General features: G+C 39.1%; 2 protein-coding genes across 3 annotated transcripts; one reads left to right on the top strand and one right to left on the bottom strand.

Annotated features, from left to right (window-relative positions):
* Positions 1-13,665: 13,665 nt before the first annotated feature.
* On the bottom strand, positions 13,666-76,242 carry CTPS2 (CTP synthase 2). 2 transcript variants are annotated; one of them, XM_033052025.2, is made up of 20 exons: positions 76,011-76,241; positions 74,409-74,614; positions 72,058-72,228; positions 71,671-71,771; positions 69,812-69,928; positions 69,024-69,107; positions 66,401-66,481; positions 64,857-65,008; positions 64,478-64,610; positions 61,332-61,420; positions 60,467-60,561; positions 59,585-59,647; positions 58,918-58,961; positions 29,218-29,314; positions 27,398-27,453; positions 26,564-26,660; positions 25,094-25,238; positions 18,690-18,695; positions 16,868-16,978; positions 13,666-15,221 (listed from the first exon to the last, which is right to left on the bottom strand). In XM_033052025.2, exons 2-19 carry the CDS (start codon positions 74,572-74,574, stop codon positions 16,909-16,911), a joined length of 1,767 nt encoding a protein of 588 aa, XP_032907916.1. In that variant the 5' UTR covers positions 74,575-74,614; positions 76,011-76,241; the 3' UTR covers positions 13,666-15,221; positions 16,868-16,908. The 2 variants fall into 2 exon arrangements, with proteins under 2 accessions (XP_032907916.1, XP_032907917.1); XM_033052026.2 differs by lacking the exon at positions 18,690-18,695 and having other exon boundaries at positions 76,011-76,242.
* A 154-nt stretch (positions 76,243-76,396) lies between these two features.
* SYAP1 (synapse associated protein 1) lies at positions 76,397-92,529 on the top strand. Its single transcript, XM_033052449.2, has 9 exons — positions 76,397-76,641; positions 78,545-78,663; positions 80,913-80,979; positions 82,348-82,421; positions 82,662-82,801; positions 83,963-84,108; positions 88,842-88,900; positions 89,880-90,027; positions 91,517-92,529. Exons 1-9 carry the CDS (start codon positions 76,446-76,448, stop codon positions 91,642-91,644), a joined length of 1,077 nt encoding a protein of 358 aa, XP_032908340.1. The 5' UTR covers positions 76,397-76,445; the 3' UTR covers positions 91,645-92,529.
* The last annotated feature ends 12,065 nt before the right edge of the window (positions 92,530-104,594 follow it).

Below are 104,594 nucleotides of genomic sequence, written 5' to 3' on the forward strand. Positions count from 1 at the left end.
TCCCCTGAACAGCTGCTGGGAGTCACTGGGGACCCACATGGGATAAACAAAGAATTTGTGCTTAATTGTACCTTAGGTAGCACTCAAGCAACCCGAGGGAGGGATCAGCTCTTTATGAATAAGGGATGCAAATCAAAATAACAAGAAAGGAAAAGACTGGCCAGGTACAGCAGATTCAGACCTAGACCTGGGAGAGGAAGAAGAGGAGGCTGGGACAGAGGAGCCAAAAGACAAAAACTCAAGAACTTGGCCCATGGGAACCTCATGAGGTTAAACAGGGCCAAGTGCAAGGTGCTGCACCTGGGTCAAGGCAATCACCAGTATCCAAGGAAAAGATGGACATGAGTTGGCAAAGTGCACTTGCAGCCCAGAAAGCCACCTGTAGCCTGGACTGCATCAAAAACAGGGCAAGGGAGGGGCTCCTGGCCCTCTGCTCTGCACTCATGAGACCCTGCATGCAAAACTGCATCCAGCTCTGGGGTCCCTGACATAGGAAGGACATCAGCCTGCCAGAGTGAGTCCAGAGGAGCCTGTGGGAATGATCAGAGGACAGCAGCACCTCTCCCATGGAGACAAGTTGAGAAAGTTGGAGCCGTTCAGCCTGGAGAGAAGGCTCTGGGGTGACATTATAGCATCTTCCTAAAGGGGAGGGTACCTGAAGGGGGATACAAGAGAGCTGGGGAGGAACTTTTTACAAGGATGTGTAGTTCTTGCTCACAGGACAAGGAGTAATGGCTTTGAACTGAATGATGGTAGGTTTTGATTAGATAGAGAAGATTAGATTAGGAAGAAATTCTTGACTGTGAAGGTGGTGAGGCATTGGAAGAGGTTGGCCAGAGAGATGGTGGATGCCCCATCCCTGGAAACATTCGAGGCCAGGGTGAACAGGGTCTGAGCAGCCAGGTTTAGTTGAGGATGTCCTTGCTCACTGCAGAGGGGTTTGGTCTAGAAGACCTTTAAAGGTCCCTCTTAACTCAAACCATTTTATGATTTTATCTTCAGACAGGCACCCAGGTGGTAGCTGCAGTCCATGTTCTGTGGAGGCTCTCACACATACCAGTGTCCTCTCCAAGGTGGTTTCCATGTGGACAAAATTGCCTCAGTGAAAGCCAGACAGAAACTTCAATGCAGTCCAAGAGGCTCCTCAGTGCAATGAGGAACTCCAGGACAAGGGGAAGAACGGGGACTGGAAGGAAGCAGAGGCTATGGCACATCACCAGGCAGGAGAAAATACAGCTGTGAGTGACAGAAAAAAGATTAATATTTTTTATAAAAGCAGAATTCTAATCAATACATATTAAAATGTCAGTAAGGCAAAATAAACACATTAATTTTATTAATCCTCTTCTCTTCTAGCTTGTGTGCTGACTATTCCTGGCCCACAACAGAAGAAACAACCAAGCTTTATCCAACCAGGCAACGAAGCCATCAATAACCCTGTCACCACTATGCCTAAGGGAATTCTCTCCTAATCCATTTAAGTCCCACTGAGCTTAGGAGTAGCTGTCAGAGCAGACCTTGATGATCTTTCTAATAATCTTTTCAGGCCGTTGGGGAAGAAAAAAATTGAACATTTTATTATCTGACTTGCTGTGGGCATGAGCTCGTGGTTTTTTCGTTTTTTATTTGAGAAATACAGCCTTTCAAGCACAATCTTCAAAATCTTTCTGCTCATTTCCTTGGGTGGAGGCTTCAGAGGGAAACATAGCCATGATCATACATGTGTACAGAAATGACTGTGAACCATTTTTATCACTTTTCTTCTGGAGAGGAACATTTCTCCATCCCAATGAGGAGAACAAATTGGAGCTCTTAATCAGTCGTGTACCAGCTGTTTTGTTGATTTAATATTCACTAGAAGACAATTTAACCTGCTCTAGCCTACTTTACCCTGAGGTGGACAAAAAAACCTCATATTTGCTCCACCTGGGAGAGCAATCACCTCTGAAATCCTCACAGGTATTCCAGCAGGAGTGATCTGTCTTCAACCTCAACTTACGTTGTGCGAATTCTTAGCAAAAGTTTGTGTCCCAGAGCATCTGTTTGCTGCCAAAATTAAAAATAAAAATAAAAAAAAAATAACAGAGGAGAGAAAAAAAATTGAGAAAAACACAACAGGTGCTGCTGTCTTTCAGTAGTTGTCAAAAATGCTGGGTGGCATACAAACACTGAGAGATCAACGAAGTAATCTCCAGTCTTTATTCATCCTAGGGGTCCCTGTAATATCTGTTTGTTATGGGAGAATGCCAGCTTATTTTCTGTGTCTCCTCTCCTGTGAATCTGAATTCTGAAAATGCATGAAAAAAGCCCAGCAAAAGCAATTCAAACATGGATTGTCATGCTTTGTAAAAAAAAAGTGACAAAAATTTGTATGGACAAAAAGGCCAGACACAGGGAAAGCATTAGAATGCAGCACACAGACAGGCAACTCTCTCTTAGTTTCATCTCAATTTGGTTTTAGTGTTCTTGAAAAGCAGGTGTCACTGTACAATGCTGAACCAGACGTGCAGAGCTGTGGCTGTTGAGAAGCCCAGCCAGCAGTCCAGCCTGGCACTCCTGCTCTTTTGCTTCATCAGACAGAGCTCCTGGTGTGTCTGCTCCTTGTCTACAGCAGCCATGAGGACGGGCATTGTCAGCACCACATCACCTGCCTTCAGCTGCCCTATCTGCACTGGGGGGAAAGGAGCCATGAAACAACTGGAGACACACTTAATTCTCAGAATCTCAATTAATTCTTCACAAAACAGGTTGAAAACCTGAAATCTTGTTTCAATCTATGCTAGCTGTCAGATAACCTGATTTTTTCAGGGCAGGATTTTTAGCTGACTCATATCTTGGGGTAAAGCCATGGTGCAAGGACTGTTCCACAGCCACCTTTAGAAAACTGCTGCTGTGGTTTCAGATACAGCAAAGGACTAATCCCATTCTGGACAAGTATAAGGAGAGAGAGGGGAGAACAGAAATTTTCCTCTCTTCATCTCAAATTGCAGCATTTAATGGTGTCAGTAGTGCAATGGTCAAGTCTGGCTGAGACCCCCTCACCTAAGTTGTTCCATGGCAAAGAAGGAAAGTCAGGAGATAAAGCCCAGGCAGGCACCACCCCTGTGATTCTCTTCCCTTGGCAGGCACATCTGGCTTTAGGGAGTGTAAGGGGTCACCTTAAGGAAACAACAACAAGCACTGTGAATAACTTTTTCCCTATGCTATTTAATTTTAGATTAGTGGCCAATTTTTTTATTTGCAGCATTGTTATAACACTTTGATACAAGAAAATAATCACTGATGGGAGCTAGTAATTATCTGTTGCAGAGATCACAGGAAGAAAAGAAAGAAATGATAAAACATCGGCTGCAGCGTAGCCCATTAACTTGATGCCTTCAAATTCTCCTCAGCTTTCATCTCTTTTTATGTTACTTACTGCTACTCATTTCTGTGTGACCTCCTGCAGCTCCTGATCCCTTCCATCCAAAAGGCATGTATTAAACCTTAGAACAGTGTCAGGCTTTTCCCAATGAGTAATTGTCAAAAAAAAAATATTCAAAATTTTTAGAAGGGGAAGAATACGAAAAATTGACAACTCTTTAAAGTCACTGCATAACCTTACCCTCTGGCTTATCTTCTTTTCAGCTCCAAACATCTCCTATTCATGTAAGAACTTAATAGGGAATATTTTTGTTTTCATACAATGTATCTTCCTGGTCTTATTCCAACACTTATTTGTCATCATCCTTGTAGAAATAAAAAATGCAGCTGTTCATTATATGAACGTGAAGCTTCAGCAGAAAAAAACCTCATGGGGCTCATAGGTCTCTGTTCCCTCTAGTCCTAGTCTGTTCCTTTCATCCTTGGGATGAGAATACAGACAATATGGGTGTTTGAAGGACACTGGAACCTTATCTTTTCCAGCCCCAGGTGGTCAACATGCTCCCTGATTAATGCCATAGGGAGTCCTTCCTTGCAGCTTGACTCTCTCCATAGGACTGGTTTGCTGGTGACAGGACAGACCTGTGAGCTCTGTGCCCCACTCCTGAAAGCCACCAAATGAAACCAGAGCCAGGATTTGGATATTTAAGCAGCACATGCTCTCTAAACCTGAGCCCTGTGAATAATGATGAAGTTTAAATGCCAAAGCTCTTATAGCCTCATACCTTTGTCATCATGAGGGATTTCACTTGGATAAATTGCATGAGTGCTTCTGTGTCTCTCGTGGCCAAAGCCAGCCTTGATCTAATGACCCACCAGTTTTGGTTACACTCATGCCCAGATTTTTATAGCATGATAAAATCTTTGTAATATCTGGATCTGTTTATATCGAAGAGGAGATCTGGCCCCCTAATGGATGTATCATAGTGAGACTAGAGAAAGTCTAATGAAATCCATGCTGGGATATTTCATTATCTTGCAGGCAATAAAGCCATCAAAACAAAGCCATTCATTATCTTTCCTATTAGGGAAGAAAACAAGTGATCTATATCATTTAGATTATCTCATTGTCCTCCCTGTTCAAAAATGATAGCAGCATAATGAACATTAAAAAAGGCAATGTATATTATTCACTTGTTTTTTCCACAGTAAGAAAGCAATGCCTTAGACGGAAGAAGAAGCTTGAGGGCTCAGCTGCATAAAAATTGCCTATTTTACAGCTCATTGCATTGTTAAGTAACATTACAGTGTAATTTGGCCTTTGGGATATAGTTTTACATAGGGTAGATTAGCACTTGCAATTTTTTTAAAATATTCTTTTCCCCCAAATATGTTTCACATAACCAAATTCAATATTTGGATTTTCAAATCTGCACTAAGTAGATATGACTCTGAGCATACATGACAGTAGGCTGCTTCTGGTCTCCAATTCAAAACCATAATTGTTTCTAAAGTGATATATTAAACACTTCAGAATTGCTCATCTCTACTGTCTATCTTTTAAAAACAGATTATAGGGTCTTTATGATAAGACCTCTGTCACATTGACATGCCATAAGGCTGTGATTGTAGTAAGAGATTTGGGACATTAAAAAATACAATTATTATAATAATTTTTGTCCTGTTTTCAGAAGAAAAATGATTTCTGTGACTACAGCATTTTCCCCTATCCCTTCCTCAGTCTGTCAGTTCTCACAACTTTCAGGAAATTTTCAAACAACTCCAACAAAGAAACATGGGTGTCAGAAATGTTGAATTCTTCCAAACTTTGTGGAAATAGGCTAGAAATACCATGGTAAAAGGCAGTTATTACTGCCAAAAGACACCAGAGAGTTGGGCAAATGCAGTGGCTACACTGCTACCAAAGCAAGCCTTGGTAGGAGCACTTCAGGCCTGAAGCCACAGGCAACTGCTCTGGGGCTCAGCCCTCAGCTCTGATGGCAATGAGAATGCTTACAAAGGGCATTTGATGTGCTCCAAAGCACACATATCCCACAGCTGCCTAAACACTGGGGACAAACAAAAATAACGCCTCAGCTGCAGAATCACCATGCTGGCATGGGAAAGACACTCAGTAGAGACACAAAGTTTAATGAAGATTACGCTAGAAGCAGACCAAGGCAACTGTGTTTGAATTCAACAAGGCTAGGATTTTACATCTAGGGAATGCCTTTTCACAGTTTCCATGGCATCTTTATTTCGATTAAGCCAAAATGAGATTCTAGTCACCTTGGCTGTGGGAAATAAACTGAAGCCAAAATATGTTGCTTAGAGGCAGAGACTGAAATCAAATGGAAATTCAGAAGAATGAGTCATTATATTGCCCATTTCAAGATGACTAAAGAAAGCAGCATATAAAAGAGCAGGATCATATATTTTGCTTTCAGACTGGATTCCCCTATGAATAAACAGCAAAATTTGGTCATAAGGACAACCAGACTGTGTGAAAGCAAAAATGTTCCAGGTTCCCCCTAATAAGAAATTGCCCTACAAAGAGTATGACTAGCACATATCAATTTTTTAAAAGCTCACTTGCAATAAGATTTTTTATTTAGTAGAAGAAATTAAAACTAGGAAGTAAATAGGGATATTTCTTCTCAGAAGGAAAAGGGAAAATCTGGATTATGTTCTAGAATTCAATTCTTAATAAATGAATGCATTATTAAATAATTATTAATTCAGGCAATGAAAATGGTTATCCTGTGGTAGCACCTGTGTCATAGATTCTCCATAATATACAAATCTTTAATTGTAAGTTGTCAGCAGATCATTTGTGGTAATTTAGCTTTAAAGCAATAAAGGTCTTAATGCCACTGAAGCGTAAATTTTTCCTACCATTTTCAGCTTAGCTGAAAGGAGAAGGCCAAATGTTGCCTTTGGGCACCTGAAGCTGTTGGTAAGGAATGGGGAACAAAACCTCTGCCTTGGATTTCCAGAGGGTGGATTTTGGCCTGTTCAGGACACTGGTTCAGAGTGTTCCTTGGGAAATAGCCCCTAGGGGTCCATGGAGGCTGGACATACCTTAAATAAGGAAATCTTGATGGAACAGGAGAAGCTCATCCCTATGTGCTGAAAAATAAGCCAGTGGGGAAAACCAGTCTCAGGGGAACACAGGGGAAAAAAGAGAGTTTATGGTATTTGGAAGAAAGAGCAGGCAATTCAGGAAGAGTACAGGGATGTCATTAGGTCATGTAGAGAGAGAATTAGAAAGGCAAAAGCTCAGCTAGAACTCAATCTGGCCACTGGTGTGAAAGATAATAAAAAGGTGGTTTTATAAATACAGTAACAACAAAAAGAGGGCTAAAGAAAATCTGCATATTTTATTAGTTGTGGAATTGAATATTGCAACCAAGAGTGAGAAAAAGGATGAGATGGAAAGGCTGGAAAATGCCTTCTTTGCCTAAGTCTTCAACAGAAAGACAGGTTATCCTCTGGGCAACTGGCCCTGTGAGCTGGTAGACAAGGTTGGGGAGCAGAATGGACACCCTGCAATCCAGAGGAAATAGTTGGTGACCTGCTGTGCCACTTAGATGCTCACAGGTCCATGGGGACAGATGGATCCAGAGAACTACAGTCCTGTCAGCCTGTCCTTGGGGCTAGGAAAGGTCATGGAGCTGCTCATCTGGAGTGCCATCATGTGGCACATACAGCTCAACCAGGGGATCAGGTCCAGCCAGCACAGCCAGCACTCAGCAAAGGCAAGTCCTGCCTGACCAACCTGACCCCCTCTTGTGACAAGGTGACCTGCCTGCTGGCTGAGGGAAAGGCTGTGGTTGTGTCTGCCTGGACCTCAGCAAACCCTCTGATACATCTCTCACTGCCTTTTCCTGGAGAAGCTGCCAGTCCATGGCTGGGATGGGGGGACTCCTGGCTGGGCTAAGAGCTGGCTGATGGCTGGGCTCAGGAAATGTTGGTGAATGGAGAAGAATCCAGCTGGTGGCTGGGCACCAGTGGGGTGCCTCAAGGCTCATTATTGAATACCCTTATCAATGATCTAGAAGGGGAAATCAAGTGCACCCTCAGTCACTTTGTAGATGACACCGAGTTGTGAAGGAGGGAGTGTTGATCTGCTGGAGTACAGGAAGGCTCTGCAGAGGGATATGGATTTTTGGGGTGAAATAGTGTTTTTATTAGATCAAGATATATTGCTGGGAAAAACAAACTAAATTTCAAGCTCTCCTTCAAATGACTCAAAAGCTTGTCAAAACACTTCTTACTAAATATTTCCATTTCATTAAGACAGTTATATCAGCCATCAAGTTTGCTTCTTCTCTAACTTCACAGTCAAACTTTTAACCTATGTGCAAGAAGTCAGCAAAGCAGAGGGTATGAGTTCAGACAGCAGCAGACACTCATTCTTTTATCAAGTTTGTGTTCCTGAACACTACAGCAAATATTACCAGAATTTTTTAAGCCTGTACAGTAGAAACAAAAATGACATAAATTAGCAGCCTTGTAAATTAAGGCTCATTACTGTTCAAGAACAAAACAAACAGACTGGGTAATGGTCTTTTATCTTTTTCACACTCACATATTCTTCTCACACAATGAGACAACCAACAGATGTTGAACAAATCATCTTGGAAAAAGCAGTTTCAGAGGACTGCCACTGGCATGTTTTAATTTGTACCTATATATTTACTTTATGCAGTCATATTTTAAGCTATGATCTTGGTTGAGCTTTTACATTTGCAGCAATGCAACAATACAAAAAGCACACAAGCATGACCTTTGTGAGATTCCTCTGACCCACCCTAGCAAGCTTTCTGTCTCAAATAAAACAATCCCAGGAGCTCTTCTACACACTTCTCAAATTAACAAGCAATCATGTCTTTGTTCCCCAGTGAAGTCAGAGCTGCATTACCCTGAATAAAGATCAGATCATTACATGTGTAGTCTCATCCCTAATTCACTTAGTTATGTGAGTAGCAAATCTCCTAGTTCAAGCCCCTCGGGAGGTCTGATTCTCTCCTGCTCACAATGTTACGCTGCAATCTAACTTTGTGTAGCCAGGAGAGCTCTGGGTCTTCAGTGAGTTGGAAAGAAATCTTTGTTGGTCAAAACCTTTCTTTCTTAAAGCTCATGTAAAACTGAAAGGAGAGACTCTTAAGAGTGATATCCCTGTAAGTCAGTTTAAAAAAGTCAGGCAGTAACATACACAGAAAAATCTTTAAACTGTTAACCTGCTTCAAACTCCACTGTGCACTAGCACTGTCCAAACTTTGTAAAAGATGGCACATTATGTGCCCAAGACTAAATACAGGGGAAGTACATTAGTCAGCCACAAGCCTTAGAAGTCAATGTTGTTCAAAATTTTGGATGCCTGTTCAATTTCTCAAACCTAAAGACTCAACCAAGGGATATTATTAGGCAGGTATGTTGAGAAGAGTTCAAGCTCTTCCAGGCATTGGAGCTATGCTGAGAACAGTTTTCTTTTATGTGTACAGGCTTCCTTCTATCCCTTTTTGGGATAAACTAAATTAAAATCCTGGTTGGGACAGGTGATGAATAGCAGCATATGCAGCAGAGGAGAAGATAATAAGCCAGTGCCTGAAGAGCACAAACCAGCTCAGGCACAACAGCAGAAGCACAGACTGGCACAGGCTCTTACAAGCCAGCAGGGACAATAACTGGATGGACAAGGAATGATGCAGCAACCTCCATCCATAGGACAGAAAAAAGAAGGGAGATGCTGTCATTTCTTTCTGTTCAGTCTGTGCCACTCCTCAGAAAAGGGCTCAAGACTTACTTGCCCAAAACCAGAAAGCCTCTTTTTTATGGTACTGGTTTAACAAATGGGAGTCCTGTGCTTTGGCTCCTTTTCCAATGACAGTTTCAGTCTTTTGTTCAGTATCTATTTAAAATTCATACAGTCTATAAAGACATGGGCTCAGGGGCTCTCCCTCCCTCCCAAGGACCCTCTTGTCTCACCTGCAGAATCACATCCTTGCTGATTTTCCAACACAGGACCAGTGGGGATTTAGGCAGATGGCCCTGACATTATGAGAGCCATGAACACTGAGAACTGGCTGTAACCTTGAGGGGTGGGCAGCCCCAGGGGACAGGGGGCCTGGCTGCTTCTGAAACTCAGGAGGAAATTGGTCATGTCTCCTGCATCCTGGGGGAGTGCTCTGGGAAACAGATTGTTATTTCTGTAGGGAGAGGGGCACTACCTGATACCTCATGATGACAGATTCTGCTGCTGCTGTGTCTTGTGTGGAGCTGGTCCTAGCAAGGGATGTTTACCCAAGCACTCACACTGGGGACACACAGGGACAGGCCTTTGGCTGGGCTTCAGCAACAAAGGGTTGCTAAATTGAAGGCTTTGGCTAACACAAAAATGGGTTTGAGGCCCAAGAGAAGAATGAATTTTGTATTCTGGGGAAGTTCAGGTTGTTGGGGTGTGAGACTGCTCAACTGACCCCCCACAACCAAGGGAGCCAGATGCATCTGGATGATTAGTAGCAATGAACAGATGCTAGTGACTGGTTCCTAGTTCAGCACCTACACCTACCAGGACCTATCAGGAATAGAATCACCTGACCAAACAAATGTATCTCAGCCATTTGGGCCAGGCTTTTTTTAAGGTTCATGCCAGGAAAGAAACAATTACCCACAGGTAATTCATCTGATCTGCTAAGGCTGACTGAAAAGCTCCTGGTTTGTCTGAGTACAAAAGGAGCCTGTGGTGAGTAGCTCACATGTAAGCATCAATATTTAGCCATGCAGGTGCTTATATAAGCATGGCCCACAAGGACTGTCTGTGATGCTGCATTTTGCAGTGTCCCATCACTCAAGTAGGACACTTACCAAGCTCAAAGAGGACCCAGGCCAGGTGACTCCAGGATTGTGCTGCTGGTTTGTGTTCTTACTTGAGAACACATCCCCAGCAACTCAGAGCATGGTGCCTGTGTGGAACCTTGAGAAAGTTTTCAACAATTAAAAACAAACAAACAAACAAACAAACAAACAATTAAACAAAACCAAGCAAAACCAAAGCAAAACAAACAAACAAAAACTAAAAAAAAAAAAAAAAAAAGGCTGATGGGAAGGTGAACGCAACACCCATACAGGATAATGAACATTTTTGGGTATCACAGGGTTTCTCCATGGTTTGAAAGAATTCTATTGGCACACACTCAGTGGATGCACATCAGAGGCATTCTGTGAAAGTGTTCTTCCCCAGATGGGTTCAGAACTCAATTACACCAGGTTTTGGAATGAATCTTTTTATTTCCTCAAAAGATCAGAGGTCTGGTACACAACAGCTGTTGTGGGAAAGTACATGTAGTAAGGTTTGCTCCAAAACTGCATTATTTCTCCAAATTGCAAATCTGTACTTAGGCAATGAGGACCATGTTACAAAGGTAGCAAAAGAGATATTCAAACAAAAAGACACCTGAGGTCATATTTTTATTGCTCAGATTGACTCTGTGAAATCAGGGTTTATTGAACCTATGATGACATGTTATGCAGAATCACAGAGCAGACTGTCCTAACTATTCCTTTAAATATATGGAATCTTGGATTATGCTTTATTCCAAGATTTGGGTCAGTCTTTAGATTATCCAAATGATGCTACTGTGAACTTCTCTGCCATCTTCCAACGTTTAAGTTTCTTAAATTATTAACTGAAGGTCCATAGAATACAAAAGATAGCCTTACCTTTCCAGGAGCACTCCTGAAACACAGAATGTTGTCCACACTTCAGGAAAAGCTGGTTTTCTAGGCTCTGATCCAAATTTGTGAGAACATGTTACCAGGAGTCAAATAAGGCAACCAATTTCTTCAAATGAATTGTTACAAGCAGGGAAAATATTCCATATACAAACAAATCATCAAAGTCTAAAGATTAAAGTACACAATTTTTACAAGATGAAAGACATTTTAATAGACTTTATTCCAGCAGTAGGTCAGCTAGGTCACAGCAGGATGTTAAATCCTGCAATCCATGAGGCATTTTAAGGAGCAAGAAACCAGACAGTACCAGTCAAGATGACTTACTTTTATATGAATAAAGAACAGTAGAACTGGTCCACTTCTGTGTTCCATGAAAAGTTAATTCACATTAAAAAAAAAAAGTTAAAAATGTTTACAGAAAAATCAAGACAATCAACCAGAGACTTGAAAATCAGCATTTCCGGAATTGCTATTCAGAAGGAATTTCCAACTGAGGCAACACAGACATTTTCTTTGGACATGTAATAGATGTTGATGTAAATATTCTGAGCCATTTTAGGGGAGTTATACATATGCCTGCTGCATAGTAGAACATATGCAAACTCTTTTCATGTAATTATTTTAGATGAGCTCTCAATTAATTTCACCCTGTTAGCATATGGTGGTTACCAATTCAGACACAAGTGAATACCTGAAAAATCTAGAAAGCACCCAATAAAGGGAGAAATATCTGAGACACTAAGTTCATTGTCACCAAAAATACAAAGTCTGCTAGCTGAGAAAATATAAGAAAACCTTGAACAAATTACCAACCACTTCAACAGTGGAGACAGGGTGAAGTGATAAGAGGAAGAATTTGTCTGGAAGTTATCACAGAGCTAACAACTACCAATTCACTTTGCTAGCAGGGAAAAGCTAAGCACTGAATGGGTTAAAATGTTGAGGCACAGAAATACACCACAACTCCCAAGCAGATGTCCCAGGGAAGAAGCCTCCTTTTACTTGTGTGCAAGGTCCTATGTACAGAACAACTATCATTTGTTTACTTCCCTGTCATGCTGAGTGAGTTTCTGCAGAGTGCTGGAAGAGGCCACATGTTCTCCCAAGGGCAATATTATTCTGATTGCCACTTCTCCACCTCACTCCCCTTCTCAGCAGATTTTGGTCACCTCACATAGGCAAACAGCAAAGTTGTGGGAAATGAGCTTCAGCCAGTCCCACATAGGTTTCCACAGCCCCTGTTCACTTGTGCTGATCTGGCTTTGCTGCCAGCTCAGAAGTCCTCTGGGCTGTAATCACACTCTCACACTCCCACTGATCACACAGAGTTTGGGGAGAAACTTTCATCTGCATTGCCATGGCAGCTGTAACACAGCTCTCATGAGGAGGTCAGCTCAGGTTGGTAAGCCTGGATGCTTTTACACTTGACTCTGCCTTATCTCCTCCACATCATTTTGGGCAGCAAGCCCCTACCCTTGTGATTGTTGACAATCTGCCTTTTCTTTCCTGAAAACTTCCTTTAGCTTTGAGCTGCAATTCCTGCTTACACAGGTTCTTGCAGAAAACTCAACCTCTACTTTTAAGGCATTGCTCAAAACTTCCAGTGTCTTCCTGGCAAGCCAGGGCTTAGATGCTTCTAGAGAATTTCAGAAGTGTGCCAGAGTCCCATGAATCTCAGGTCACAGTAAGCCTTTTTTGGTACTACTCTGAATCAACAGTCACACTGTCAGATTTTAATATGGCTTCAGAAAAACAGCAATCTAATGTAGCATTTGGCCCACCCTCCCACAAGAACTCCCTGATGAGGAAGTCTGGTCTCCTAATTAGATCCAACCTCTGCAGGCATTACACACTAGCACATGGTGATGTCTCCAAGCAGTTAAATAAGGGGAAGCAGCCTCACCTTCAGGAGTACACATTAAGTATGTTAGGCAGGACCTCACCTGTAAAGCTGACAGTGAAACAAACCCATGCTGCCAAGATGCACTACTTGACTGGACACACTCAGTAAGATACAGCTCTGTCCAGAGAACCACTTAAGTGCAATACCTACCCTGCAGTCCCATCCAAATTTGGATGCTGCTCCCCTTCTTTACAAACAAGGGCAGCATCTGCTCCAACTCAACCACGCCACCAAACTTCTGTGCACTCCCTCCAGCTGGACCATGTCTCTTGTACTGGGTAGCCCAGAACTGGACACAGCACTCTGTGTATGACCTCACCATAGCTACACAGTGGGGAAGGATTGCCTTCCTCGGCCTGCTGGCAACACTCACAAGGTAGCCCAGGATCTGGTTGGAAAAGGCTTGTTAGCCTTCTTCCATTTCAGCATGCTGCTGCTTCTGTCAGCTCAAGTATGAGATGGATCCCTTGTGGCAGAACACTGCTCTTACATGGCAAGGGTGCACTTCCAGCTACACTCCAGGTTGGATGTCTTTTTGACTCCTCTTTTTGTTTTTTTCTCACAAACAATACAACTGGGACATGATTAAATGATGAATTATTTCCTTAACAACACAGTTCACAATTGGCGCTGTGATTTTTTAGTAGAAACCCAAACACTTCCAAATAACACAATTTATTGAAAATGCTTTGCAAATACATTTGCACATTACAGACAATCTTAGGAAATTCTTCAGTTTTCACAAAGCAGTAGCCAGTGTCTCTCATTGGGGAAGACATACAGTGACACCAATTCTGCTGTCAGTATTTCTAAGGCACATAGTCACACACTACTTTAGGAAAGTGAGGCCATAAAAATGCATTTCATGTTTCATCACCATTAAAGCTTCTTTTAGTGAAGAGACAAATTTGCTGTGCAACCTGAGATTTTCTAGAGCAACACATAGCTCTCAAACTTGCTGTTTTACAAAGCTGTAATAAGGAACATGGTGCTTCTTATTTTTGTGCAGATATTGACTTTTGATGAATTAAAGAAGATAATTTACCCAAAACCAAAATTAAACACAATGGTCAAAATTCAGAATTTTTCTTTATAGTTGTGTTCCAAACATCTAGAGCCCATCAGTTACATAGCTCAGGTTCAGCTTCTGTGACAGGTTTGATGATACTCCTCTGCTAATGGGATCCTTACACCCTAATGCTGCTTACACCCAGAACAGCACCTCTCACTTTCCTCTTCTGTCCCAGTGGTTCAGGCTCCAGCCCTGGCTTAGCAGGGCTGCCTGCAGCTGTGGAATAACTTGTGATTTCTAAATCAAAACACATCATTCCATTCTATTTAGGAGTAAGTGCCACACTGATGGAATGGTCCCAGGGAGAACCTTACTTAATTTGCTTCATACTTATTTACTGCAATTAACTGAGTGTGGCACAGCTGGAGCCCAGATAACATCCCAGGTTTATGACTGGTTTTTCTACAACTTTCACACAAGTGTTAAAACTGGAGTTTAACATATGAACATATTTACTTTCTCTCTTACAAAATACAAATATGAAGCCACCTTCTAATATCACTTCTGTAATTTTGTAGGTCAGAATTATGTTATGTATTATCAGACTTCCAGGAGAAATAGAGCAAATGAATTTATGTGAAATCAAATAGCTTATAAAAGCAAAGTGAAAAAAACTTATATCCAACATTAATTACTATAATCACACAGACCTGAGATACAGCAACCATTTTTTCATTTGTACATATTGAGCAGCAAAAAAGTAAAAAAAATATATACAAACTTAATAAGGAAAAAAACCTGAAATGGTTTACTACTGCTCAAGGGTAAGACAACTTTCCCTTAAATATTTTAGTGCATTCCCAAAAACTAATGTGTCTTTTCTTCCTGTTCCAAGGCAAACTGAAACCAGTCAAATCTTCCTTCAGATCAAGAAAGCTGTGAACTAGTGAATTGATACATATTCACCTGAAATCACTCTGATATATAGGACAAAATAATAATGATTAACAGCTAAGGTGCACAACCATTTGGTAACTTTTGAAGAGAAACAGCATTTACACAGAATAGTTTTTGCTACAGAATAGTAAAACTGTCATCTGTAACGAGAATTACTGAGCATAGTAGAGGAAGAAACAGTATGAGAACTGCAAGCAGTTTACTCTTCTACTTTCTTCTATTCAATATCGTCCTGTTCCCAAGTTTCTATAACATAAAAAGAGGGAGAGGAAGGAAGAATAAATGTTAAAAATCAATTATTAAAAATATTTCATTTGTAACTCAGTTTATTTCATGCTTATGTAATTTTCACTCAAATTTGTTGACTCAAAGTAATCCTATGTAAATTCTACAAGTAGATGCATTTTATCTACACCAATCAGCCCAAAGTGAAACCACAAAGATATATATATATAGTATACATGTGTATCCAGTTCTGATTAATTGGTAGAATTAACAAATTCTTTTATATCTGGATTTAGTTATTTAATCTTTTCTAGAGTAATTATGTTGAACAACAATTGGTATCCACTAGTGATATGTTCAAACAAAATCAGCTTGGGTACTGATAACCACTTTAAAGCATCACAAAAGTACATTCAGCCAAGCACTGAACAAGTCACACTGCAACAGTAAACAGAGAACTACCATTCATCAATTCCATTGAGGAAAGCAAAGACTTTTCCAGTGGGATTGCCTGTACCTTGTGTGGGTCTCCAGAAACAGAACCATTGTGATGTTTGGAGGGGGGAAGGATCCAGGCAAGAGTGACAAGGAACATTTTGTCTACTTATTTTTTGGCTATTTTAGGACAGGCATCAGTACTGAATGTACACATATCAAGTCATTAAATCACTTAACATTCTGTTCTTTGTTCTCATGATTTGGGGATGGATCATTACCTTCAACATGTGGTACAGAAGAGCAAAAAAGAATTCAATTGAAAATCTCAGAAGAAATCCATGCATCTAAGGACTGAACTCCAATTTCTAGTATCTCATGCCACTACTTTGTCAGGAGACCATCAGGCAGAAATGCATACTTCATATGTGGCCTTAATTGCCTGCTTGGCACAGCTGCTTAGTGTCAACATCATGTGAGACATAATCAGAGGGGAATGATGTGCCCTCCTTACAAAAGTGCTCAGAAATACTGAGAAGCTGAATGAGAGTGTCACACCAGCCCTAGCTCTGATGAATCTGAATATGAAAAATAAAGTAAGACCAAGTTTCAAGCCCAGATCCTGCAGAGATCAGGTGTCTCACAGGAAATTCAACCTCCAAACTAAAAGGAAATATGTGACTATCTTGTTTACAGGTGAATAAAAAAAACAATTGAACATCACTCTGGCAAAGCCTATGCCAAACAAAGCTACAATTTTATAAAACCTGTTTGCATCTTTATCACTCTGCAGATTAAATACAAGTATTTATGTTGGGATGTCTTTGTCCTATCAATGCATCAGATGCAGTTACAGGCAAATACTAAGGCAAAATAGAAAGTAATGTCTACATGGTGTAGTTGAAGTGATTCCAGATTGTAAACTGAAGACACAAAAAAAAATGTAATTTTAAAATGTATTTTTAATATGCCACCAAACACTGGCACAACTTGTTTTTGTACGGCATCATGTACAGAAAAGATGTACCAAAAAAAAATTAGCAAATTTTAACATCTCAATTTCAGAGTTAAGCAGCAGAAGAAGAAAACAATTAAATGCTACAGACAAGAAAGAAGACATAAGCTCTCAGATGGGACTTGAAACAAATGAGAGAATTAAGTTAACTTTATGTGCTGTTTTAAGTCTAGAATAAATCAGTGTCATAAAGTAGTATCAAAACATTTCACTTTACCTCAATAACATCATCCATTTCTGTGCTCTCATATAATCATTTCAGCTTGTGTCAGAATAAGGAAACTCTTTTTCTGGAGAGCTGTCATCGCTTAGGTCACTGTAGCTGTCACTGTTGGAACCAATAAAAATTCATAAAGATCTAAACCAAATATTTTATCTCAAGCCCTCCAACCCATGATGCATATGATCAACACTTTCCTCAAATGCAACCCATTTCCAGAAAACTTCTTGAGGCTCACACTAAGAACATGCTATTTTAGAACAACTCCCTCTAAAGAAATGGGCTGTTAAGACCTGATGTGAAATAATGTTCTAGCTGATCAATAGTATGTTCTATTTCCTTTTGCTTGACTCCTGTACATTCATTCTGCATTTTGCTGGTGCTGCATGTCTATGATAATGGTTAACAAGATAGATAATAACAGGTCTTCAGAGCTAAAATAAAAGGAATTTCTTCCTTATGGTAAAGAAAATCACTGTTTTAACAAAAAAAAAATTAACACAACTGTATTAGCTCACAATTCTTCAATTTACACTTAGATCACAATTCTTGCTCTTCTTCTTCACAATGTTAGAACACAAATAATTTTGATTGCACCAAGCAATATCCTGAAAGTTTTTCTAGAGGTTTTATCCCTTTTCACTGTGTCCTGAGAGAAACAGACTGCTTTTCAGAGACCAAACTGCCATGCAAGTGATTGTTTTATGAGTGGCAAGAACAAGAAAGCAGTGAAAAACAGGAATCACCACAGTGACTGAGAGAAAGAAGTGCCCACAAACCACATTTTCAGTCAGTGTGATGTCTACTAGGTCTCCAAGTTTATCTTAAATGTAAGTGCACTTCAGAAGTGCCTCCAGCCTCAACCCCTCCCTACTGTACATCACTTCTAATCTGTTTTCTAGACATTTTAATCTCCCCAGACGAGAAGCCAGCAAAGGGAGCCCTGGAACTGCTAAGTACATTTGAGCAGCAGTAATTCTGGTCAGTCCTGTGACTCTTCAGGGCATAGGCCATGGTTAGCACAGTGGGGAATCTCAGACCCCATTTGTGTGGGAACATCATGACAGCCTTGGGGACCAACTCTACGCCAGCCACTGACTGCACAGCTGTCTTGGCACATCTACCTTTATCACACACCCCTTCATCCTCCAGACAACAGCACCCCACTCATGGTGTTCCCCATCTCCTGCTGAGACATCAAGCACATGAGCCAGACAGACAGAGCCTTATCAGTGGATGCCAGTGCCTGCCTGCTGGGTAATGCTTCAAGGGAGCCAAGCAGCCCCACAGCTGGAGATCTTTGATGAGACTGCACTGTGGAGCAGTGAACAAACTGCACTCAGCTACTCTGGTGCTTGTTACTAAGCACTGCTTTGTAGCCTGAATTTCACCCTCTCTTCTTTGAGAGAAAAGGAAAGCCAAAGAAAGAATAGGTAAAAAACCAGATACTTAAACAGAGTGGGACAGGAATAATGGCACCAAGAGTCACCTCGTTTAAATTCTACCTCTGTTAGGAAAGTCTCCCACAGTTACAGCAAGTCACTGTACCAAATTTGTGTAAAACAGCATAGATATTCTGGCTATCCTAACGTTTAGACTTTGTCTACAGCATTCTGCCCTTTCTTTGTGTGATACACACACTGCTGATGTGGTTCTTATAAAGGATGTGTCATATCAGGCTAGTGTGAAATGCTCAATTTGATAATTTAATCAACTGGTGATCAATTACACAGTTCAAGTGAGGAAAGTGTTGTTAACAGTACGATCAAGCATGCCAGATGCACACAGACGAACACAACATCACCAACATAGTACTTACTTTTTTCTGAAAGTACCCATGGAAACATGGAACAAAAATTCAGTATTATTAAAACAGTTTTGCATTTTCACATCACAGCAAAATAGTAAATACTGTGCACAGAACAGAGAATAAAACTGATTGTAAAGAACTGCATAATCCTGTAACAACCCTGATTTAAGTCCAAAGTCTTCAAAGAACTTCTTTTTATTTTAAAAAGCGGCAATCACAGCCCAAAACCATGCCAGAGCTCTGTAAACAACACAGTATGGGAAGCAGGTGCTTAAGTAAAGGCGCTCACCAACCAATGAGGTGAATGGAGAACTGCCCAGCTTCATCTCTTGGATGCACTCAGGTGCTGATCCTCACCCAGCACTCTCATCACAGGTCCTCCCCCACTCAATGACAGCTCTTAAGTGATTTGCCCACAGGAGCAGTCACACAGCCTGGATGTTTCTGTGATCTCACTGACTTACCACCCAAACTTCTTAAGCCCATTTTCAGTTTGCCAAAGCTGAGGCTCACTTGGCCACTAGCACAGAGGCTAAACCACTTACTCAGCTGATGACAATTTTGTTCCTGTTCCAACACTGCCCAATTTCAGCACAACGTTTGACACCACATCCCAGAGAGGGGCTGTCATCATCACATTCTTGACTTCTGCAGCAGCACCTCACAGTCTCCCCTACTGTAGGGCTTCTCTATAGGGTGTAAGTCAGTTTTATGTCTCACAAGCAGGCTATAGGGCAAGAAAGGTAGGGGAAACAGCCAGGCAAGGATCAGCCCTTGAGCTTCAGACTCAGGTAGCTGTCAGCCTCTCTGTTTCACCTGCTCAAATGATATGTCTAAGCACATCCAGAACCTGTGGCATCATCTTAAACATAACAACTTGGGCCCCAAGGAAACCTGAACTTCAAGAGTTAGCCTGCCAGTGGACTTGAGAGCAAACAAGGACTTGGCATATGTACACCTGTGTTACAGCTTCAAACCAGCCCTGGTGTCAGGTTTCTAAGATCTACTCTGATGTCAAACACATTAGTATTATCGTGTGTAATCTGAAGGAAAACTATAGGTGGCATTAACCATAAGTAAGCCATCTTTTCTCTTTGGAATAAATGTGTAATTTGTGCCAAATTACAAGGAGTTGTGCACAAATATTAAACACAAAACCCAAATGGATGCTTTGTGCAATTGGCGATATTAAGTAACCTTATTTAAATCTGCTGGCTGTGAAAGTGGTGGTGATGAGAGATCAAGTAAGCCCAGCTTTCCTTAATGAAATTCTTTTTCACACTGAGCCAACCATTGAAAAAATATGCTTATATTTGCTTCAGTAAGTTTTCTCTCAGTTTGTGTTCAAATTAATTAGTAATTATCTTAGGCAGGAGCCGGATACTCACTTCATCTTATTTGTAACAATTCTTACAACAGTGGACTCCAACAAAAAGGAGCTACTGAGCAGATCTGAGGCCATCAGTTCTAAAACCTAACCCCAACAGTTTTATTCTTCCTTTTTTTTTTTTTTTTTTTTTTTTTTTTGCCTGGTGGGATCTCAAGTACAAAGTGGAGACAAAGAAAAAAAAAATGTAACAAAACTCTATGCAGTGTCACTGTGTCCAGTCAGCCACTTCAGTCATTGCAATGAAGAATTCTGGTCACTTCACTCCTGTAAAATGGGTACTCTGTGAACATTCTGGTTTTCACTTGGAAAATCAGATCAATATTCTTTAGAAACAAAGTCTTTAGCAGTTTCAGGGGAGCTCTTCTTTCATTCATTTTTAATGTGCAATTGACAAAAAACTCCTCTTCCAGAAATGTAAGGAATTAAAACAGTTACTACAGTAATGCTATGCCCCGCAAGAAGCCAAGCTAAGTGCAATTCTTCCTCAGTGCAAATTAAAGATACATGAAGTACAGATAAATTTAGTACAGGCTGCAGTTGTTTAAGTTGCTTAGCTTTTAAGGACTCAGCAAAAGGAAATCTGCAAATTATTATAATGTATTTTTCCTCCAAAAAGCTGAATTATTAAAATGATTTTGTCACTACAACATTCTTTTGAATAAATGCATATTTGATTCTGCAATGGTTATAATTGCAGTCACCCGTATTCTTGGTACATATTTTTATGATCATTTATGGTCATAAAAAATTTATCTATAATTTAAAATTATGGTCATCGTGATACAACCTTATGCTTCCATACAACAATTTCATTTGGGAATCCCTCAGCACAAACCCAGAACTCCCCAGTTCTGACCTGCCAGCCACCTGCACTCACAACACTGGATCTAGGATAATGTCTTCATCTGGGATGAAGCAGCTCCCTACAATCACTGGAGAGAGACTCTGGTAGCGTGTAATGTACTGACCCACAGAACAGTTATACTGAGCTATTTGGTTCCTTAACGTGCATTTTCACTTAAAAACTACAGAAAAAGACTTGAGGTGACTAGCTCAGAAGGGTTTTCACTGTAAACATCTAACATTTAAATGACAAAGTTAACTGACATAAGTAGCCATTACTAAGTACCAGTATGGTTAAGAAAGGATTTCCTTTAAAACTTTTCTGTAGTTTTCTCTAAGAGCTCTGAGGGTAACAGGGTCTTTGCTGCCCCAACCATCCCCACCTGGGACCTGCACCACTGGAAGGTCACTGGAGCCAGAGCACTTGCTTTCTGTGGTGGCTGTGGTACTGGTGAGGACACCATCCCAACCAGGACAGCTCCCACCCCTGGCTCCTGGAGTGACATCTTTCGTGGAGCAGGCTCTCTCTTGCTGCTCTCTTGACAATCTTCAAGACACATTTCCTTCAAATCCCATCTCTGGAGTCAGCAGAAACATGATTCTGTGCCCAACGTGTTCTCAACTGGGGGTACATACAGGGGACATCAGGCACCAGAATGTGTCACACAGGTTGTTTTCTGTTCTGTTCACAGGTGATGTCCTCTACAGCTGATCTGAGAGAGAGCTGGACCATGCTAGTGCAGTAAGCACCACATGGGCAAATTTCTGAGTTTTTTGGTGTTTTATTTAATGCACCACTCCTTCTGTTCTCTGGCCACTTTTGTTCCCTGTCTCTGAACACAGCTCATATGTCATCTTTCATTAATAATTTGCCCAGAACTCAAAAGAGCACTCTATGACTAGATGGCATTGGATTGGTGCCTCACATTAGCATATTCACTAATGCTTTGCAAAAGCTTTTTTTTTTTCAGCAGTCATAGGCCTACACTTACCCAGGAACACCTCTCCTTTGCTACATTTCCTCCCTTGTACTGGATATTTGTGTTTAAATTATTTATCTTTAGCTTCTTATCCTCTTCCTCCAAAGATGTCATTATATTCAGCAGAGATTACTAAATTCCCTACATATTTTTTGTTACTTCTTTGTTCTGAATAGCACTTTCAGCTCTTATTCAAATGACATTATTTGCAAATATAATTAATGCACTCAGGCTTACTCTTGCAGGCCATTAATAAAGGTGCTGGTTGTAGACAAAGAAGAAATAAAGCCTGCTGATGCTAAATTGGATAAGGGGAAAAAAACAAACCAAAACAAAACAAGCAACATGGCTTCACCAGTGGTTTTGCAACTCCTATTATACCGTTCCCAAAGTCAGTTTTTATTAATTTTTTCCAAATAAAACTACATAAATCTCAGCAAAAGCCAACAACTTTACATGTGAAGTTCCCCTCTTCATCTACTTTGTTCTCTCTTTTAAAGCAGCATAGTTGTGGATACTGTACACTTTTGAGTCTTATGCAGTTTTGGTTTTCTCTGTCCTTGAAAACGAAAATGTAAACTAGCAGCCTCCCTCCACATTCCTCACTTCTGTGTGAAATGGTGACTTCAGTATTTCCATGGAAAGGTTTGGAAAAGGTCACAACCTAAAACCATTCACAAGGAAATGATGTGCAGGGCTTTGATGGTTGGGCACTCGTGCCATAAAGCATAAAAGGCTGAAACCACAAAGACAACTTGGGTGCCCAACTAGTACTTCAGGTAAATAAGTAACAATTAATCACTGAGTTACTCTGATCCTTTGGTCAGTTCTTGACTGTCTCTTGGTGTATGCACCCAAGTTTCTAAGAACTAAATTTCCCCCAGAGGATGCATTCCAGTCTCAAACTTGGTATGCCTATGCCTATGTGGGCCTATGTCTATACCAGACTAGATCTCACAAAAATTTAAGAGATGCTTTATTCACTTTCATTTATTTAGGGCACTCTCCCAGAAGTGGTAATGCAGCCTTTAAGTTATTATTAGCTTTGCTTACAAGCTAGGGCTTCTGTCCAGATGTCAAATATTCTAAAATTGGACCCTAATTATGGGGCCATTAAATGTTTTGGAGCAATAGTTTCCTGTTAAGACTCTCATGCTGAAATACATATTTCCTTTTGTCTCAGGACTTCATCATTCACTCTCTTTTTAAGTGTTTATGGTAGCCTTGCATAGATGAATCTGCTCAGCTTGCTGGTCTCCACGAATTCTCTCGCAGTTTACTTTGCTCTAGTCAACAGCATGACTACAACACATGTGGGTGGTGCTGGATGAGCTGTGCAGAAAATCCTCTCCTCATATTTCTTTCCTCCTTGCTAGGACATGCCTTAGCTTTACAACTCAATGAAATCACCAGCATTCTGGGGTTTAAAGGTTTACTTTGGAAATCTTTCCCACTCAGCAGGTGAGTATGTTAATATGAGTGTGTGCTGTAATTAACACTGCAATTCCCTCCTGAACACTCTTCTGTACAAAATCTTCCTTTTTTAGCCTCAAAATGCCTTCCTACTCCAGTGCTCTTTCTCAAGACACAGAAGTATTGCTTGATTGCTGTGTAACTAGGTAAATAGCAAAATTTTATATATTAAGTTATGGGGTGTGGACTTTTGTCTTTGCTAAATGTTTAAGATTTGGTAGGAGTTTATTCTATGAACATGAAGAAAAAAAGTTGTTATACATTTTGAATGATCAATTCAAGTAAGTCTAAGTGGGGCAAATTCTGTAATGGATAAAACTTTAGGTCAAGGTTAGATAGTATAGTTGTTCCAATGCTAAGAGATGTAAATTAGCAGGACACATGCAGATCACTCATTTTTAAAAAGTAATTTTTCTTTATCTCAGAGAAATAAATAGGGTTACTTCTGGGATAAAGTGTGTAAGAAAGGATATTGGGGCCTGTGAAATGAGATGAATTGTGAGTCAGAGTGCCCACCAAGAGGGGAAGACTAAAGATCACTGTGATGGAAGACTCTGCCTTGCCAAGCACCACAAAAATTTGATCTGTGTACTGCACCAGCACACCTTTTAAAAGGTAGCTAACATTATGGCCACTTCTAACAAAAACAGGCTAAGGTAATAGGAGTGTTTCAATCAAGGTGCAGTTTGCAGATCAGAAATTCATTCTCTTTGTATGTACCTCATTGCACAACTGGGCAGAGTGAATAAAATCTGATACCCATAAAGGAGTAGGGAACCAAAACAGATTGGTCTGGTCTGGCTGTTTTCCCCTTACTACTCAAACTTGAATAAAATTTCTATTTCTCTCTTAACAAACAGACTTAATTTTAAAAGAACACAAGACTCATGAAAAAAAACAAAAACAAGCCCAACCCACAGAATTAATAAGTTTGGTGTCTTGTTTAGAGAAAAAGCCAACATACCAGAGTTGGATCTGTTCAATGCTATTATTCAGTCATTTCTTGGTTTTTTTTTAATTTTTTGTTATTATGCCCAAGGCTTCCCTCTGACTTCTTTACTACTGCTATTATAATGAAATTTTAACTGCTATTAATATCATTGAAATAAACAAGAATTAGTTAACTCTGGCTAAAATAACATTGGTATATTCAATAAACCAAAGCCTCTGTGTCCAAGACCAAGGACTGAATTTTGGCTAAACCATCCAGTTCTGACCTAGATCCAAAACCTTCTGTAAGTCTAAAGGTATTCCAACTGTTTTATTTCAGACCAGTCTCTGAAAGATAGTATATATTATTTAGCTACGGCAAAATAAAATCAGTGTTTTCTTTGTATTACCATCATTCAAGTACAACTAGGTACAAATTTCACTTCATTGCTTGATCCTCTACCAAATCTCTTTCCCTATGAAGCTACTGTCAATGGAAGTGAACACAGGAGGCTGCTATCTTAATTTGAATTTATTAACTATTTTTTACTTTTTTTCTGATTGTAATGTGGGGTTCTGGCTTTAGCCCTAATAGCCTCTGAAAAGGAAGAAGTGAGGAACTGTGCTTCCTGCTTACAGGTTATTTTACACCCAGGTACATGACAGGCACACAGAGCCACAAGTAAATCAATACATGAATAACTCCTTTTCTTCTTCTGGGCTTCCGAATTGAAGGGGGGATAGTCCCTCCAAAAATGTGACTGTCAAACTGCAGGCAAGCAACAAAGAAAGATTACCTTGGAGACAATTTACATCCACGCTGCAGGTATGCATTCAGTGTCCCAGTTGCTGCTAGCAACAGTCCAAGGTATGGAGGTGAAGGTTTCATAGGTCTTGAGGAAAATTCTGGGTGGAACTGCACTCCCACAAAATATGGGTGATCTACAAGATAGACACCAAAGAAAATTACACAGTGTAGGAAGAAGAGAGAACAACTTTTAGGAAAAAACCTTATTGAAGATTTCAGACTAGTGTCCAGAAGCCGAAGCAGCATAGGGTGAGGCAGCAGAAAACTTCTTTCCACAAAAAACAACTGACAACAGAGGCAGAAGGTTAGTAGGGTAAACTAAGGAAAAATCATCCTGTGGTTCATAAAAACTGAATAATAAACCTGTACCAAATGTATGGGTGGGGGGAGAGGGGCACAACTGGAAAAGTCCCAAAGTTTACATTTATCATGTTATTGTCACAGTATTTTAGTTTTCAGTATCTATTTATGCATGTCTATTCGGAACAGTATGCTTAAACCAGGAATAAACTCAAAGTTAAATCAGGCTGCTGATAGCTTTGTCCAGCCAAGTTTTGAAGGTCTCTGTCTCTAGGTAATATACTCCAGTAATGTCATATTTAATGACATATTTATGTCATATCACACTTTGGCTATACTGGATGTATACACATTTCATATACTCAAGCAAAAGGAACACATATTGAGACCTGACCAAGAATATCGGAGGGTGCTTAGGGAGGAGGGCAATGTCACTGTGAAACTGGCATATAGATAAAAATCTATAAAAGGTCCTGATGGCTAGAAAAAGGCAGTCACCATGCCCTTCTTCAAGACAAAAAGAAGGAACCACAGAACATTCCTGACTTTCAGAACAAGCCTGAGAAAAATCTGTCTTAGGATGCAGGCAGAGCACTGGTTTCCCTAAATTTTGACTTCAGCAAAGTTTTTCATACATCTTCCTACCCTTTAAGCTGGAAGCTGTGGACTATGAGTAGACCACAAAGTGTGTTTAAAAAATGACCAGACTTCTGGGTTCAAAGAACAGTGGTGAGTGGTTTGAAATCCAAGCAAAGCATACTTGGCGATACTCAAAACTTGGCTGATAGAAATGTGGAGAACCTGACCTATATTTGAAGGCAGCCCTGTGCTGAAGGAGAAGATTAGACTATATGACCTTCCAAATCACTCAATGATTCTACATAGCCAAATCCCTCTGAGCTAGATTTAGGACCTTTTGGAAAAGGAGCACATTTGTCCCACATAATCAAATACATGCACAGTCTTTGCAAAGCAAGACTTTTCTTAACCTACTCTGAATTTTCACCCATTGTAATACACAGATGGAGTTAACAGCATCCTCCAAAATGATCTTGACTGTTATGACAGCTAAATATTGTGCCTACATGTCGTTCAACAACCTACAGTTTATACAGTTTTAATAGATGGAATAAGTATTACAAACAAGTAAGACACTCACTCTCCAGTTCAATAATTTCCATTCTGTTCCCTTCTGTATCATGGCCAACAAATTTCAAGCCCTTCTCTTCAAAGCAGTGAGTCAATTCTGGGTTCACCTGAAACATTGAAAGCAATAATAATCATAGTTCTGTTTTCTTTTTGGATTTAACAAACAGTAGCAGTTAATTGTAATGGTTTTTACATGCATACAAGAATGAAGAGAATTGGCTAAGGGTCAGGAACGTTTGCTTTCTTATTTTAACAACTCTGGCATAAATTTGCAAAAGTGGACATGTTTATTTAATAAAGAGATGAATCAGTAATTTTAAAAGTTACTAGGCAACATTCAAAAATTAAAGACAGGGTCCCTTCTGCTTGGTGCCTTCCTGAATCCAAGTAGCCTGCATTCCCCCTTTTTAAAATGGCCCACTTGATGTAGACTGACCTCCTCTTTGAACACTGCATTTCAGTGATTATTACAAAAGCTGTAATGCAGCTCTTCCTTCAAACCAAGGAGCTCTGCAGTGAGCTGCCTCATTTCCTTCTTGATGATGTTTTAACCACTCAGTTAATGATCAAACTTTGAGCAGGTTTACCACCATCATATTCTCTTCCCTTTTAAGGAAGGTTAATATTGTCTGAATCAGTTACAGCATGTACATACATAGTTGATTGTTCAGGCTCCTTTAGAGACATTGATGGAGCCAGATCCCTTTTAAACTAACTCAGAGATAACTCCAGGAGTCTACCTGATGTGTGTCTCCTTGAATTACAGTATTTTGAAAGTATTCAGGCATCTTATCTCAGATGTTTGCGCACAGAGGAATGGGCCCATACAAAGGACAGTGCTTACCTCATATCGATGCCTGTGCCGCTCCTCTACAAACATTTCATCACCATAAAGCTTCCCTGAATATACAACATAAGAGAAATTTAAGCCTAAGTGCAGCTTAAATAGTTGCTACAATTATTCCTTATAATTTAAACCTCAAAGTCACATTTAACACCTTAAATATGACAAGGCATTATTCATCTCACTGTGTTTTTCTGCTCTTCCTGAGTGACGACTAGTTTCTTTTAATTTACTGTTACTTGAGTTTATTCAGGATTCACAGTCAACATTCCTTGACTAGAAATAGCACAGACAGACTAGAATCTAAACACACTTTAACTAATTTAAATTATAAAGCTCAAAAAGAAGTCTGAGTGAACTAGCAATGTAAAATCCCTTCAGGGTTTTACAACAGTTGCACACAAAAGATGCAGGGAAGGAAGCCTTTTAGTAGCATCTGTTCCGTTTTAATAGATTATGCATGGCACCTGGCATAGCACCTCCAAAGAATAGGGAATTTTGCTTTTCTGTTTTCCTGATCTCATTACCCAAATGACTCTTGCAGTCTTCTGTGCGTCATCTTGAACACTCCACATTTCACAGCAACAAAGGGCAAGTTAGAGGTATGCAGTAAACCAGAATTTAATCATATCTCTTAATCATGGCTCAAACTTTGCTCTCAATTTACACTAAGGTCATGACAATTACTGTGGTGCTAGGGCACTGGTACATGAACTAAACTGTCAAGAACATCTTCCAAAATTGCAGCATAATAATAGTGCCATTTTACAAAAAATGGTGTACGTCTTAAAATTAAGAGATCACCTTTTCAAAACTATTATTTCTATTCAAGTTGTAAAGCATAAGAAAAAGAAATCAGATTTCCTGATTAAACTACCATAGCTTTTTATGATTCTTTCTTAAGATCTAAACAACTCTTAATATTGGTCAAGGGTTACAACACACATTAATTTTTATTAACTTTTCCAAGAGGTGTTCAGATCACACAACTTCTACATTATGATATGCATATCTATATCACACATAGGCAAAGTATCACCCAGGCTAGTTAGATCAGTAGTATGGGCATCTCTAGAATTGCAGATCTTTAATTAAATGTGCATATGTTATTATGCTTTGGTTTCCTTCTGAAGTAGATGTCATGTTTAAATGCTCAGAAGGATACATTTCTCAAGTTTAACATAGCTAAAGAGGTAATACCTCAGAGCAATATCAGGGGTAGGGCAATATAAGAAATACATATTTAGTCAATGGACAAGAAACTACTTTTTGCACCTTTGCAGCATCATCTATATTACCACTGTATAATGAGCTGATTAATAGGAGACAACTATTACTTCAATTTTAAAATACACATAGGGCAAATTAAATAATTTTTTTCTATATTCTGGTTGCTTTTATTTTGTTATCTGAAGCAATCTGTTACAGCAAATAATTTTCCTTTCCAGCAACAGATACTTTGCTTTCCCAAAATGAGACTGCTCTCAGGGCAGGCTAGAAAATAGGAAGAAAGCACTCTGACCTTCCCAAGAACATAATGAATTAAACTGCCACAAAATGAATTTCAGTTTTCTCAACATTTTACTCTTTGCTTTTAAAAAAGCATTGGACCCCCAGTGACAGTTTCACTGGGAGTTACAGATGTGTCTCATTTCTTTTTTACACTCCAATTCTCAGTAAATGTAAATAGTAGCATCAGAGTGAATGAGCTCAGGGAAGCTGCCACCTAACTCTTTGCTTAAGATTACGGGATTTTGATTTTCCATGTTACAAAGCTCCTATCCAAAAGGCAAATTCATAAGAGCAGAAAAATAACTTACTTAAAACAGAATTTTCAGTTTTAAAAACGGTCCTCCTCTTCCCCAGTCTCATTGTTCCTCCCATATCTCCAGGATTGTGTTCTGGCATGTCAATAACCTGTAGAGAAAAGTTGTTCAGACACTGTTTCATTCAACAAATAAAAAAATCCTGAAACAAACAACTGCCTAGAAAGTCGCATAGATTTATAAATGGCAACTTTACATATTTTACCTCCAACCATTCCCAATCATTATTTCTCTTTTGTTTTTCTGTTTTGTCCTTCAATACTGCATCATAATAGACTGACAATGTTAATTAGTTCAAGACAAATGTTTTCATTTAATGTTAAGATTAACAAAAGTGACTTACTGATTATTTGTTTTCATTTTTTGGGGTGGGAAAAACCACCTTTCTTTTAAAAATTAAATCAACATGTTACCACTAGGATAACTCTGCCCAAGACTATTCTTCGTGCTAAGACAGTACATAGATTTTTAAAAATCAAAATTCATAAATCAAAAAAGTCCACCAAGTGATAAAGACACCATCTCTGGAAAAAGTCCCTGAACCTCAGAGAGGCTGAAAATTATCCTGGGTAAATGTTAGTGTACACTAGGCCATTTCTTACATTGCTCTTTCTTTTGCTGAGAGGCAGAAATAGCGGTGTTATCCAGTGAGAAAACAAACTCCTGGGAAGCAGGAAGAGGGGAAGGGCAGCAGCAGAGAAGAAAGAGGACACTTGTAGTGAGATGGTAATGTTGGAAAAGCAGAGTATGAGAAGAGGTGACTCCACTATGTGTGTGCTAGTTCAGATCATAGATGTAACTACTTTATCACAGGAAATGGAAAATCATTCCTTCCCCTTCACCTCTACTAAAGGGTTTTCAGATTGCTGAAGAGTTCACAAAATAGTGGATTGCCTTGTATGAAGAATATGCTATTTAACATAAAATTTAAAGACAAGGATATACAAATACAGAGATTGAGGGTTAAAGCAGACGGATCAAATGGCTTCTACATGGGACAAGTGAAACCCAGGATGGTGGCATTCAGGGCATGTGAGAAACCACAGGTTAGTGAAGGAGTGCACTTAGTGTTTTGCTCAGTATGAAAAATCCTGCAGGCTCTCACAATCCAGTATAGAGGAAATATGTCTGAGAGGTAAAACAGTTTGAAATTGTAGAAACATGAGGTGAAGCTTTGACCTACGTACTTGTATTCACATAAACACAGCCAGTGAGGAATGTAATTGACAAAGAAAAGTTCTAAAAACACAAATATTCACATACATGGGTAATCTCAAATGGATTTTTATTAACCTTAATTTGCCCTCTGGGAGTAATGAAAACAATATCTGATGATACACTTCATAAAGTGAAGTTATTCAATTTAGGAGGGGTGGTGGAAAGTGCTTAACCTTTGGCCTTGTGCCAATGCATTTCAGCTGTGTAATTATCTCTGTACAACCTTATACCTTCAAAATGTTATTTATAAGCTATATATTCATTATAAAATGTCATGAGCAGGAGTTGTGATCAAACCAATGAGATATTACAGATCCTTCAATTACCTCTCATATCACAAACGTGAGGACTGTGCAAGACATTGAGCTAAGCCTCCCTCCACCAATACAAAAAAAAATTAAGAAAACCCATTAATTGAATCCTTACTACTTTAAAAGAATGAAATTTACTACATTAATTTCATTTTATTCTATTTAATTTCACTTTTTTCCTGAAGTAGTGGCCAGAAAAAAGGAAAAAAAAAAAAAAAAAAAAAAAAAAAAGAGGGTATCAGAAGTAGAGAAGTAGAACATCTGCTCTGCTGAAGGCTTCTGTCATCCTCTGGGTCAGACCCCCATGTCACACTGCTAGCCCTACAAAAATTTGGCTGGAGAAATGGTCTCATAGGGGAGGTTCAGGTGACTTTCAAAACCATGTGTGTGTCTCTGTGTGTATGTGTGTGTTTTCAGCTCTCCATCTTTCCCAATACTGTTAGATTTACAGTGAGAAATGGACAAGGTTTGATACATTAACTTTTGTCATCAGGTGAAAAAAGGAGCTACTTATGAATGAATTAATAACTTGGAACTGCTTTAGCTCTGTGGCCCTACAGCCCAAATAAAGTAATGAGAATCAGAAAAGTAACTCATATTAATGAAATATTTTGCTATATTATACAGAACTTATTTGATCAGAAAAACATGAGTTTTCACGACATTTTGAACAACTGTGCAACTGAATAGATTCTTCAAAGAGCTTAAGATTCCGGGCACAGAATAAATTGGCTCATCCTATGCATTAATTCATTGAAGGGCAGAAAACAGCACAGAACAGGCAGGCACCACAAACTACAAAAAGTACCAGTAGGGAAGATGCAAGAATAGATAGGCATCAATTAGGTCTTTCTTACCCAAATCTCTGAAAACTGCCAACACTACAGAGATTTTATAGAGAACATGCATTACACCAGACAGCCAACATGAAATTCAGAATGAATCCCTGTAACACAACACAACACAAAGTCTAGATATAAGCAGTCTGATCACAGTGACTTCAACTATCCATGAACAGAAACCTTTCAGATATCTACTGTTTGGACTGTTTAATTGTTGTTAGAAAACAAACAAAAGCTAACGAGAAAACCTTTCAAGCCCTGACACTCAACATAGAGCAGCCAAGGTCCTGAAAGCCCCACACCTGTCATTACCTGTCAGTAACACACCAGGACCATCATATTTTATTTTGTTTTGCCTCATGTTCTGCAATGCCACTTGGAGAAATTAATCTACCCTGGTTGCCTTGGCTGGGGAAGTGGGAGGGTAGGGAGTATCTGCTTGGGTTTTGTTAGCAGGTCGTTTTTGAAGAGCTGGGGAGGGAGATGAGCATTGCTTTGCTTGATTTGAACAACTGATTGGTAAGCTTTGGAAGCATGTTTTTACAAGTTTGGGGTCTAGGCTTTTTTGTCTTTTTACTCTGCCCTTGGCTGGTGAGCAAAAGATTTATCAGTGCTGAAATAAATTGTTACACATGTAAGTGCTGATCAAAGCATCAGGAGATGCCACCGCCCTGGAGATCACCTGAACACTGAGAAGAGGCCCTAAACACAGCACACAGGAGATGTGTGGAGGGAAAGGCGACAGGAGCAGGGAATGCAGTGACAGGTACTGGTGAATACTAATCCCTGCTGAACACAGTTATGAAAAAAAATCCAGCAGCACAAACTGACAAGGACTCAACCCAAACTTAAGGAACTCATCATTTTATTGACTCTTCCATCATTTCTCTACAGGATTAGTCAGTACTTGCTAGATTTGATCTGATCAATCAATGACAAGTTCATCAGTAAACAAACCCAGACACGTACAAATTGGATGCTTATACTAATATCTATTCTGTTTTAGAAACAAATTCCGTACAAATATTTTGAAGAAAAAATTGACAACTGCAACACCATCCAGGGCACTGAAAGCTTCCAACTTGGCAAGGAAACCAAAGTGACAGACTTTCCCTGTTCATTAAAAAAGAGGATTACATTTTCAATTACTGAAAGAATGTGCAAATATTACATCTGCCCGAATCCCTTGCTCCCTTTTCCCCCAGAGATATCCTAGTTCTAAGCAAACCCCATCACTGCCCACCCATCTAAAGCACTCAGTGCCCTAGGACTGAATTAACAACAAAGCCACTTGCAGATTTTAGACTACTCAGTGCTCCATTACTCTGACGAAAGTAATGTTGATTTTAAAAGGATGTCCATCATTATGTGTAAGATCGAAGCAGAAATTATCGGTAGCTGATTCATGCAATTACACACTGATATGAGTAACCAGCTTGAAAAATTCTGTCCTCTAACTCTCTTCAATAAAATACAGCACAGTATCCAAACATTCCAACAAATACCAATGAAAATTTCTTAAAACTCTTAAAATCCCATAGAATACTACTGTCAACTGTTTTTCAGTTTGGGTGATCCTCTTCTCCACAGAATTGTTGTTTTCTATTTTAGAATGAAATAACTGCCATGGAGCATTTATTTATTGAAGCCTGAAAGCTCTCTAAGGATTCTGTCTCAGCAGAAATTCTGCTATAGAATGTTTTGTAACATTTTCTCTAGAAGAATTCATAAATGGTGTGGCTCCTTTTCAAACAATGCTTACTCATAAGCAGAGTGCAATGAACTGAGGAAGTTAATGGAGATGTTGATATGCAAAGCCCATAAAGATATTGCTTAACAGCATTTTGAGAACTCATTCAAGTTATTCCAAACACATGGCCAGAGCTGGCTTAAGGACTTAATCAAGCAGGAAGTTTCAGACTGTTAGCATTAGTGAAAAGCACAGGCTTGGACAGTGCTGGCTATAGAAATACAACTGGAGTGTCAGTCATAATACGCCACAAAGGTCAGGATTTGCCACAGACTTGAATAACTAAAAAAGATGTGGAAGCGTGTTCTCAGACTTCAGACTGGTCCATCTCACATTACAATTAATGACAAAATACTAATTTAATTTCAGAAAGATCAGCAAATCTGTAGCTAGGAGAAATCCTTCATCCTATCATACACACCTTTAAAAAATCAGAACTATGTTGCTGCCTCTGAGGAGGACTTCTCCAGCTGCCACTCCTAGTAGGTGAAATTTTGCCCTAACCAAATTCCCTTAAATATACATCAGATATATCAGAAAGAGGAAGGAATGAAGCAAGTCTGTGAGCATCCTAAAGCGGAGGGAAGAACCTAGAGATTGAGATAGAGCCTGGTGGTCTCTTCATCAAACACCCCACCCACAATGGTGAGACAGGAATAATCAAACACAGCCTGAGACTGAACAGTAGTATGCTTGGATGGTCTCTGACTCAGAGAATTATTATATCCTGCAGGAACTGCCACGGAAGACTGGGCCACAGACAAGCCCCATTATCTAAACTACACAAAGTAGCCATGGAAACATGAGATTGTCCCTGGCAGAGACAAAGCACAGCAGATGTTTTACCCTCAAAACTGTCCAGTGTTCTATACTTGCTCATGCCTGAGCAGGCATCCATTCTAGTTGATTCTCATTCATTAACAGACCTGCGCTAGTTCGAACTACTTCATCAGTTATCACTGCCTTCAGCAAGCAAGACAGAAGAAAAATTATTTATAGTAATTTCACGATTATAAGCTGCACTGAGTATAAGCCGCATCTCCGGGTGTCAGCAACTTTTCGTTCTTTGTCCATACATAAGTCGCACCTGATTATAAGCCACACATTACAATACAGAGTGTGATAAAAGGTATCTGTTCTATCACCATCTGTTGAGGGTGGGGGCAGTGATCCTGATCTCCATTGGAGATATTCTGCTAATGGGCCATCCATTGAAACCAGGTTGGGCATTGTTCTTTATCTTTTCACAACCCATCCTTCCTCCAGCGAGTAATTTCCTGCTAATGGCCCATTGAGTCCCACTGTGGGACTGATAAAATTACTGCATCCCATTGGAAGTTGCTCCAGCCAGGGGGAAGAGCCCAACGTTTCTTACCAAAATAAAAACAGAGATTTCGGGACACTAAGGGAGCCCCTTTCTCCACTGGACTCCAGAGGAAAACCGGATTTCTCCACATCACCACTGGACCTCCGGAGGGAAACTGCACCTTCTGCAGGAGCACTGCTCCAACTGAATCACAACGGTCACTGCAGGAGGATGCAGCCACCATTTAATGGGACTGCTACCAACACCCTGCCTGACAGGGTGTCAGGTTGTACTCTGACTTTTTGTCAGGGTTTGGGGTTTGTTTCTTTGTAGTACTGTATTTCTATTTTAATTTCCCTAGAAAAGAACTGTTATTCCTAATTTCTGTATTTTTGCCTGAAAGCCCCTTGATTTCAAAATTACAGTAATTTCACGAATACAAGCCGCAGTAATTAGACAAAAATTTTGGTGGAAACCCGGAAGTGCGGCTAATATTTGGGTGCGGCTAATCTATGAACAAAAATGTGATATCTGCCCTTACCTAGTATCATACCAGTCCAGTCCCGAGCTGAAACAGTTTGAAATCCATGGTTTCCCGTTGTTCCGACGATGAACCAATCAGAGAACAGCTTATTGCCTGCCTGTGGATGGCGGCGTTACTGAGGGGCGGGGGTTGTTATCGGGGTGAGTTACCTCGGCGAGTTACCTCGGCAGTCTGATAAAAGTGTGTGATATTTCTCTGTACTTTTTAAAGTGTTTTCAGTCTTGTGTGGCTACGGGGCTGGCTGGGCTCGCAGGGAGAGGGCTGGGGGAGCCTCTCTCCCCGCAGGGAGAGGGATGAAGTGGGCGATCGGCTCGCAGGGAGAGGGCTGGGGGAGCCACTCAACCCGCAGGGAGAGGGGTAGAACGGCCACTTGGCTCGCAGGGAGAGGGCTACAACGGCCGCTCCCCCCGCGGGGCTGCGAGGGCTACAACGGCCGCTCCCCCCGCGGGGCTGCGAGGGCTACAACAGCCACTGCCCCCACGGGGCTGCGAGGGCCAGAGCGGCCGCTCCTGTGCCAGCACGGAGATGTGGCTCCGCTCGGAGCTCAGCTGCCTGCCCGCGTGGCTGAGCGGCTGTTTAAAGGCAACTCGGATCCATTGGGAATGCTCGCAAAATGACCACACTATTGTTCCTGTCTTTTTCGGCTTGTAAATAAAGGGTGTGCCTTTTTTCACTTGGAAACAATGTTTCCGAGGTCGGCAGTAAGCCAGTAAGCCCTGGCGATCCCGCGATTGTGTTACTAAATGACGACTTTGTGAAAGTTCGCGGCGAACTAAAGTGCGGCTAATATTCCGGGTGCGGCTTATTTATTGACAAAGACATCAATGTTGCCAACACACCGGATATGCGGCTTATACTCCGTGCGGCTTGTATTCGTGAATTTACTGTATAATAATTTGGAGGAAGGGGGTTTACATTCTCCGTTTCAAAGAGAAGCTCCTGCCTTTCTCAGCAGACACCTGTCCTCCAAACTAAAACAGCAACTTTTCGTTCTTTGTCCATGTATAAGCCGCACCTGATTATAAGCCGCACTTTGAGTTCGGACCAAAATTTTAGTCAAAATTGTGCAGCTTATAATCATGGAATTATTGTACTTCAAGGAAGTAAATAATTATTTCAAGTGGTCACTATTCCAGAACTTCACTGAGGAGAATTACCTACAGCAGCTTTCAGGCAATGCTCAGTGCCATGACCTACACTACCCCAGTACCTCTTGAAGAAATTCTGTTCATCTGCCATAAAAAACCAATATCTCAGAGGGAAGATAAGGAGAACTAGCAACTGTTTTTCATCCCATTTCCCTGAAGTAATCAGACCATCATGAGACTTGCAAGAGAGACTGCCTGGATTCCAACCACTGATCCTTCCCACAGAATGGTGTCACCATCCATTTCGATGTTCTGTCCACCTCCCAAAATCTTCTCAGTAATTATTTGGTAACTTGATCACCAGGGACACAGAAACTGAGGAATTTCTTTTAGAAAGGAAGTGAATGGGCAGCAAGTAGGAAATTAGAGATTGACCTATTTTAATTCTTTTTCTAGTTGGAAAGTATTTTTGTTGCAGTGTAAAACTTCCCGGCTAAATGTAGAGTTGAGTACCTTAGTTGAAAAGTTGAAAAAGAGACTGAAAGTTTTCAAGTAAGAGCTCTACTCACAGAAGAAAGAAGTGCAAATGCTATCTAGAGCATGAAATCCATGTCAGTTTTAAGAACACAAACCTGAACACCTGTATTTTTGGTGGGTTTGCTTCTAAGAGAAATTACTTTATCCTCTTTTTGATTCAGCCTGATAATTCATTTTTACATTATCTGACAACACACATTTGACCAAAGCTAAACAACTTCCAGCAGATAATTTCATCAACTAGACTTTCAACAACAGACACTAGAATTTAAAATCTGACATTTCTACATCAAAAAGAATTTTCTACTAGTTGGGCATCTGATAGATGAACATTCCATGAAAATCAGCTGAATAGAAGGAAGAACAATGCACTTACTCAGAATAAAAATGCTAACGTTTAACTCTTTGAAGAACAAAAACCCCATAGTACAATTCAAGATCCCAAGAAAAAGCAAAGTAGTGAGAAAATAACTTAAAATGTGTTAAAGACATCGCTGAGCAAGCATGTTAAACTGCTACAAGGTATTTTGCAAGCTGTATGTCTCCGTAAAAAAATCCCACTAAAGACAACTGCAGAAAGATGTGAAAGCAAATCTTGATCTATATCCAGTGCCAAAATCTTGTGCCAATCTGATTCCTTTAACAAGCACTTCAGCTGAGTCCACTCTGGAAAACCACACAAAGCAGCCAGCTCATGCCAACCTCTGTAACCTTTAATTGAAGCAATTTGTTCTCATGCACAAGTCTATTTTCTTTTCAACTGTTCTTTTACATCTAAGTTGTAACTTTGTAGAAATGAAAATAGATGTAGATAATGAAGGCTGGAGTAGCTCTCATACTAATTAACAGTACAGTCATGCTTCTTCCTACCTTCCACCCCATTCCCTTCTTAGTTTACATTTTTGCATTTTGAAACCACATCTCACAAAGGATCACAACCAGGAAGAACACCATGCAAGCTAAAGAAACTGGTGTTGGAAGGCATGCAGGATCACTTTTACTGTTTAAACCAATTCATATCTACCATGTAGATATCCTGAAATATTTTATATGTATTTTTGTAATGTCTTCCTTCTTTCTTCCTCTTTGATTTAACTCCTGTTTAAATGTCATGACAGTTCCCTCACCTCTACAACTTAAACCCCACAACAAAGCATACAAAATGAAAGGTCATCTAGAACTGAAGCTGATCACTTACCATTACGTGGTCCTCCCACTTAATTTATTAACTTGAGAAATTCTAGTAATGTTAATCTTATGGATTAAGAGCACAACAGACATATTATAACAGGGAATATCTAGCCAGAAATTCTGGCTCAATCACTCTAATTTTAAATACCACTCTTGTCTTCCATTGCATGCCCAGAACAATAAAGGTACTTTGACCTATCTGGTCTTTCATGTCTATAACTTGTCCTAAATTATAGAGAACATGAATGATGCATATCTTGTTAGGCATACAGTATTGACATTTATTCTTCTGGAAAGCTCTCCAGCAATAAGTAATGGGATTTTCTTTTGCCCATTCAACAGCAGATGACTTCCATGAGTCCTTATTCTCCCTCCCACGCATACATCATAATGCTTCTCTTCTCATTCTGGAAAAACTACAGCAAGAGCTGGATATCATATAGTAGTCATCACTACAAGTCATTATATGACTTGTAATTCTAGGATTTTCTAAATCCTATAGTTTCCTATTGTAAACTATATTAGAAAAAAAAAAGATAGCATAGGGAGATAATTACAATGACACAACTTTAAACAGATTATCTTGTAAGTTCCTTGTTATTTTCATTACTGTATATCCAACAACAGTAAACATCTTTTCAGCTTCAGAAAACCAAAAGGAATGATATATATTAATACCAAAGCAGGGATTGATTACCTTGATTACCTCTGCCAGGCATTGCAGGGATGCTTTCAGACACATGCTCTACATTACATTTAATAGCTTCCTGCTTCCACTTCAGAAAAGCTTCAGTTGGCCAAACACCATCTTGTCTGGAAGGCTCTTTATTCTGATAAAACACATATGACCTACAATACTTTTCATTTCCAGTAGAAACTATGATGTCTTCCTTCTGAGTAGGATCCCTCCTATCTCATTTTGTCTGTCCTACTTCCTCCAAAAACCTAATAAACACCACTGTTCAGATCATAATTTAATTCTGCACTTCTTGTGATCTTCTCCCCCAGCACTTAATTCTATCCCCTTCAACATGAAATGACAAGAATTCTTTGGAATTTGCTTTCCTTAACTGTGTTTATAAGGTACAATCAGGGGGTCAAGTTCAGACACCATTCAAAAGGACAAGTGGTTTGACCAGTTGCACCCACACCACATACATCAAATGCTAATCACTTCCTCTCCCCAAAGGGCACCAGGGAGCACCACTGGCATGCCTGGATTCATGTAACGAGGTCCAGAGTTACATGACAGTCAGACATGCCTGTGCAGCTCTTGCTTCCTAACAGATCATAAAACCAGAACTGTAAATCTTCATATTCATTTTTAGGAATAGACACGGTACATGCTTTTAAAACCAACAGGAAGAGCTACCAGTGAGGAAGTAAGAAGACAAGCAGAGAAGATGTGTGTATGCGAATGGAGAACCACTAGCAAAAGGTCAGAGAGGAAGAGAAATGGATCTTCACATCACTTCTTATTTAGCAACAAGATGCTGAAAGCCTATAGGAAAAAAATTACTGATACTGTTTCTAAGAAAGTAACATTTATAGAATCAACTTTATACTAGTGCAGATCAAGCAGGCATTTAATTAGCATGACATCAGCTGAACACACCCAGCAGAATTCCAGACACCCTCTGTGAAAAGTGTGGGTGGCCGGGTACAGATTAATTCAACAGATAATGCAGTGATCTACTCAAATGCTACAAATGTTTACTGAGCAACCAGAAGGCATTGCCACACAGCCAAAGTTCCAGGCTGCATCACCACAGTGGCACACAACAGGCACCTGGCACAGCCAAACTCACAAAGGCAAAGTTTTCCAGTGGTGCCCATACAAAAATCATTTTTATCCTTCACCTGCACCTCTGATAGTCTCCAACAGCGGAATGAAGAGAAAAAAACTTTTCATTTCAAAGCACAGATCTACAGTACATCACTGTCAAATCCATGGCAAATGCAGTCCTCTTGTTCAGTGCCTAGCCCCTCAGTATGGAACAGTGTATTATCACATACAATGAAGGATGGGAAGTAAATAAATACAGAATCAAGGAAACAGAAAACCTCATTAATAAAAAGGTTTTCCTTTTGGGAAATTTCATAATTTTCTTATACTTCCCATTATTTTTTTTCCATGACATTCATTTCACAGGGGCGTCAGGGGGTAGAGTATTTATTAAAATGAAAACTTCAGCTAACAGTTTTTTGTTTATTTTTAATAAAAAATAAATACTTCCCAACATAATGAACAGGCCACTCACATCTAATAAAATATACCGTCCATTCAACTGATTTGAATCCCTTATTTTCCACTGTCCACACACTTCTAGGCACATGTTCAATTCCAGTTCTCACTCCTGCATGTCTAAAACAATATTAGGAAAAGAATGCAAGTCCTCAGCTGCTGCACAGACCTTTCTCTGCAGGTATCAAGTCACTTTACAAAGACAAGTGTGTTTCATTACCTCCATTTGGTATGGGAAAAATTAGGCAGATTAAAAAATTTTTTTAACTTAGCAGAACTAGGATTTCTGTGATATCTAAACTTGTTCCTACACTTTAGAAACAAGGCAGCTAAGGAAACAGAAACCATGCATTCCCAGGTGATCTTCAAACAAGGTCAATGCCTTAATGTCACTTGGTCCCTTATCTGAGTAGGAGAAATAGCTACAGAAATGGCATTAAAATCAGAGATTTCCTGTTCAACATATGAACTCCAGTAATCTATTCAGTTATGCAGGAATCTGTGAACAGGTAAACTATCTCATGTTTCCTAATTTTTAGACTTTTTGTTAATACACAATTTCTGCAAGCTTGTTATAAGGCTGGTGGACGGAAGAGATGTTTTGGAGCTGTTATATTCAGCAAAATAATCACATCATTAAGGGATCTGGACAATTCCCCTTTCTTTACATTATTAACTTGCCAAACAGAACAATGGTGAGGAACTAGTCCACAAGTTACAGTATTTCCCCTGTGTGTGAGAATCATCTCACATAACTTCAGCTGCATAACTTCTAGATAAATAATTTAAGGGAACCACCTGAGTGCTTCTCTCTGTAGGGACCACAACACAGACAGGAGCCAATACATTTCAGCTGGAGAATCTCACCAGAACAAGCGGCAGCTTGAAATGCTCATCTAGGCCATGAGGCAAGCAGTGCTGTTCTGCCCCAACATGTACTACATACCTGCACAAAAAGAGTTTTGTGAATGTCCCTTCAGCATCCAGTCTTTGTCAATACTCTATACACCATCCCAGAGCATCCTCAGCTCCTTCTGAAGTGACACACAATATATTGCAGCATTGCCGACACAGACTCGGGCATACAGTTCTCCATTAAACAAAATGTTCTCTGCTTATTAAATCAAATACTGACAGACACTCACCTACATCCACTTCATCCAGAAAAATGTTTTGTGCACAGCATAAATTTCCCTATTTGATTTACAATTAGTTACACATAATTACTTTTGTAAGTACTGGAAAGGGCAAAACTTTTTTGATAAGCCAACATGCATTTCTACTCAGAAAAATGCTTTTTTTATGAAGAAAATTTTAAGAAAGGAAAAAGGTGGGAGGTTATTAACAGCAAGAAGGCATTCTTCACAGAAACTAAATGTCCAAATGAAGAAAACACAAATACTTTTAAGTTTATGTATATAAATACCAAATCATTAATCCCATCCCCCCAAATATTTAAGATGAAACTTGTAAAAAACATCAATAACTGAGAGTAAATTATTTTTATTCATTTTCATTTAAGGACAAAAATGGCATTGTGAAGTTTATCAATTATCAGGACTAAAAGATAAAACTCATACTAAGAACTATGACTATTGCAGAAAAAACGTAAGTATTCTGCTTGTGTACAGTGTCAAGGAGTTGAAAGACATTACCAAGCTAAAATCCATCTTCAAGGGAACCTCTGACATGCCCAACTCAAATGGAAGTGTTAAAAGAAGTGGTTACAAAACAGACAAAATAGACAGTAAAAAAAATCACTGGAAACAGATGGTACCCATTCAATTTTGAAGCAACTGAAGGGTGAAACAGCCAGTCCAGTACCCGTGGTGAATAACTGCCCATCAGCCTTGTCATCCACAGCCACCCAAGTGGCAAAAGCTCAGTGTAGATACAGAGACCCAGAGTCTGAACCACCTGATGGCCGTACCAGGCAACTAGCTGATGTTTTAACAAAAATGTAGAAGTACAGGGCACCTGGGCAGCTATAACAGGTTGAGACACTGCCAATAAAGATTTTGTACAAGGAGAGACAGGTCAAGTCTGTGGACTTGAGCTGTGGTCTGACTCAGTGTGCTTTTCCTAAAGTAAAGGTGATACCATAATTTGCACAGTAGAACACCACACACATTGCCTTCCTGTGAAATAATTATAGGTGTGCTTAGTTCACAAATGTATTTCATCAGCTCACTTTGGGTTCCAAGAGGAAAGTAGGATTCACTGCTTTTAATTCCCTTTCTAAAATAAAGGTCCTCTCAGTGCTATCTGTAACTTCATGTTTTACTGAGTTTGCAAGTATGTGGTAGAATGAAGAAAAGTTCACTGAAAAAATGATTTTAAGAAACCTTTTCAGTTGTTTGCCTGAGTACTGGCTCTCTAATTTCTCCAGACATTCTTATTAAATGCCTCATTACTTAAGTTTCAGCTTAGAAAATGAAGGTAAAAAATGAGTTAAGTTGGGTGAGAAGGTGGTAATATAAATATATTCACCACATAATGGTGTCAATGATACTAAAATCTCAAAAATGGTAATTTACTTTGTATTAGTTAATTCATACAGTTTCTTTATAGTCTCACAATTCCACACTCACAGTGAGAGAAACAGCAAGACAACACAAACCTCGCAAGAACTGTATTTATCGCTACTTAAAATGGCTTGTTCTGAGAAAGATTAGAATATTTCTTTGCCACGAGACAAAAAAAGTTGTACACAAAGTCAAGCTGTGCAAAAAAGTACTGCTGCTGATCTGTGTCGTTTGCAGCCACAGCACGTCTGCTGTGATTTGTCAAAACTAATTTTTCATTTTAAAGTTTGAGCAATGCTGAGGTTTTGGTGTTTTTCTCAGGCTCTTGGGCAACTGCTGGGCTTCCTTCAAGACCAAAGTTAACAGTTTCATAGCAAGTCACATCTCTGATGCCTACACAGGTTCTCCCTAATTAGCCAGGCCAAATGACAATGCCAATGGAAGCCACAGCTAATAAATATGTATTATCTTTCAGCTGCAATGCAATAATCACCAAGTGGTTTTAGACATACATTTTCATTATTTTCAATTTTATAATTCCAGATTCTTCACAGCTACATATTAGGGCTTTTTCATACTAGGTCCCAGAGGGCAAGAGAAGGTAACTGCGCAGAGGTGCTGGGAAAAATGGACTTTAGTAATGTCTCAGAGGAAAACCAATGTTTCTCCTTTTCTGATGTGTCAGCACAGCATGCACAGGTAACTTGGGATTAAACAGGTCTGTTCCAAACTGGTGTCAGCCTTAAGGCTGAGCACCACGTGGTACGTGGTGCACTGCCTCACAAGCTAAAGACACTCAAAAGTTCTTTATAAAATTCTCTCCACTCTTGATTCTGAATCCTAAGAAATTACTTAAAGCAACATTTTGTTACAGCTTAGCTGTGAACTCCTGTGTATTACAGGAAGAAAAAAAAAACAACAACCAAAAAAAAAAAAAAAAAACCAAACCAAAACAAAATCCTTTTGTGTTGAAGGGAAGACCACAGAATAATCACTAACCTGAAATAAATTAAACTGGTTTTAAGGTAAATTCAACTTAATTGATAGTTGATTTTCTCACTAGCACAGCTGAGAAGCGAGTTTTGGCTGAGGTGGATAATTTAATTTCAGTTTACAACAAAATGCAAATCTACTTCTTCAAAGTTCTGGTTTCCAGATGTTTAAATTGCTCATTTGATGCACTTGTGTAAACTGAGAAATTCCAAACTCCTGTTACTTATTGAACCTAGAATAATTTGGTTTAGATTTAATAATCAAATTGGATAATTAGAAAATCTAAAAAGTTAAGCTAGGTATACAAGCACTATCCTTTCTTAACTACAATTTCTGTAAGAAGCAACAGCTTAATCTCTTTCAATAGTCCATAATCACGTACAAAATACTTAGAAAACTGATTGCTCTATACTGTCAGTCAACTGCTACTCCTCTCATAGGCCTCATTAGTCCCTCTAATTTCTTCAATTTTCCTTCATGTCCCACTCTTACTTGGTCAAAACAGAAGATGGGGGGAAACTCTTGTAGGAGTTTATTGCTTCCATTGTCCTAAATTTCCATTAACAGAGAGATCTGCAAGTTATTAATGGTAATTTTTACAGTTTTCCTTTGGAAATAATTTTGCAAACATCTATTATATCTAGATACTAATACATCAAAATGCTAACAAGATAAGGGATTTCTATGCCAAAGGTAAAGTCATTACTTTGTAGCATCATTTTTGTTGTTTCCCATTGGTAATGAAACATACCCCAGAATACCACAAATAATCTGATTTTACATGGCATGGTTTACTTCTAGACTTCTGAATGAGAATTAGTAATTTCTGGAGCTGTACTGGTGCATATAAGCACTTCTTTCTCCAAACCAGAGAGAGAGAGCTCCAAAATTCTTACCACTGTTCTCTTTCTCTGCCTCTGCATTTTGTACTGCTGAGTCTGATCGGGCCAGCAAGGCTGACCATCCAGATACACAGTGCTGCAGGTGAAGAAATAGAAGAGATTCAGATGTTTCTACCAAAAAATGACCTCCATTTCATTCTGCCTAAGGGCACCTCTCCTGGTTGCTGCTGTTTTTCCCAAACTTACCTTTTCCTGGCAGAACGTAGGTGGTCGTTGTATAGCACAAGCAACTTTAGCTCAGTATTGCAGCACTATCTCAATTCCCTTCCACTTCAGCAGCAAAGTCAGCACAGCTCCAGCAGGGTCACAGGGACCTAAACAGCCACTGCAGCACAGTTCTGATAAAATACCTCAATCACTGATTTCTAGGGGCTTGAACATGGTTAACTGAGCTGAGAGGCCCCTGTCCCTTCCCAGCATACATCCACAGAAGAGTGCACACTGGTCCATGGTGTCAAAACACCAAAATACTCAGTCTCCTAGCTTGTGCAATTTAATAGAAAAGCCAAAACTGTTTTAGAGAACCTAGAACCCAGAATTCCTCATCTGTCCCACATGCACTCAAAGCATATCAAGAAGATCCTATCCTCTCACCATACCATCATCTCAAGCTGTAGGCTTTATAAGAAAGCTACACAAACTCATATGGTATCAAACTCCTGTCTGTCAAATCATTTAAAATAAATTCTAAGAATACAAAATGGATTATACTGTTCCAGGATCAAGACAACCAGATATGACATTTCTGACTCACCAGTAAGATTATCATATTGACAGACAGTAGTACTGGACTTGCATGAAAAAAAGAGCATAAGGATTTCTAGCTAAAAAAATATGTTGGGCAAGGGAGTTTCTTAGTGGTATGTTTCCCCTTCTGAGATGAGACATCTCAGTGCCATGTAATCCCTAAATTATGTGCCCATGTGTCTTATTGGATGCACTTCTAGACCTCTTGAATAGTCCATCAGGTTTGCATTGTTGAGAGCAACAACAATACCCTAAAAATTAATTAAAAACTTGATTCCAACTCTCCTCATTGATTTTTTCTTCAGTATGAAGAAAGGTTTTAAGGTACAGTTGTGACATCTAGAGACTACAGGCATCTCCAGTGTCAAAGGACAGCTGAGAAAAGACCAAATCTCACCAGAGAAATAAACTCACTAGTGCCTCTTGTACAGCATTTTTGGACTTATACTTACTTTGCCCTACCTGAAACTCAACCAAAGCCACACCTCCATAAATCCATACATGCTTTGCTGGAATAGAGACTTAAACATTTTTGATTACTCTAAAGAATTTCAAAAAACAAATCAGAGTTTAGTATGGAACAAAAAAGTTTAGGGTTTTAGCAACTACATAACTGTAAATTTCAGCTGGCAGTAACAACCATATTGCACTACTAGCACGAGTCAAGGTTCCCAAAACAGAAGGATAAAACCTCTTAATTGAAACACATTCTCCCTCAAAATTATCTTGTGCAATATAGAATATCTACAGGGAGTTTCAGCAATAAATTAGTCTGCCAGATGTGTACATATGGCAGCAACAGCTGACACATATAGTTACAATGAATAACACATCACCAATTTAAAGCTGACTACAAACAATGCATCTTATTAAATAATTCATCCCTGCACCAGTCGCACCCTGTCCTGTTTAGGGAGACACCTTCAACATCTCATTAAGTGTATGTCACAAGGGAGGGCCTGCAAGAGACTTGTCAGGATAACCCATATAGCTCAAGTTTCATTTGTGAGGTGAGACAACCCTTTTACATGCCACCACTAGAGGTTTTACAAACAATGACAATTTCAACATAGGGAATGCATCACCTGTGACACATAAAGGACTTTACAACTCATCCCCAATATCCCTCTAACAGTTCCATCCCTGAAAGCAATACTCTACAATGGCTGTAATGCAGTTTGCTGAACTTCTCACCCATAATTATTTGATCTTTTTCAGGAAGTTTGTTCACTGAACTTTTCTCTCAAGTCAGTCCTTTGTCTCCTCCTAGCCTAACAGTAAGAACCAACTGACAACACTAATATTCTATCACAACTCCCCTATTTGCACTACAGACCTAGTTCCCACATCAGCCAGACACCACACATCTTGGAAAAATTACCCAAGGGTTAGACTGACTCTCAGCACCCTGACTTTAAAGCCTATTTCTTTTTGCAGACAGGTCAAGAATGTCTGAAGATGACCACCGGCAGTTGCAGGACTGATTTTCTGCAAAACTCACCAAAGCCCTTAGAGCTGAAATGAACACACACTGTGGTAGAGTAGACAGCTGCATCTCCATGGCTTTCATTATTTGCAAATTATCTACAGTACAATGTATCCCATATTTAATTTCAGATGCAGCATGGGATTGGTAATGCACACAAGCACAGACACATTCTTTATACTAGCACTAGCTCGATACAAATTCTGCTCTGCTTTTTTACCTAATAAGAAATCAAACACCTGTGCAAGATTTCTTTGCACATAGGATTCGTATGTTCCACAGAGTCCCCAGTCCAGACCAATTTACTTTAATTGTCCCATCATCTTTGTCCCACATCTCCCATCTTTCTCTGCTACAAAAACAAGCAAAGTTAACCAAGGGCTTTGATTTAGCGATGGATGTCTGTAAGCTTGAGATGATGCACAAACACTATATAGGTAGAAAAAAAGTGAACACTAAGCACAAAGCTGTTCCTCCCCTTTCTTTTTGAGTGCTCAACACCCACAAAGGTATGTTCTCCATTACAGCAAACTTCACTTTAACAGCAGACATTTCATTACTGTGGCTAGGCTGTAAAAAAAGCCTCACAGAGATTCCTGAAATTGCTTTAAAGTAGCTGGGCTTACATACAAGTGAACCTGGTGCTGCTACAATAAAATATACCAAAGAAGGTGGAAAAATACTGGAGGGTTAGGGCGTTAACCCAGGGGATTAAACAGGATGATATGAGATAGTCACTGCCCTCAGGTGACAGCCCCGCCCCTGTGGAGGGTGCTCTGTCCCCTCCAACAGTGTCAATGAATGGCACAGAAATCCACTTGCAGACTAACCCAATTTATACTCCAGCACATTAAGGTAAACAAGGAGCACAGATTCACATAACATTCAGCCATCAATGGTGGGAGGAAGGATGTGACAAGGGCAAAAGAGACAGGACCTGGGTTACCGTCCCATTTAAGCCATCATTAAATGCACATGACTGTGACACCATAAACTCCACCCCTCCTACCACTAGTGGTGGTGCCCAAACTTCAGTCATCCCTGCAGCTTGTGTTCCTTTACTCTCCAGTGTGCCTGAAATTGCTTGCTCCAAATATGCCAACAAACCAGTTTACTAGGGAAATATTCCCCAATAGACAGTTTTGAGTGAATACTAAATCTGCACACATCATCACTGAAAGAGAATGACACACAACCATCACAGGGACAGGCAATTTGCATCCCTAAACAAACTTACAAGACATCACCAACTTAGTCCTCTTTTTGCAAATGGCTTTGTATCTAAGCTAAAATAAAAATGTCAATTCCAAAAGTATACTGTGCTTACTCTCTATATATACAGTGACTTCTCTATACCAGGGCAAACCCAACTGAATTATATCATAAACTGCAGGAATTATATATTTTCATATATGCAAGAAAGAGCAGCAAGAGATTGGAACCAAAGTTGGATTGCTGCTTCTACACTGGAAGTCAGCTTTCACAGATGTCAAAGCTCCAAGTGCTGTTCTTTAGCACAGATCAATGCTGCTGTCTGCGAGTCACACATCATCTAAGGGCAGCAACAGTAACACATTACCTTACCCTACTTTTGTTCAAAGTCTTAGTGAGCAACCAGAATTCCTTACAGCTGGATATCATTCTGCCATTGCTGGAAAGTCCTACATAGTCCTACATTGCACTGAAGTCCTACAAAGAGGTCTTTTGGAAAAGACAGTGTACTGGGGCCTGTCAAACTGAGCTCTATGGCTGATACCAATACAGAGTTAAGAGATGCCATGCAAATTATTGGAGGAGGGAACTGAAGGTTAAATGAGAATTAAGAGGAGGAAGAGTCAGGAGATCAAACTCCAAACCCCAGTTCACCAGTCACTCATTCAAATAGCCTTGTAGACTACAGTGCCTTGTGAACAGCTCATCTGAGGACAATGGATTCCTCCCCAGATTTGGCACACAACTCTTGAGGAAATCACCCAGATTTCCAGACACTTGTCTCTCACTTTCCTTGGAAGATGTTTCAGTAAAACTGTTTATGCTATTTTGCAATTAGGTGGTGTTCTTTAATGAACCCGTAGAAAATTAACAAGGTTAATGTGCTGAATTCCATGTTGTGATCCCTCGAAACCCAATTTTTCCAAACAACTAAGCACCTTACTACTACATTTTATACTCAGGTGTAAACTTTCCTTTTGTCTATGGTAGTTGTTTTACCAGGACCTGAGAGTGCTGATATCGATCAGCCATCTCTCAGAAGCTTACATTAGCCAGCAGAGAAAGACCAGAGGTCTTACTTGACATGTTCCACAAGAAACTTTATCTCATGCAAAGGGTGGTCAAGCAGGATTCTCTCCAAGACAAAGGGGAGACAGTCATATTTGTAGGTTCAAGGGGGATTCAAACTACAACCAATAAAAAGTTTATACAAAGAATAGCATCCAATCTAAGTCAAAAGTTCTAAAGGTGACCTGACCAATTACATAAACTAATTTCTAACCAATTATCTTCCAAGGTGTTAGAGAGTGATCAAATTCTTAAGGAATTTGGCTCAGCCTTGGTATCTAGGAGACCTTACCTATTATAGTAAGTTCCAGGGGCCAGGAGAAGATGGTTTCAGCAGAATTGTATCATCCACACTCAGGGAGGTGCCTTACATACAAGGAGAAGTCATTTGAATACTTAAAACAAATCTTGCAAATACTGTAATGTCAACAATACAGATCAGGCACACCAGCTTCCTGGCACTGCTTCCAAAAGGGATAAAGCAGTAAGGATGGTGAGGCTACCAGACAGGAGCTGCAGGGAGGAATTGGCAGGTGGGGAACAGAAGTCTTAGCAAATCACCCAGTCACACAATACCACTAAAATCTGACCACCTACCAAAGGTGGAAAAGAAGACCAAGACAGATGTTTATTTTTCATTTTGCTGGCAGAAAGAAAAAGAAGACAAAAATACTTATGATTATCATTAATTGTCACAAAGTACCAGAGAGTTCACATCCCACTTTGGTGTATGGGACTCACCCTAACCCATACAATGTACTCCAGGCCACGAGCCCCACTGCTACTCCCTTATCCCATAGCAGCAGGAGAGGTTCTGTTACTATAGTCAGCAGCAGCTCCTGAATTTCTGTAGAGCCGAAAAGCAAACAGGGGAGAAAGTGCATTTCCAGCTTTGTGCCTCAGCTGGACTGGACAGATACTGGGGGATGCCTTGCCCCAGTTCTGTGAACTCCAAGCAATGCCAAGCTTTTGCACTGAATTTTAAATCAGTGCAATTGTCCTCTCCACAATCTTGAAATTAAGTATCAAGAAACTTGACAAAGTCTTCCACTGTTAAAAACCTGTAACAAGACACCTCCCTGTAAAATAACACAGAGATTGTCCTCATCAACCAAATGCTTCTGGAAATATTCAATCTGCAACACCATGAGCATCCAGGGAGGTGAAAAAGTGGTACAACTTTGGACATGGCATCTCAAGAAGAATGGGAAACAACTGAAGAAAGTCAAGAAGAAATTACTAGATCTAAGTAGCAGGACTCACAAAGGAAGGATTTCTGAATTAAAAAAAAAGGGACAGGGAATTTTGCTGATGTCAAAGGCCATGTTAAGAAGGAAGATGTCTGTTCTGCCTATCTGCAGAGACAGGAGACTCAGAGGGCTTAAGTGCAGCAAGGTCTGTGGACACACAGTAATACACTCTAACAAAACCCACAAGGAATAGACAAGATAAGGAGGCTGTGGACTCCCCATTATTTACGGCACTTAAGAATAAGTTCAGCAGACATCCAGCATAGATATTGATGACCCCATTCCAGGGAAAAGGAAATAGTTAATTAGATAATCTCTAGGGACTCTTCTAATACTCCTCTGACACTTGGAAGTGAGTGCAAGCATATTCAAATGGGTTGTTAATACAAGGTGTATATACATAATGTATATATGTACATAATTCATCTACCAAAGTTTGCCTGGTTTTCTCAGGAAACCTTCTACTAATCTATTACGGAATCCTACACCCATTCATCTGCAGTTCCTAAAACATTCCTTCCACCCCATCCATCTCCTACAGACCCACGACGTTCCTGGTTTAGAGTTATAAATGATGAAATAACAATGACTCTGAAGAACTGATGGGTGGACAGGCTGACTCTGGACTGGGAGAAAAATCTAGTCAATCAGGCACAAAAAAAAAAATGACAACAGACTTATGGTTTCTAATTTGACAGCAGGCAGATTAAAAACCACAAGTAGAAACCACAGCCAGAGCCAGCAACTCAGCAGTTGCAAAATTAACAGCGTTGGGTTATGAAGCATCAACCACAGGCTGATTATCAGCTCCAAGATGTCCCACAGACCATCAATGGAACATGATAAAACCATTGGAACATTCAGAACCTGCAGAACACAATACTCAATTCTAAAGGTGTTGTCAAGAAGGGTTTTTCAGAACTTGACATTAAACTTTCTCATTTAGAACACTTCAGTTTTTCTCCATTCACATCACGGAATGTTTTCATTCTTAACACTAGCAACCAAAATTTTATTCCAGAGGAACTTCATCTCTTTCCTGTGCTAAGAAGTAGCAGAAAATGTGGAGAAGTATGATTAACTACTCACACAAAGAGAGAGTAGTTTCTTAATATTTTATTTACATATTTGGATATTTTTAAAAACCCTTATGTTTGCCGCTTTCCAAAACACCACTATAATAACAAATGCTATACATATTGCCATGGGAGTCTTTTTCACGCTTCTCTGAGTGTAGCTCATCTTGAAGAGAAGAATACACAAATTCAATCAAGAAAACCTCTCCAGTATCACCTACAAAGACCAAGTAAACATACATCAAGTGCAGTGGAGGATGATGACACATTTCAGAGATAAAAAAATATTACTCATTTCTACTGCCAAAGTATCCTATTCCTTTGACTACTGAAAACACAATAACTAGTGCACTGACTCAATGACACATGCTAGTTTCATAATTAGGGTGGAGCATGCAAACAACTATAAAGGTCACCTCAATCTGAGACTCTCACTGCCGGATACATCTGAAAGCACCAGGTTCTGAGTGAGGTAAGCCTAACCTAAATATACTGGTCTTTCAAATCCTTAAACCTAACTTAGATAATTTCCTTTCTTGGGAAAGTTGATCAATTTTACAGGAAAGAAAAACCAAACTCTGTTCATCTTGGTTAAGTATTACTCATTAAATGCTTAATTAAATAACGAAGAATGTCAGATACATTTCAAATTGTGATTGTTATTGTCTGTTCTGTTTGCAGTTATTCTTCAAGACAACATCTGAGAAACATGGAACATTTACTCAATGAAAACCTTCTGAAGTACTTCACCCAGTATGCTTTACAGGAGGGCAGCACCAGCGCCCTGTCCATTGGGGGGCTGAAGAATCTACTTCAGAATCAGTTTGCACAGTACCTGAAGGTAAGTTCCACTCCCATTGTATTCACTGCGCTTCCATGGAATGCACAAGAGAAAGGAAATACAGGCAATGACATTCAGGGCAGATTACTGTGCCCAAATGGTTTCACTACATCCGTAATTCTTAAATAAGGTTTAGATTATGAAACTTCATCTACATTGATGAACAGTAGCTCCAAACAGATATTCGAGCACAGAGTTTATAACAAAGTCCTATAAAATCAAATGCAAAAAAATCTAAGAGCTGTTCTGTTTGGGTTTGTTTCTTTGGTTTTTTTTAATACAAGACAAATTTTACCTGAAATATTGTACCTGAATCTTATAAAATATTTTTCATTTCAATCTAAATAATTAATCTTTAATCTATAAAATAGATAGAAAGTATCTATAAACCTAGTAATACAGTAGAATACATTTAAAACAAGAGACCTCAGCCAATTTCTATCTAGGTTAAATTATGACCATTACAAAATAAAAGAAGTTTTGTCATTCCAAAATGATACCAAGTAAAGAAAAGAGATGCCAAGAAGCTAAAGAGAGAAATACCCATTTCCTGTAGCTAGGAAAAAAAAAAAACCAACTATGTTCTGATTTTATATATATTCTCTGCCAAATCTTTCCTAAACTGCATTAGGTCTCAGTTTAGACTCTTCTGCTAGATAAATCTTTAAATATTGTGTTTTGGACATCTCACAGAAGCAATTTTTGCTGAAGGTATGAAAAAAGTGGCAATCCCATAGAAAAACACAGTATTTTGAGAACTACAGTAATCCAATTTAGTCATTTCAATTAACATGAAATGGCTTATTAACAACAGACTCCCAAAAAAACCCTAATACAACACAAAGAGTTTATTCTTTCCCTGAAAAGACAGCTTAGAAATTGATTGCCAAAAATTAACAGAAATGTGATGGCAAATTCAGAAATACAATGTTTTTTATAACACTGAAGACAATTCAGCCTCATGCCCATTTTCCCAGATATGTGGAAATGGAACTGTTCAGAAAAAGCAATATTGATGTTTTCTGTCTGGACCTCAAACATTTTCAAGCAACAAGTCTGTTTGCAGACATCTATGTCACCACAGTAAATCAATATCAAAACATAACAGGTTGTTACAAAACATACAGAGATACATGGTATGAACAAAAGAAAACAGTTTATGAATTTAAATTATAACTCCAAATTTGGTTTATATTATTTAATTAGCCGGATCAGGGTTGTTATCAGAATATTCACTGCATCAGGATGCTACATGCACCCTTACCAGACACGACAAATAAAAGAAGCTAATAATAGAAACTAAATTTTTTAATACATTAGCAAGATGTTTTTAGCAGTGAATACAGTATTCCTACCAAAGGGGGGAAATGGAAGGAAAGAGATCCTCAGATCCTGGCCCAAAGCATAAAGAAAGCAACATGTTTTCAAAACATTCATGCAGGGCCCAATTTAGTATCTAATAAAGGAGTAGGCTGCATGCATATTAATTTTTACTGCTGATTATGTACCTGCTGCAGCTATTTTACCTGCTCCATTTCCCAGATGCCAAATTTACCCAGAAGACTGAAGTAACCCATCTCAGTCATACTTCATATTTCTCAAATGTTATATATTCTTGCTAACATTTTTAGCAGGCAATAGCAGACACTGTCCTACTAGTTTAACCAGTCAAACCAGTAAATACAACACCACCAGTGACACCTTCAAGTAACACTGACTTTTATTGACTGCATCATTTTTTGGCAACATTCTTCACAGAAAAATGCTCATGGTGATCTAATTATTTCGTTCTCTTTTTTTTTCCCTATAAAAACAGGATCAATTCTCACTTGATAACATAATTAAATCGTTGGACAAAAATAAGGACGGATCTGTCAGCTTTGATGAGTTTATGATGATCGTAAAAAAGATAACTAGTACAGGACAGTGAGGCATCCACAAGAACGAGTATCGCTGCTTCGAAGAAGAGCCTGACATTTGTTTACATTATGTGTGCCTCTAAACCCACAGATTTGTAATTATTTAAAAGCATATGGAATAAAGATTTAACAGATAAGAAGTACGTTTGTACTGTATTTCGTCCACACTCACCAGCCACATTCCAGCTAAAATGCCTTCCGACTAGTTCAGAACTACTGTTTCTATTTCACGGTACATTTGAGGTGTTATTTAACAAATCTTGCTTTACTTGGGTTATTATTTGGATGTCTAGAGAAATTCAAATCACACAGTTTCTAAAACACACAAAAGAAAGGTGCAGCATTGAGGAGTGTTTCCTAGAGTATACTATCCAATACTCCTCACAGTTCAGTTTCATCATTCACAAAAGATGACACTTCATAAAACAAGCAGTACAAATTTTTAGAAAATGAAGTACTTATTTTCAACAGCAATGTAACAATGCCAAGTATGATAACTGCAACATTAGATACTCATTTTAAATTATATTTATGTAAGTATGTACTTTTCTAGTTATGACTCTGTGAATGGGAACATGTAAGTATATATATATAACTGAGTTAAAGTTCATTAGCCTTATTTGGTGCAGTCTTAACCTCTTCATTGCATGATTCCTGTAACAGACATGTTTTCATGGGCATTATTATTTACTTAAAGAAAAAATTAGTGAAAGAGAAATATGAAGAAGAGACATTTAGAAGACAAGCAATCAGTGGATTAGGCACTAATCCTAGTAGAGAACTTGGAATTTTGGACTGAATTTTAACACCATCATCCATTATCTTGATAAATCACTTAGATCTCAGAGTTACTTAAGGACTTAAAGACTCAGCTTAATTGCAAAGCCTGTGAAGTGCATTCAAGATCCCACACTACTATGGTTCCTATCCCTGAATTTCCCCTCCATGAAATGAGGAATAAAATACTCCACAGCAGTGATGCATGAATAGAAACCTTAAAAAATATGACGTTTAAACATATGATTTTCCTAACATTCTCACAGGCCATTCTTTTCTAAAACCCCTTTAGTTGTTGAAATACATTATTTATTGGAAGAAAGAAAATCATATGTAATCCTTTTTACTGGTTTACAAAAATATTCTAAATTAACAACATGCTTTCATTTCCAAAGTAAATACACTACATGCATATTATGCTGACTAAGTTCCATGAGTAACTTTACACACACCTAAGTACAATCACAGAATTTTAGGACATGCTTTGCATGTGTGAGTCATACATTCCTTTTCATCCCTTAGACAACTTTAGAAATTTTGGAATTCAATCAGGATACTGACATGCTGAATAGGAAACATGGGCACTGAATAGGAAACATGGGCACCAGGAGACTAATATGCTTTAAGAGTGTCACCTACTGGCAAAATACACTTCTGCCCAATTTCTTAAGTATATAGAAAATGCAGTTATTTTACCCAGAGCAGTAAGTTCAGGTTCAAGGTGTAATTGTTCATGAAGAACAAGGATCACAATTAAAATTAGCTGTTTTTAATCGAAGGGGAAAAAAAAGAAATTATTTCCAGAAAGTCTTTTTTCTTCCAGAACAGTAATTGATGGAGTTGCAATAAAACTGACTAAGAACATAATTAAAAGGATCATAAAAGAAAAAAATCTAAGTTTAATAGTAGAGGAAGATGAGGGAAATGGAACAAAACAAATAACTCTTCATCCATCCAGTGCATCCAGTTCACTAGCAGTTCAGACCATACAGTTTTCCTTTAAAGGAGTTATTTTTGAAATTACCGTTAACATGAGAAAATTCATTCCAAGCTCTACACTCAAGAAAATGCATTACCTCTCTGAACAGCCATCCTCCTGCAAGGAATACTAAAAATTTACCTATCATTATTTTTCAACAAGGCTAGGAAGCAAAACAATTAAAAATATATAATGGAAACATCAGCTGTAAATAATCAATCAAGATGAGACCAAGAACTTGGGCTGTGCTCAGAGCTCATGTGCCTCCCTCATCTTCCCTACTGAACTAGGGCAACATCCCAGGCTTCAGGAAGAATGGGTGCAAAGCTGCCTTGGGGAAAAGGGCACTGAGGTGCTGGAATATGTCCAGAAAACAGCAGCAGACCTGATGAAGGGTCTGGAGCACAAGTCTGACATGGTAGCAGAGGAAGCTGGGGTTTAGCCAGGAGAAAAGGAGGCTCAGGGGTGACCCAATCTCTCTACAACTGCCTGACAGGAGGTTGGAGCCAGATGGGGACTGGGCTATCCTCCCAGGCAGCCAGTGACAGGATGAGAGCTGTGCCATGAGACATTCAGGTTGGAAATCAGGACTAATTTCTTCTCTGGAAGGGTTGTTAAGCATTGGAATGGGCTGCCCAGGGATGTGGTGAGGTCATCATCTCTAGAGATGTTCAAGACACAAATGTACGTGATACTTAGGGCCATGGTCCATTGGCATTTGGTTTAAGGTTGGACTTAATGATTTTGAAGGTCTTTTCCAAACTAAATGATTCTGTGTAATACTAAATTACATGAGTACTTGGTAATTGTAGATTTTATTTGCAGCAAAAAGGTTCAAATTTCCACAGATGCAGACAACAAAGAAACCAAAGAGACTAGAAATATTTTCTAAGTACTTCAGATGAAACTATCAACTTCTGAAGCACAGTTCTGAGTACCTGAAAGCTTAGCAAATTAAGAAGCAATGCAAGTAGCTGCATATTTTATGATGCCCCTCAGTTCCCCGTCAAACTACATGTCAAGTTTTGTCTCTTTTTAAAAAAATTAAAGGAAATGTAACAACTGCCTCACCAGTACCTTTCTTCACCCTCTTCAGTTATCAAAGGAGAGCAAACCAAAAGAAAAGCACACTGCCTCAGTCCTAAGTTAGCACACAGTGCCATCACAAGATATTATCAGTGCTGATATACTCCAATTAACTTTCTTGGATAATGAAACAATCACATCAGTTTGGCTGCTCAAAAGCTTCAGTAATCTGCTTCTCTTCCAATTGTTTTTATTGATTATATAGAATATCTAAACAGATTTCAGCACAAGCTGGACTCTGCTAAGGCAGATTATTTAGCAGCTGTCATTGTTGGTTGTACAAACCTCCCACTTGGAATGATTTACATCTGCTTCTTGTCCAGAACTGAGGTGTCAAAGATCAGATTAAGATGCTGAAATATGACTGTCAATAACCAATTTCAGAACCTTAAAGCAGCTCAGAAAAACAAAATATCCATTATAAATACTGCAAAGATAACACTTCCATTGTAAACAATGTATTCATCTTCTATGACACATACATTCACTCCATTATTTTCTTAACTTTATGTCCACATAATTTTCTCTTTACATTCAAGGGCAAGTAAGGGAGATATGTTAAACTGCAAATCACCCAGTTAAATGCCATTAAATAAAAGTGACACTCAAAAAGCTCTAGAAATACGGACACCCCAGGATCAGTTTTCTGTGCTCTACCTTTTTACAACCTAAAATTTTACAATAAGTTTTCAACATCTTCCACATTTTACAACATATTGCTATTATGAAATTGACCCCTGCAGTGAAAGACTTTATCTTTGCATGTAGTCAAGGAGAAAGGAAGAGACCTCTAACTATAGCAAGGCCACAAATTTGATGCCAAAACCAAAGTTTACCTTCACTCACCTGAGGACTTCTCCAAACACTACCAAGTTCTAGCAGTAAGTCTCACCCTGAAACTCTGAAGGATTTTAATTTACCTTTAAAAGTTCAGACTAGATTACCTTTCCTATGCAAACAAGCAACTTTGACAAACTGAGCAAATGCTCTAAAAACCCTCTTATTTGCACATTTCATATGAAGCAGGCATGAAAAAAAGTATGCTTTACTTGCAAATCCCAACAAAATTCTTTTGAAGAAAATTCACACAGAAACAGTAGGTCACTGTGAGCAACCCAGCCGATGTGTCACTAGAGAAAATGTTACATCTCACATCAAGATACTGCTTTATTTTTCATATTTATTTCTGTTCTTTTCATTTTCTTAAAAGCCCTGTTACCCTGATCACTTTTAAGTTTTACTACAGTAATGTGATGAAATCCACTCTAAAATCCTATAATCAGCATATGATGCAAAGAGCCCTGCCATATCTGTGGCATGGACATTTTTGTCAAAAGGAGGACTGCAAGATGCATGGGGAGGATGGGTATAGTGGTAATTTATACTATATGTATATATTAAGGAAATATAAGAATTTTTCAACCCATTTCCATTTAATCCTTATCTTGTCATATAGATTTTTATTTTGGTAATAGCTTTTGCTACACCTTTCGACTCCCTTTTATATTTTATTCCCTAGTAATGCTAACTTACTCATTGTCTACTCCCAGCATGAGTATGCACATAAGGAAACTATTAGAAAAATTTCAAAAATAAAGCTAAGGCAGTTCACAGAAGCAAATAGGCAATGGCAAGAGACTATCAAAAGAAAATACCTTTCTAAACAATACTGAGCAAGGACAGCAGACACCACCTCATGTCCTACCACGTAAAAATACAGATTTTAACTAACACAGAGGTAACTCCCTTTTAACAAAGACATATGTTCACAAAACACATGTAGCAAAAAAACAGTACTTACAACTGGGTTTTTAGTGTCTGGGTCAAATTCTGTAGAATTTGCATCTGGAACAGAAGTTCAAAGTAAACACAGTACATTTGCTCTGCATGCACTACAAACTCCTAGCAGCTCTGTGGCATTTCACGGCTTGTCTACATTTATGTTACAATATCACATGTTGAAATGCATCCTGCACCACTTTTGAAGCAGTCACAGGAAGTATGTGACCTCAGACACATAAGTTCCCTTTCCTGCTTTCCAAAACACTTTCGTCTCAGCTCTTGGTATTAGAAATTCATTGGCAAGTTAAAACTCTTCATACTACTCCTGCAATGGCTCTTGTTTGGCCACTCTGGCTAATGAAGTCAAGTGAGAAAACCACTTCTCAGTTTTTACTTCTCACCACCTGCACACTTCAGAAGGAGAATACAGAGGAGAACTTTAAGCACACTTCGTTCTACACAGTTTAGATCAAAAAGCAGGTTTCAAACACTCTGCATAACAAAGCTCCTACTCCCTTGCACAGAGAGGTAGCACAGGGTATTTAGCTGAAAATTATCTTGCTGCAAGAACTAAGTACCTAACAATCACAGAATCTGTAAACAGTTTTAATAATAGACATACTTTTCACATAGAGAATAAAAATTCCTCTAAACAAATCATATTCACACCAGCATACAGTACTCACCTTCCCAATTCAAACAGTTTCTTGCAAATTCCACAACTGCTAACTGCATTCCCAGGCAAACCCCTAGAAGAGAAAACAAAAACTCCAGAATTTCCAGGACAAAGAGTAGGACTGACTAAGTACTTGCTGCTCTGTCTTAAACTTGACTGCTTTGAAATCCTGGTTTTCATTGCATATACACAGACTTACAAAAAGCTAAACCAAAAGTGGCTGCTCAATGTAAAACTCACACTCCAAACTTGGCACACTATAAATACATGAGACACAATTATGTGCTTTAAGCCCTTTCAAAGATACTTTATTCTTCTCATCTATTTTACCAATAATTACTGCAAAGACAAACAGAAGCTGAAAGTCTGGGTATATCCAGGTTTAAACTTTTCTTTGGCAATTAATCAGACACTTTAGAAAAAGTAAGAAATGTGGAGTAGGAAGCAAAGCCTCAGAGGCACTTACACGAACAGTACTTAGTTTATAGGCCAGATGATGTCTTTGGACTTTACCATAATAACATGTACCAGTAAATCAAAAAAAGCATTTAATACAGCAAAAGTAGTCCAAAGACACCTATGTTTTCTGCACACTGTTTAATAAAGAAAATTACACTGATACCATTACAATGAGAACCAGACTTTCCATTTTTGTACGCACAAATTAAATCTTTGCAGAAGGTATTGTCTTTTTCTCCTTCCTCACACAGCAGATGTGGTACAGGATTATGCTCCTGGGGATTCTTTACATGGCAGATAGTCACAACACCACACATACTTCCCTAAGACAGGATCCTTCTCTAATGTGAAGGTTTGGGTTCTATAGCAAGCTAATTTATTAATAAAAAAACCATCTCCTAAACACAGTAATTTCTCACTCTAATGATCTTACCAAGAAAAGGTTTTTTCTTTGTTCTTGCCCAGGAGATAGCTTGGAGTTTGCCTTCTGTTCCCCTAATTCCAAAACCTCCTGGGACCAGAATGCCACTGTAATGACAGCCACATAAAAAAGAATTAACATGTAGAATCAAGCCAGCAGAGGAATCCACACAACTTGATGATTCTTGAGGTTGTAACTAACAAGCACAATTCGTGAAAGGCATATTTTATATAACCATTCAGAATACCAAGAAATTAAGTCTAAATCTGGAGATTTGTTTCATCTACCCACCCCAATTCTCATCTGACCAATATCACACGTCACAGTGAAATTCCCACTGCTTAAATAAATATTGCTCAAATAAACCAGTTACATATTCACTACTCAAAATCCTAACACCCAAAGTCTAAGTCTTCTAATATCAAAAAATCTAAATGTGTCTAGACAAAAAACAATATCTCTTTAAAAATACAAATTTAAATCCTAGCAATGATCCTTAAGAGAGACATTTGCAGTGTGCATTTACAAGCATCTTTCACTATGCTGCATGTTGACAACAAAAAACCTCTGACAACTCATCTGCACTGTAAAGAAAGTCCAGATATCCAAAAAAGCAGAACAACAAAAAAAATCAAAACCCCAAACCAACAACCAAAAAACTGCAATTTGTCTAAAGAGATTTAGCAGACTTTGAGGATATATGTTGATCCTTCAATTTGCTGAAGCTTTTCACTAACCGTGCAATTTATTTTTTCACATAAGTAACAGAAGTCTGGATGCAATGAGAAATTATTTGATTTATTGAAGTAGTTTTTTCATCACATGAAATAAATACCATGATCTTCATTTGGGATACAGAATGCCCAATGTCACTTACTCTGCTTTGCACAGTTTGTGCCATGCCTGGTGATATTTCACTGAGTTCTCTGCTTCCATAGAATGTTCAAGTTCTGTTGAATCTATATACTAATAAAGAAAAATATCCAATTAGTCTCTTCTTCCACAGAAGGAGCAGCAGGTAGTATATAACCAAGCACTGAGAGAAATTATTAAGAATTTCAAGTGAATTTGCCAACTGTATCAACTTCACTGAACACCCAGTATTTGCTTTTAAGACTGAGTGTTTGCCCCATTTGCAGCAATCTGTGCCCTTTTCTTTGCACACAGCTCTGCCTGCAGCCCTGCTTGGCACCCTCCAGGTAAGCAGACTAAGTAGAATGCTTTGCAACTCTGAACCAAAGTTACCTTCCTATGGCAACCAAGGAGTGGTGCTGACCTTATCCTGTCATCCCAATGGGATGTGGCTAGGATGTTTACTTTCCTGGATTTTGGGTGCCACAGCCTGTCCAATCTTATTATAAGACTGGAAAAATCTGCATTGTCTGTGGAAAAGGTCTTCCTGGGGACTCTTGTGTAGAAAGGGAGAAAAACTCATTATCTCTGCCCTACTAGAAACACTGCATTAGAATCTCTAGTGTCATTGTAAAGCACAGCTCCTGATGCACCACTGGAGTGAAGTGAGGGGACAATCTATTGCACTGGGAACACAAAAGATCAGAGTTCGATGCTGGGTTTTGTCAGCCTTTCTCAGATTAATATAATTATCCACATTCTGATGTAGAATCCATCCTCCATAAAAATGAGACCATCTGAAATGGCAGAACTCACCTGTGTGCAGAGAAAGGCAACTGACAAGGAGATTGCTGCAAGTTTCTCAGACAAGACTGCTTTGTAGGAAATATTTTCTACTTTTTCCATATTCCAGAAGGCATCAAAAATACAACAGAAAAATAACCACTTTTGAATGTTGCTATTCTAGACTAGAGGAATATTAAGCAACCAACTAAAAAGACACTGATACTGCAAGGTTGGAAAGAGAAACTAATGACAATTGGATTTAATTGTATTTTCCTCGCCAAACATATTGAGAAGGAACATTTATCAGTTAAAGAAGCATCAACATTTTGTCATTCAGATTAAGAAGCTCCTTCAGAGCATGGGATTATACTGAGAGCCTTTGGGCTAAAAGGAGGTTTGGACGTGCAGTCAAGTACAGTGTCTTACAGAGAGCTGTGTCTGTTAACATTTCAACACTGCACTGGAGCTCAGCAACTGTCAGTTTTCATGCTTGTTAATGCAGAAGCCCCACTAAAATTAAGACCAGCCTCATATGATGCTTGCTCTGCATTTGCAGACAGGGTACCGTTCACCTTTTTTGCTAAAAGCAAAGCTATTTTTCATACACAAAAATTTCCCATTCTGCAGCTGTCAGTATGAAACACTACAGTGACACAATCACATACGTCAGAAAGGACATTGGGAAGTCCCAAGCCTCACTCCCTGCACAAAGCAAGTCAAATTAGAGCAGGTTGCTTGGGATCATTTCCAGTAAGATCTAAAAATCTCCAGGGATCAATCCTGGCTGTTTCCATTTTCTTGTTTCTTCATGCACACAGAAACAACTTTTTAGAGTATTAGCTAATAATCTGCCCAGGAAACAAGAAAAAGCTGACCACCTGCCATTTCCCCAAATCCTAATTTTTGCCCTTTTATTTTTAAGACTGGTACATTTGCCCTTTTCTAGTCATAGACTAATTAGGTTGGAGAGGATCTCTAAGATCACTGAATCCAGCTGTTAAGCCAGGACTGCCAAGTTCACCATAATACTATGTGTCACGAACACAAGTGAAATCTAACCACGATAGTAAATATGAATATGCAGATAAAGTCTGCTTTTTTCATCAGATCCAGTTTTGGGTAACTTCAGTGTACAGTAGTTTCACGACCATAAGGCGCACCAGACTATAAGGCGCACACCCCCCAGGAGCCGGCACATTTCACAACTTTGTAGATCAGATAAGGTGCACCGGACTATAAGGTGCACTTTCTTTTTTGCAGCGAGGAGCCGCGCGGCGCGCAACAAAGTAACAAATTGCTGGCAGGTGCTCAATTTGCAAACATTTTTTCAAAGATTGGTGTAGCCTTTAAATGCAGCCCCAGGCGCCCTCCCCGTGCAGCAGGCCCCAGCACTCCCGCCCGCCCCCGGCGCCGGCTGGCATGGTTCAGGGCACCCGGCTACCACCACGCGACCGCGCTGCATCCCGGTTTCCCTGCGGCCGGCGGCGGTGGCGCTTCCCGTTGCTTCCCCGGGGCTGTGCCACTTGTCGCCGCTTTTCGACGGCCGCGGGGGCTTCCCCACTGCCGCTTCTTGGCGGTTGCAGGGGCTCGGCCAGCGCCGCAATTTGGCGGCCACAAGGGGCTTCCCCGCCGCCGCTTCGCCGCTGCCGCTTTTCGGCGGCCACGGGGGCTTCGCTGCCGCCGTGATTCGGCAGCCGCAGGGGCTCCGGCGGCGCCGCGATTCGGCAGCCGCAGGGGGCTCAGCTGCTGCCGTGATTCGGCAGCCGCAAGGGGCTTCCCCGCCGCCGCTTCTCGGCGGCTGCAGGGGCTCAGCTAGCGCCGGGATGCGGCGGCTGCAGGGGCTCAGCTAGTGCCGGGATGCGGCAGCTGCAGGGGCTTCCCCGCCACCGCTTCCCCGCCGCCGCTTTTCGGCTTCTTGTTCCGCCCGGGCCTGGGCCGGCGCTGGCTCCCTCCCTCCCCTCTTGGTTCCTGCCGGCTGTGGCCACCCATTCCCGCCCCACCTCACGACTCGGCACTCCCGCGGCACCGCCCCCCCATTGCGGCTCGCACTTCCAGTTCGGCAAATTTCGCAACTTTGTCCATCAGATAAAGCGCACCGGACTATAAGGTGCACTTCCGGTTTCGGGGAAAAAATTTAGTCAAAAGGATGCGCCTTATAGTCATGAAATTACTGTACCTTTCAGATAAGTTCAGTGTCAAATAAAATAATTAAACATTTAAACATTTCTTTTAAAAAAAATGGTATGCTTGGCCAGTCTGTATTTATCTGCATGATTCATTTTCTAATTTTCACATGAATTAAAACTGCCTCACATGATGGGAACTAAGAGATTACAATAGTAGAATCAAAGTACTCCTGAAAGCAAAAGCCAGAAATATCCTCACCATTAAATCCAGCTTGTAATTAATTGCCAGCGCAGAGTGTTCCAGAGCTTTGAAAACAGATGCATAGCAGTCACTCAGTTTTGTGTACTTCCCAACAAGAGCTATGGAACACACCTTCAGCAACCTTTCATATCTGACAAAAACAAGTTATCAGTTACTACAGCACATTTCACCAAAGAAAAAGAACAAAACATTTCATCAGTACTTTTTTTTTTAGCTCTACAAAATACCTCCTAAAATTTCCAAACCACCAGTGGTTTTAAATCCAGACCATTCACAGGTGTCAATCAGCATTCAGTCAGTCCAGTTTGGTGACTTCAAAGTCAAAACCTAACTTGAATTACAGCACTTCTAGAGAAAGAAGTAGGATGCAGAATACCTGCAAGCCATTTTCTTCCACTTCATTAGAAGATCACTTGGCTGGTCATCAATAGGTAAATTTAGCCTCTGTTTAAAATACTTAATGATGCCTTGCTCCTCCAATAGGATTGGTACTCGATAAGTAGAAGAAACATCATGAATAAATATCACCTAAGAAAAAAAAAGCAGAACATAAAAAAACTAACAGAAATTTTTCATAGGAAACATTCATTCTACTTTTGGATACTACATGCATTTTTTACTCTACACACATTCTGGTTTTTAAATGCCTTCCTTTTGAAAGAGCAGGACAGCACAGCTATTATTTAAGGTTCCATTAAATTTACAAGAAAACAGTCACTCAAAAAGTAAAAATGTGTTTTACTTCTCCTTCACACCATCCAGGCTTGTCAAACCTATCAATGCATCAGTTTTAATGCACACATCTGGCTTCACAAAACACTCATATTTGCTAGTACTTCCTTCTTCCCCTCTCACAAACTTGAAGAGTATTAACCATGAAAGCAAGAAAACAAATTAAGCCTAACAAAACAGACCAAATTTGTTTGTGACATTCTCCTAAAAGTATTTTGTTACTGAAGCAGGCTATGTAATTACTGAGTACCGCCCATTTAAGGACCATTTTGTTAAGAACACGTTTACAAAGTGCATCCAAGCTGCCAGCAATTAAGCTGATTGTGTTTGGTTTACCTGAGATCACAGAGCTCAGAATCCTGAGCACAATTGTTTTCCTCCCTGAACACATGAACAGTAAAGGATAGCCTCTTTGTTACCCTTGAGCTGCTTCTGTTCATCACAAACTTTGTACATGTGCATGCTGCCCCATGCCTCTCTATGTGCCCATTCAACCTGAAATGCCACATAACCACTTCTTGTTATGATTACTACACAATCTGTTGTACCTTCAGCATTTTCAACTACTTTGAAGAGTAAAATGCTCTCACTTGCAAAAATATTAAAGAGCAGTCAATTAATCAAAATTAATATTTGGATAGCAAATAATTGCAAACTATTAAGGGAAAAACCACACATGAATTATAGAAGAATATATAACTACACAGTGGATGCATGCTTAAGGGCATAAATAGCCTATTACATATTATCATAGTAAGAGTGTTCATGTGGCTGTGACCATCTGTGGACATAAGAAAATCACCTAGCTTTAACCACACTTTGTTCATCCATTATTACAACCACCTGAGATATTGGATGGCTAATAAATACACATTAATAAATAATAAATAAAACCAGTCACAGTTATGAAAACTGTGAAACTTCATGCTATGTATAACAACTAACCATGTACTCGAAATCTATTTTTTTATTCACTTTTACACAACATGCATTTAAATTATTAATTACTGTTTGACATAAAACTTAACACGTATACTCCTGGTATTTTGAAAATGCTATAGCATCCAGCATAACAGCAAGATAAAAACTATTAAAACAATTATATATGAATGAATCAGTCAGAAGTGGAAAACAGAAATGCACAGAAATATTTGTGTACTTTCCCACATATAATATTGAAATACAGACCTGCTCAGGCTCCACATGACAAAACATGGAAATCTTCTCTTTTACAGCCATCTCTATAGGTTTTGCACTTCTGCAGACTATCTATCATAACAAAAAGAAAAACTTCAAATATTTACTAGGCATACCAATAGAAGATCCTCAATATTTCATAGAGAAATTAATCTCCTTTGGAAGTAGAGCATCAACAAATGTGACTTTTTTTTTACTCTTTCCCCTTTTCTGGAGCTCTATGATATCTCATAGCTCACAAATATCTACTAGCAAGGCAGAAATAAATCAGTCACTTGCCCATACTGACCAATTTTCATTCATCTTTCATTGGTATTCCCTGTAATATTGCTTCCTCATATTCTTCTTTCTTGTAACTACTACTGCAATACTCTTTGCCTCAAGTCTAGCAGTTCTATAAGTATGAATATGATGAATCAAAAGGAATATTGTAATATTATCAGTAAGATCAGATTTAAATTGAGAGCAATAATACTTAGCTTACATACATGAGTATTTCAGTATTTTGGCATCTTTTTAATTTACACATCATGACAAAAAGAAGGCCAAAGAAAACTAATTCATAATTGTATAGTTTTTACTGGTGCTAGTATTTTGCTGATACATTTAAACCCCAGTAATTTTAGAAAATATTGATAATTTTCAACCAACAAAGAAAACAATTATATGCCTTGATGATTGTCTGAAGGGATCTTTTTTTGCCTTATGTTACTCCAGGTAACTAGATGAAAATGCAGAACTGCTCTAGTAAAGTCCCTACTGATTACTCAGTCTACTCTCATCCCTTAGGTATTTTGAAAGCTCAAAGCATAACAAAAAGTAGAATGATCCTTGTACAAGATTAGTTCATTACTTTTCCCATCTTTCTACCAAATGCAATTACTTAATTTATCAAACCCTCTTGCTCAGAAACTTGTATATGCCCTTTGATCACCTTGCTAATGAAGTTTAGCTACACTGATACTGATGGAATGCAATTAACTTACCCTACTCTTAGAAGTAATTCTAGAAACAGAAAAAAAAAGCCAAGTATAAGGAAAATTAGTGTGCTTTTAAATCAAAATGTAATTAGGAAACAATTTGTATATTCTATTCACTTAAGCACAATTCATATGTAAAATCTGGTACAGTTTGAAGCTAAAGGTATAACTCATAAATTGATAGTACAAGCACATGAGTAAACCCACTTTGAAATCTATTGTTTGTCTTGCAGAGGTAGATTTCTTAAAGTTAATGCAGGCACAGAAATCAAAACCATCAGAATCAGTATGCAAATAACAAAACTATGTTAAAAACGGCAGAGATGCACCACAAAGGAACATAAGACACAGAAAATGAGGAACAATTGAATCCAACAGGGCAGCTCTGACAAGCACATACTCCAAGTGCTGCGTCAGAGTCCAGATCTCTGCAGCCACAGCACGTTCATTTGGCACTCAGAACTTCTCTCTGGGCAGAACAGAGAGGCTCGGGCACACAGAGCTGAGCAGGCACCCCAGGGATGCCCAGGAGCAGGCAGGGAGGGAGGCAACAGGATTCAGAACAGGATGAGCCAGGCTCAGCTCATGGAGGAAGCTTTCCTGGCTGCTGCTGTAGGAGCTGCCCCATGTGCTGCCCTGGCCACGACAGCAACCATTTAAATATTGTGCTAAAGCAGCACTCAAGGAGCTTCATAAGAGCATCAAAAGGCTGCACTTCGAGTGAGATCTGTCCCTGCTTCAGGTGACAACAGCAGCAGTGAGAAAACAAAAATGATACTGCGCTCCTGGCACTCCCAGAGCTGCCCCAGGCAAGAAGCCAAGATGCAAGACAGTGACTACGTTTGTCTGTTCTCCTTTTATTACACACACCCACTTAGGCCTTTTAAAGAAAATTATTTTTTGGAGGGGAGAGAGAAGTTAGGCCCTGGCAATTGCCTTAAATGCCTTCAAAAAGCACAGGCAACTTCCCCTACACAATTAGCACTTTAAGAGGGATTTTGGAGATTAGGCCCTGAAACTCGGAACACAGTACAGCATTTTATTAATAAAAGTCTTTCCATCCACAAGCTGGTTACAATTACCATGTCACACCTTTTTGACATCAAACACATCTCTCACATATCCTATTTCCAAATCAACTGGTTTTGTAGCTAAAAATACTCATTCATAAATGTAAAATGAAAGGGCTCAAAAAACACAAAGAAGCACAACACAAAATTTAGTTGTGTGACCATTTTCTTACGAATTTTTTTTTTTTAGGATATACACATTGTTTCTTAATAATGCATAAAAAAATCTGAATGTTACAAGGCAGAAACATTTTAGGTCTGCCTTCAAAGTGAATTGAGATTTTAATTATTTTTAGCTGTGAAGAATTATTTTTGTAATAAGATGCCCTTAGAACATAGCTACAGTCCCAAGATATTGCAAGAAGTTAGTTGAATTAAGTTAGCTTAGAGTGATTTTGAGTAATTTGGTTTCCAGTGGCTTTAATGGAGCTTTGCAGAACATATTTTGCATTTCTTCTAAAATTCTGGTCTCTCCTGAGGGACTATGGCTTATTCTTTGAACACAAGTTATGCAAGGACATTTCTAGATGAACTATAAATAAAAATCTGTATTTATTGACTCACCAAATCTGGAGACAAGCCTAGACCCCTCAGTGCTCGAACACTGTTCTGTGTTGGTTTTGTCTTCTGTTCACCAGTAGCATTAGGCTGGAAAGGCACATTTTGAAAGCTCAAATAGCATCTAACTAAAGCTCAAACTAACATCTACTAACACAAGAGTTACAGATTGAAAGAGAAAATTCATTGCAAGTAAAAATACTTGAAGGAAATAAACATATCTAAAGAGTGTCATAATATGCCAGAAACAGAAATGGCACCACTGTTATTACTTGTATATGAAATATTGTGAGGAAACCACAGAGTCCTGTTTGAGGTCAAGTTTATTTTGTTGTTTTTGTTTCCAGAAAAAAATTTCCATATATTTGCCTCAGGTAGAAGAAGAATATTCCAAAAGTTGGATTTGGCTAAAAAATGGAGAATGCCCAACACAGCATAAAGCCTTCAGTGGCTGTTAATGGAATATTCAGATGTAGGGTATAATTCTGTTCTCAAATACACAGAATTAATTCTACCAATTGTTGTTCAATCCTCTAATCCACAGCTGTAGTTGGTAATTATCTTTTTGTCTGCAGAAGGTGAAATCTATCATCACTACAAACCTTCGCTTACCAAAATATTCCCAGTGAGTACTAAAGAAAAATATACAGTTCTAATGAAAAAATACTTTTAGTCCTGTACAAGGAGATACAGTGGCCTTGACTTGACTCCAGCATGAAAGGGTTAATGAGACAAGTAAACAAATATAAAGCCAATATAGAGTAAAATTTATTTTATTAATACTAAGAACTTACCTGTGGTACTAGGCTAACATGGATATTACAGAAGTTCTCTCTTTTTGCTTTGAACTGAAACTGTCTAAATGCTTCAACAAATGGCATTCCTTCAATATCTCCAATGGTTCCACCCAGCTGAAAAGGAAACGGATATGGAATCTCATATATTTCAAGATGTTTTCTGAAACCTTTCTCTAAAAAAAAAAAAAAGCCCTGACAATTGAAATTCATAAAGAATCTCTACAAAGTACTTTCATCTGCTCTGCACAGTTTCTTGTGGAAAACATTAAACAATTTTCCTGTTTTGTTATGTTCACTTTCCACCAAATACAAAAGCTTCCCATGGGAAGATGTGTGGTGCTGCTGAATAATTCATGCTCCACACTGCCTTCAAAGTGGTGAACCACTAATCAATGGTTAAGCTGATGTGAAGATTTTCATATAGAAAAACTTTATTCCCTGTCAGATTAACAAATATTTGTGATTAACTAGAGGCAGATATTTCTCAGGATTATCACAGCTTTCCAACATCAATAATTGTTTATTATGAAACTAAAATGCAAGTTAAAGTCCATGCTGAAATTTATTTATTAAGACAAAAATCAGATGCTTTTCATAGACCTAGAGAGCTATAGCAGACTAAGCACTGAATAAAACAGCTTTGGACATTGTCTGATGAAATAGCTGTATTTCAGAACGATCTTTTTGTGCCACCATGTGGTTTTCGACAGAATTACATATTTCTGTTCATCCAGTACCAGGAAAACTGACAACTACATTTGTATATCACACACCTCTAGACTAACTCCTTCAGGATTTTAAAACAGAAAAATGCTACAGTTATTTTTAGGGTACTGAAGAAAAATAATTTTATCAGGCTGGAGGTTTAAGCATGTAATAAAAAAAATAAAAACAAACCAAATCAAAACATAATCCTTTATGGACTATGGAATGTGACCATGACTTATGAATGTTTTGTGCAACTTTTGTATTTACTTTTCAATTTTTTTTTTTAATGAAATATTTGACTCCCACTGTGAACATCATAAACAGATTTGTAGATATACTGGTAAGTGTATTTCGATCAAGGCAGATTCTTCTGCATAAGAAACACTGAGTAACTCTGCTGCTGGGTCACAAAGCTCATGGTACTATTGATTGCAGTGGTCACCTCTGGCACTAATCTGTGACATCTTCTGTCAGATTCTCAAGTATAATCTTTTTTCATTGTCGTCTGCTGTAATAGTACTACCAGCAATTACTGGCTTTCATCCAGTTGGCTCAATGCTCTACTGAGAGTGGTAAAACTCATTGTTTCCATCCTGCAGGACATCAGCAGTTTAAGTAATTAACAAAGTTGCCTCCAGAGATCTTAAAGACAACAAAGAAAGTGGGAAACAAACTTACACACTGTTTAAATGTATTCCTTGAAGCATGACCACAAGCAACAAGATGAACATTTGAAGTTCCTGTGGAAAGCTAGAACATTAAAGGCTCCCCTACTGACTGTAGGAGATTTCTGCTATTGCACAAGTTCTCAATACAGTCTATTACCAGTATAAAGCTTCAGTCAAACATCTGGATTTTGGAATAGACAGTTCACATTACAGTAACTGCTTTACTTCTCCAAGTTAATAAACTCTTAAGAAGCTCAATTTCAGCGTATTCTAGAGTGGATTTAGTGAAGTAAATGGAAGCTGAAGAGATAAGACCATGCCTATCCCTTTCAGAACAAACCAAAGAATACAGAATGTGTCTTTGAATTTCTGCTCTCCATAAAACTTCAGTCTGACCTTTTTACAGTAAGGAGCAAAGAGAAAGCAAACGAGCACATTATGTTCACTGTGGATATAGAACCTAAAAGATTCCATACTTACCTCAATCACACAGATTTGTGGTTCTTTTTTGTCATCATCCACTGGAACTTTTGCCTGATTCATTACCCATTCCTGAACTGCATCAGTAATGTGTGGAACAACTACAAAACAATACCAAAGAAGGTAAGCACATCTTACTTTAGGCCCATATACTAATTTTTCCATGCAAAAGGAGTTAAGTGAGCAGAAAGCCAAGAAGAAACTGCCAGGTCCTTTCTCTATTTCTCCTTTCCTTAAGCCCAGAAGCCAAACATTACAGGAATATGCCCACATCTTTTGGAAGGGAGAAAGGAATAAAGTGGTGCAGCAAGAAGCAGCCTGTTCTAGCTGATCCCTTCTTTTGTGAAGACTGAATGGACTATTATCCCACAAAGTGAAAAAAATTACCTTGAACAGTTTTTCCCAGATAATCACCATGTCTTTCTTTATTAATGACATGCTGATATATCTTTCCAGTGGTGATATTGTTGTCCTTATAGAGATTGATGTCCAAAAATCTCTCATAATTTCCCAAATCTAAGTCAACTTCTCCACCATCATTCAATACAAAAACTTCACCTAAAAAAAGAAAGCAAAAACAGAGAGAAGAACAATATAATAATTAGAAATTATTAAACACACAACAAGAATACCACAGACATCTTAAAACAGGAGAAAAAAATTTAAATTATATATGATAACGTATCAATAAAGCCCATACTGCAACTCAATCTACACTGTCATTCTGTATGACTTAGTATCCAAGTCATTAGTTTTACATCTAAAGCCCATTTCTCAGAAACATATAGTTTTGCAAATAAAACGTAAGTTTTATTGCCAAAATATTTAAGCAGCATAAATATTTAACCAGCATTGCAACACCAGAATAATCCTTCATTGGAAGAAAACAATATCTAAGAATCATAAATCAGAAACAAATAAAATATTCATTTACTTGCAAGAGAGAAAACTATGTTTTTATAAGCATGAATTATACATGTTCCAAGTGTTCCACTATTAATTCTTGTTTGGATCTATTTTAAAGATTGAGGCTTGGATCAGGAGTAAAGTTATTATGAACAAAAGTACTTCTTCAAATGTGATCACTGTTTCTGAGTCGGTTGTTTCATCCAGTACATTTGGTTTACCGTGTCCATAAGCAAGGCTTATTTCTGACCCTGAAAAAATCCAGTAAAAATACCCTTCAGGTTCACATTTTTCTTAGCCCTCTAAAGAATCTCCAAGTTCTGAATCTAGTCGACTTCTGACAGAACTCAAGTTGCTAGATCTTGAGGTAAGGTTGGAAAGCTCTTCAGAAAAACTGTAAATATTTTGCCATGACCCAATAAATCAATGGTAGAACAAGTTATGTGACTAATGCACAGGGAAAAAAATGGACTACAGAAATGTATATCCCACCAAAGTACAACACTCCAATGAACTGCCTAACAAATCACTCCAACGTGTACAACAGAGTGGAAGAATTATGCCTGATTCTGTGATGCACTTCATACATCCTCTATACCAAATCATCATTTCTACTAAGAAGCAGAGTGGGATTAACATTTCTCTTAAGCAGGCCTTGGAAGAGAAGAATTAAAAAATATTATTTAAAAGCCTCTACAGTTTCCTGAAAATTACTAGACTACTCATATTAATCATATTTCTGTCCAAATATTAATGAAGGAGGCTCACCGTTCCAGCTCATGGAACTTCCATTTACTACACAGCAAGTCAATGTTTCTTCACAAGCAGTAAGAAAATTTTCAGTGAAAAAACAGAACTACATGCCATAATGCTCCCCCCTCCCCTCTACCTGGTCCAGGGAAGGAATATATCCTCACAATCTCAAGTCATCACAGAAGTCATATGACTCACTCAGCTGCTTAAGCAGCCACACCTGCACTCCTTAAAGTGCAGTAAATTTTGGTTTTTTAAGAGATGTCTCATGTGCTCTGCTCTTCCCCTATTTAGAAAGCAAAGTAGTGTTTTTTAAGTTAAGGAGATACACATATTTATCTTCAGTTCCAAAAATTTTGGTGTGGACTAAAAGTAAGCAAACAAAATCCAAAACAAAAAAATAATTAGAAATGTCAATGGGCTAAAGGCACTTGGAAAACCATTGTTTTTAATAAATGTACAAGTAACAAGCCACACAGGTGAAGGAACGTTCAACATTATTAACAGAATGTCTTGTAACTCATCAGCCACAGTCAATACAACCAGTGTGGCTTAGAGAGCCAACCAATCAAATTATGCATCTACTTTAAAATCATCATTAGCAAGTTCTCTAAGCTTCACTAATGTTTTTGACTAGACTTTTTTTACTAAAATGAGAACTTTAACTCTCACAAAGGTATGTACATTAGAAGGCACTAATACCCAGAGAACACTATTTTCAACTAACTGTTAAGGACTTAAGTTTCAAGATTTGTAGCACTGTTGAAAAGAGGCTTTTAATCAAGTTGAACTGAAGGTAGAATTAACTAAACAAGGCTTACAGACAGGATTTTCCCAGTAAAGTGGTATGTTAGAGAAAGAAAGCATGTGCTCATAAGAGCATCTTAAAAAAACCAGGCTTCTGTTTCTTAACTTAGAGCAGACAGTGTCCTTGAGAACACAGAGTAAGCAACAAACTTTCAAAATAACGATAAAACCACTTGTAAACAGCACGCTGTCATTTTTAAAAAAATAAAACCAGAACATACTATTGCAAATACAAATGTTTAAGCAAAAGGGAACAGCACTAATCTTCATACCATGTTCATAGGGTGAAAAGGTTCCAGCATCTATGTTTATGTAAGGATCAATTTTGATTGCAGTGACACGTAGACCACATGATTTCAGAATGGTGCCAATGCTGCTTGCAATGATCCCTTTGCCAATGCCCGAGATGACACCACCAGTTACCAGGATGTACTTCATTGGAAAATCAGCCCACACGCACAGACCTTGAGCTGGAAACCTAGAATAACAAAGATGTACATCTGATGAACGCAAATTCATGTCTGGGAAGATTACAGACTCAATCTGCAAGGAATCTAAATTGAAATGACCTTCAGTAATATACAATAAGAATGACCATTTTGGAATCTGGGAGCAGGATTCACCTCCCCCAGGTTATACACCAATAGGAAAGATAAACACCTATCTTGTCCCTAAACTGGTTCTGATGAGGCTGATCAACACATGGAGCTGAGGCATCAATTTGCTGTTCTACACAGAAACGGATGCTGGCTGGCAAACCCACAAAAGGACTACAAAAACTTTTTACTGTTCATCCATTTTAGCAAACAAAGGCACCAGTGTTCATCAGCTACAAGCAGCATTTTTCCACCCATCTGAGACAGGATGACATGTATCTCATCTGTAAACAAATTCACATTCCATTCAGGTGGCTGTGGAGGCTAATCACTGAACAATTTTTAAACAGTGACAGCATGGCTCACCATAAAGCAAGAACTCCAGGGCCAAGAAAATCTTTCCTTACCTAAATATCCAATTCACCCAAAACAACAGCACATGATCTCAGTATAAATCAAAGCAGTGTGGTTCTTCAGCTGCTGGTATGAAGCAGTAGATAGTCAATGAACATTTAAAATCTTCTTTTTATTATACTAAAGTGACACAAATAAGGCCTGGATCTTTAGGAGACTGAATCCAGGAATGTAACAATGCCTTGTTATCAGTACTCTTACATTTCTGATAATAGGAAATAATAAACTATTTGCTTGTCAATATGATCAAAAGGACAACCATAACCATTAAAAGTTTTTAATTCAGGAGAAAAAGGAACATCAGGGATTAACATTTCTCTGCCATTTAATTTTAATATGTAATTTTCTTAATAGCAATGATTTTAAGACTTAGACCCTACTACCTCTGTTTCAGGCTATTCCTTCAGAACTCAGCCAACGCAGCTGTCAACAATATCATCAACATCTAAGCTATTTTCAAAGCTCTTTTCAGGAAAACAGGGGAGATAATTTCAACAATGCTATAAATCTTGAGTACATGCCACTTTAGAACTCTTAAATATTGTTTACAGAAACCAAAATGAAAGGTTTGCTGTGATTTTAGCAAAACCAGCAATATGCCAGCAACTTCAGGAAAGGCGTTTGCTTGAAGTAGGTACAGAGAACTGCAGGTGGTCTAGGAAATCACCTGTAAAAGGTGAAGGAAGTAGAGTTAGGGGAGGGAGAGCTGAAAGCGGACACTGGGATAAATCACTTTGCTGGGAAGTGGCACACAGGTGACTCCGTGCAGCCTTGTCTACAGGAGCAGCCGCCTCCCGCAGGGATTTGCGGGCGCTGCACCCTACACGTGCCGAGCGGCCCAGCACGGACAGGCCTCAGACTTACGTGGGTGCTACAGGCGGCTGCTCCCAGCAGAGCCCGCAGCGCAGACCAGGAGGGCCCGCCCGGGGAGAGCCGGGCCCGAGCGCACGGCCGGCGGGGCGGGGGCGGCACCGGCCCGGGGGAAAGGGGCACAGCCCCGGCAGGTAACGCGCCTCCGAGCGGGCACTACCGCGGGGCCTGGGCACACCCCCAACGGGGGCGGGACACCCAACGGGGGAGGGACGCCCCAATAGGGCAGGGACGCCCCAATAGGGCAGGGACACCCCAAGAGGGGAGGGACGCCCCCGGCGCTGCAGGTGCCGCGCGCTCCGCCCCGCTCGGCCCGCCCCGCCTTTCCCCTTCCCGCCGGAAGTGACGCACGCGGAAGCGGCGCGCAGGGCCGGCCCGGTTTCCGCAGCGGCGCCGGCGCGGCCCGAGCGCGGCTGCCGCCCCTGAGCCATGTTGCGCGGCCTGGGCAGCTGGCTGGGGCTGGAGCGGGCGGGCGAGGAGCAGCTGCTGCCCGCCGGCAAGAGGAGCGGCCCCGCGGAGCAGGAGCTGCAGGAGGAGGAGGCGGAGGCAGGGCCGGCCGAGCAGGAGCAGGGCGAGCTGCAGGGGGACTCGGAAGCGCTGCTTAGCCAGGCCAAAGGATTCGGCAGTGAGTGTCCGGGACTGCCACCTTTCCAATATGAACTAAGGAAACCAGGCTGCAAGTGTGCCTTTCGGTTATCGCCTCTTTCCTTGCTTTTAAAGGAGGAGCATTTCTTATATATTTGTTGTGTTGACACTATGGGAGGAGGTCTGTGTGTAGCGAGAATAGATCTGTCTGTGTAAATACTGTACTTCATAGATTGCTAAGGGCGTTTGTGGGTTTTTCATAGGTAAAGAATGGGGTTTGATGGTTTTGTTGAACATGTCTGCAGTCTTAGAATCAGGACCTTGGAGATGATCTCATTCCAGCCCCCTGCCGTGGGCTAGACCTTTTGCTAGACCAGGCTTAAAGCCCCATCCAGCCTGGCCTTGAACACTGCCAGGGATGGGGCCAAGTTGTAACTTGCTATGAGTAAAATTCCCACTTTACTGCAGTGAATTTTTGGATAAAATAGTCTAATATATACCTATACTCATTACTAAAGATTGAAAAAAAAAAAAGAAGTTTTGGGGTTTTTTAATTGATGCTCTGAAATTCTGGATCAGTATAATCTGAGAGGTTCATCTGAGCTGGTTCTTCTACTGTGCGTTCAACTCTTGGGCAACCTGAACTGCAGCAGTTTAGTCTGTGTTGTTTGGTCAAAGCCCTGTCTAGTTGTGGTAAATTGATTCTAATCTGCTGTTTGCTCTGATTGTTCTAATCTGCAAATTGCTCTGACTGTTCAGGAAGGAAAAAGGACTGATTTTCAGGGGAAGAATAAGTTTTGGCTGTTATTGCTCATTTTCACATGTGAGTGAAAATTTGGTTCAGTGGTCAATGGTCATTGTCTGTGACACCAGAGTTGTGGTGGAAAGGCTTTCTTGCTGTTTTAACACATAATCCTAGAAACTTCTTCATAGCAAACAACCTGGGTAGCTGTGTAAAAAGAATCCCCTGGCAGATAAAGAAGTTTACTGGTCAAATCAAACCTTATATACGTTATTTTTTACTCATTATCATGCCGTTATAGAAATTAAGAGCGTTTTGCCAGTGTGAACTAATAATATTGTTAGATACGTGTTCTTAATACAGGCATACACTTAGAAGATGAGTCTCTTAGTCACTTGAAAGTGTTATTTTCCACCACTAATCCTGTTTTTCTAACGCTAAGTACCACCCCTTCTGCAGTTTTATAAGCATCTTAGTTCAAAAGAATGTTTGCCCTTATTGGAAATAAAAAGCATTTTGCTCTTCAGCGTGGTTCCAGGAGGGCCAAAACCACTTTGTTCAATAATGCCAGAATGTCATCAAACAGCGAATGTCTCTGCACATTTTGCACCTTAAACAATTCCATATGAGAGTTTCTAGGGATACCTGAAAGAGAAGACAATGTAAAGTAGATAAAGGCAAGCATGAAGAACAAGCTTGTACGCTAAGACTTTTAAAGGAGATGTTACCTGCCCGAAATCTTTTGTGGATTTGCTGCCTCAGTTTATAAGAATTTATTGTGCATGTTGATTTTCTTAAAGAAATATATAATTCTGTTTTAATACTGTGGCTAAGTTACGTTATGGCTTAATGTTTCCAAAATATTTATATGAAATCAGGAAAAACACGTTGCTTCAGAAAACTCATTGGAAAGGAGTATTTCAAGGACCATTAACGAAGTTTGATTTAGTAAACATGGTTCATGTATAAATATTTGATTTACAGAAAGTTGCGATCATCATCATGATTGAAGACTATAAACCAGAAAAGGATAAATAGTATTTTAATGTTTTTTTTGTAGGCCATTAGTCAACTTCAGTTATTTTGAAAGAAACTTTTGAGTAGGTATCTAAATGTCTATAGAGAGGGAAAAATAAATGTAGAAGGAGTACTGGATGTAAAGAAATATTTTCTTAGGTCTATCTTTTTTTGTCTGTGAAAGGTTACCTCTTCAATTTTGCCTCTGCTGCTACAAAAAAGATATCTGAGTCTGTTGCTGAAACAGCACAGACAATAAAGAAGTCTGTAGAAGAAGGAAAAATTGACAGTATCATCGATAAGGTAATTTATTTCTAGACACTTAATCTGAAAGATCTGTTTGTTTACCGTTGTTACAACATGTGGCAAATCTGGCATTTGATAACATTTCTTTAATCTGTCTTTCAAGAGATATGTATGCATCTCTTATCATGATGAATGGTGTGACTGAAATGTTTATTCATGGCAGAGTTGCCAAAAAATGGTCACCCTGCTTTTCTCAGTGCTGTACCTGTGTTTGTTCAGTTCCGTCAGGGTGCTGATACGCTGGAGAAAGACCAGAAGCAAATATGAAAAATGCTGATATAGGTGAAAGAATTTGAGACAGGCAGTTGGGGAATGTCTGTCCCAAGATGTGTGGGCTGGTTTGTTTTTGCCCCATAGATTATTTAGTTGGAAAAAAAGAAATGAGGTAGCTTTCATCTTAAAGGCAGCTATGTGCAAAAGTCAGAATTAGCTTGGTGTTGTACATACTGTCCTAGGACCTTAGGGATAGACAGGTACAGTTTCATAAGAACCAGTGAGATAATGAAACACCGTGTTACTGTCCTGTTCTTTTCCCCACCCTGACCTTGCCGCGTGGTTCTTGCCCTCTCTGTTCCTGTCTGTCAGCTCCAGTTCCTTAACTTGTGCCAGCAAGTGTTCTTCCAGTGCTTTAAGCCACAAACTTGGCAGAAGGAAAAGAAAAAAGTAAAAAGGCAGCAATAAGTGCCATGAAGTGTTCTGTGTTTGCTGTTGAGAGTATCTTGGAAGGGAAAGGAAAGGATGCTGGTCAAAACTGTCCCAGATGTAGCAGACTGTGTATCCAGGAGTGTCTGACACAGGCACACCCCTTTTCCTGCCCCTGTCTCTCAGACAGCCCTTCTGGGGAACTACAGCACTGCCTGTTTATTTTTTAATACAATAGAATTCTAGTTCTTGATATAATTAGTGTTCATGTTGTCTTCCAAACAAATCATCAAGTGACATCAAATTAATTTCTGTTATGATCACATTTTATATTTTGTCTGCAGATTTCATTGACAGTTGTCTGTATAATAATGGCAGAGATCTATTTCCTTCTACAGTAATATCAGAGTCTAATGTTATTTTGATCTACATCAAAAAGGAAAAATCAAGTAACAAGGTTATTTGTTAATTTAATGAACTAATAATAATGCTACTAAGAAACTGTAGCTAAGTACCTACAGCATATTTTATGCCTTAAATACAATTTTCTTTTTTCTGTAAATGTCTTAGAGTAATATGAGTTGCCTGTTTCGATTAATCAATATTACATACAGGAGAAACAAGATTATACCTGTATCATACTAAAGTTTTCTTCCTACACTATATAAATTATTTTATTCCATAAGTAGAAAAAACTTAACATAACTTTAGAACCACAATAATCCACAAGGAACCACAATAATGTTTGTATAACTGACACTACCATAGTTCTCTCACTGACAGTAATCTTAAACTGAAATACTGAAGGAAAAAAATAGTATAGGAATTTATCAGGATTTAGCTCTAAGACTTCTGTGCATTTTGGCAAGTTGTTAATCCATAGATGTCACTGCATAAGAGTTGTATTTTGGGAGTGGTTTAAATATTCTTTTCTAGCTTTATCTTTTTTGCCTCTGCTTTCAACCACAGAACATTTGCATTCTTACTACTAAATTATGGCATTCCAAATTCTGAGTCCATTCTCCTTTTTTAAAACTCTAAATTCAATATAGAATATTTCTAAGTATGATTTTTAAATGAAAATTTGTCAACAACATAAGTGGAGAAGTTATTTTGTTTCAGCTAAGCAGATGTTCTGAAATCCAGCTTTACAATTTTGAAAGTCTAGTTTCCTGCAATGGATATATTTCTTAGGCAACTCTTGAAATTTCTGTAAGGCCAAGGGTATCTCTAAGTGTTAGTGCTTTAAAAACATGTTTAAATAAGTCTAAGGAGTGTGTTTTGTCTGTATTTGATACAGTGGGACAGTAAGTGGACATGCATAGTATGCCAATGTTCAAATTATCAGCTAAGATTTTCCATTTTTTTCCTTGTCCCCCGAACTTGATAAAACTATAAATATAATGTTGAGAGCATAGTTTTAAATGCAAAATCAAATGTTTCAGTAAAAGGAAGTATGATTGACATGAAAGATTTTTAACTTACAGGAAGGGCCACCACAGAAATAAGAATATGCACTGTATTTGAAAGCACTTTCTGACTGAACATAAAATAAGAGTGAATTTTAATTTTTTTTAAATGTGGTTCCCTAATTTTTATTTTAGACAATTATTGGAGATTTTCAGAAGGAACAGAAGAAATTTGTCCAAGAGCAGCAAACCAAAAAATCAGGTAATATATGGTTTTTTTGATGATGCCTAACATCACAAAAGTAAAACCTTGCTGAAAGCTGGATAATTGACTTATATGTAAAACTACTCTATCAAAACACCATGTAATGAAACACACTCTGGCAGAACTTAATGCCTATGGTGCAATAGGAAGATTAGATTTTAAGTGAGGTTAGTGTTACGTTATCTAGTTGGTTTAGATTTGCTTTTATAACCAAATTCTGCTTTATGAAATAAACTCAAAGATCACCATGCTACTAGTAAAGTTGTTTTCTCACATTGTATTTCATCATTGACTTCTAGCTTTTTTGTCATGTTACCTGAATGCAATAATTTCTGACAGTTTGAGTATATAGTGACTGTTAATCTTGAAAAAGAACTGATTTTAAATGGATTGTGATAAAATTTTTCACTGTGTTTGTACTTAGTATGTTGGTCTGGTTTCTTCTTGCAAGATCGCTTATGGGATTGTGTTGTGTGTATTTCTGTCTTTTTGTCTGTTAGTAAACTTGGAATTCTCCTAATATATTTCTAAAAGCTTCATAAAAATAGGTAGCTAGATTGGCCAAAGGAGAATAACAGATGGCCTGACTGAAAGAAGCATCAGCATCTGATGTGGATGCATGTGGGTGAAAGGTCTTGCTGCTATCAGCTGCACAGGCAAATAAGTGTTGTTCGTTTAAGGGCACAAGAATTATTTATCTGCTATAGATGTGTCATATTGTCACATTGTAGGCTGAATTTGCATTGACAGTGAAGAGATTGATAAATATCCATACATCTACAATAGTTTATTTATCTCTCTATCCAGCCCAAAGAACTATTTTGGAAGTATCTGCATAACAATATAAACCAGCTGAACTGGAGTAGGCTTACTCAGTATATAACAGGTTGTAATTAATAAAAAAATTATAACATTTTTCTCCACTGTTAAAGAGTTGGTGTCTTCTGGGTGTAAGTTACTTTGCAAACTTGATTTAGACAAAGTTTGCACATTTAAAGTGGCTCTGGAAGTGCTGTTTGCAGGCACCTTAACCAGTTATACAGCACTACTTCAGTAGCTAAACTAAGAGGCACCAAATTCTGACTGGTGCATGCTGCAAAGAAATCCCACAGTTTTTATTTTGTAATAACAGAGATCATCAACTATTTAGTTATTATTTTTTGGCTCTGATAAGCAAAGATCCATTCCTAGGGTTTCTCTCTTACACTATAGACTTAGTTTAGGAAAAAGATACAATGACTTGGCAAACTGGTGTAACTGGCTTACTTTTGTGACCCTCTGTGTTACCTTATGTAAGGTCTGTTATTTGGAGTGGATTCTTTCCAACTATTATACATGCAATTATCTTCCTCCTTTCAATACTAGAAGCAGCAGTGCCTCCCTGGGTAGACAGCAATGAAGAAGAGACAATTCAACAACAAATACTGGCCTTATCAGCAGTAAGTATTTCACTGACTGTAAGATTTGAAATTTTCTCTTGGAGGAATTAAAGCTACTGGGTTTTTGTCTGTCACCACACCAATCATGTGCAAGAGTAAATAGTTCTATCAGTTTCAACTTGAACCAAAGCAGATCCTCAATATAGTTTTTATTTTTAGAAAGGCTTTGCTGCTCTTGTGTGTGAAATATGGTGTCCTTTTTCTGATATCATTTAATGGCCATAAATATTTTCTTCAAAGGATAAACGGAATTTTCTGCGAGACCCTCCGGCAGGTGTGCAGTTTCATTTTGACTTTGATCAAATGTACCCTGTTGCACTGGTCATGTTACAAGAAGATGAGCTTCTCAATAGGATGAGGTTTGACCTTGTTCCCAAACAGTAAGTAATTTCTGCTGGTAACTGTACCATCATGCTTTTAATATGTCTGTATATACTCATAAATGACTCCTTGTTCCTCTCACTTCCTTCAGTTCTTTACTTTCTTCTAATATGTACATGTATGTGTATGCTAGTGTCTAACACATGGAGTATTGCATGTGCATTGCAATTTAGCAGAGTGAGGTAAGAAAAAAAGTATATCTGTGAAACAGAACTAATGAGCACCTGTTGACTTGAGTATGGGAGAGGCCCCTTCCATGTCCAGAGTACTAAATTAATTTTTTTTTTCTCCAAAGAAAGGTAAAGGCAGCAATAAAAATGTCCAGATCTGTTGTTGTAACTGAATCCCAGAAAGGTGATTATAGATAGAGACCACCCCCAGAGAAATGGTAATAGAATGTTTCACAAAATAGCAGCAATGCAAGCAAGAAAATCTTGATTTGGATAGGAAATGGGAAAAGCTCTGTGTTGCAGAGCTTTACTCTAGAGTTGTTATTCCTTGTCCAGTCCCAAACTCTGTTCCTAACACTTGTTTCACAGCTCAACTTTCTATTTAAGTGGGAATTCCCAACATAGTCTCCCTGTCTAAAGATGGAAACAGAAAAGAAAATCTTTCCTTGTGACATTTTCTGTCTTGAATCTCCTCCTTTCATAAACCTTCCCAGCTCCTCATTCTGTTTACCTTCTTCTCTGTTGTCAGTTCTGAAGATCTGGCCATATTCTCTGATGCTCTGTCTTCAGCCTCTGGTTATTCTATCCTTGCCTTTTCTACCACATTGCTTAAAATTTTTTCCCCTGTTCTTTGTCTCAGTGGTCAGTGTTTACCTGTATAGGTGTGAAGGTAACTTCATTCTTTCTTAACTTACACAAGTTCCTCCCCACAGATCTTGCCATTTCTGCCTTTTGTTGCCTGTGGATTAAAGTGCAGATAATGAAATAGTACTGTAGGTTCAAGTCAATTGCAAATGTCTTGTGAGAGATCAGGAACTTCTAAAATAATGGACATTTTAGAATGTGTTAATATCACAAATTTATTTTTTAAATTTTTACTTATATATCAGCTATGTCTCCTCCTCTCTGCATATTTAATTTTATTTCACTGCTAGATGGCAAAAGGAATCATATTCCAAATGTAATAATCAAAATCTGTTTTCTCTCTAGTGTAAAGGAGGAGGTGTTCTGGAGAAATTATTTCTACAGGGTGTCCCTAATTAAACAGTCTGCACAACTCACCGCACTTGCAGCTCAACAGCAAGCAGCAGGAAAGGAAGAGAGCAAAGGCAGAGAAGAGGATAGTGAACTGAAAGGTATGGGAAACATTTGTTTTAGCACAACTCATTAACTTAGCATCCTGCTGTTGTCCAAAATTGGAAGAAAACTTTTTCAAACAATAATAAAATAGATAACATAAAGAGCAGTCTTTTAATGAAAGCTTTCAGTTGCATATATATAATACCTATATGCATGTGCAGCATCAAATTTTCACAATTTTTCTAAGTTTAATTAGTTAGCATGTCTAGCAAGTACATCCAATAGGAGAACAGTTGCCCTGCTAACCCACCCTGGGATCTGCCCCGTTGTAGCCCCTCCAAGGATTCTTAGCCCTATATCTTGTTATAGGTACAAAATATCTTACTATTTCAGCCCAGGTGATAGTGCAAAACTGGATGTGGTTGTTAAAAACTCTTTTTCTTAAAAATAAGATCAAGCAGAATTTCAAGAATGTGGCATAATATGTGAAAAAGGGTAACTACTGTTCTAAAGTGTGAGAAAGTGCTAGAAACTATACAGCTATATATTATAAATATACAAAGCTACAAATATATTTAGAAAGCTAAAAATCTTTAGGCATCAACAAATGCTCACTGTATACATCAGATGCCATGACATTTTTGTCCTGGATTACCTATTAAATCAGGGCTTCTCTCACCATACTTGATTTCTTTGTTTAGATTGGGGAAGAGGAGGCTCCTGGTGCTTTTAAGCTTTTTTCCAGTTTCAGCCAACTTTGTCAGAAGAGTGGAAATCTCAAGAGAAGAAACATTGTACTTGGCTTATGACAGCTCATGACCATTAGTGGTCTTAGGTGTGATTTTTGACTTGTCAGAAAGAAGTAGGAGATACCTTTGGTTCACTTGATCACACAACAGGTACTAGCCAACCCAGCCAGCTGGCATATGGTTTGCTTTTGGTTTTTGCTCATCTCTCAGAAGTTAGTGAGTGATACAGGGGTAGAACTACTGTGGTGGTAGAGTGCAGACTGTGGAAACAGAAAAAATGGGGACCAGGAAGTTACCTGAGATTCAGCCTTGAGATGAAAAAGCTGCTTCAACAAATATCTCTTCAGTTACATTGATCAGTTTCTACAGGTGATTCTTACTGACCTCTTATGAACCACTGGACCTCTTTGCATGTTAATGGATTCTGCAAGCAGGAATATCTGTGGCTTAAACAGTATAAAGCAGTTACAGTAATTTCACGATTATAAGCCGCACCATTTTGACTAAAATTTTGGTCTGAACCCAAAGTGTGGCTTATAATCAGGTGCGGCTTATATACGAACAAAGAACAAAAAGTTGCTGTTTTAGTTTGGAGGACAGGTGTCTGCTGAGAAAGGCAGGAACTTCTCTTTGAAATGGAGAATGTAAACCCCCTCCCTCCAAATTATTATAATTTTGAAATCAAGGGGCTTTCAGGCAAAAATATGGGAATTAGGAATAACAGTTCTTTTCTAGGGAAATTAAAATAGAAATACAGTACTACAAAGAAACAAACTCCAAACCCTGACAGAGTACAACCTGACACCCTGTCAGGCAGGGTGTTGGTAGCAGTCCCATTAAATGGTGGCTGCATCCTCCTGCAGTGACAGATGTGATTCAGTTGGAGCAGTGCTCCTGCAGAAGGTGCAGTTTCCCTCCGGAGGTCCAGTGGTGATGTGGAGAAATCCGGTTTTCCTCTGGAGTCCAGTGGAAAAAGGGGCTCCCTTAGTGTCCCAAAACCTCTGTTTTTATCTTGGTAAGAAATGTTGGGCTCTTTGCCCTGGCTGGAGCAACTTTCAATGGGATGCAGTAATTTTATCAGTCACGCAGTGGGACTCAATGGCCATTAGCAGAAAATGACTGGCTGGAGGAAGGATGGGTTGTGAAAAGATAAAGAACAATGCCCTGCCTGGTTTCAATGGATGGCCCATTAGCAGAATATCTCCCATGGAGATAAGGATCACTGCGCCCACCCTTAACAGATGGTGATAGAACAGATACCTTTTATCACACTCTGTATTGTAACGTTCGGCTTATAATCAGGTGCGGCTTATGTATGGACAAAGAATGAAAAGTTGCTGGCACCCGGAAGTGCGGCTTATAATTGTGAAATTACTGTACTGGCAGAAACATAAAGGAAAATTAGTAGCTCGTTAATACTCAGCTTAACCTAGGTACACTCACCATCCCTGGTAGGACATCTGAAGGATCTTGGCAGGCTCACTGGGCAGAAGGAGAAAGCCTTTGCTGCACCTTGGAATGGTTCTCATATCTCCAATATCAATTGTCCTCCATGAGATCCATTAGTACTTATGTCCTGTTGACACTTCTTGCCTGACTGACAGTCAGCTGATCACTGCCAAGTTAACTTGTTTTTCCTCCTTTTTGAATGTAATATCTTTCCTTGTAGGTATTTTTCCTCTTGAGTCACCTTTCTTATTCTTTTTACAGCCTTTTTCACAGGTCTTATGCACAGCTTAGTAATCTTCTGCACAGTCTGAGCTAAGGTTACTCAGCTGGGCCTTTGTTCCTTGGATGGGCAGCTGAACTTAGGGGTGAAGGGGAGGCTACAGATGGAATTACAAAGCTGGGCTTCCATGTTGCATACGTACCTTTGTTGTCAGTTTGTCTCATGCTTCTCATAGGTTTTGTTTGGAGTATGCCTGTGTCAACCTAGTCAAGGTCCCCACCTAGGGTGGAAAAAGTAGTTTTCTCTGAGCAGATTCTGGAGTAGCCTGCCCTGTCAGCATTACCATCCAAGCAATGCCGACAGGACAGGCTACTCCAGAATATACTGTAAACCAGGAGGCATCAATTCCCACTACATTTATTCAGGATAGTTGTTTACTGTCCCAAAACTATGGCTGTTTTAACTGAAGTGTCTCAACTTTACAGGAGAGATGGCATCTGATCCTATTGAACAACAAAAATGTTGTGTTTGAGTCATCCAAACCCTTGGAAAGTACCATTCAGTCAAAGTGGAAGTTGCTGGATTCTAGTAAAATTCCCATTGTGACTAAAGCAAAGCATTTTAAAAAAACAAAGAGCTCCACTGTCTTTTGCCCTGTTGCAGCTCTTCTACATTTCAATCCATACATATGGGATATGCAGATAGATTTATTAATGGCTGCATGTTCTGTAATGGCAAAGATGCATGTACCAGACTGTAGTAAATGCATGTTTTGTTTCACTCGGAAATTGCATAGAATTGGGAAGCGCTGAATCATACATGTTATTTTTGGTATAAGTAACCTTTTTGAAAGTTGGATTCCCTAATTGGAGGCTAAAACTGGAAGTAATTGCCTGTTGGTAGTTCTCCATAATGTTCAGGCTTTCTTCTTAAAGCTGAGTGTCTATAAAATAGAATTGTTATCCTTCCATTTGTCTGCCTCCTCCTTAGCCACTCTTTTCAGAACATTAAATGACCGTGGTTGATGTGAAAGGAAAAGACAAATGGAGACATTCCTCATTCTAGTGTAAAGGCTGTATAAGATCTATAATGAAATGCCAAGCTCTAACCCTTCTCTAGGAATTAGTAGCTCTGTAGTTAGGAACTAGGTCGCTTTGGGATGACAGCACACTGCAGTGGAGATGCTGCCATGCCAGTAGGTCCAGAATGATGCTAATGGCATGTCAGTCACACCGGACTGGGGCATGGCCCAGTGCAGAGCAGCTGTGTCCCACCTACACCAGAGCAGCAGATGGGGCCTGAGGCACCTCTCTTGAACAGCCAAGAGTTACTGCCATGACCTGCAGCTTCCCCAAGCAGGGACTGCTGGAGCCTGTGGCTGCAGTGTTGGGTGCAGTGAGAGATCCTCTGGAGATAGGCAAGTGGAAGGAAGAGAAGATGGGACAGAGCGGTGGCCATTGAGTACATGAGATATAAAAGCAGTGACAGCTGCCAATTAGGTAATGTTTTTAATTAAAACTGATATTAATTTTAAAAACTAAACACAAAAAAATCAAAAATTGCTGAGTTAGCAGAAAGGATCCACCTGGGCACCCTGTAGGAAGCAGAGCTGCAAGCTTAGAGCTGCTTTGCATGTTTAAGCAAAGAGAACTGCTAAGCAAGCACTCTACCACTACCGCAGCCCCTGTATGTTAATTGTTCTTGCAGCCACCTAGCTCTTCATGATAACTCCTCTCCCCTGAGAGCTGCATGAGGAAGAAAGCTGGGATGTTCCTTTACCTGCCAGGAAAAAGATCTAACCTTGCTTGTCAACAATTGTCTTCCTAGCACCATGCTCTAAATACAGTGAGTTTCCTTAGGAAATTGAGCTTCTAGGGTTTGTTTCTCAGTGATTTCCTTTGCCTGTGTGAAAGGTGAGGCTGCAGAACACTGTTCTCATGTGCCCTTAGGGGTGTGCATAGTACGTGTGCAGTCTGGTCTGCCCAAGAGCTAATTGGCACCCGTGTCAGCACTAGTACCCAGCCAGAGGAGTTTGAGAACTGCTGTGATAAACAGTGACTGGATTTCATGACCAAGTCTATGCATGTGTAACTTTAAAGATCTTAGGATGTCATTTTGAGGGTCAGAGGGGTCTTGTCTATGAAGTTTGGAGCCGTAATGAGGAAATGACTAGCTAAATTTGTCTTAATTAAGAACAGAAAATTGTTTCTCTTTGTTTTTGAAAATGGTTCACTTGTGACTAAATTCAGCCTTTAACCACAAGGATTCCTTAAAATATAGTATTTCCTTGCATATTTAATAGCTATGCAAATTAAATGAGATTTTTGTATGTTTAAATGTTATCTACCTCTTTTTTTTTTCCCCTTGATAGAAACAGTACGGCCAAAAACACCGCCTGTTACAATAAAGCCTCAAATAAAATCACAAGAGGTAAAAATGCTGTTATATTTTATCTGGGATTTAGTATGTGAAACTGTTCCTTAATAAGTAATTATGCATATTTTTGAATAAGTTCTGCTATGAAATCATAGTAGTATAGTACCTGACAGTCCTAACCTGCTGCTGTTTTGCTGTGATATTAATTTTTAGCATATAATCTTGAAACTCATTTTCAGTTGCAGAAACAGGAGTTTACCTGAAGAATGTTTTCCTTAGTATCCTACAGATTATGATGTGATTCTACTGTCAGCAGTGAAATTTCCAAAATGTTTGGAGTAGGTTAGCATTGCATTGAGACACTAGCAGTACCTTCATAAAAATATATTTGTATGCCATGTTCTGTCCAACTCTTTAAGCTGTGGTCAGGCTGAAGTATAGAAAATCTAAATTATGCATTGCAATAGCAACACTGTTTTATTTCACTTTTGCTTGGTACTGCAAAAACCTTTACCTTATATACGTAATGACCCTTGTTCATTTCTGAATTGTTAAATTGGTGCCAGAGAACACTCTTGGCAGAAGCAGAGCTGTGCATTCACTTGCCAATAATATGCAGTGGGCAAAGATTTCCAAAGAATAGTCCTCTCTTAATCTTACTTTAGTGTAGAATGCTTTTACTGAATTGTGGTCAAATTTTTAATATATAGTTCCTGTTCTAAACTACTCAGGAGTTTATTATTGTTCCTGAAGATTGCAAACTAAGAATTAAAGTTGTTAAGAGCACAAAAAGACAGCCTGAAATATAAAGCAGATCATCTTCAGTACAGCTGAATGTCTTCCATTTTACAAATATGTAACATTTTTGTTTGTACAAAAATACTCTTAAGTAACCAAAAAGAGACAGAGTTGTGAGAGTAATGCATTTGAGGTTTGCCAACTCTATTTAAAAGCAGTCACATGAGTGGAAGTATGTATTGGTAACTTGTTCTACCCTGTCTGGAAAAGTTTATACTAAAGTGTCTTGTTGCAGGATGAGGAAGAGATTTCCACTAGTCCGGGTGTATCAGAATTTGTGAGTGATGCTTTTGATTCTTGTAATCTGAATCAGGAAGATCTAAGAAAAGAAATGGAACAACTAGTGCTAGACAAAAAGAAAGAAGAGACTTCAGCAGTAGAAGGTAAAGCTACCATTACCTCTGTTTCTTACATACAGCAATTCTAAGACAGGTTGATTTAAATTAAATGAAAAAAGTTGTAATCCAATTTTAAAAAATAGATCTGTGACTGATTTTTCCAAAGTGTATGAAACAATCTTCAATGAGATATTGCAGAAATTAATGATAATTTTTGCCCTGGTCAAACCACATCTTATACAGAATGTTAACTGTGAGTGGTTTAAATCCAAAGAACCTAAGAGTTTTAAGTCGCTCTTTTATGAAAGTGAATGTGGGCTATTTTTTTCTTTTTATCTCCTTTCCCTTTCATAGGTTCTTCTGCATATTAATTACTTTAATTGACATCCTTGTAGGTCATGTACAGTATTTGAAAGTCAGGCTCTTTTTTCTTCTTTTGGCACCAGCTAAAAGGGCAATATTTGCACCAGGCTATGAGCTTGAAGAGGCCTCTTCCTATAAAGGTTTACAGGCATTTGGAACAGTTAAAATTTAACAAATAGGTCTGAGAGTGATGATAAGAATTTAAGTGGAGCTTATTAATTAAAATAATTCAGAAAAACTAGTATCAGTGTGAAGAGCATGAAAACAGTCTGTGATGATGTGACTCTGGCCATACATAATTTACTATGACAACACTTGTATATGTAGATGCTTTGGATTTTGCTGAGTCATTGCTTTCTGAATTTTTTTTTTCTCTAATACATAGCCAAGCTTGAGGAATTGTCATGAGTAGTATCAGTTTCTTGCATTAGTTCTATTATGAAAGTGTTTCAATTGGCCATTAATGTGTTACTTGTTCAGAGAGCTCTCAGCTGGCCGGACGGACTTGGACTCTGGAATCGTGTACCTTCCTTTCTAGGCTGAAGTACCAACCAACGTGTAACACATCTAACGCCCATCTCCTCCCCCACACTCTTGCCTATGATAGGTAGAGCTAATTAAAATAGAGATTTAACAACACAGGAATGCCTTCTGACTCATTTTTTGCCCTGAAGTATGAAATATGATTACCTTTAACCCTGATTAAATGAGCTTGCCTAGCTACAAATGTCAGTGAGGAGAGTTGTTTCTTCTTTGTTTCAAACCTGCCACAGTATTTGATCTTGATTTCTTTTTTCCATAAAACACTTTTACAAACTTCATTTTTTTTGTGGAGATTTAAAATTGCAAATGGAGATTCAGTTGAAAGCAGAGTGAAAGACTGTAGAAAATGATCTTGCAAAGGGACACTCATAATGACTTATCTGTGTATTTGTAATTTATATCTTTATTATAGTATGAAAATAGAAATATAGTCTTGTATATTAATTAATTCATACTTGTGATCAATAGGAAGGTGACATTTTGGAAGTTCCTTTTGTTTCTGAGTAGAATAGTCCATAACGTTTAGGGGATATAAGAGAGATTTAATGCAAATTCGTCTAGTTTTATATAAATAAGCAACATTCAATATTGTCTGTTAAATTCTTACACATCATTTGTCCCTTTTTAGAAGAAACTGCTGATTGGGAGAAGGAATTGCAACAAGAGCTTCAAGAGTATGAGGTGGTGACAGAATCAGAAAAGCGTGATGAAAACTGGGATAAAGAAATAGAAGAAATGCTGCAAGAAGAAAATTAAGCATTTTCACAAAATCACTATAACCCAAAGCTCTTTCAGAGGACTGGCATGGATTTCTGCTTTCATATTTTGCTTACAAAAATATCTTCAGAAGACATAAAAGAATCTAAAGTCATTATAATTCCATATGGGAATACAACCAATATTTCTGTTCTTTATATGAGCAGTTTCTGAACTTCTATATTCTTCAAAAGAAAAAAAAGAGGAGACAGATACTGCAGGTTATAATTAAAAGTGATTGCATTAATATATGAAGCAGTGGTTCAGTTTGAGGCATTTGTAGGTGACCAAGGAGCTCTTCAAAGAGATGTCTAAGTCTAAGAACTGCAGTTTGTTCTGTCTGCAGCCTTCTGTTTGGGATGTAAAAATGGATGTTGTAAGTAACTTAGTTCTTTGCAACAATTCTCTCTTGACATTTGCACTCTGATCTCTGTATAATCTGTAAATGTGTACTATTTTTAAGGTACTTGTAGTTGGCAGATTTCACATGTATTTAACTTCCTCAATGTATGTAGCCAAAGAATTTATAGAAAACACTATCGAATAACTTTCAAGGATTTGGTAAAATATACTAGTGCAGATTCCAAAAGAAACTGATTATTTATCAGTCAGGCAGCAAACATGTAAGCATTTAAATTAGGATAGAGTTAGTAACTGCTTGAATTAAATTTGGGTTTGTTAATCCTATTGAGATACTGCCTTTCCCCACAGAGAGAAATGGTTTAATGTGTTCTTTCTGCAGCAGGCTGTTCTGTTTCCATTTATTTTTACTGTCTGAGCTAAAAGCAAATTAAATGCTTTTCCTTCTTTTAAGTGCTGAAAAATTTATGTAAAAACTTTCACTGGTTTGGACATCTTTATTAAATACTGTAAATATGTATAAAATTGGCTCATTTATTTGGAGGGAGGGCAGTGAGGAGTAAATGTGCTTCAGACACATTTTAAAAGTACACTTTTTCACAGTGCTTAAGGCATAGAATTTAAATTTAAAAATAGGGGTTTTTCCTCTGAAACGGTTTTGATTCTTCATGGGCATCTGGATGTTTCCTTTGGTTATACCATTAAGTCAGTACCTTTACCTATAGATAATTGAAAATTTTATGTTCTGCTTATCATCTATTTCATAAACTTCTATGACAAAGCATTCATGAAATGCCAAATACAAAGGAAAATGGGTAAAATTAAGTAGGTCGGAACCATTAAGCACAATTGAATTATAGACGTTACATACAGTAAGCCTTGTCTTAATGACATAATTCTGCAGAAAACTTTTGTAAAGAGACTGAAGAGATTATAGCTGTAATTACTCAGTCAATATTCATCCTGTGGGAAATGAAAAGAGCTAAATAGTTTCCACTGCTGTTACTGTAAGAAAGCACTATTTTAAATTGTCTCCATTAGCAACTTGGTCAGAAAGTTCTCCTCTATTTCTCATTATGCAAAAGGAATTGTTTTAAACCTGCATACATTTGGCTTCTCAGATTAGTTTATTGCCACACACTTTCTCAACTGGAAACCATTTTAAGCACAATTTGTATTTTTGTAGGGTTTTTCACTTAGATGTGAGGTAAGTCACGGTAAATAAGAGGTACTTAAGGAGCTTTTTATAGCTGGGATTAATTAAAGACGACAAAAGTTAAATCTGTTATGCTTATAAAAATATTCACAGCTCAGTGGTTACTCTTGACAAATACAACTGCTGTGGATTTAAGATGGGGATATTAGGATCTATCTATTGTACAGTTTGATGTGATGCTTTCTATAAAGATGAGTAGTTCTATTCTGATAGTGGCCCATATTCCCTGGATGACTGAGAGTTCCAAAATCACTGCTCCAAAAGTTTACCTTAAAAAAAGCCTCATCATTCCTAATGTGTTCAGATGTATGATGCTTTATTTGCATGGGGCTTGTACATCAAGGCTCATCTTTCTTTTCATGTAAGCATAACCTGTACAGTGGTCATAGATATCAAATTCCATTTCTCATAAAAAATAGTTCCTTCACATGAAATTTTCATTTTTCCCTTTTTGTGAAAAGCGAGTATATCTATAAAATAAAAGAAACCAACCCACTACTTAAATTTGCATTTAAAAAAGATAATAATGTAGCAAGGCTGAATCTGACTTGAGCTCTGATATTTGAAGTCTCTTATCAAAAGTCATATTAATATTTTCAAATCTGGGTATCTGGTTTTAAGCTGGAAAACTGAAGTAAATTCTCCATAATCCTGCAGTTTCCAGGCCTGGCCCATGCCTTTCATTTAGGTAGGTGCTACAAGTGCCTAGCAGTTCTTATTGTGCATGGGAAGAGGGAAAGTTTCTGCATTCCACTTGCCATGTGAGAGGAGCATAGGTAGATCTTTTCACATTCGTGGGGAATTTTGCATGCCTTTGTACCCAAATGTGTCATAATAGTATATTACATAAGCAAGTGTGCTGGTCTTTTCTTAACAACATCATTCCAAGCACTGGGATGGTGCAGATGCTAAAATACCGCATAACAGTGCTACAAAATCAGTGACAAAATGAAACCAAAAGTGAATGTAAGTAACATCATCCTGTGGATACAGTGTGACAGAAAGTACAGTTGTACAAAACATTGAGAAGAAGCAAACAATAAATCAAAAAACGGTTAACAATTTTCTTAGAAGATAAACTTGCAGATTTTTAAATTAACTTTTGGGAAACGGGGCAAAGATTACCCAGGAATTATGCAGGTTAGCTTAGAATAGCTCTGAGATACCAGCATCTCTATTTATTCTGTGCACTGAACAATCATCCTCAGCTATTTGTTTATAATTCCAGTTGGTATTAGTTAATACCTGTATGGAATTTTTAGAATTTAATAATCTCTCTGGAGGAAAAGGAAAGATTGTAAAATCCAGGAATAAGAAAAGTGTAGTGAAAAGTTCCCCTGTGTTTTTATTTGATGACTTACAGATGATCTGTTATCAAAGTTAATCAAAGCTTTCAGTTTCCTGATTTGTTCTAGTAAATTTTTAATTCTGTTAGTTTTTTGCCGCAGTATTTTTTTTTCCTTGCTGTTTGGTGATCTTGGTGGTCAGTGGTGTGATGTATGTAGTACTGAAGTGCAGGATGTCAATTTTAACCTCGTGCATTTAAAGAATAACCCTGTGTGCAGGAGTCTGTTGCTTGACTGTGAGATGCATCCTTGAACTGTTAGCCACTCACACATTATTGACTTTTGCTGTGCAATATCTATTGCATAGAAAGGAGCAAAGTGTGTATGGTTACTTCTCTGCGCACTGCCAAGCAGTAGCAGCCACATTGGGCCTTAAAAATGAGTGAGACACAGGGTGATAAAAAGGAGTACCTTTATATAAAGGATCCTCAGGTGCACAACTTGTTAGGTGGAAAACACCAAAGATGCATACCCTGCATGGCGTGTGTACAATTTTTGTAGATTTTGCAAATTGGCATATCTGAAAAGAGCACCACAATTAACAATGCACCTGGTGAAGTGATCTCCCCAGTTCTAGTATCTTCTGAATTCTCCCTGCCTTCAGTAGGGACCAGGCCCTGTTTACAAAAATATGTCTCAAAAAGCTGGTTTCAACCTTGGTTTATAAGGAGAGCTACGATAGCATAGGGATCCTGGAATTTGTTTTGTCTTCCTGTCTAGGAAAAGGCTGAAGCTAAGCTGCAATTATAAGCTACAAAGCTACAACTATATGTGTAAAGAATACAGACAATATATAAAAGAAAAAAAAAGTAAAAACCAAAACAGCATCATTTTCCCCCCCTTTTTAGAGACTAACAGACTCTAAAAGTCTCTATTTCCACATTTAAACCCAGCAGCAGTTCACACAAACAGCTGTCCCACCAGCTATCACACAGATGCCAACTATACCTACAACTATAATGAATGCTTTGTTTCTCCAGGCTCAGTTTGGGAACCGTGAGGTGAGGGTGTGGAAGATATGGTCAAAGTTTTAGGTGTTATTTCTGGAAGCTACTGCATGTAAAATTTGAGTTCCCTTCCAAATTTCAGCCAAATCCTTCCTAATTCTTCCACTCTGGTCGACGTAAGAGCAAGTGGTATTAATAATAGCACATACACCTCCATGTACAGCAAATAGGAAATTGAGAGCTGTTCTGTATAACCACATGAGACAGACCATGGACTTCTTCCTGTCAGGCCAAAATTGCATCTGCAGTATGCTGTTCAGTATGATCAGTAACGGCTGAGATGTTTACAATTACTGTGTGTAAGTACTCCAAAAGAGGGAAGGAGAGTTCTGACTCTACTATGGAAAAGTGTGGGATGTGTAACAAGGGGATTGATAGATCTTTTGTTCCTCCCATTTGGATTTTCAATATGATCAAATGTTGTTATATTTGGAATTACAGCCTCAAGGGTACAAGCCTGATCTTTGTGTCTGGGCAGGATTTTCCAGGCCTTATTGTCATATATCCAAGACCACCCTGTCCCAAGTGGTAGAGCTAGTCTCTATGATGTCAGTTCCATCTTCCTCAAGTTCTTGGGCTTATTCTTTCCCTGACTCTGGTCAGTATGGCAGCATGAAGGAAGAATGACCTTTCCTGTGGCATTTATGAGTGTGCAGGGAACTGTATAATTCCTGCAACCTGTTAGGCCACTCAGGGCTATAGCAGTTAGAAATGTATTATTAATTTGTTCCCACCTCTCCATACTGTCACTTCCATTAAAACACCAATCAGTGGTCAGTTACTACTCCCCTCTAGAGGTGGCACTTGGGTAAAAATCCAGCAATTGTTCTTATTAAGACCTTTGGATACATTTTGGACTAAAGTCCCATGCAAATCATGGGACCTTCCCTGAGTCATGGTTACCAATTGGGTGGATAACAGACATATAAAGAACAGTTTACATCACATCATCTTGATTTGTGTCAGTCTCCGTTTTCCCAATGGTTTCAGGAGCAGAAGTCTCCTTTGCTCTGGAGAAGTGGATCTACAGTCCTTTCCCAGCAACCTTGTCCACAGTAAGGGTGGTCAGCAAAACTTGGAACAGTCTCTTCCACTTAGCTTCCAAGAGGTCACTGTCCTACCATCCAACACAGACTCAGTCTCCAGGCTGGAGTGGATGAGCAGGTGTGTCCAGTCCTACCAGTTTAGAAACACAGTCTCTGGAGCTTCTGCAAAATGGAACTTAAAGCCATTAAGTACTTCTGTAAATCATTTCTACCCTTCCTATGAATTTTTCCCAGGATATGTGGAAGCTGATATGGCCTGCCATAACGTATTTCATAGGGAGTAATGTTGTGTCTCCACCTTGGTTGTATGCCAGTTCTCAGTATGGTTATAGGCAAGGCCTGGACCCATGTCATGGATGTTTCTTACAGATCTTACTAATCTGTGTTTTAAGGGTTCCATTCATACATTCAATTTTGCCACTTGCTTGGGACCTGCATGCTGTGTGTAGGTCCCAAGTAATTGGGTTCCCTATCTGATGACACCCCCAAAGGAGTCCCAAACCTTGGAATTACGTGACTGAGCAAAGCTTTCACCACCTCCTTTATTGTGTGTGACAGGGATAAGCCTCAGACCATCCACTGAAGGTGTGAGCTAATACTAATACAAACTGGTATCATTCCTTATGTGGCATCTCAGCAAAATCTGTTTACCAGTAATCTCCCAGGAGATCTGTTTTCATTATTCCTAACACAACTCTTTTGCTTGTGTCAGGGTTGTTTCTGCAACAGATTTCACACTTGCTTGTTATAAATTGTACAATATCAGCCATTCCTCTCCCTATTACCACCTTCCACAAATTTTTAAAGATTTTCTGTTCCTCAGTGGGTATTTTCATGCTCTCACTGCACTATTTCTTTAAGATGCAAGGGTGGAGCTATGACCTGTCCCCCTGGAGTAACAGCCCATCCACTTTCTTTAACCTCAGCCTTAAGAAACTTAATTAATAACTTGTGGTCTTTCTCATCCTATTTTGGGGTAAACACTGACAAATCTATTTCTTTCTGTGGTATCTCTGCAAGAATGCCTTTTTCTGCAACCCCTTTTGCTGTTTCATCAGCAAAGCAATTTCCCAGTTCGGTAGGTGTTTTCCCCTTTTGATGACCTCTGCAATGCATAATATCTACCCCTGAAGGCTTCCAAATATTCCAGAGGAGTGCAAGGGTCTGTTCAGCATGCTTAATTTCATTAACCTTGAGCAGTTAATAGCCCCCTGTCTTTCCAGATAGCTCTATGGGTATGGGCAGCACTGAAGGCATATTTAGAGTCAGTCCATATATTCACCTTCTTTCCCTTGCTCAGTTCTAGAGCTCTTCTTGGTGCAATGAGTTCATCCTTCTGTGATGATACACCTGATGGCAAGGCCTTTGCCTCAGTCACCTTATCCATGGCTGTCACTGTGTAACCTGTCCCTCACTTACCATTTCTCATGAAGCTATTTCCACTGGTATACAGTTCCCAATCTGGATTCTCCAGAGGCACATCCTTCAGGTCTGGTCTGCTGGAATAGGTCTCTTCTATTGTCTGTAAACAGTCATGCTCAGGCACGTTGTCAATTCATGTAGATGACAAAAGCATTGTAGAGTTTACAAAAGATGTTGTTTTTAGGGTAACATCATCCTGTTCCAACACCTCAGATTGATATTTAAGCATTCTACTGAGAGACAACCAGTGTCCCCCTGCTTTTGTTCCAGCACAGATATCACTGCATGCGGCACATACACAACATACACAACAATATGCTGCCCAAGAGTGAATTTACAGACCTTTGTATCAGGATGACATTAGCCACCACAGCTTTCAAACCCAGGCCACCCTTGGCTAACACTGTCTAGCTGTTTTGAAAGTAGGCCACAGCCCTTCACCGGTCCCCAAGGTGCTGCACCAGTGCCCCCAGAACAACATTCAGTCTCACCTATGTAAAGTGTTCAAAAGGCTCAGTTCAGTCCAGCAGCCCCAGAGGTGGGGCCGTCATGAAGGAATGTTTCAGCTGTTTAAATGCAGCCCTTGTGCTCTCTGTCCACATGATGGTTCCCTTTTTGGCTGCTTTAAGGGCTCCATACAGAGGTTTTACCAGCAGTCCATGATTTGGTATCCATAAGTGACACCAACCTACCATTCCCAGGAAGGCTTGCATCTCTCTCACAGTGTGGGGCTCTGGAAGATGGTAGAGGGCTTCTTTTTGTTCTCTGCTGAGTTGTCAATGTCTACAGAAGATTTCTAGCCCCAGGCAGATTACTATTTTCCTGGTAACTAGTGCTTTCTCTTTGGAGACTCTATATTCATTTAGTCCCAAAAGGTTCAACAGACTCACAGTGAGCTGAATACAGTGAGCTTGCATTTTAGCTGTAATTAGGATATCGTTGAAGAATAACCCTTCCTGGTTCTTGTCTTATCCAGTCCTCCAGCTCCTTTGTAAGCTGGTTTCTGAATGTTGTTGGGCTGTTTTTGAATCCCTGGCGTAGAACTGTCCAGGTGAGCTGCATTTTCCTCCCTGTTTTAGGATTATCCCACTCAAAAGCAAAAAGTTCTTGGCTGTTCTTATGCACGGGAATACAGAAGAAAGCATCCTTGAGATTTAAAACAGTGAACCACCCTAATTCATCTGTCAGCGTGGTCAAAAGAGTGTAGGGGTTTGCTACAACTGGCTGTATATCCTTTGTTATTTTGTTAATTTCCCTTAAATCCTGCACTAATTAATAACTCCTACCATCAGCCTTCTTTACTGGCAGAATGGGTGTATTATATTTAGATTCAAATTCCACTATTAACCCAAGTTTAAGGAACTTCTCAATTATAGGTGCCAATCCCCTACAGCCTTCTGATTTCTAACTTGTTTCTGCCTTTAAAGTATTTAACAAAAATATGTTGCCTCCGTATCCACCACAAATCTAACATCATCATTCCCTAGCTAAGCTACAACTGAAGGCTCCACTGGGGGTGATGCTGTTGCCATTTTCCCAACCTAGAAATGAAACTTGAGATAATTTTAGTAAGGGGGTAATATAAAAGTGGATCTTTATTTAACATTACCCATTTGTAGATTTTCCTTCCAAAATACTAATTTTCAATGCTTTTCTCCTTTGTTTTAAATATTTGGATTGTTTATGAGTGCTAGATCATCATTCTGATTTTTTTTTTTTTACAAAAGGAAAGTCAATTAATTTCTTGCTGTATTTTCTTTGTATATATTGCAGTTAACTACTGGAGAAAACAACAGTTTCTACAAAAATATCAGAAGACATGCATGGCTTTGTTTTATTCTCACTATAGCCCAGGATTTGCTATAGCTAGCTAGCTAAAGACCATGCATACATATAAATGCAAACCCACATGTATCATAGTGTCTAAATATATTAAAGAAATTATAATGTACTTTTCAGCTGCTGCTTTTAACTAGATACCATTGAAAGATAAAGGGCAACCAAAATAATTAGCATTAGTTCGTCACACTATAATTTGTAATGAGAAGACTCTCTGTAAAAATTAAGAATGAAATCACTTGCTTTGTTTCCTAAAAAACTGGTTTTCATTAAGGACAGGTTGGGGACATTTTCCTTTCCTAATTCAGGAATTCATGAATCTAAGACAAACCTCTCCATATAAACTTGGGAGGTATAATTAACCCAAAACTACACAGGTTATTTTGTCTCAGTGCGATTCTGGCAAAGTAGGGAAAGACAAGGAAAATACCTTTAGTTAAGGGCTTTGTATAAAATTAGAAGAATAAATATTTGATTCCTTGTTAGATATATGATGTTCTAAAGAAAACCATGTTTAGTGGTTTGGTTTGTTTTGGTGTTTTTTTTTTTAATTATATGTCTGCATAAACCAGTAATTCTGCAGTTGCTTTTATTTATTTCTTCTCATGGCTATGGTCTCCATACACAAATATGAAGGTGTAAGAGCCAGATAAAACTGCTGTGTTTCTGCATTTCCTCTCACAGTCAAATAATGGCCAGAGAATGGGTTGATACACCCAGATTCTTGTCCCACTTACTTTCAGAAATGTTTTACTGTTGGCCTTGTGCCCTTTGATGCCAGCAATTTAAACTTCAAACAGTTTTGCTTGTGCTGTATCATCACCACCTTTCATCCAGTATCATGTGTAACAAGACTTTCAGGCCCATCATGTGTTGGGTGGATGAAAGGTCCTGCTGTAAGGATGTTACTGGGGTGGAGAGGAGCTTCCTCAGAGATTTGCTGTGGATGTGGAAACAACGATCTCTTGGTGGGACATAATCTCAAAAAATTAGTGAGCATGTACATGAAAGGGCAGGAACCACTGCCCAAGCAGGTGAAAATACTGGTGCAAAGGATCCTTCAGGTGGAGGAATGTTGTTATCCAACCCACTTTGGGTTGTACTCACTAGTCAGCTGACATGTCTGAGCACATGTTGAAAACAGAATGATTATAAACAATTAGAAGGACCACTAATAATGTTTGCCCTGAGTCAGCCAGCAATCTCTTCATCCCAGCCACTGCACTATTCCCACTGGAGCTGGCAAGCAACCCAGATTTGGAGGCCAGATGCTAAGGGGTGCAGCAGGGGAGTGGTCTGCATCCCTTTGGTCTGGAAAAGCAAGAAAGAAAAAAGAAAATCACCAGCATATTTAAGTCACAAGTGCGAGAATGAGTAGCTTCTGGCTTGGATGTCAGGCCCTCAGTCCTGGCCCCTATAACCCAGGAGAGGAGCAGTGTCAGAGTGAGCAGAGCCAGGCTCACCCAGCCCCACACCAACCACCTGCCTCCCCACCGTGGACCACAGCTCCCCAGCTCCCCTTCCTAACTGTGGCTGACATCTGAATTCTATTGCAAAGTATGCTTGCACAAACATGTAACCAGCTTCATATCCATAAAAAAGTACACCTCCTTTTTTAAACTAATTCATTACTTCCCTGGTATTGTGGGATAAGAATTTATTGATGTGTTAAGGGGGAAAATTTTTTTATTGGTTTTGAATGAACCTGAGCAATGTGACAAAGGAAAACAGAACTTGACTTTGCCTTCTTTGCATGTACTGCAAATTACTTTCTTGTGCCAAGCAATAAGTTTCAAACTTCACTCTTTTCAAATTTTAATGGGAGTAGTTCTCCATATACCACATAGTGTGTAGCAGCTTTCTTTAATACTCACCTTTGGAGGTCATTTTCTGGGAGGGAGGTGTGACATGCAACGAGCACATGCAAGAAAGCAGCCCCCAGCTGACACATCCTGGTTTTTATTTTCTGTGTTTCTCCTCATCTCATTTCACACATACCCCAGCATCTTGTTTATCTATAGCTATATAGTATGTCCAGCCAGTACCTGCTTGCAGTGTTGTCCACAGTGGATCCCAAGCAACTTCCCTAGCCATCACTGAATTGTAGGATCCTGTGTAGTGATTTGGGTTGGATTTTTGGTTTGTTTGTTTGTATTTTTCTGTTTCCCACTTGCCTTTATTTTCATTTATGAATAGTTATTCTGTGAAAAGTAACATTGAAGAATTACTGCTCCTATTGAGTGTCACAGAGGGAAATATTCCAATAAAAATTGTGATATTCCTGACCTTCTTCAAAGTTCTAACAGAAGCAGTTATCACAATCCTCATGAGGAAAGGACAAAATTAAGTAGTTTCCTGACTGCACTGCATTGTACCAATGCTGTAAGGAAAGAATTATTATCTTTATTTCACAGTTTCTCAATTGTCTTTGGTTAAAGATTTGAACGTTTTGTTCTAGTTGTCACCTTGCTGATGTGTTTAAACATAATGGAGGAACTAATTTTTCACCTAGTTGCCTGGGAGTGCCTCTGCAATGAGGGCAGTGAAGTACCTACCTAAAAGATGTGTCAACCTGGCTGGTAAATGTAGAAGGTTCATGAAGTCAGACTACTCTTAAGAAGGGTGATAACCACATAACTTGGCTGTAGTTCATAAAAACAGAGTACTCCAAAAATTCGTTAAAATTGATGACTAAAGATTTCTACCAATGCATATTTACTTATATCCTAAACCGTAATTTAAAAGAACTAATTTTCCTAGAAATTCAACTTCTTGCCTGTCAAAACTTGAGACCACTACACCTTCTTGGCATGGACCAGTTGGGTGGAACAGCTGCTTGGCTGCTCCTGGTGCGTAGGACTGCACAAGCAATCTCCAGCAAGGTCATTTACAGGGCACAACTGAAAATATGTTCTCAGTGCATGTATTTACTTGCAGGAATGGAATATAAATTTCTCATACTGTTGACATGCACTTTATTGGTAAGTACATTTTTGAGGGAAAGCATGTTCACAGGAACACAAGAAGAGACGCAAGGAGAGGATGTTAAATGTAATTTAAAACACCAAAAGTAATTATTTTCATTCCATTTCTCATTTTTATTCTCCAGAGGAAAAGAGCACAGCAGGCAAACAGTGCACCAGAGATCTGAGTCCTGAAGCTGATGGCACCTCTCACACTACACCTGCATAGCTAGCCTCAAAAAACCCTGAACTTCTAGAAAACTGACTTACTAGGAAGAGTATCTTTCTTCACAAATCAATTATAATTGATCTGTGTCGCTTTATCATCAGAAAAAAACCCAACCACACAGTTCATGTGTGAAAAGCATTACTGCTGGAAGTGTATTCTCTAACATCTGATAATTTTTGAAGAAAACGTTGTTCTCCTTGACAGAGCAGCCCTGTGCCTGCTTCTGCTGCACAATGTATGCTAACCTCCCTGGCACCCCAAATTCACCAAAATAGGGCTCACAATTATTTATTACAGACAGCAAGAGCTCTGTGGTTCTTTACTCCATTCTCTCCAAGTAGCTTGTATTTGCAGTTAATCTTCCTTCCATTCAAAAAGTGTCTGAGAGGGGGATGGTGTAAAAGTAATTTATGTTTTCTAAATCATGCTTTATATATATAATGCTTGGTAGAAATTAAAAGTAATCTTAAAGACTTATTTAAGGATTTCATGAGCTATCAGGGATCAAACAGAGCATGCTTGATGGATGGATCTTTTGACACTTCTAAATGGAAAGGATGCATGGGGAAAATACTAAAACAACAAATTTCTGCTGGGGAAGAGGAGTGGGTCTTATTCCTTTTTCCAAGGATTTTACCAGTATTATGCATGTTTGTAAAAGAACAAGTGTTTTTGGTGGACAAAACTTCCACCTAAAAATCAGGATGATACCAAAAAAAGTAAAATTATTTTTCATCTTGAAATTAACAGTTGCATTCTCTTGTAAGTATAGATTTAAGATGTAAGGACAAGATATTTTAAGCAATTACTGCCCCACTGAAGCTATTTTATTCAACACTGACACTTGACCTGTTCTCTAAAGTAGTAAGTGCTTAGGGAGGTTTAGAGTGAAATTTTTATTCAGCAATTCCAAAGTATGGAGTGGGTAATTTATTTCCCCGCACAGCAGGTACATATGTATTTCTAGGATGTTTCTTCCAGCAGTTTGGTTATCCCCGTGCAGTCGCTACACCCGAGCCCCACGTGCGCACGGACGGCGATCCCCGGGAGCGCCTTGGCAGGCTCATTCTGCGCTCCGTCTGTGGAATCCGTGTTCCACAGGGACGCTTCCCCGAGAAGCGGCCCCGGGCGGGCGATGGGCGATGGCGATGGGCGATGGCGATGGCTCTCACGGGGGCTCTCACGGGGGCTCTCACGGGCAGCCCCAGGGCAGCGCTGCCCGCAGCCCGGCCGAGCCTTCCTGGCACCGCTGCCTTGCGCAACCCGCTCTCCCCGCATGCACGCCCCAGTTTTCCTGCAGAAGCAGCAGCCCAGTAGCACTGAGTATCTCCAGTGAGCCTCCCTGAGTGCAGATATTCCAGAAGCCTGTGCTCTGGGATGGCCCTGCTCGAGCAGGTTGGACCAGGTGCCCCACTCTGGTCCCCTCCAGCCTGACGCATTCTTTGATTCTGCTGACCCTGGCCGTCCCGCCCCCTACCCCGTCACGGACACACCGCGGAGCTGGCCGCAACTTCAAAGCCAC

Source organism: Catharus ustulatus, chromosome 2, assembly GCF_009819885.2.
Source record: "Catharus ustulatus isolate bCatUst1 chromosome 2, bCatUst1.pri.v2, whole genome shotgun sequence".
Classification (NCBI taxonomy): domain Eukaryota; kingdom Metazoa; phylum Chordata; class Aves; order Passeriformes; family Turdidae; genus Catharus; species Catharus ustulatus.

Excerpts from the sequence above, each read along its gene's own strand:
- SYAP1 (XM_033052449.2), top strand. The coding sequence starts at position 76,446 with ATGTTGCGCGGCCTGGGCAGCTGGCTGGGGCTGGAGCGGGCGGGCGAG. Across the intron at positions 76,642-78,544 it reads CCAGGCCAAAGGATTCGGCA|GTTACCTCTTCAATTTTGCC; the intron begins GTGAGTGTCCGG and ends TGTCTGTGAAAG. Across the intron at positions 80,980-82,347 it reads GCAGCAAACCAAAAAATCAG|AAGCAGCAGTGCCTCCCTGG; the intron begins GTAATATATGGT and ends TTTCAATACTAG.
- CTPS2 (XM_033052025.2), bottom strand. The coding sequence starts at position 74,574 with ATGAAGTACATCCTGGTAACTGGTGGTGTCATCTCGGGCATTGGCAAA. Across the intron at positions 64,611-64,856 it reads TGGAAGAAAATGGCTTGCAG|ATATGAAAGGTTGCTGAAGG; the intron begins GTATTCTGCATC and ends TGTTTTTGTCAG. Across the intron at positions 27,454-29,217 it reads AACTGAAAATTCTGTTTTAA|GGAAGCTTTATGGTGATGAA; the intron begins GTAAGTTATTTT and ends TTGTATATTCAG.